This window comes from Sturnus vulgaris, chromosome Z (assembly GCF_052056855.1).
Source record: "Sturnus vulgaris isolate bStuVul1 chromosome Z, bStuVul1.hap1, whole genome shotgun sequence".
In the NCBI taxonomy this organism is placed as follows: domain Eukaryota; kingdom Metazoa; phylum Chordata; class Aves; order Passeriformes; family Sturnidae; genus Sturnus; species Sturnus vulgaris.
The window spans coordinates 15,847,259-15,991,437 of NC_142283.1; the positions used below are offsets into that span (position 1 = coordinate 15,847,259).

General features: G+C 43.6%; 1 protein-coding gene and 1 long non-coding RNA gene across 2 annotated transcripts; both read left to right on the plus strand.

Annotated features, from left to right (window-relative positions):
• The first annotated feature begins 652 nt into the window (after window positions 1-652).
• Window positions 653-92,384, plus strand: MOB3B (MOB kinase activator 3B). Its single transcript, XM_088156992.1, has 5 exons — window positions 653-749; window positions 1,767-1,998; window positions 38,027-38,235; window positions 76,028-76,230; window positions 87,433-92,384. The coding sequence occupies exons 1-5, from the start codon at window positions 653-655 to the stop codon at window positions 87,460-87,462; spliced, it is 771 nt and encodes a 256-aa protein (XP_088013118.1). The 3' UTR covers window positions 87,463-92,384.
• A 20,932-nt stretch (window positions 92,385-113,316) lies between these two features.
• Window positions 113,317-117,495, plus strand: LOC148219698 (uncharacterized). Its single transcript, XR_015799356.1, has 3 exons — window positions 113,317-115,231; window positions 115,380-115,573; window positions 117,253-117,495. It is a non-coding gene; the product is annotated as an uncharacterized LOC148219698 (long non-coding RNA).
• The last annotated feature ends 26,684 nt before the right edge of the window (window positions 117,496-144,179 follow it).

Sequence of the window (144,179 nt, forward strand, 5' to 3'; positions counted from 1 at the left end):
AAACCTGTAAAGTGTGGAGTTCTTGGTCAATGTTTGCCACACTGCTCTTGTTTACAGAACACCTCAATTTTGCATGAAGGTGCAAAATTGCGTCTTGCATCTTTGTCAGGCTGTATCCTTGTGGGTCTCTGCTGCTTGAAAAGAAGGGAATTTGGGTTTTGTTCACTGAGTGAAATCAGGATTTCCCAGACTCATTCAGCACTGCTGGTGGGTTTGAATTTTTTCCACTTAAGAACAGAGAGTTTGACAAAAACCCACCTTACTTTTAGTTGAGTGTCAGTGAAATGGGTCTCTGATGTTATTCTCCCTCTTCCCTCCCACCTCCTGCCTCTTTTTTATCTGTGGAAAAGATGGGTCAGATGGGAAGGTGTAAGAAATCTCTGTAGGCATGAAAAAGAACGAACTTTTTTCCAGGCTGTATATCTATATATATAGTCACCTGGGAGAATGTGTGTTATTCTTGGATTTTTTCTCTACTGAGACAATCAGTTCAATGTAACTGCGAGGGTGGGTATTGCTACATACATGGCTGTGTATCAACCTACTCCCATAAATGCCATGGGTTAGATAAACCAAAATCTCATTAGCTGATAAAACAGTAAAATGGATAGTTATTTATTCTATCTGGCAAAGGGATAAGGGACTGTGGTCCATGGTCTATGCTGATGACTACCACATCAGCTGGGATGCTGCTGTGGAGGGCAAACTCCTCCAGAGCACTGTGTCTGCAAGGAGCTCTATCAAAGAGGGTAATGGGGCAAGGTTTTTCCTGCTATTGCTACAGGTTGAATGATTGGTCAAAGTTTCACATTTGTTGCCTAAACTGAAATAAAGTTTTCCCCACTGCTGCACCAGCATGGCATGGGATTAGGCCTCTTCCCAGAAGCTGTGGAAAGTAATTGTCCTGCTCTGCTCTGCTCTGCACTGGGGCAGCCTCATCTTGACTCCAGTGTGCAGTTTTGGGTGCCATAATATAAGGTATAAAGCCATTAGGGAGGGTGTAAAGGAGGATCATGAAGATGGTGAAAGGCCTTAAGGGGAAGCCATATGAGGATTGTCTCAGGCCACTTAGTCTGAAGGAGACTGAGGGGAGACCTCACTGCAGTTACAACTTCCTTGTGAGGGGAAGAGGAGGGGCAGGCTGACCTCTTCTCTGTCGCTGGTCACAGTGACAGGACCCAAGGGAATGGCCTGAAGTTGTGTCAGGGGAGGTTTAGGTTGGCTATCAGAAGAAGGTTCTTCACCCAGAAGGCGGCTGGACACTGGAGCAGGCTCCCCAGGGAAGTGGTCACAGCACAGACAGAAAGATTTGGACAGTGGTCTCAGGTACATGCTATGACTCGGGGGGTGGCCTTTGCAGGACCGGGAGTTGGACTTGATGATCCTGATGGGTCCCTCCCTAGTCATGATTCCGTGGGACATGGGCTGACCCTGGGGCCAGGCCCTGTGTGCTGGGGCAGTGTGTGCTGGGGCTGGGGCAGTGTGTGCTGGGGCTGGGGCAGTGTGTGCTGGGGCAGTGTGTGCTGGGGCTGGGGCAGTGTGTGCTGGGGCAGTGTGTGCTGGGGCTGGGGCAGTGTGTGCTGGGGCTGGGGCAGTGTGTGCTGGGGATGGGCAGTGTGTGCTGGGGCTGGGGCAGTGTGTGCTGGGGAGGGCAGTGTGTGCTGGGGCAGTGTGTGCTGGGGATGGGGCAGTGTGTGCTGGGCATGGGGCAGTGTGTGCTGGGGCAGTGGCACAACTCCCACCAGGGGGCGCCCTCTGCCGCGCAGGTCCGCTTGGGGCCCGGTGTGGCGGGGGCGGTGCCCGGGGGGCGGGACGGGCGCTGAGCCGACCGAGCCGAGCCGAGCCGAGCCGAGCCGAGCCGAGCCGAGCCGAGCCGAGCCGAGCCGAGCCGAGCCGACTGTATGCAAGGGACCCAAGCCAGGCTATCGAGTTCTTTTCCCGGTCCTCAGGCGAGGAAGGCACCTGGAGGGGCGGCAGGGGCGCCCAGAGGGGTTGGAGGTAAGCCGGGGGGGGCTGCGATGGGTCATGCGAGAGGTTGAGGTCGGTCTCCCCGCCTACAAACGCGGGACGCGTTTGCGGCACGGCAGCCACTCGCCCGCTCGCCACCTCCCGCCATGCTCAGTCCAAGCGGAGGTGACAGCCCTGCCCGCCTCTTCTGATCCCGGGGGGACTGTCGTGTCGGGGGCTTGGCCGGTGCCCGCCCCGCTCCCTCAGCAGGCGCTGGCGGGGGGCGGAACTGCCCCTGCTCCGGCCGGAACGGCAGGTGGTGGACGCTGCTGGGCAGGACGGGACGGTGCTGGCGAGCGCGCTTCGCTACGAGCAGAAGCGACTGAGCTGCAGCCGCACTAAGGTGCACTTTCCCTAATGCTCGTCTTTCCCTTCTTTCCCCAGCTCCCCCCACCCCCGCTTTTTTTTTTTTTTTCTTGTTTATTTGTTCGTTTCCCTTTTCCCCATCCCATCTCTCAGAGGTAGGTTGCTGCGTGCTTCCTCCAGCGCTTCAGGAGCCGGCTCGGTGCTGCCCGGGAGCCGCGGGCTCCCTGACCTGTTGCCCTCGGGGGGTGCCCGAGCGCAGGAGGGCCGGGCCGGGTCGGGGGCAGAGCTCCTTGGTGCCTCTCTGCACCGTGCTCTGTCTGGCGCAGGGAGGCGACGTCCGGAGCCCTGCGTGCCGGTCCTGTTGTGACCGTGTTGAGCAAAGGGATGGAAGACTCAGCCGGGAGCTTGTCGTCTTCTGTGGCAAACGTTGGCACATAGCCTATTAAAAATGGCAATTTTGCTGCACTTTTTTTAATGCTGTGGGCGAAATTAGTGTTTTAAGAAACGTGCCATGCAGCTGATCTGCCAGGTCTGTTAGTTGTGGAGACGCAGGCTCAAGGTGCTGGTTATTGCTTTTAGTTCGCAAGATCGCTCAAGGATAAATGGTTTGTGTTTAACTCCTTGCTCCCTAGTGGAGCACGGTATTTGAAATCCCTGCAAGTCCTTGCAATCACAGTGTGACAGCCTGACAGCCGGCCTCTCAGAGGCTGACCCAGGGTTTGTTGTGGAGAAATGAGTAATTGCCGGTGCAAGGACTCGCACGCCCTAGAGGTACCTGCTGCTGGCTTAAAGAACTGCAGTGCAAGTGCAGACGGAGGCTCCTGGAGAGACCTGCTTGAAGCTGATTGACCCTGCAGATCATCTTCTGGCAAGAGTGCTTCCAACTGGCGTTTTAAGATGTAGAAGCCTCCTGTCTCCCATTTGATGGCTAAATCAGCCTGCTTGGGGACTGGTTGTGAACATTTTTCATAAATATTTTGATTGAATTGCTGTATGATTGTCAAAAGGATAAAGATGTTGGGGGATCCTTCCCACCCTTGCATAAATCTCAGCAATTTCTTCAATAGGCATCAAGATTGCTTCTGTTCTCCAAGCCTTTTAGCTGTATTTTACATGAAGATATAGTTTGTATTAAATGAGGGATACTTGTGAGACAATATTCTGGACATACCTGACTAGAGAATTTATGGGCTGGTTGCACTGTAGTAGGCAGAGGGATGCCTGTTTCCCTCTTTTCTACAGCAAAGCATATTATTCAAAATGGGCAAATTTCTGAGTGGACCAGTGATTGTGACAATTATTCTTCCCTGCTCTATGGGGCACAGAAAAGACCGTTCCTGGAACACAAAAAACTCCAAAAAGCTAAAAAATCCAAACACAACAAAACAAACAAACAAAAAACCGCAATACACCAGAATGAGGAAACTGGTGGTTTTTAAACAGACATCTGAAAGAGGGCTGTAGGGTAGAAAGAAAAGGAGCACAAGGTAGGGTACAGTCAAGCAATACTGAATTCCAGAAAGTGTTAAAGAGAAAAGGAGGTGGGTGCAGAATGGCAGGATGTTTCTTGGCATCCAGCCTCTTGCAATGATGATTTTATGCAGTTTGCTGTTGTGTTGGTGTAGTATCTGATGCTGCTTAGAATGCATTAGTGAGTGATGTGAGACTTGGGACTGGACCAGATCACTTCAGTTTCTTTGCTGATGTTTCTCTCCAGAAAAATATTCTTTATTAACTGCCAGCAAAGCACTTGGCATCGTTAGGCCCCTTGTGTTTTGGAACAGAAACTGAGAGAAAGAGAGAGGTCCTACTGCCCTGGGAACAAGGATTACAGAGTCATTTGGAATAGCAGTTGTTTAAAAACGTTACAGGACAAACATGGTACTTGTCTTTGTTTAGTCTTTATCACTAGTTAGGTAAACTGAGATTTCAGATGGAATTTGTTTTAAAAAAACACAATGTTATTTTCATTCTTCTGTTTTAGGGTATTATCTCAGGATTGATATGATTGATGCTTCAGTACCTTTGACAGATAGATGAGCCTCTTCTGAGCCAGGGACTTAGGCAAGAACTGTCCAGAAAAGATGGTATAACTGGAATTTCAAGCTCAGTACTGTAGAAGTAAATTTATTTTTAGAGAAACTATACTGCGGTAATCCACTATGGTGTTCTGGTGATGGATTGTTAGTGTATTAGTATATTAAAGGAGAAATACTTACAAAGGAACTGCAGTTAAGGCTGAAAGTCAGTTATACATGGAGTAACTGAGAGGTTCTTTTGAAGGCATTTGGACCAGACAAGAAAAGCAGAGGAGGTTCTGCTCACTGTTCTTGTTACCCAGTCTTGCTGCCACACTCCCCTTTCTCTTTTGTGCTGGTTCTCATATGCAGTGGGTGTTCTTCTCTGATTTTAAATCTTCACCTTTTAACAAAACTGTGGATTTTGTTTGGGTATTTTGGGTAATTTTCTATTGGTCTGATGGGCTCAGGAAGCAGTTGAACAAGTATTAAAGCAGGACAAGGATGTGAGACTGGAAAGAGGGCAAGGGAGGAAGAAAGGATGTAAAACTGGGTCATTCTGTCTTGCGAACCATCACTGTTGCTTGATTTACCCTGGAAATAAAAGGGGGCTCAGCCTCATGAAGTAGCTTAATAGGAACACATTTTTCAAGAGCAGGGGCTCTTTGACCAAGAGTTTCTAAAAGCTATTTGATCTAGGAAATCTCTCATCAGTTTTAATTAAGACATGTGTTGCTTCTGCTTTTGAGGGCATTTGCTTACCACACCAATACAATAAAATAAATTTTTTTTTACTTTTTATTTTGAAGATTCAAAATGCCCTTATGCTGACAAAAGGTGTAGGTTTTTAATCTAGAGAGACTTTAGTAATTCTGTGGATAGTAGCATACAGTATATTCAGGTGGTTGATAGTAGATAACCACTTCTGTCTTAAAAATAACATTCTTTCAGCTGTAGTGAACATTAGTTTTGTATTTTGTATTTTTGTTTTTTTAATTTAGCACTTACTAGCATTCGGGTAATATAGAAAAAAAAAAAGCCTCTCTAAAGTTGAAAGCAAATTCTAACAGATAGAAGAGTGCAGTCTCTGAATCAGCAACTGGAAAGGGTTCTGAGCAGGTGTTTAAACTAGCTTAATGTGCTCTGATACGAGGCCTTGACTTGGGTGGTTCTTCCAGGGTACTGAAACTGGGAAAGTGTGACTGGGGCTAATTTCTTGCCCTTTGGTTATTCATTCCTTATTTCAGCTTTCCGTCAGAAATTGGCAGAATTGCAGTTTATCTTTTCCAGCTCACAGCTGACTGTATTTCAAAGTAATCCAATCTTTCATTGATCAGTACAATATTGTACAAATGCTAGCAGTGGTCATTTCAGATGCTGTTTCTCTGCAGAATATGAGCGTTCACTTTTTCTTCTTTTAACTAGGAAAAAAAAATCAAGAGGATCTTGAAATGTAGTAATTTTTTTAAAGAAATTTTAGAGTGGCTTTGGAATTATTACTAATTCTGAGAATCATAGAATACTATTTTCACTTTCCCATTTTAGTGTCTCTCACCCTCTCCTTTGTTCTTGTACCCACTGGCATAATAACACAGTGCTTGATTAAGACAGACATTTCAGTGATGTCTGTTCATGGATATATCAAAGCCAATACACTAAGAAAACCTCAACAAACAGAGGTGGTTTTGTTTCTTTTGGTCTCCAGTTACAGCAGTGATAAAAAGTTACAGAAAGTTTAGTTTTAAGAGTTGTATGTAACAACAGTAGTCTAGAATTTTTCATTTTCTTTATTGAAGTAAAGAAAAAAAAGTCAAGACTTAGTTATGTGACTTCAAATAGTAGAAGACCATATTCAGTTCCAGCAAATGCAAGTCTTTCCACAGGAAAGAAAAAGTGGGGAAAGTTGCATATTGTTTCCTCAAGAGGGTTAAGACTGAATTCCAGGTGAAGAAATGTGAAAATAGTGTTGGTTACAGTTATTTCTTTTTTCTTCTACAATAGTTAACTTTAACTTATAAAAGCAGAGATTTTTTTACAGAGAGCTAGCATAGGCAGAGACTGACTAATAAAGTTGGGAATGTTGTATTATCTATGCACCAAACTGCTCTTATGTTCCCTATACAACTAGTTAAGAACTGAGCTCTTCCGCTGGTGATTGAAAGCAGAATTACATTCAGGAGTCTGAAACCCATTCTTTCCTCCCTGTCTCCATATAGCAGGAACATGTGAGAGGGGAGTGGGTGGGCCTGATCTAACTAGCCCAATGTCTAATTTGGATGCCTAAAATTAAGTAGTTGTAAATACCCTATTGTTGCATTCCTGGAATAAGGAATTATACCAATCCATTACAATAGCTGCACACAGAGTAAGTTTTCCTTTTTTTTTTCTTTTTTTTTTTTTCTTTAGAGTGGGGAGGGATTTTTGGGTACATATTTTACTTGAATAAAGGAAAGGAAGGCAACCCGAGTTACAGTCCAGCCCTCAAACTTCTTAGCAAAATGTTGAGATTCTGTCCTCAGGTAATGGTAACAGTACATTAATTTTTTTGGTCAAAACATTCGCGTTTTCTTCCCAAGTTCCAGAAGTCATGGGCATGTTTTAACTCTTTTCTTCTTACATTCAAATTTGACACATTCCATTTATGATAAAAATATATGAGTAATGAGATACACTGGAAGTTGTATGAAATCTGAGGTGGGAAAAATCCATATCAGAAGTCATCCAGTTTTCTAATGTATAGGGAGTGATACAGAGACCACAGCGTATTCAAGATGTCTTCAGTAACAGTTAAATTGATGAAGATGATAACTTGAAGTACTGTTTGGTTCTGTCTGAATGAAGGAAAGGAATATGGGAGAGGGATGGAAGAAGTTTGTTAATATCTGTGTTCATACAATAGTTCTTTTCAGATTAATTTTGTCTGATTATGAACTTGAAGCACATTGAATACATGGATATTTTACATAGTGTTATGAGTCGACATGTCCTGAAAATCTATACTGTAGTTATTCAATATGAGGTATAGAAAGCTATATATAAATCTCTCTCTATATATAAGATTATCACGTATATTATATAGATATAAATATATCTCCATAGGCTATGAAGATAATTATATATAAATATATATATAAAAAATAAAGATCAAAGCTAGTAATTGACTTTTCTTGTTTGGGAGGACTACCTGTCATTGTTTTTTGAATTTAAAGATGTCTTGATCATCTTAAATTCTCATCTGTTTTGTAATTTAAGATCTTCATAATGTATAAGACTACAGGAAGGTTTGTCTTCCATATGCATGTCTGTATCTTACACTTTTTTCCTGAGTTAGTGAAGTAATGCAAAAATAAAATCTATGCATTAATGTAAATTTTTCAGGTTGTAAAACAACTGTTATTTTATGCTGAAAAATCACAAAGCCTTTTTATAAATAGGTTAATAGTGCAAAGAGACAATACAGGAGCAATATCCACTTGTATTTTTAAAGACCTTCTAGAGAAGCAGTGATATCAAATGCCCTTTCATTTGAGTATTCTGCATGTTTAACTTAGAGCACAGAATGTTTTTTGAAAACAAACCCCAACTGTCAATTTGAAAATTATTAAAATGTGGAAATGAGAAACCTATCAAGAAGGGGGGAAAATACTGTATTATTAAAAAGAAACAAAACGTAGAAAATATTACCTCTTTACGGAGTTTTTTTTTCCAGAGACTGTCAAAAATTATATTACTTGTTCTCAATTCCATTTGAACTGCTTCCCAGGAGCAATGGCTGTATTGCTTATCTCTTAGGAAATTGGTGATTCTTTGAAAGTAATTTTTTATGCTGTATGTTGAGCTTTTTTGGATCCATATTTGAAAACTGCTTGCTTTTGATTGTTCTTCTGACAAACATGTCTCCAGTTCTTCAATTTGATGATGAATTCCATTTTGGAAGTTCTCAATCTTGCTTGTATTCCAAACATCAATAGGCAGGTTTTTACTAAATAGTTGGAAGATCTGTTGAAGGAACTCATAGGTGATCCTTATAATATTCGTCTGTGTGACCTTGGTAATCTCCATGGGGAATCTGAAATCAGTTGTTTCTCTGAGACATTGCTGAGGAAAATAGCCACCCATTTTCCACAGAAAGTTCATGATATGGTAGTTCACTTTGTTTCCTTGGAAAAGACAAACTGAACGTGAGATTTTGATATACAATGCCAGTATAATGCAAATTTGCAGTAAACTTCTCTGAACCACGATGGTCATGCTGATGAAGCAGTCAGGACTATTTTCCTTTCCTTTTTGCAGATCTGTAAGCTTTCAGTTTCTTGGTTGTCTTGTCTTGCTCACATGCTTCTCTTTCACATCTCTGAATTTATTTCATGTGTACTACATGCTGGGTATTACTCACTGTGTGGGAGTTGCTCTTTCTAACAACTGTGGTCCTGCCAAAGTTTACTGTTTATTTCAGTTTCACACAATTACAAAGGTTTTGCTCATTTCTGCTTTGACTGTATTTAATTGAAGAATTAGTAAATCAATCAGTCTAGTGATTCAGAGGATATTGGCAGATTAGCAGATTAGAATGTGGTGAGAGCATCTCATCTTCTTTCATTTTTACTAGAATAGGCAATCCTGCTTGAGAAATTTTACCTCTATGCCTAAGTTGGCAAAGACAGTGAAAAATAATCACATTCCTGGCTAACAGATACGTGATCAAAGCAAGAATGTAATTTTATTGATTTAAGAAAAAATATATTTTTAGTAGAATTAATTGTTTTGTTTGAACAATGGCTTATATTTTATTAGCAAAATAACCTTGTTATTCACAAAAGCATTGACTAACGAGGGTGATATATTGCTATGACTATGTTGACAAAAAAAAAGAAATATATACAACTCTTAAGACAGGTGCCTTTTTCTCCAGACTGTCTGATAGTTCACTTTTCAGAGCAGCTTTGTTCTACTCCATCACTTGATGCATTAGCCTCAGTTTTTAGATCCATTAAGGAGAGCATGCTTTTACATAAAAAAGAGGAATTTCTTGCATTTCAGAGTAAGAAAACTCTTGTTCTGAGGCCTCCTCCTTTTGTCCCAAAGTGGGTTCTTTCAGCTGTTGTGTGAGAGAGTCTGGTTCTGCTTATCCACTGAAATGCAAAAGAAATAATCTTTAAAATCTAAACCAGTCAAATAAGTACTTGTCCACAGTTATTTGGTTTATTGTTCTTAAATCCTGTTCCTTCTCACTCTTGTTCCTTTGAGGTCTGGGTCATTAGTAAACAGATTTGAGCCTTCTATGTCTTTTCCTGTGAGATATTTAGAGCTTTCTGACTCAAGCATTTAACTTGCATAATAAATCTCATCCTACAAAGGACAGGGACATTCTGGAATATAGAAACTTATGAGTCAGTTTAGTGTCTCCCATTGGCCACTCCCTGAGTTGCAGGAATGGCCATAAAGCTGCCCCCAAAATCGATGCTGTAACTTTACTTAGTCATTACAGATAGTTTTTACTATCTGTAATATATAAAAAAGATATGAATATAAAAAAATACTGAATATATCAAAACCTCATTGCTTCTCTGGTTTTACTGGAACTAGAGGGTCTCCTGGGGATTCCTTGATATTTTCCTCTGGTCCCCTCATTCACTGTAAAAAATTCTCCAGCATCATAATGTTTCCATCTTTTCAATAACCCTTGCTGCCTACAAGTTTCACATTGATTCAGGCCGAGAGTGTGTGTGTGTGTGTGTGTGTGTGTTTGTGCAGGGATGTAGGGGCCTTTCAGGCCCCAAGCCCTCTGCTTGTTTCTGTCACCTTTGTAATGCCAGTCTCTTTTCTTTCCACAGCAACATCTAGCCTAAGTATGCCCCCAGTTAGGGTAACCTAACTGTTATATTAACAGTTTCCAAAAGCTAATACATTCCTGCAAGATTCTCTCAGTACAAACCAATAGGTCACTTCCAATTAAAAAATTATGAAATATAGAAAAGGACATCTATAAAACCTGCCAGTCACCTGTTGCTTATTTTAAAGATGCCTATATCACTAGTTGATTATTTCCCTGAGTCTGGCCAGCAACAGGGCTAAAACCCTTACTTCCCATAGGCTCTTTATTTTGATCCATATTCTCTTCCTCCATCCCTACTCCCATGTTATGTGGTGTGAATAGACCATATAATGCACATCATCTGCCTCATCTCCTCTGCAACACATCTTTGCCTTTTTCTCTTCTTATTAGTACATTACATCAGCATATCTCCTCCCAACATACACTCTTTCTGAATCCAATGTCATAGAAGTATCAACATAGACCAAAACTGATCCCAGTTACCAAGTCAGCAGCAAAACACCAACTCCGAAATAAAACTGCAAAAATCCATTTTCCCCATTCTCCAATTTATAAGGTGTCCACCACTGCTTACAATATGTATTCATTTTATCTTTACGCATTGTATCTTCCCCAGCTTACCCCAGTTTTTCTAAGTAAAACCCTAAGAGCTACAGGGTGGGATTGCAGACTAGTTAGCCAATACTCAGTTGCCCAATTCCTTTATACTTAGGTCCAGACCTCGAATGCAAATGATTTTTTATTCTCTGTTCCAACTCCTTGTTGTCAGAGAAAGGAAGAGCACTCTCTCCCATCATGCAGTTTTGTGTCTAACAATTTTAAAGCCTAGTCATGCATTTATTTCCCAGTTTTGATCCCCTGTTGTTAGTTACACGTTGCTCTGACCTTGTGTCAGCAAAGATAGGAGGACACCTCCCCTCTTTCATGCACTGATTTTGTTGTGTACATTGACAGTCACTGTTCCCAAACTCTCCTTACCCAATTTACACAGAGCTTGAAGTTTTCAACTGCCCACCCCACTGGTCAACCCAGGCCTGGTTGCACTGATCAGTTACAACAAAATGAAATTTGATGCTCACCAGTCCAGAAATTCTGACCACTTTTGCCCTTGCTCAAATGCCTCTGGAGTGTTTCACCTTTGAGTTGCTTACCACCTTGATGCTGGAGAGGATTTGATGAAGTCTTCAAACAAACTGGTCCAAATCCTATCTGATTTGATTCTCCTTTGGTGGCAGAAGCAAGATGATCCAGGCAAGGTTAGCTTTATAGCTCCCATTTGGGTCACCAAGATTGTTGTCTCAAAATTGATTCTTTCACCTATTAATGCATGCACTGAGCTGAGGTATTTGATTTATTTAAAGTTCTGCACAGAAAGGGATGATGGGTGGCAAGCCCACAAACCCAGCGCACAGACTATCAAAACTTTTCACTGTTTCTACATTTTAGCAAACAAAGACTCTAATGTTCATTTGTTACAAGTTACACAAGTCTGTTACTAATTAGTATTCTGTCTTCTTTTGGTTAAATTGTTCCCTTGCTTCTTAGTCTGCTTACTCCGTCTTCCTCGTTTTTTGAGTTAACAGGTTTCTTGAGTCTGTGGTCATTACTTTCCCTTGCTAGAATTACCCTTTACCCAGTTGAACTGCTGGCTTTTTTATTTCTTTATCTTGGGAGTTCTGCCGAATGACCTTGTCATCTATAACTTCTGCATTCTTTGTGTCCAGTCTCAGTGGTGCATCCTTCTCCCCCAGCTCTGCTAATCTCCTGCTAGGTCTGTGATCATTGAAGCATGGCAAGCCCTAAATCTTAACAAGACTATTATATGGGCAAGTAATTCATCTCTCTAATACCTGGACATCATTCCCATGAAAACAAGGTCTCAGGGAGACTGAATTCAGTTGTGTTGGCAGCAAAATGTCATATCTTCAGGACTATTCCAGCTGGTGTAATGCTGAAATTTTTCCCTGATGTACTTCTCTGACTATCAGGTCTTTGGGCCAGGTTGTCGTAGGACTGCAGGTAGCCACTACTGGATGAATTATAAGTGTCTGAATCAATCTGAGCCTTTGATAATGACAGTTCTAAGAAAGTGCCACATAAGCACTGTGGCTTGAAATTGGAGCGCTTGGTTGGTTCCTGAAAATGCATTATCAAAGTGCCATGTTTCTATGTATCACTGACTTCCTCTAGTGTGGTACCAGCCTTTTGAACTGGCCCTGTAATCACAATGTAGGTGGTCACTGGTGGTTGAAAAGGAAGACTGAGCTGAACATTAAGATAAGCAAAAATTCCTAAGTATTTAGCAGGCAGATTTGCCTTTCTTCTTGTGGGAATCTTTATGGATTTCTAATTCTAAAAGCTAACCAAAGTGATTTACCTTTGTGTTATTCAGTCTGCATAATTACAGGAATTTTTGAAAAAAGAATATGGGAAATATATAAGCTCAGAAATACTTGATGTTGTCCTGATTTTGTCTGGGTTGGGGCTAGTGTTTTCTTATTGCATGCTGTGTTTTAGATTCAGCAGGAGGATAATGATGGTAAAACACTAATCACTTGCCTGTTGCCATCACGACTGTTGTTTTCTGTGCTCTGCCAATGAGCAAATGCACAAGAAGCTGGAAGGGAGCCCAGCCAGGACAGCTGACCTGAACTGGTCAAAGGGATCTTCCACACCACAGAACATCATGCCCGGTGTATAAACTGATGGGAGTTGTGCAGGAGCTGCAGATCTGTTGCTGGCCAGTGGGTTATGAGCAATTGTATTGTGCATCACTTTCCTTTTTTGGGTTTTATTCCTCTTTATCACTGTTTTTGTTGTTGTTGTTGTTTATCGTTTTGATGATGAATACAGCATTTTCCGTCACTTATTAAACTGTTCTTATTTAAACCTTTGTGTTTTACCTTTCTTTCAGATTTTCCTTCCCACTGGGGATGGGGGAGGAGTGAGCGAGTGGCTGTGTGGTTTTTGGTTGCCAGCTGGGGTTAAACCATGACAGACGCAAGCAGTGAAGGAATTCCACAATGTCTTGAGATAAGAAAGTATTTTGTTAAAGGAAAAACCTTTTATAGTCTCACGGAGTGAAAGATTGCTATGGATAAGCAGTTTCTTTAGCAAACCAGTGAATGACTTCAGCAGTTACACACTAGTATACTAGTAATATAGGAACTCTCCCACGATTAGTCTTTTTTTGTTTCTGCTGTGCTAAGGTTGTAGTTATATTGTGGTATTGCTGCAAATTATCTATACGCAGAGGTCTTCAGAGAAGTTAATTTATTAATTAAATTTGTGGTAGGGATGGCTTTGTGTTTGAAAGACTGGACAGAGAATCAGGAGGGTTGTGGTAGGTTTAGTGTGTTGATTTGCCACAGATGTCTTTTTAATTTTAATTTGATATACATGTGTATGGATCTTTTGCATTTAATGGAACATTGATTTAAATCAAATAAGACCCAGTCCTTTCATCAGTTAAAGCAACATGAGAAACAGCTTAGTGCTGCATGACAAGGTGGATCTGATTCACTGTTCAGTGGTTGTATTCTTTTTATACACTGTCATCCCTCTTTTCTTTCCACTGTCATTTCGTAGGAGACCCATGAAATATTTGATTGTTGTGAAAAAAAATTAAAAATGCAAGGGGAGATTAAGCAGTATGAAGTGATTGTAAGTAGTGAAGGAGAGAATACACTGTGTAAGAACCTTCAGGTCACGGTTTGGGATCAGATACCTGTTGCCTTTGTGCAGCTTATCTAGGGACAAGTCAGGACAATTGCTTCTCAGAGTAGCTGAGTTGTCTCTACCTATTATTATGCACAACCCCCCTAATTTGGGGACATCTGAGGACCTACATGGAGAGTACCATCTTCTGAATCAGAACTGTTCTTCCCGAAAACAGAGAAGGGAGATACACACATTCTTCCTTGTAGTGCAAACCATCTACTCTGTGACCAAGCGCCTCACACTGGGCCTTTCCTTATCTCCTCCTATAAATGAGAAAATACTTTTCCTGTGGGAATAAGAAGAGTGCCTTGAATGAGTAAGACAGAAGCTATGCATCTGTGCTTTGTTTTCAGTGCTTCAGGATTTTGCATTTTATTATGTTCTTGCCTCGTACACACTTCTCTGAAGCCTGGTGGATGAACCAAGAGTTGCTGAAAGAACCAATTTTTTTATCTAGTGAGATAGAATATGGTTGTTGGGTTTGGGTTTTTTGGTTGCTTTTGTGGTTTGTTTTCTCAACAACAACAACATAATAGTTTTAAAAATCTGTCACAGATTTTGTATGCCTGTAACAAATGTGAGCATCAAAATGTAATGTAGATATGCTCACATAGCCATGTTTCAGTGAAGGCTAAAGAACCTTTGGACTGAGGATCCTATTTTTTGCCAAAGCAGATGTTGATATGAACATTTTATAGTTCAGGTGGGAGCTGAAAAGAAAATCCAGAGGATAAAGCTGAAGGTCTAGTGCGAAGGTAAGAGTCTGCTGAATAGAACTGAGATCCTAGATCTGAATTCACCTAAATGAATTTGCCTAGATTCCAAGTTTCTTAGTTTTCCTGTATTTTAACTACATCTTTCTTTACAAAGTAGATATATCTAGTTACTACATGTCTTGGGAGTGTTACACAGTTTTACCAAGGCTCTTTGTCGAGATTGTCTTGTGAAAGCATTTTGAAGAATGCTGAAGAAAAACAGAAGAAAAAAAAGGCTGAGGCCTGAAAATCAGTTTTGATTTTGGACAACCCTAAATTCTGAGAGAGATGCTCCTTTAGCTTTGTTTACCTCAGCATTGGCCACTTTTCTTGCTTAAGAAGTAATAGTGATAAAAACTTTCCTGTGCTCCACAAGGTAGTGCAGAGAAATATTGGCAGGTGTGGGGGAGCTTTAGTAACCCTTTCTGCAGCTGCTTCCAGCCCTATAACTGGATCTTACCTCCTCAAACCCGGAGCAGCACAAGGGACAGTGGCAGCCAGAGACATAATATAAGGATTTTGAAGAAAGGCCCCTTCCAGCACTGTCCTGGGACGGCCTCATCCCCATGGCATGGGAGAGAAACACATCAACATGAGTCAGTCCTGGAGCACCTCACAGATTTTATGGTTTTGCTGCCCAGAGATAGAGGACACACTGCAGCATAGAGAGGAAGACTGTTTCAGGATTACACAGGGCTTATTATGGGATGCTCGAGGGAGAAACCAAAGGCAGGGAAAAAGAATAGAACTGGGTTGTTTGGGAAGAAAAAAGCGTGTGAAAATAGAGGGATGAAAAGGACTGATCATGTTTAAATAGCCACTGGTCAACACACGTCTCTATTGTGACCTGAAAAGCATTATGGCCTCCCAATAAGCTCCATTTCTAAGTATTTTCCTGGGTGAGGGACTTTTTGACTTTCCAAAGGAATTTCCATCTGGCTGCATTGTCTGACTCTTTGGATTAGATTTTTGTGACTCATGTTCTCATCTGCTTGCAATCAATTGTAATAAACAGACTAATGTTATTGTTCATCCGTCTGTAAGAAGGTCATCTTGGCAGCTAGTGAAAGAGTGGGTATGAAAACACTACCCCAGTAATAGGACATACAAAGTTCCTAATACTTTCTCACTTCACCAGGTAGTGCTGGTCTAGTTAAAGTTGAGGTGTCTGGTGGTTAAATAAGAAACCAAAATGCCAGACTAGATTTGCTTGGTTTTCCTGCTGAACAGTGTTTTTGTTTCTGGGAAGAGTGCATACATGACTTTATTTTTCCTCTGGAAAACCCTTAGGCCTGAATCACAGAATCCAATAAGCGTGATAAACTGACTTGTTTGCCCCCCAACTGCAGAGGAAGTGTTTCACATTGAATGTGTTTTAAGAGACCTCAGTCATCCAGATTACTCCTGGGAGCAAGCCTCTAACAGGACGTGAATGATCCCAAGCTTAAGATGAAGTTCTACTTCACATAGCAAAATTGATCTAATGGTTAACTCCTACCCGAAGATCTGGTCCTTTTTCTGTCCTGTTTGGCCTTAATACTGTTTCAGCTTGGAAAAATAGTGTGACTGGAAAGCTAATTGTCTTTCCTTTCTCTGGGCAGGAATGATGGTAAATGACAAGAATTTTTTGCCTTATTTTCTGCGTTGAACAGGCTAATCAGAACAAAGCTCATACGTGGCACATGGGGATGACCAGAAGAACATGTCTGTTAGTATGGGAGCAGGATCTGTTTTTAAAAGGAGACTTGACACTAAGAGGCTGGAAACCTGGAATTCTGAGTTGAGGATCTTGTGCTGTGTAGAAGGCAGCTTGAAGTAATCATGTGATCTTTTCTCATTGTGACATCCACAGAGGGAAGTGTTAGCTGTATTGCAGAGTGTCTCAGTGCTTCATCTCTGGTACTTGGATGTGAGACTGGCTACAGATCAAAACCTTTTAAAATCAAACTGCTGAACAGCTAAAAGGCATAACAACCTGAGATTCCTGGCTACTGTATGTGTACTACAGACCTCTTTCTTATAGGCTGATGGCAGATACAAGTCAGTTTGTGTTGTATGTTAGCCTGTATGACTCTTACAGACTACAAATGTGCATCAATATTATTCCATTATATATTGTTCCATATTAGCATCATTAAAATAACTTTATTCCACCATACATGTATGCAGTGATTCTGTAGGCTACCTTGTATCATCCTCATAATAAAAATTACTGAATATTTCTGGTCATTTAGGTTGAGTGGATGGCAAATACTATTCTGATATGATGAGAACATCTTTGTATTGCTGACAAATCTTTTTTATATCAGCATGGCAGTTTGCTTGTGAGAAATATCTTAATGCAGCTTGTAAGGAGACAATTAACTAAATAATGATGCAGAATTGATTTGTCATAGTGAGGTGAAGCCAGGCGTGCTTATAAATTTTAAAATTTTATTTTATGAACTAAGGAATCCTGGTTCCTGACCTCTTTCACTTTATTCTCCCAACACCTTTCCTTGTGTCTTGTCAAAGAAGGTAGGGCAGAGAAAATAGTGTAATAAATTTCCGACTCCACATCCTTCTCTGGTGTTACAGCAGTGATGGATGAGAGAAAAGCAGCAGACATCACCTCCCTGGTCTTGTGTAGAGCATTTTAGAGAAAGGTCATCCTTTTCTCTAAACTGGAGAGACATGGATTTGACTCTGAGATTAGTTCAGTTGAGTAGAGCATAGTGCTAGTAACTCCAAGGTCATGGTTCGATCCCTGTGTGTCATTCACCTAAGAGCTGGATTTGATGATCCTTGTGGGTCCCTTCCATCTCAAAATATTCTGAGATTCTGTGATTTCATGGGTGGACCACTTGGTGGATAAAAAATTGGCTGTATAGGTCATCGGAAAGAGTTGTGGTTAACAAATCGTGGTCCAAGTGGAAAGTGATGAATGACATTCCTCAGAGGTTGGTATTAGGACAGCCACTTTGTAATATTTTTGTTGATTACTCAAGACACCCTCAGCATGTTTACTGACAAGCTGAGTAGTGCAGTCAACACACTGGAGGGAAGGAATGTCATCCAGAGGGACCTTGACAGACTTCGGGGGGCGTCTGTCTGAACCTTGTGAAGTTCAACAGGGCCAAATGCAAGATCCTGCACCTGGGTCAGGGCAGTCCGAGGCACAAATATAAGCCGGATGGAGAATGGATTGAGTCTCCTTAGAGAGAAGGATAAAGGGTGTTCGTGCCTAAAAAGCTCAACGTGACCTAGCAATGTGCACTTACATCCCAGAAAGCCAAATGTGTCCTCTGCTGCATCCAGAGCAGCATAGCCAGTGGGGTGAAGGGGCGGATTCTGCCCCTCTGCTCTGTTCTGCTCTGGTGAGACCCCGCCTGGAACACTGCATCCAGCTCTGAGGATCAAAAAAGATGTGGATCTGTTGGAGCAAGTCAGGGGAAGAGGCACTAAGTCGATCAGATGGCTGGAGCACCTCCCTTGTGAAGACAGGCTGAGAAAGTTGGGGCTGTTAATTCTGCAGTGGAGAAGGCTCCAGGGAGACCTTATAACACCATCTGGTACCTAGAGGGGCTTTGTAAGAAGGCTGGAGAAGGGCTTTGCACAGAAGCATGTGGTGATAGACAAGGGGGAATACCCTTAAGCTAAACGAAGCCTGGTTTAGGCTAGTTACTAGGAAAAAACTCTTTACTGTGAAGGTAGAGAGAGGCCAGAGAGGTTGTGGACTCCCCATCCTTAGAGGTGTTCAGGACCAGGCTGAATGGGGCTCTGATGATCTAGTGGAAGGTTTCCTGCCCATAGCAGTAGGATTGGAAGTGAATGGTCTGTAAGGTCCCCTCTAATCCATCTATTCTATGATTCTGTGTGCTGAGTGATTATGTTTTTCCTTTGTTGGTCAGTAGGCTTCTTTTCAACCTCAGTCAGCTGCTAATTTTGTGTGCTCTGGAGGACTGAGTTTACTTTGAGGGGTTTCTTTTGAGGGTTCTTTGAGGCTCTTTATAAGAAATCAGTAAAAAATGTAATAGAGAGATACTTAAATATTTTCCCTTATAAAGTTATTAAAAGTTAATAATGTGCATAGAGAACTAAGCAAGTCTAAGCAATTATTGTGAAGTGTTGTGGCTGTGGACTTTTTGTGAAAAACTCTAAAATTAGGTGGGAAGCAAGAATATTTGCATCAGCTTGGTTTGACAGCAGGCATAATAACTGTGCCAAATTCTGCTTATTTGTTGGGTTTTTAGTTGTGTAGTTTTGTTTTGTTTTGTTTGGAGCTTTTGTGTTTGGTTGTTTTTTCTTTCCTGTGTACGCGTCTCATTGTGTCATTTGTGTCTGTGTCCTGCCCCTCCTTCAAAGGTGTTTCAGATTGGCTTTGTTTCCACTGCAGAGCTGGTCACATAGGAAGATAGACTTTACCAGCAATTCTGAAAGCCTGCCTTGCTAATGATCCTGGCTAAAGGATGCTAAGTGGTTTCAGTAACACTTCTCTCTGTGGTTGATATATTACCAAGTAACAAAGTTGTTCTGAAGGCTCTCATAAACCTTACCAGGAGTGTGTGATCAGATAGGTTCCTGTAACAGGATGGATTCCAGGTTGGGAATAGCTTATGTAGCCCCATGAAAATATGACTGTATCTGTTCTTCTCTGTTCAGAGAAGTGCCTACAGTACCATCCATTCTCACAGAATCACGGAATGGGTAAGGCTGGAAGGGACCATAGTGAGTCTCACATCTGGTCCACCTTCCCCTTCACACTATATCAGAAACAGTTCAAATTTCCTGCTTGAAGACCCTGAGTGAATCCAGTGATATTCAGTTATGACTCCAGAGTGGGAACCACTGGTACTGTCCTGTTTGCTACTTAGAATTTTGCAGAAATCTGTCTGTGGAAAAACTTGCCCAGAACCTATAACTTAGGTGGATTCCTAAGCTCCTTCTTAGTCTTTGCTAAGTAAGCAGTTGGACTGTATGGGAGAAAATCACTTTTGGAATCAGTGAATTGGCACCAGTCTTTTAATTCTGTGACATTAGTAACTAGTCATTCGCACCCATGCTTATTTTGAAATTGCTTAGCTAGACATGGCAGGCAGCTGAAGAGGGTTGCAAATGACAGATCCGTGTTTTGGGCAGCTTCTGAACGTAGAAACTTTTGATGTGCTGAAGCCATGAACCAGTTCACTGTAATGCTTATTTCAAAGTCTATTTGAAGGACAGCTTTAAAACCTTGATGAATTAAGAATGTATGTGTAGAAGATGTCAAGTTTGTGCTATCCATTTTTTCTGGCATCCTAAAGTTCAGATATTTCGTTTCCATTGTGAACTTATTAGATCCCAGGGACTCCATTATCCAGTGAAATTGGGATATATGCTGTTTTGTTGAGCAAATTCAAGCTGAGTTAAACAGAGGAGCCGAATCTGTTTAAAGAATGTGTTTGGAGTCTAGCTTTATGAACAGATGGCAACTCCAAATGAGGCAACTGTGTTTTCCTGCCTTAGTCTGCTATTGGCCTGGTGTGTGACCTTGGACAAATGACTTGCTCTCATATTTCTTGCACTTGAGGAGAATATTTTTTGCATGAGACAGTGGTTTTGATAAGAACTTTGTGGTTATATCTTACAGCAAAGAGAGCAGTCATTTGAAAACCTGATCTTTCACATTAAAATAAAGTAGCTTTCATAATCTGATTTATTTTGTTTATTGTACTGATAAAGCTATCAAGCACAACTTAATTATATTAATGACTTTCGTGGAATTATAAAGAAGGAAAATTTCTCTTAGATTGTATATCTCATTGTGCTTGCAGGTGTATTTTCTTAACTTCTACATTTTTCTAGTGCTTTGCATTAGTAATGTCCTGGTTTCTACAATATCATCAAATGTGGCATATTGCAGGGGCAGTGTGCTTCCATTGGGATGCATGGAATGAGAGAATCCAGAAGTGAAACATATAGTACGTGGCATTCGGCTATAATCACTGAACAAAATCTTGATTTCACATTACCTTTAAGAGATCTTGTCTTGCAACGAAAGTGATTAGGTTGAAAAACCTTCTGCTGAAGCATTTTGTACCCGGGGATGGAAGAAAAGAATAGGATAAGCTTCTAAAAAACAGGGTATTCTGAGTTGGAAGGGCCCCACAAGGATTCTCAAAGTTAACTCCTGGCTGTTATCTGTAAGATACAGTACAGGGGGTATATGATTTAACTCCCTTAGTGTTCTTTTTTAGTGTTTTTTACTTGCAAAATACTTTGAAAGTAAAGGGATTTTGCATTCCTTCCTGACTACATATCTAAGCAGCTTCTCTCTCTTTTATGAGGAGTCTGAAGGGTGCAGAATTTTCATTCTTCTTTTTGCTTCAGGCAGTCTTGAGTTTTGGTGTGTGCTTCTTTACAAAATACAATCACCCAAATGCAATCCCCAGGTCACATTTTTCTTAGGCAGAATTACAAATTATTAATAGTCAGTCTCTTAACTGTATGACTGGAGCACAAGCTGGGAGATGGTTATGGAACCCAGCTCTCCCACTCAACCAGTTAGGTTTCCTGCAGAGTATCCACAGTCTTCAAGATTCTCAAGGCTTTTCCTTTGTGACAGACTGCAGAATCTACATGGCATGAGGCATCAGAGTCTGCTGTGGTAACCTTACAGTATACTATATTCTGCATCATACTGTAAACCAACATGTTAACAAAACAGAACTTAGCAAATAGATAAAAGGCCTGAGAGAAAGCCGCACATTATCAGTACAGTTTCTGTTTTCCAAAGTCTGTCCTACTCGTGTTCTTGTCTAGGAACCTAGTTAGGATTAAAAGACGTGCCATGGATTGACCCTGGCCAGATGTCAGCTACACACTAAAGCTGCTCACTCACTCCCTTCTGCAGTTGGACAGAGGAGAGAAAATTTAACGAAGGGTTTCTGAACTGAGATAAGGACCAGGAGAGAGAGATCATTCATCAAATAATGTCACGTGCAAAACAGGCTTGTAGATACATGTTGCATTTATTACTAACAAAATCGGAGCAGGATAATGAGAAGTAAAATGAGCCCTTAACAACACCTCCCCCACCCCTCCCTCTTTCCAGCTCTACTTCTTACCCTGGTGGCACCAGGAGACAGGGCATGGGGGTCAGTTCATCACCTGAGCCTTCTCCTGCTGCTCAGGGAGAGGAGTCATTCTCCTGCTGCACCCTGGGGTCCCTCGCACAGGAGACAGTTCTCCATGAACTTCTTTGATGCAGCTCCATCTCATGGGCACCAGATCCCTGTGACCTGCTGCACATGAATCTCTCTCATGGGCAGCAGCCCCCCTCAGACTCTTCCATGGGGTGCAGTCCTCCAAGGACAGGCTGCTCCAGCCTGGCAGCAAGGGCCCCTCTCTCCACAGCCTTCTCCAGGCATTCACCTGCTCCAGCATGGAGCTCCTCCATGGGCTGTGGGTGGATCTCTGCATCCCCCATGGATCCCCATGGCGTGCAGGGGCACAGCTGCTTCACCACGGGCTGCAGAGGAATCTCAGTTCCAGTGCATGGAGCGCCTCCTGACCCTCCTTCTCCACTGACTCTGGTGTCTGCAGCATTGTTCCTCTCATGTTCTCACTCTGCTCTTCTCTGGTCACAATTACAAATGCATAACCCTTTTTGTTTTTCTTTCTTCTTTAATATGTTAACACACACCATTTCTCATTGATCCAGCCTTGGCCAGAGGCACATCTGTCGTTGGAGCCACCAGGAACTGGGTCTGTAAGATAAGGAAGAAGAGCATCTTCTCACAAAAGCCATCCCAGAATCCTTCCCTTTCCTTCCCCCCCCCACCCCTGCCATTTCCAAAACTAGGCCATGAAAATTCAATACAGATGGTCATAACTCAGTATCTTCTAAGACGAAGTAAGGTAGGTATAAGAAGTTTATTTACACCACAGTAGAAAGCTTCACACCATAATAGGAAGTAAACATGATTTACTAGATAAATAATTTAGCTTCGAGAGTCTGAATTCAACTGATTATAGCCTTTTAATTTTGTGCCTAGTGCCCCATGGCAGCAAATTCAATACAGTGAAAATAAGGTGACTGATAGGAGCCTGTAATGGCACAAGTAGAGGCCACATAAGATGGTTTCAACCTGCTAATTACCTTGATCCTGTAATCCCCTGTATCTTTGCACTGCTCCAACAAGAAATAAATACTCTAGGTTTATGTACTTTGCTATGAAAAGAACCCACATAGCTTACATGAAAGCTTTTTCTAGTCATGGCAGTGACAGCTGCACTTGATCTTGCTGGACTACTTTATTTGTGCCAGAGCCACCAAAGTGTTAGATTATTAGCATTGATTAGCTGGAACATACTGCTGGACCAGTGTGCTCCAAAGGGCCAGAAGGCTTCCCTGGTTTTCATGCTTTGAGGAGCAAAATGTGACACATTGGGAACTGGGCTGGGCTGGGCTCATAACCAAAAAGCCAATACATTTTTGTGTCCTGGGGGTGCAGTGATGAAGCGTGAGTGCTGGCTAGGTCACTTGGCTTGGGTGATCAGGCTGTGTTCACTGTGGAATTGTCTATCTGGCTGGTAATGTTGTCCCTTCAAATAATACAATCAAAATTTGTTCAGTCCTATGTCTTTTCACAATGTAGTCCATTTTAGACCATGTCAGTCCAGAGGCATAGTTGTCTTACTTTCTGTTCTTCATGAATGGTTTCCTACTGAATTAACATACTGATAGATAATTGAGAGTTTCTGGGGTTGCTTGTTAGGAGCTTGTTCATGCATTTATTTGTTCTAGTATGTGTGATTGTTTATTATGCTGTGCAATTTGACAAATAGTCCAGAAAAGTGGAGCTGCTGAGTTATTCTTTGTAATCGTTATATTTCTAAGGGAGGGTCATTAGCTGCTCGTAATACGGACTTGTGTTCAGCAATGCAGTAAATTAAGCTGATGGATACTACATTGTTGTGTTGTTCATATTGCCTTTTCATTTGTAAATTGTGGGATTTCATTATGTTCTAATGCTTGTTTTTATATAGCTGCAGTAATACTATCAGGCATTTGTTGTACATTCACCACAAAAACCACTTTTTCATTATCAAAGCTAATTTTCTCTTTCCACAGGTCACACTAGTTTTATTAGTTAAACTAGAGGAAGGGACATGCAAAGATCCGGTATATTTCATCTGATGAGAAGAATGATTTTTAAACATGTCTCAGACTCTTGAATTCCAATATTTATTTCAAAAGCACTTCATAGGAAGCACACAAAAAACCAGATCTCCTAAAATACAGTTTTATCATGATTTTTCATATTGGAAGGCCAAATTTTTGTTTGCCCTGCAGACTACTCTCTTACCTCTTATGCTCAGTAGAAAGAAGACGGTAGAATTAGCATTAGATGACTGGTTTAGAATAATATTATAAAAGGAAGCAATTGTGAGCAATTCTGAAATGCTAAATCCTCTTTGAGAACTGTTTCTTGAAGCGTCATAGTTGGGAAGTCTTTGACATCCGTGGCATCTCATGGTTGACAGGTAAAGTGTTTCCAGAGTTGTTTATTTCCTTAAACAGAAATAGGTAAAAACAGACTGGTACTACTTACGTTCCACAGGGTCATCAAGTTTTCTTTTGGAAATAATGTTCCACTGCTAGCAAATATTTTTTGCGGATCTGTAAACGTGACAGAATGTGTTATGGGTATGGTAGCAGAGAAGACTGATACACAGTCTGCAAAAACAGATACAAAATTGATTTGAAATTTTACCTGATGTGGGAACATGTTTACCCAAAAAAGACATTTGCTTTACTTTCAAAAGGTGTTTCCTGGGGATAAGTTTAAGTGTTTGTGAGACAGTTTTGTGCTATTCTATGCTTCTCTTTATCGCTGTCTTGGGGGAGGAAAGCTTACCTCAGTTCTTATTCTCTGCTTAAAGCACAGCTTACATAAGTTGTCTTTATACTCATAATTTTTATTCCTGAAGATCTTTCTGTGTGCATGCTAGTGTTTCAACTCAAAAGTAGACAGTAGGATAATAGTAGGGATCATTTTAATTTTCTAGTATATTGGGGCCTGGGTTAGTAAGATGATTCCTTGTATTCCCCGTAGATGTCTCTATTCCTCACTCCATTTCATTGTACCTTCACCCATAAAAAGAAGTGCAGTTGAACCAATTCACTTGTTTAGCTTGCTGCCTGCACTTTGAAATATGTTCCTGCAAAGTTTCGTCTTTTGATGCTCCTGTGAACAGTAGTGCAGCAGTGCACCCTCTGCACCTTAGACTAATTCATCTGATAATGTCTTAGAAACCAAAATATTATGAAGTCTTAAGCAGACAAGAAACATAAAGCTGGACATGATGTTTCATGCATTTTTTCAGTGAAGCTGTAACATCTGCCTGATGCTGGAATAAACCATGCAATTTATCTAACAGTTCGAATGACAGAGGGATTGTGAGAGATCAGAAGCGAGCATATAAGGTTACCCCTTACCCTTTAGCAGTTGTATGTTGAAATATCTTTTGTGAAAGGCGCAGTTCAGGCATGGAGTATGCAGTTTCACAGTCTAGGTATGGTATCTCTGCCACAGAGCTGAAATATGAGTCAGTTTATCCAAAGACTGCTGTCAACAGATACGCTTTATGTGTCCAACCTACCACAGATGACATCTGTTCTGTGGAGTTTTTCAGGGTATCATGTCACTTGGCTTTAGGGGTGTTGGATGGATACCTGTTTTAAGGTTTCTGTTCTATATCCATGGGTGGGTCTTCCGAAAAACTGGAGATTACATCAAATTTATAAGCTTTGAATGAAAATTTTAATTCACAGAAATTCATATGGTACCTGCCATATCTCTTTGGGACAGAACAGCTACATTCTACATTGGTGTGACTCTCTGCAGGCAGAAACTGCTTCACTAAATTGCCTTGGAATGATATGGTTTGCATGGGGCCTACACATTTCCAGAAGCACCCTTACTTTACATTTTTATTGATTCATGAGAGCTTTCAATTTGTTTATAATAAAGTAAATTTCATTTAACCCATTAGATAGGTCTGGATGGACTTCTGAAAATTATTTTGTTGAAATATAGACGTGATCATTTTACTGCTGTGAGCCTTATTTGTCTGTTTCTGTTCAGTACAGTGATTGAAATATACTTGAATCTGAATGTGTATTTGCATTGCTAGTTAGGTCTTTATTTTTCCATATTTAAGACATTACAAGTTTTGTCTGTTGTTTTGCCTACTTTTTTTTTGTTTCAATAAGTAGTGGAAAATACAGTGTCAGTATCCATATTTGTTCCATAATAAAGAAGTTGGAACTGAAATAAACAGAAGAATGATGATGCTTAGCAGAATTTGGAAAATCCTGATTTTTCTGGCAATAGTAGATTTTCCATTGCAACTATAAATAGTATATTCATTATTTGAAGCTTTTTTTTGTATTCCTTTATAGTGACCATTTTCTTTAAATTTAGATATCACACCATCTTTTTCATGCCAATTTAAGCAGGTGTATTAAAGAATGAATAAGATTATGAGGCGTGGTTTTTATCTTGAATTCGCATGTATGCCACATCAGTAAGCCTCTAACCTAAATTGAGCTAATGTCCTTTTATTTTAGAGCAAGTGGGTGAAAAATTGCATGGCAGGTTCTGGTCTTACAGGCTGTCTAACTTGTATGTTGTCCTGTTGTTAAAACAGGAAGTCCACAAGAAGATTAATCCTCTAATTGCATGTACTCCCACATATATGCAATAATTTAATAATTGAACCTGTCTGAACGTGATTATGTAAAGGGACAGTAAATGTAAGTGGTTTGCACTATCTTTATATATATGCCTGATTGTTTTCCATAGTTGAACCTAGGGTTAGAAACTCAGTAGAGACAAAGTGGGGTGTGGCCATCAGCCTTTGCTTTAGTCATTCTTCTGAACTGCCATTTAGCTGACACTTAAACCAAAGTGATGCAGTTCTTGGATGAGTGAAGGAGAAGAAAGAAAAAAAAAGTGTTAAGGCATTGAAGAGGGTGTTTTGAAATGAAGAAAGGAATAGAAGGTGTAGAAGTTCTTTACAAAGAACAATAGAATAAAGCATTTCAGAATTTGGCCTGATCTTACAGCATCAGTGAGATGTGTTTTCTGCGTCTGAAGTAGTGTGTCTATTCATTGCCATCCAGGTGGTTGTGATCATGACAACTGCAGATATACCTCCCACGTTTTGCACTTTGATACTCAGGTGTTATTGGTGGCTCCCAAAGAAATACCCATAGTTGAAGTTTCTGGTCTTGCTGACACCAGAGTAACGATCTTCAAGACAACTGCTTGCTTAGAAACTTGGTTTTGTGGCTTTTTATACTGGATTCTCACTCATTTTCCTAAAGAAAAATTTGGACTTCAGTCCCTGCTGTACTGGGATGGAGATTCAGTCTTCTCAGTTAGTCAGCTGGGTGGCATTCTTTTTAGAGAACAGATGTATTATTATTATTTGGGAGTATTCTTTTGATCCGTGGTGATTGCTGCCTCAAAAATTCTGATGGCATCTGCCTCTCTAATAGCAGATCTTGTGTGTGATAGATACAGCTGCGTATACTCAAAAAATCTGGGACTGAATCAAAACCATAAACGTATGGAATGTATGAGTGGCAAAAGATGTAATTGAAATGGGATAAAGAATAGCAAGGTAGGAATGCAATTTCCTAGCCATTTGTTATGTAGCATTTAGAATGTTGAAAGGTTCCTAGAGGGAAGTAGGTCTAAAGTCGTTTTTGGGTTTGTGCCAAATCAGGAATAAATTACAACTGCTAAAATCTGTGTGAATTTAATCAGTATCCTCAGTGTTGTTAAATATTCCACCAAATTCTAATTAATAAAATTAATAATTTAATTTTTAATTTTTTTAAATTTAATAAAATAAAATGTTAGAAAAAATATAACACAGCTATGTAACAGAAGTGTTAAATATATAGTGAAAAAAGATCTAGCACCATTGTTTTTAAGTGTTGAAGAATGTGTGTTTCTGGCAGGAAGCAGGAGAAGAAAGGAAATAAACGAATGTGGGCATGGGGACATTAAACAATACAATAAATACTCTTGTTTCTGTTATGATGTGAGAGAGGGCATGGCATCTAGGCTATGGTCTGGATCAATGGGTGTAAAACCTGTTGCCGATCCAAGTGCTTCCCATTTGGAAGAATGCACAGAAGTGAGGGGAGGACTGCAATAAGCTAGAAACCTCAGGCACTAATCAAGCAATGAGTGATGTTTTGGGAGGATGTTCTTTGTTATTGTTTTTCTACAGTAAAATACAATTAAAATGAAGGTATTAATTGTTATTTATGTAAGGTTCTCCAAATTATCTGAAGAAGTTGCATTTTGAAGCCATCTTGGCTTTTGTTTTAACTCAGTGTTTCACCAGTGGAATATTAACTCATAATAAATGGACATCTATTCAGATTCTCAAATTGGGGATGACCTGTTAAAAGAACAAAATAGAGGACTCAGACTGAGTGCAGGTAGTGCAAGTAGTACAGGGCTATTTATCATAATGATTTCTCCACCGTTTTGTGGCTTTTCCTGCTGATCTCACGTGTTTTCTCTCTTCAATGATCTTCTAGCTTTTGGACTTTTTTTGGATTGGGGTTCTTATTTGGTGTTTTGGGGTGAGGAGTGGGGAGACAATGTCTTGGATGGATAGTTATGTTTGTCGGTTTGATTTTGCTGCTTTTTGTTGGTTTTAGTGGTGGTGGTTTGGGAGTTTTTTTGCTGTGATTACTTTTAACCAACCTCTGCTTCTGATGTCTTTAAGTGTCATGTGAGTGTGCCAGTCTTACAAAATCTTACTTTGAGAGAATAAGAATCTTACTGGTGAATCAGTTATATGTGTAGTTTAGTGATATACTGAAGATGCTGTGAATTCCTCCACTGCTTCAATCGCAGTAATCACTTTTTAGTTTGGATATCCTTTGATAAGACAACCTGTCCTGCATTATCACTTGCCAAATTGTAGGTTATGACTACACCATGCCCTTGACCTGTAAAACTGTGAAATCATAAATCTGTGAAGTCTTCTAAAGACATCTGTACAAATACCTTGCCTTTGTCTCCTTGATGTAAGTTTGAAAATGTCCATCCTGGGATGCATCAGGCAGAGAGCATTGTCAACCGGGCAAGGGAGGGGATTGTCCCACCCTGCTCTGAGCTGGGGCAGCCTCAGCTCCAGTGCTGGGGGCAGGTCTGGGTGCCATGATACAAAAAAGACACTGAGCTGCTAAAGAACGTCCAAAGGAGGGCATGGGGATGGTGAAGGGCCTTGAGGGGAAGCCGCACTTGGTCTGCTCAGCCTGGAGGAGACTGAGGGGAGATCTCACTGCAGGTATAACTTCCTTGTGAGGGGAAGAGGAGGGGCAGGCACTGATCTCTGCTCTGGAGTGACAGTGACAAGACAAAGGGAATGGCCTGAAGTTTTGTCAGGGGAGGTTTAAGCTGGCTATCAGGATAAGGTTCTTCACCCAGAGGGTTGTGGTTGGACACTGGAATAGGGTCCCCAGGGAAGTGGTCACAGCACCAAGCCTGACACAGCTCAAGAAGTGTTTAGACAGTACTTTCAGTGTCGTGTTGTGACTCTTGATGTCCTGTGCTGGGCCAGGAACTGGACTTTAGGATCCTGATGGGTCCCTTCCTACTCAAGTGATTTGTGATAATCAGCTGTAGTTGTTGCCACTCTGTATTGCCATATTGAGTCCTTTGATCCAAACCATGGAAAGTAGACTTCTGCTGTTATTTCATACACTTGGCTTTTCTGATAATCATATGTTTTAAAAATAGTGGATTGAGTCCTACAGGTGCTGGAGGTCCATTTCAGGACAAGATTACAGATTTATGGTATAAATTATTGGAAGGTGTTCACAATTATCGCTTTTGAGTTACTTGCAGTTAATTTGAGGGGCTTCACTGACTCCCCCATTGTTTTAGGTGAGTTTTGTTTCTTAGCAACGTGTAGTTAAGGGCAATTTTTTTGTAACTGAAAATCATCGTGTTCACGTTTAGATTTATCAGTGTTTGTTAAGAAAGGGTGCAGTGCTCCAACTAAGGATGTCATAGCCTTCTTTCAGATCTTTGCTTTGGAAAATGCCTCTGATACCATGAATTCCTTAGGATAGTTGCTGAAGGCAATGTGTCACCAAAAGTGTGCCTCTGCTGTCTATCCTGCCACATTAACCTGAGCTCTGGTAGGAAAAGTCAGACATAGGCTAATGGGTCTGAATAGGTGTCAGCTGAACTTTTTACATCTTGTTTTCAGTGTGTTTGCTTGTGGGAAGTGCTGTTTTCACCATGGAGTGTTAGCTATTTGAGTCTGCCAGCATAGTGTTTGTAACTTGACTCTGCCATTGTATCCCTGGGTTTTTGCATGTTTTGCTTAGACAACAAAATGAGTGGCTTTAATTGAAATGTCACTGAGATGGAACATATCATTTAGACATTCTTCTTAAAGCAGAACACATACATGGTTTCCCAAAGCTAAGATTTAGACCAAAAATAAAACTTCAGTTTGGCCTTGGTGTGCACACTAGGGCACTTAAGTTCTAGGGCGTATAAACTACTGGCTTCTAGCAGACTGGCCTTGTATAGAAAGGCCCTGACATGAAGTCCCACATCACATTTTTGTGTGTGCATACTTTTCTGTTCCCTATAGCTCTTATCAACTGACTAGCATTTTTTTCAACGGAATTGAGTGGACTTGGTTTTAGGCTTTCCTATGGGAATTGCCTGGATGATCTGATAGTGTTGGAAAGAGCAGGAAATAATGTATTAACTCTCTCAGAGTTTACTCAGTTATGCCAGTGCTTTTAAAAGCCAGAATGTAGATTTAGGATTTAAGCTGAATAGAGCAGAGAGATTTTTGAAGTTCAACCACAGTTTGATTTGTAATTGTTTTGTAATGTGACAGTAAAATTTTAGCTCTGTATTCTGAATTAATTATCACAGCTCCCACTTAAATGCAGCTTAGTCAACATTTCATCTTCTGGAATGGCTTGGAATCAGAAATTGAGCAAGGTGGGGGAAACAAATGTTATATTATAATAGAGAATCAAAATGTAATTTAATTTGTGTCCTCTTCTTCTTCAAGGCTGTTAAAGTACTCTTATTCCTTTTGCGTGATCTTTGTATATTGGTTTTAAAGGAATGAAGGATAACTGTTCTCTGTTACAGCAAATGCTGCAATATGTGTACTACAAAAGCCTAACAACCATCCACTGTAGTCATGAAGTCTCTGTCCACAGAGACCAAGAGATTTTGGCAGAAGCCGGGTTAGTGAGCTGGTTCTGTTGGTCTTCACACCACAGTGAGTAAGCTGAGCCTCCCAGTCCAACAGTATGGTTAGCTGTGTACAAGAGCCATGATTGATTGTAACAGCAGCTGATGAAACAAGACAAGTGGAGCTGTAAAGGCTTTGCTTTATTGCTTTTTTGCTTTATTTAGAAGGATGTAGCAGGTAACAGGGGCTTGATAACTGAAAGCAGAGGCTGGTTGTATGCTTAGAGAATGTGGTTTAGTGATTTAGGATTAGTGGCACAGGATTCACTGTGCTTGCACGTGTCCTACCAACAGGTCAGACTAGTAAAAAAGCATGTGAACCAGAGAGAGAGCTGGAAAAACCTGTGTGCAATAAAAAAACAGCATACATAGGGAATGTCAGAACTATGTGTGTCACTGTGATCTGTCACTCTCTCAGTAGTTGCCTGAGCTGAAGGGAGTTCCCAATCTGCTTGAAATTTGGGAGGTATGAAATTGTCATGGCAAACACTGTAATTTACTTAAGTGGCTGGGGCTACATAACCACTCCCACTGGGTTTTAGTCCATCTGTCTCATCCTCTGCCTTCCACACACCTTTTCTTACGTTGTCCCTTTTCCTGTTCTGTGTGACCAAATGAAATCAAATAAGTCAATTGGGATAAAAAAATCCGTGTTTTTTTAATTATTACAGTTTACTTGTGAGTCTCATACAACTCCCTGCAAGGGGATGCATAAATGCCTGGGCTAGGTATCATAGGGGAGATGTCAACAAGGTAGGAACACGAAAGGAGAGAATAGGAAGCAGGACTGAGTTTTCAGAAATACAATGTAGCCATACACACCCCTGCATGACTATTAGTCTGTAATGGGTCAAGACCTTATATTCCTAGATAACAGGGGAACATAACCTGAATTTCACTGTAATCTAAGTCATGTAGTTTCTTTACTGTAGTTCTGAGAGATACTTATTTCAGTTTACCTTAAGTTATATGCTACAGAATATTCTAAACTAGAATGCTATGGATGCTGTAACTGATATAAACTTGTAGTGAATAAGTGCCAGGGTGCTTTGAGTACCTTCGTGGTGATCAGTGTACTTTTGCAGAACTGCAGATAAGGTATGATTGGATTTAAGACTTATAAAAGGCACTAGAATGATACTAGTTGAGTGGCCAGTCCTCTGTTAAAACATAAACATTTTTCCCTATCAAGAAAAAACATGCTTCATTTGCATTATTAAACAGCACTTATTGTCTAAGATTTGAGCACTCATGCCTGATTCTGCTGCTGTTGAACAGCTGATGCACTTCATCATGGAAATGACTGCTTTTAAGTCAACGTCTAATTGTTTTGTATAACCAATTTTCATAAAAGCAAAGAGAGGCTTCTCCATCTGTATAGAAGCAAACTTTGTTGAAAGAATTGGAATTAAATATTTGTAAATAAAGTATTGGGATACGTAAGTGCAATAGTTCTACCTAAAATCATCTAATATGCTCGTGGAAAATAAGATGCTGTGTTTAAGAGCATTAATCTAAAAATCACTACCAACGTCATGTATTGTGCCCTGATCTAAGTCCAAGTCATTCCTACTCAATAATATTCTTTAGCCAATTATCATTTTTCAATTTTATCCCTATGAAAACCTCAATATTTTTGCAGAATCATAAATCATAATTTATTTCTGGCTAATCCAATTTAGCCACTGTTTATCTCACGTTACATAGCTGCATTCATTTTCTGCAAAGCATGCAGTTTTACAGACAGCTACTCTTTGTATCTGGCTCTCTCTTTCCAGTCTTTTACCTTAGAAAAGTATCAAGGATTATTTATATTTGCTCCTTTGGGCCTTAACACTTTTGTTATGGAAATACTATGCTGATTCCTGTGATTATTTACAATTGTGGTTTTTTGTTAGTCTTGCAAAATCATGTGCTCCTTTTTTTCCCCCATGCCCAGACAAAGCAAAGAGTAGTTACTGCATGTCAAATGAATGGATATTGTTGTATATCAGAAGTGTTTCTGACTGTGAGAAGGCTTCTTTCTAATCCACCTGAGTGTCTTGAGTCTGCAGTGTTGTTATTGTGGTAACTAGCTTAAAGTAATCCCAGCAGCTTTAGAGGAGAGGAAATTGCCACTTAATCAGTATCTTTCCTGAAAGAATGAGGAATGGATACTAAGATTTAAAAAGGAAAAATATAAAAATGTAGAAGTCAGCTGATGCAGAGTTGGTTTTTCATTGTGTATTGCTGGAGAGACATCTCTGTGTGTTTTTTGTTAGAGAAGTAACATTTCCTCACTGTTAGGTTTAATAAAACGGGATTTATATCCACTACCTTCCCAGCAGACCTCTAAAGCTTGTGTAGCTCTCCCTAGAATATAATGATGAAAGGTATGTGTCTATAAACAGTGTTCCGTTTAACATTCTTGTTACCTGTGATTTAATAAAAAATACTCAGGGAAATAATATGGTATGCTTTTAACTCAGCAGTGACTCTGATATGATGCTGGTCATGATGTGTTGTTTGTTGTGGCTGGTTTTTAATGGTATCTGCATGGGTATGACTGGTTTATTATTTCCAGGTGTTGGCAAACCTGATTTTAGGCCAAGTTTCTGTCTCTGTGCATGAACTGAAGGACAATATTGGTCACTGTGGTGCTGTTACCATGGATAAAGCTTATGAGGTCTGGTTGTCCTGAGATCATCTCCACATATGTGGTTACCATTCCCAGGCATGGCTCTGCCAGCAAGGGAATTCACCCAGCTGCATTATACATGCTGTGGAATAGTCCATCAGGAAAACATGTTGGTGTCTGTTGTAGAAATACATTACTCTGAAAACAAGAAGAGAAGCTTAATCACTGGGAAGAATTACCTCTCTGAGCTGCTTACACCAGGACAGTAATTTAGTTCAGAGGGATATGCAGGACACTGTCCCAATATACTATTAAGCCAAATACCATGAGTGATAACGTTATTCTTTATGCCTATATGTGTAGTTAGAACCTGTCATAGAATATTAGAAGGCAGTGTCTGTCACTTTTGACACAAGTATAACCAGGAGAAGTTCTGCTAGAATTACTATAACAGTAAACTGCTGAGTATCTCTTATCAAGAGGCAAATTTAGTTTTATGTGGAATGAGGGTGGGTGCTACTGTACGACAGGTTTCAAGGAGTTGTGATTCAGTCTGACCCATACCACATTGTTCAGAGTGTTTCAGCTCTGAAGCAATTCTCCCAAGACCAATTGAGATAATGAAATTAGAAACATTTTTCGTTCTTGTAAGGTGAAAACTGTCATAGAAGTGATTTGGTGACTGGCAAGGCAAGTTACATTCTTAGTACTTTAGAAATGGTGAGATTTTGTTTATTATTTGTTGTTGAAGCTATTTGATGAGTTTTCATGTTGCTAATGTTACGCAATTTTGAACCAATAGCTTTGTTTTTTACGTTCCCCATACAACGCTTTAATTGACAGTATGTGATTTGAAATAAAATTAAAAACCTCTTGTCATGGCTGTTGATTCAAACACAGTACAGGAAGTGTTGAAAATCTAAAGGCAATTGATTTCCTGCAGCAGATTAGTGATTCAGGCCTAAGCGAAGGAGTGGCCCATCGTGTCATTAACACCTGCCACTTTATTGCCTAAGCAGAAAAGATGCTCTTAGAGCCCAACAACTTTGGCTAGTTCTTCCATTAGCATCAGCTTCTAAAGGATCCAGACCTAAAATGTCTGTGTTTGATCTCTACTGAAAATAAGGTGAGCCTGTTCCTTTGTCTCCTGTGTGTAAGGGGAGAGCTTCTTTATTCCAAGGAAGTAGTGGTGATGTTGTTTAGAAATGCTTAGAAGAACCTAAATTCCTGTTTCTTTGTTAACTTCTGTTAGCTTCTGAGTAAAGGCAATGGTTAATTAGATAGCAAATACCATCAAGAACCAGGATGCAAAACAAGTACTTTGTAGGGCTGATTCACTGCACTACTTTTTTAAAGGTCAGGTCTTACATTTTTCTATTCTTCATTCTTGAATGTGAGAATACATGAGAAAGCAAGTCTGTTTATCCCCTGGCATTGCACAGCCTCCAGTCACATTTCCAAATAGAGAAAGAGGGAAAAAATAAGCTCTTAGCAGAGCTGTATCTTTCAAAAGAAGTTAAGCAGTGAGATACAAGTCAGCTTTGTATTTTTGTATTTTTTAAAGTTGCAGAAAGATAACAGAGGAATAGTCTTGGCTTTTATTGCGGGACACTGAACAGAAGATTCTCCAGATACAAAATGTGTAGGAAATTCTTGCTTGTTCTGATTCTGCCCTGGTGAGTTAAAGAACAGTTTCATCTGGCTACACAGTAGAGTAATCTTTTGGATGAATTATTGAGGTGAATTTGACGAGAATATATGTGTGCTTCAACAGAGACCTTCAGCATCAACATAAGACTTGAGATAATGAGTTGTTTGCTGAATGTTTTGGTTGAATTTTCTCTGAATTAATTGATTTTATGCAGATTTCCTGAATATATGGAGAGAAGTGAGAAACATTATTTAATGTGATTAATTTTGTTTGTGTATTTAGTAGAAAACAGCTTATAAAATGCAGTGTGTTTTGTTTTTCTTGAAGGAGTTTTAATTGCAGTGAGTAGTGTGCTTCAAAATGTCTCTTTTGAAGATGAGTTTTATTTGGTGCTCAGCTTGTTTTAAGTAAAACTCTTTGCATGTTCTGGTGAATATTTGCAGATGATGAAGGGAGTCAAACCACATAAGAGCACCAGGTGTATTAATGTGGGGAAGAAAGTAATTACCTGAGCTATAAAATTCTGGACTTAGCCTGCTTATTTTTGCAAACTCGGACATTGGTTCCATGCCATCTCCAAGTGTGTCACTCACAGGCTCAGTCTGTGCAGCAGTACTCACCTGTATTTTTAAAGGACTTTTAAATAAAGAAATGACTGCTACAGAGTATTTGAGAGCTGGAAGTTTTGGGTCTTAGTAACAAACAACAAATTGTAGGGCAAAGCTGACTATTTAAAAGTACCTTCATTTCCTTCCAGTGACACTTCCAAGGATACTTTTGTTTAAAGTCTTTTTTTCCCTGACCTTTGTCAGGGAAAGAATTTCTGGACTGGAATATTCAGGATCTCAATCTTTGAATATTACTAACGGGGCATGTCAGATATGACAATAATCTTCCTGGAGTTCGTTCCAAAATGTCTTGGATTTTGCAGATATGGCAAAAATGATGGTTTATAAGGTCATGATTGGAATATCCCTCCATCATGCCATCAGGAAAAGTTAAAGCAAGCACTTCTCTACTGATTCTGCGTGACTGCTGCTTGCCAGCAAATTAGCTTGCATGCTAGTCTTTCACATATTTGGAAGAGGATTTTTTTATGGCACTTATATCCTATTATGTAGACACAGAGTCTAGAACACCAGATTTCTCTTTGCTAAGGTAGGTGTTGCTTTCTTGTGGTTATTAAGAAGAAAGCAACACCTTTTTCTCTTTGTTTTTGCCCCTCAACAAAGCCTCAGGCAACTGTCTTCAGAAGAATTTAGTGCTAGGTACGCACTGCCTAGTAATATTTTCATGGATGTGATTTCTGTTAAGGGAAACAGTGGAACACAGATAATCCCATAACTACTGATGGGGGGGATTTTTGTATAGCTGTGCATGTTTAACACATATTGTGTTATTTAAGTATTGCATCGAATGAAATGTTTATTCTCTATATTTATTCATAAAATCTTCAGTACAAAAGCAAAAGTCTAATTGAAGCAGCACCTATCTATCCTGTCACTCTGAAGTGTATACGTTTAGTGATAATACATTCTTTTTCATGTATACGTATGAAAGCAAACAAACTGTAATGCTGTAATTTATTTGTTCAGTCAGGCTCACTGTTGAAACCATTCCATTGCCAGTTTAGGTTAGATGGAGGAACACTAAATCCATGCCCTTGCTTTCATAAGAACAATGCCAAGTATTCCCCTGTAAAGAGGGTGAATAGAGCTATAAAAAGTGGCCACTTCACAATTAATAGTTCTACACAATCCGACAGAAATCTAAGTCCACTACTGAATTTCTAAAGGCGGGTCAATAAAAGTAACAATCTCTATACAGTTTTGTGAGAAACAGGCATTATTTCTGTGCAATACTGTAGTTATCCTTCTTACTAGGTTCTATATGGTTTTCAAAAGCAAACACCCCATTAATTTAAAACAAAGAACAAATATGGGTAAGTTTTTCTTGCTGATTTCTTTTTCCCACGGAGATGAGCACTGAATTGATGGCAAATGCTTAGAGACCCCATTGGTAGCTTCAGGAGCAGTTAGATAAAGATTCTAAATTGTCACATAGATTTTTTTTTTCTACTGAACTTATATACACATTTTGTATATATAAACAGTGACTATGCAGTGACTGTAAAAATGTAGCAGAGTAAAAAAGTTGGTTTTAAAATTCGAAGATCATACAAGATTTATTGAATTCCCATCTTTAAAACTTAAGAGCCTCTATTTGGATAGATATTTTAAAAGACCAGAGAAGTTAATTCCTTAATACTTAAAAAATGAGAGCCTTCTAAAAAAAAATAAATCTTCAAGTTAGGGGTTGGGCACTTTTTAAGGCTAATAATTGCTAGAAAATTCTGGTGAAATAGTAGCAAACTGACAGAACCAGACTTGAGCTTGCCATTGATGTGTATTGTTTTTATATCCTTAGGGAAATGAAGCCTTTCAGGGAGGCTTTCAAGAGGAAGAGCTAATAAATTGCTCTGAAGTTGATACAAGCTTCTCTGGGAAAAAGAGCAGGGCCTGGAAAGCCTGTGATAGAGAGCTACTGTTTTCAGATACCTATATTAAATCTCAGACGTGCTTTCCTGCCAGCTGCTGCAGTGCAGAAGATTAGCAGACATGTCCATAGCACTCAAGCAAGTCTTTAATAAAGATAAGACTTTCCGCCCAAAACGCAAGTTTGAGCCCGGAACCCAGAGGTTTGAACTTCACAAACGAGCGCAAGCATCTCTCAACTCAGGTGTGGACTTGAAAGCAGCTGTGCAGTTGCCCAGTGGAGAAGATCAGAATGACTGGGTGGCTGTTCATGTTGTTGACTTCTTCAATAGGATCAACCTCATTTATGGAACTATCTGTGAGTTCTGCACGGAGAGGACCTGCCCGGTGATGTCTGGAGGCCCCAAGTACGAGTACCGGTGGCAGGATGACTTGAAGTACAAGAAGCCCACAGCATTGCCAGCACCCCAATATATGAATCTTCTCATGGACTGGATCGAAGTGCAAATCAACAATGAGGATATATTTCCTACAAGTGTAGGTAAGTCCTAAAGCATAAAGTGCCTTTCATTCTTGTACTAAGCATGTGCTCTTCTCACATATTTAGGGACAGTAAAGCTGTTGAACAGCAGGTGGGGAGGAGGAGGGATGAGAAATAGTATGCAGTGTATGAAATGTTAACTGTGGTAGCTAGGTATGATGGTGTCTGTTAGCCTTAAATGTTTGTCCCTGATGAGCTTCTCAGATTAATCACTGAGGATGATCAACATTGCGTTAATACCTTCTTGAAAGCTAATCAAACTTGTATGGCTTTGCACTATGTCCGGCTACTTAAACAGATACAGAATGGATCGAAAGCAAAACTTGTCTGAGCGCTCTCCTAGTGTGTACATCTATGTACAAGAGAGTGGAGAGTCAGGAATGCAGTGAACTTAGCCCTCCCACCCTCTCTTTTCAGTTCTCATCCAAAACTCACAAGTTGAGAAGTGAATTAATCTCCAAAGTATTGCTTTCAGTGCTACATGTAACTAATAAGCATTGCTGTTATTAGGCAGAGAGCCCAGATGAGAGAGCTTTTAACCAGCTTCCCCAATTTCCTTTTATAATATTCTCTCTGAAGAGTGGCATAAGTAGGTGGAAGTATCCTTGCTGAAAGCTGAAGAGTGCATTGTGTAGTGTAGACAGCATAAATATTTAGCTGTGGCTGCACGCAACAGCAACAAAAGAACTTATACTTTAAAAATATCATGTACTTGCATGATCTTTAGCAGTTTTAATTAATGGATCCTGATTTTCTGCTTTCAAATGGAAAAGCTGGGAGCTTGCTGTAAGAAATGTAAGTTGTTGTATATTAGTTAACCCAGATAAGTAACAAACAAGAAGAATGCCATATGTTTAGATTAGTTCAGCCCAATATTTTGGAGTTCATAGGCAGCTAGGGCCTGTGACTAATTGGTAGATGATCCATCAAGAGTCTGTGTCTATGAGTGTTTCCAGACCTTTGAAATACCTTATTCTTGGACTTGATAGATATTTATCTGGACAAACCTGTGGTTCATTTCATAGTTTCTATCACTTTTCTGTTCTACTCTAATAGGTAGAAAGGATGCATTAACTACGTTTTTAATCTGGAGTTTGACAACACAGCCAGAAGAAGGAGGATATCAGAGGAAGCAGTATCATGTATTTTGTGTAGTGAAAAATGGATTTGATTCCTCAAGCATTGCTTACTTTTTGTTTCTTCAGGGTAAATAGTTTTTGGAGTTGAAGATTGGTCGAAGGTGCAGAGAAATAGGTGATTTTGCTTCCACTGGTATTTCTACAGGATTTTGTTATACCAAGTTTCTACCTTGGAACATTCCAATATTGTTCTATTTTCTTGTGGTTTGCATATGTAGAAAGTGTTGTCTGTCAGCAGATAGGGGGAGCAGGTAGCACACTGGTGTGCTGATGGGTTTTACTGAATCAACTGATTATCTCTAACACACAAGCATTCAGCCCTAGATGCTCCCCCATTATATTTGTAATAAGATAGTTCTGAAGGAAATTTTATCCTGATGGTTTACTTATTGTAAGCTAAGATTGAAATCAGTATTCTCAGTCTACTTCTCCTCCCAGAAGCTTCTGTTGTTGTTGATTAAATCAAACATGAAGGAACTGAAGAAGGGGAAAGACTTCTGGTGTCTAAAATGGTGCTGAACTCTGATAAAAGTCCAAACAGGAAATCTCAATTTCATGAAAATCTTTGCCCCACTCTGAATTGACCATTGGGCTATGCTGTACTCATATTACAGACTGAGCTGATTGGACAGTCCCATAAAGAGATTCTACAGGTATCTTTAGAGCAGTATTAGAGCAGCACTTGTACCTCTGTTCTTTTCTTGCCTCCTCTTCAGCCTTTGTTGCAGATACCGTACTGGCCCCCTGCATACTTCTCATTATCTTTTGGATTTACTACTTTTCATATGAAACTGTTGATAAAATTGTTTCGGAGGTTTTAGATCTTTCAATTCAGGAACAGATACATGCTGTGTTGAATTTGGTGTTCTGTGTATCTCTTGTATGAGCAAGTCCCTACTTAGGGACACAAAACAGTCGGAGGGAAGTTTGGATTTGTTCCTGGGGTAAGTTGCCTTTCGAATGAATATTTTTGATTGATTTTCACATCAGTCCCATATTCGGATGTGATACTACCTGTCAACCTATCTGAGCACTGCTTATAAAGCTGTGCATGAAATGCAGTCGCTGGGCAGATGTATTGTTACCTGTTCTGCATTTCACAAGTGATCAGAGAGGGAGCCTTTGTTGCTGTGTTAGTTACTGTTTGTTCCTACCTGTTCTGCAGCAGCCTTTGGTTAGATGTACCATAGGCATAGTACTAATTACAATCTCTATTTCCATTCGTATAAATTAATGGTGATGAATATGACAATTGTTCGTTCTTCAAAGCAGTTGAAATAAATCTTGAAAGATCATATACATAAAAACCAAAACAGGCTTATAGACCTTGCTAATATGTCAGCAGTTTTAAAGTGTTGAGTGGCTGTAACTTAGAAGTAGCTTCATTGCTTTGAATTTTTCTAGTCTAAAGATAATTGTTCTGGAAAAGAAAAATATGTGTGCAGTGGATGGTATTTGGGCTGACTTTTCCATGAACAAATCAGTTTGATGATGAGATTGTTTTAGTAAGAGCTGTTCACAGAAACCCTGAACACACTTTTCTCTGCTTAATCCTATTAAACTTTTCCTCTTTCATTTGGCATATCTCATGCAAACTATCTAAAGAGGGATTTCAAGAACTGTGATTAAGTGCAGCTTTCACTGAAGAGCTAGTTTCAAGGAAAATCATTTCAGAGTAGGGATAGCCAGGTTTGGTAGGATCTTCATTTTGTGATGGTGGTGTTCCTCTGTGGTTTAAAAAAATCAAAAACAAACAAAAAAACCCATGAATGCAATTAAATTATAAATTGTTATAAATGTTATATTTAACCTTGTCAGTGTTTATACTGGCACAATGGCTTCTGGCCTCATAGTAGTCAACCCGTGGTCTGGTATTTCCTCTCTGCTTTCCCCTGTCCTTCTGATTTATTCATTTTCTGGTAAAGAGCCTCTTTCTTTAACCACTCCTGCACTTATAGGGAGATGATTGTATGGAAACAGAACTGTCAAGAATTGTGTGCAGGTGATAAAAGCAGTTGTTGACTATCAAGACCACTTCTTTTTATAGCAAAACTTGAAGGACTGTTTTTGTAAAATGGCCTCACAGTCTGTAAAGGATTGCAGACATTATTATATTCTTGATATTATTTCCATTATTATAAATTTCTTTATCTATTTAAGTGGGTTAAGAGGCTGACAGTTCTGGAAACAAGCTGTGGAGGTAGCCACATGGAGATCTGTCTCAGTCCTCAGTGGGTAACAATGCAGTAATAGAACAGAGGAGAATCTGTATGCGTGCTCAGCCATTACAATGAAGCTGTCCATCCCCAATATTTTTGTAATGTGCTTGTGGTTTATTTAGCTTTAGAGTAAATTCTTTGGTAAATACTAGTTGCTCCTTAGGGTCTAGTACGTAGTCTCACTGTTTAACACTTTTCAAGGAATATGTTTCTCAGCTTTTGGTAAACAGTCTGAAGAAGTAATTTGGAGTGGAAAGCAGTAGATCCTTGGAACAGATAAACTTTTTGTTGAACTGTAACTGTCAGCTTTCACCATATGAGTTTTGGCAATGTCAAAAAAGTAGCTAAGAAAGAAAGCAGCTCTATTCTTCTGTGCTCCCTTTAAATCACGATTCTCAAACACAATAAATTCATTTACTTTATTTTCTGTACTTATTGCAGCCTTAAAATGAGAGTAATTATGTCTTCTTTGGATTTTCAGTGAGTGGAATGCTGAGGGGTTTTCTGTTGTAAGAGTCACTGGGAAAGAGATGAGAAATTTAAGGCCACAGGGCATTATGGCACTTACTCTAATCTGAACTCCAGCATAACACAGGCTAAATAACATCACCACATGATTACTTCATCAGGTCCACAGATTCAAATGAGAAGATGGTCAAACAATAGAAAATGTTGCTGAAATTAACAGAAATTGGACTTATTTTCTGGCTTGACATAACGATTTTTTTTTTCCCAATGAAGAAAACAAAGTAGTTGAGAGAGAACACAGCTTGTGCCATCTCCATCCTTCAGGGTTTTCAAGATCTGGCAGAATAAAGCCATGAGCAGTCTGATCTGATGGGATGCAGGGTTCCCAAAATCTTAATTATTCTGTGATTCTTAATCCGATTTCAGCACTGCTAGGCCGCCTAAGGAAGTAAAAGAGCTAAATTGATTAAAATCTGATTAAACCGTTTAAGAAACCACAGTCTGACAAAGGAAGTACAAAATCACTTTTAAGCTATGAGAGCTTTTGTATAGGAGGATTTAAAAAGTTATTAATGTGATCAAATAGCCTAGTTGTGGCTGATCAAAATAAAAAAAATACTTAGTACATATTTAAAGCCTAGGACTTCAGCTGAAAAGTTAATTGTATCTTTATCAATACTTCAGCCATTCCATGTTTGACTAGTAAATTTTGGTAGCTAGCAGCTTCACCTTTTGCACAGAGCATGTGTGTGATGCTACTTCCAAAGAAAGGAGCCCAGTGTGTCACCACAATGCACCTAAAAAAGCAGACCAAGATTCTGGAGGGCCTTTGTGGACATGATTCAAATTTTTGTATGGTTTCCTACTAATATTGTGGTAGAATTTTTCTAGATCTCCATCCAGTAATAGTGGTTACTGCTTGAGGCACTTTTCTGAAGCAGCAGGAGAGCAGGTCACTGGTGGATGTGAAAAGACTATGCTCAACTGCTTTTTCTGAGCAAAGGGCTCTTCACAGTACACCCTCTAGAAATGTGGGGAGCATGTTTGACATCACTGACCTTTTCTTACAGTTATGTCTGTCTGATTTCCTCTTCCAAAGTATGAGGAAGTGTCTATAGTGTGGGCAAAGTGGTGTTTGCTGGCATTTTCTGCATATACTTCATTTTTTTTTGCAGCTGTTGCAATTGCACTATCTAGGAACTGCCATTGTTTCATGTATAACCACTCCACAATAAAAACACACAATCTCTATAGCCAGTATGTTTCCTTCTTTTAAAGAGAAAGCTTTGCCAAGGACCAAAGGGAGGGGTAAGATTGCTGGCTGTTAACTGCTAGTTCAGTCACCCAGTGCTGAATGCGTGTAGCTGTAGTGGACTACCTGAAGACTAATGTAAAGTCCAGACAATCCTTTCTGCTTCATCTTTGCACCAGTCACACTACTGATGAATGTGGTCTATATAAGGGTTTTATTTTGTAAAGCTTATCTGCTTGCCCCTATTGCTGCCCTTTCTTAATCACTTTTTCAACATGGATGTGCCTGCCAACAGCTTTGAATTAATCTTTGTCAATGACATAAAGAAAATTCTGCAAGACACAGACTGTTCTACAGCTTTTTTCCAGTCATTAAACTTGATGAATTTTGTGCTTATATGTCTGTTACAGCAGCAGCACAGCTCTCCTTTTAGAGAGTTTGGTGTCTTGAAGTAGATGTGCTTGGAAAATATCAGGTAGATATTTTACTACTAGATTATACATCTGAGCTTCCTCCTCCTCACACCTTTTTCCTGTGGTTCAGGATATAACAGGTGATTCTAAGTAACCTAAGCTGGCAGATGAATCAGCCCACAAACCTAGCATGCCTCAAGAGCATCATCACAAAAGATTGATGAAAGTTGAATTAAGTCCATCTGGATGGTGGGTAATGCAGTTTAGAAGCTAGCTATCTGGTCTTCTTAGCATTGCATTACTGTCTTGATTATAGCTTGGAGGAATTTGATTCCCTGTTTGTATCTGATATCTAAAATGCCTTGATTAGTTTAGGTATTCTACTTATACAAGAATAGGGACTGAAGCATGAGAGTAGTCTAGACAGTCCCCAAGCCATATCACTGTTATCCTTTCTAAGTGCCTTCCTCAGTGTATCCCCTTGGTCTGTTGCTGTGTGTACCATTTGAGGTACATGAAGGTCCACTACCAGTTCATATGAATCAGCCCATTATTCAGTCTAGTTCTGATGATAGAAAAAAATACGTGCAGTAGAAAGTAAGTGCAAATCTATTAGTGTATTCCCTGCTTTTCCATGAGAAGGATTTGGCACTGCTGGTATGAAGGAATGCTGTCTAACCTGGAGAATATGTACTGGGAGTCTGATGCCTTGTGTGGTGTATTTTCAGTATTATGGTAGTCATTAAGGGCTAAAAAGCACTTTAGCTAACAGGCTAAAAAGCAGGTCTCAGTGGCTTTCTTCCTTCATTCTCCATTGAAAAACTTGAGAGGGTTGTGTTAACTGGCTCTGCAAAGGTTTCAGTATCTCTGCTCAGTCTGATGCTGGTTTTGGAGGAAGAAAGAAATACAAACACTTGCCAGAAATGGTGTCCCGTGTGGGAAGTGGGGTGGTCTGTCCAATATCTGCTGTCTCACTTGTTCTTGAGGGATTCAGTTTTCCAGCACATTGTCCTTACATAAGTTGTGGGACACTACTTAAATTAGTCTCTCAGAGAATCAGCAACGCCATGACCACAACTTCTACCCTAACTGAACTTGAGACCTCTTCTCTTTACCCACCTTCACAGCACAGCCAATGTCTACTAGGTTTAAGTAGCTGGGGTGGAGCTTATGCCCAACTCAAAAAGTGTGGGAAATGTGATACCTTGAACATGCTTTACCTTGGAAAGTGGGTTTTTGTGAACTGAGTATTCTGCGTTCTGCAGTGGTGTGTGAATTCCTTCCTCTGATGAACAAGAAATAGCTCCTTATGTGAAACCTTATAAAAAAGACTTTGTGTTACAAGCTGTAAGGCAGAATATGTGTAGGAAAAGAATTCACATATCATAATGACTTTGCTGATTCATTGTTTGGAGCACAAACAAAAGAAGATTCACAGGAATCAATTTGTTAGTGACTACTTTTTGCTTATGTTTTTTTGCCAAATTGAAGTTGTTATTTAAGATCAGAAATATTGTAGAAGATTCATGGTAGTTCCTACTTTTAGAAATGTATTTTCATCCTTAAAGTCAATCTTCTGAGGACAACACTGCTACTTCGGGGCATGTTTTATGCACAGTCTGGCCAAGGGAAGAGATGTATGACAAGGCATCATCGGCTGCACCAGATAGATGGTAACAATCATCATAATGAAGTGTGGTCATAGAGGCATGAATATAAAACAATTTAGTCTTAATTTGTTTAAACTACGATCTTAATTTGACTTCACTATTGAACGGCTGGAGTGCCACTTAGTGTGGCCCATAGGGAACTTTTGGAAGGCCAAAATCCAAAAGAAGATCTTTGCTTCAGACAGAAACATCAATACTATTTTTAAGTTTCTCCAATCTCTTTCAAATAGAATTTTGGCCTTCTAAGTTCAGGTAGAGTAGGTAAATGGAACAAAATCAGAAACTTTAGGAGAAAGAAAACTTATTAGTTGTTTTTAAATGAGGTTCTCATGTCTTTTATAGATATTTTTTGGAAGAAAGTCAAATATGTATGTAGAAAATATATGGATAAAAAAACATTGTGCAGCTAAAAGCCATGTGTGATCCTTTGTATTAAAACTCGTGTGGCCAGCAGGATCAGGGCAGCCATCTCCTTGTACTTGGCACTGGTGAGGCCCACCTTGAATCTTGTGCCTGGTTCTGGGCCCCTCCCTACAAGAAGAACATTGAGGTACTGGAGCAATTTCAGAGAAGGGCAACAAGGCTGGTGAAGAGTCTGGAGCATAGGCTTTATGTGGAGTGCTGAGGGAGCTAGGAGTGTTTAGTCTGGAGAAAAGGAGTCTGAGAAGGGCATTGCTCTCTACAGCCACTTGACAGAAGGTTGTAGCCAGGCAAGGGTCAGCCTGTGTTCCTAGGTAGTGAGCGACCAGACAAAAGGAAATAGCCTCGTGTTGTGTTAGGATGAGTTTTAATTGAATATTGGGAAAATTTTCTCCATGAAAAGCACTGTTAATCATTGGAACAGGCTGCCCAGAGAAGTGGTTGAGTCATCTGGAGATTTTAAAATGACATGTAGATGTCGTGTATTCACTCTGGCACATGTCTTAGTGATAGAATTGGCAGTGTTAGAGTTACGATTCAATTTGATCTTAAGGGTCTTTTCAAACCTAAAGAATTTCATTATTCTTTTATCTTTGAACACAACCAAGAATTATATACTCAGATAACCTGAAACATTTTTAAGTACGGTGTTCATTCTGATAATGCCACAGAGAAAAACACCAAACTTTTTAAACATGATTATTTATAAGTGTGATTAGGTCACTTGTGTTTTTACCATTAAAATACAACTGTATTAGTATATTTCTGCACCTAGTTCTGCAGAAGTTCTCTGCCTTGAGGAGCTTTACATGCTCATAGAAAAAAAGAGTCAGCAGGAGATTACAGAAAGAAAAATAATTTCCAGAGAAAAGTTGTTTAGTATGGTTTCTGCTAGGATAGGTTTTTCTTCATCATATTAGTTTGGTCAGTGTTTTCAGCTGAGCACTCATTGGTAGTGCTGCACATGACATGATTAGTCCTTGTCTGCATGACTCCATCTTTATGTATTTCTTTTCTTCATGAGTGTGTTTGCATGTGTTAAGGCCATACCAAAAGATGGGGGTCATTCTGAAAGGAGTTTATTTCAGAGACTCTGAGTGGCTTCCCTTCAGCTCTGTGGTTGTTGTATTGTCCTAGGGTGATGTTATGGTGTTTCTATCTCCAATCGTGTGTCCTGATTATGTTTGGTATTATGTCCTGTGCTTCCAGGACTGAGTCTGAGAGTGAAGCTTTGTTTTGTCTTGTTATCAGCCGGCTCACCTCCCCCATGGTCTATGTTTAGGAGAGGTTTTAGCTCGGCTTGCTTGCTTGCCTGCTTGCTTGCCTGCTTGCTTGCCTGCTTGCTCGCTTCTGCCTTTTTCTTTCCTTCGCTTTGCCCTTGCTTTCTGCTTATTAGTTAGTTCAGCTAGGCAGTCCAACTTTTTCCCTGGACTGTTTTCTCTTCCACCCCGTCCCCTCCCTCTCCTGGATACCATCTGAACGGACGGGGACCTGGGAACCCCAAGAAACACCGGGAGGCTACACTTTGTCACCTGCAGCAGTCATCCCCAGCGCCAGAGACTGATAACTGAGCGACCACTCGCCAGAGAGACTGAGTTTGTCATCCCTTCAGAACGGTGAAAGAGTTTTTTTGTCAGCTGGTGTTGTCTTTTTTTTCCTGTGCTGGGGAGTGTCTTGCTTGTTAAATAAACAGGTTTTTTTCTCCCACTCTTCTCCGAGGAAATTCTTCCCGAACCCGGTGGGGTGGGGGGGGGAGGAGTCGTGGGGTTTGCTGTTTGGGGGCTCCTTCTGGAGGTTTTCCCCCAAATTTGCCCAAAACCAGGACAAATAAATTGGCGCCCAACTCGAGGCTCGAGAAAGTGGGAAAAAAACCCTGTTCTAATAATAATAATTTGGTTCAAATTCTTTTGTGTTGGTATAGAGCAGTTATTGACTATGTTGTTGGAATTCATGTCTTTTGGGGTGGAGGCCTGCATGGGATTTTGGTCCCTAGGGTTTTTTGAAGTCTTAATACCTTTGTGGTCCCTGGGTTTATTTGCTTATCCAGAAATAGCTCCGGTATTGTCCCTAATGCGTAGTTTCTGTAGCAGAGGGGCATTGACCAAAATATCCATCGGGCTGGGCTTGGTTTTAATGGCCTGCAGGAGATTTATAAAGGTGCTGGAATCTGTTCCAGGAATGTATGGTTCTTGGTTGTGGTTGTGCACTCAGTTTGTTAGAGGAGAAGCAGGGGATGAGGCTTTTCAGCCTTTGTTCTCCTTCTCCTCTGAATTTGTTACATCCTTATTAGAGAATGTTCAGTTCCCCCTGAGTGTTAAAGAGACCATCTTTCTGGTGTTTAATATAGTAAGCTTTCTCTATACAGTCTGCAGTTTCTCTAGAATGAGAGCTGAGATTTCTAGAGGGGCTGAGACCCTTGACCCCAGAGTAGAGCCAGGCGTGAGGAATCCTGAATGGTGTGGGAAATGGGAGGATATGGGCCAAATCTTAAAGGAATTTTCTGACCCTACATCCTGGGATTTTCCATGTGAACAAATTCAGAACCCAGCTGAGGTAGCAAAGTACCTGAAAGAGAAGTGCCATGGTAATTCTAAGGAGAAGAAGATCATTGCAGTGAGCTGGGCCCTGGCATATGCTTACCGTACCCTGCTAGATACTGTAGGGCAGCAGACAGAGGAAGGGGGACAGGCAGATAAATCAGCCACTATCCCAGTCACTCAGGCTGCAGCCAACACCCCAGGCTCGAGGCCAACAACTACACCAGACAGTGAGCCTAAGCCAGCAGCTAAACCTGTCAGTAAGCCTCAACCAATGGCTGTTGCTACCAGCACGAGAAGTGGGAAGTGCACAGACAAGACTGATCGACCAGTGGATGATGATGATGATGATGCAGGAGAAGGACCCTCAACGCCTCCTGACATAAAACCAGGAGTCAAAGCAACTGGTAAAAGATCAGAGGCCAATATTGAGTCTTTTTCCCTAAAGGACCTCCGTGGCCTAAGAAAGGATTACACCCGACGACCTGATGAGTCTATAATTAGTTGGTTGGTCCGTCTTTGGGATGCTGCAGGCGAGGCTACAATTCTGGATGGCACTGAAGCCAGGCATTTGGGATCCCTGTCACATGATCCTGTCATCGACCAAGGAATGATGAGAGGGCCTAACCCTCACAGCCTCTGGGCACGGGTCCTGGACAGTGTAGCACAAAGATACCTGTGTGCAGATGATCTTTATATGCAGCAGACCCACTGGAAGACGATAGAACAAGGGATCCAACGCCTGAGAGAAATGGCAGTGGCAGAGATTATCTTCTCAGATGACATAACAACTAGGAATCCGGACTTGGTACCATGTACATCTGTGATGTGGCGAAAACTTGTACGACTTGGGCCCCATGAATACGCTTCTGCTTTGGCAATAATGAAGCGGGACGAGAGGGATGAGACCGTGCTTGATATGGCAAAGAAGCTCCGAGCATATGCAGATGCCGTGCATGGCCCAACACATGCCAGAATTGCAGCTGTGGAAACACGTCTGCAGAAATTAGAAGACAAGATAGAGGAGAATCATAAAAGACTCAGGGAGGAGATTAAAGAGGACCTTCTCCAAATCTCAGCAGTACAAATTAGAGGCCCTGGTATCCAACGCAGACGTTCCCCTGATGGGGAGAGGAGGTACACCCCACGAGCTGAGCTGTGGTTCTTCCTACGTGATTGCGGAGAAAACATGAGGAGATGGGATGGAAAATCTACTGCTGCTCTGGCACAACGGGTGCGTGAATTGAAGGAAGGCAAGACCCAAAGAGGAAGTTCCACCAAAAGGAGAGCAGCTCCAGTTGCCCGTAGCCAAGCTGCCAAGTATGATGATGATGATATATCTGATCCCCTTGAAGGAACCTCTAAGACATATGCCCAAGGAAAGAAGGATAAACAGGCTTAGAGGGGCCCTGCCTCTAGCCAGGGAGAGGCGAGGGAAAATCGTGTCTTCTGGACTGTGTGGATTCGTTGGCCTGGCACATCGGAACCACAAAAGTATAAAGCTTTGGTTGATACTGGTGCCCAATGCACATTAGTCCCATCAAGATATGTGGGGGCAGAATCTGTTTCTATTGCTGGTGTGACAGGTGGATCACAGGACTTTACCTTGGTGGAAGCTGATGTGAGCTTGACTGGACATGAATGGAAAAAACATCCTATTGTGACTGGCCCAGAGGCCCCATGCATTTTGGGCATAGATTACCTCCGAAGGGGGTATTTTAAAGATCCAAAAGGATTCAGGTGGGCATTTGGGATAGCAGCTGTGGTGACAGAGGGCATCCAGCAATTGAACACCTTGTCTGGACTGTCTGAGAATCCAAGTACTGTAGGACTTCTGAAAGGAGAAGAGCAAAAGGTACCAATTGCCACTTCCATAGTGCATCGCCGACAATACAGAACAACTCGAGATGCTGTGGTTCCCATCCATAAAATGATCCGTGAGCTGGAGAGCCAAGGGGTGGTCAGCAAAACCCACTCACCCTTCAACAGCCCCATCTGGCCTGTACGTAAATCTGAAGGAGAATGGAGACTGACCGTAGACTATCGTGCATTGAATGAGGTGACTCCACCACTGAGCGCTGCCGTGCCGGACATGCTGGAACTGCAGTACGAGCTGGAGTCCAAGGCAGCAAAGTGGTACGCCACTATCGATATCGCCAATGCATTTTTCTCCATTCCTCTGGCAGCAGAGTGCAGGCCTCAGTTTGCTTTCACATGGAGGGGAGTGCAGTACACCTGGAATCGACTGCCCCAGGGGTGGAAGCACAGTCCTACTATCTGCCATGGACTGATCCAGACTACACTAGAAAAAGGTGAGGCTCCAGAACATTTACAATATATTGATGATATCATTGTGTGGGGGAACACAGCAGCAGAAGTGTTCAAGAAAGGAGAGAGAATCATCCAAATCCTCCTGGAAGCCGGCTTCGCCATCAAGAAGAGTAAAGTTAAGGGACCTGCTCGGGAGATCCAGTTCCTGGGAGTGAAGTGGCAAGATGGACGGCGTCAGATTCCTACTGATGTCATCAACAAAATCACAGCTATGTCCCCACCAACCAACAAGAAGGAGACACAAGCTTTCTTAGGCGCCATAGGTTTTTGGAGGATGCACATTCCTGAGTACAGTCAGATCGTGAGCCCTCTTTACCTGGTCACCCGCAAGAAGAACGATTTCCATTGGGGCCCTGAGCAGCAACAAGCTTTTGCCCAGATAAAGCAGGAAATTGCTCATGCAGTAGCCCTTGGCCCAGTCAGGACGGGACCAGATGTGAAGAACGTGCTCTACTCTGCAGCCGGGAACCATGGTCTGTCCTGGAGCCTGTGGCAGAAGGTGCCTGGTGAGACTCGAGGCCGACCATTAGGATTTTGGAGTCGGAGCTACAGAGGGTCTGAAGCTAACTACACCCCAACAGAGAAGGAGATCTTGGCTGCCTACGAAGGGGTCCAAGCAGCCTCAGAGGTGGTTGGCACAGAAGCACAACTCCTTCTGGCACCCCGACTACCAGTGCTGGGGTGGATGTTCAGAGGAAAGGTTCCCTCAACCCACCATGCCACCAGTGCTACATGGAGCAAGTGGATTGCCCTCATTACACAGCGCACCCGGATTGGAAAACTGAATCGCCCTGGGATTTTGGAAGTAATTACAAATTGGCCTGAAGGTGAAAGTTTTGGTGTCACAGATGAGGAACAAGAACCAGTGACACGGGCTGAAGAAGCTCCACCATATAACCAACTGCCAGCAGAGGAAACGCGCTATGCTCTATTCACCGACGGTTCCTGTCGCATTGTGGGGATGAATCGGAGGTGGAAAGCAGCCGTATGGAGCCCCACGCGACGGGTAGCAGAGGCCACTGAAGGAGAGGGTGGATCCAGTCAACTTGCTGAACTCAAAGCGGTTCAACTGGCCTTAGACATTGCTGAAAGAGAGAAGTGGCCAAAGCTTTACCTTTATACCGATTCATGGATGGTAGCCAATGCTCTGTGGGGATGGTTGGAGAGATGGAAAGAGGCTAACTGGCAGCGTAGAGGAAAACCAATTTGGGCTGCCGAAGAGTGGAAAGATATCGCTACCCGGTTAGAGAAATTACCTGTGAAGGTTCGCCATGTAGATGCCCATGTTCCCAGAAGTAGGGCTAATGAAGAGCAGAAAAACAATCAGCAGGTAGATCAGGCTGCAAAGATAGGGGTGTCGAAGATAGACCTTGATTGGGAACACAAGGGAGAGTTGTTCCTGGCTCGATGGGCCCATGATGCCTCAGGTCATCAGGGCAGAGATGCCACATATAAGTGGGCACGAGACCGAGGGGTGGATCTAACCATGGACAGTATTTCTCAAGTTATCCATGACTGTGAGACGTGCGCTGCCATCAAGCAAGCCAAGCGGGTGAAGCCCCTCTGGTATGGGGGGCGGTGGTCCAAGTACAAGTATGGAGAGGCCTGGCAGATTGATTACATCACACTGCCTCAAACCCGCCAGGGCAAACGCTATGTACTGACCATGGTGGAAGCCACCACTGGATGGTTGGAGACCTACCCTGTGTCTCACGCTACAGCCCGTAACACCATCCTGGGCCTGGAGAAGCAGGTCCTTTGGAGGCATGGCACCCCTGAGAGGATTGAGTCAGACAATGGGACTCATTTCAAGAATAGCCTTATCAACACTTGGGCTAGGGAACATGGCATTGAGTGGGTGTACCATATCCCCTACCATGCACCAGCTGCAGGGAAGGTGGAAAGGTACAATGGACTGTTAAAAACCACCTTGAGAGCATTGGGTGGGGGATCATTCAAAAACTGGGAGCAGCATTTAGCAAAGGCCACTTGGTTAGTTAACACCCGGGGTTCCACCAACCGAGCGGGCCCTGCCCAGTCTGAGTCCCTGAATATAGTAGATGGAGACAAAGTCCCAGTGGCACATATCAGAGGTTTGTTAGGGAAGGCAGTTTGGATCAATTCTGCCCCGAGTACAGACAAACCCATTCGTGGGATTGTCTTTGCTCAAGGACCAGGTTGTACATGGTGGGTAATGCAGAGAGATGGAACAACACGATGTGTGCCTCAGGGAGATCTGATTGTGGGGTGAGGCAGCATGAGACAGAAGGAAATATGTAAGTGTCAAAGGTCTGAGCAAGTGAGATGGAAGAAAATGTGTCCGAATAAGTGAAAGATGGAAATTTCTACTTGCTGAAGTTTTTACATGCTGTTTAGTATGTTCACGATATGGAGATAAGGGGTGGAATGTCCTAGGGTGATGTTATGGTGTTTCTATCTCCAATCGTGTGTCCTGATTATGTTTGGTATTATGTCCTGTGCTTCCAGGACTGAGTCTGAGAGTGAAGCTTTGTTTTGTCTTGTTATCAGCCGGCTCACCTCCCCCATGGTCTATGTTTAGGAGAGGTTTTAGCTCGGCTTGCTTGCTTGCCTGCTTGCTTGCCTGCTTGCTTGCCTGCTTGCTCGCTTCTGCCTTTTTCTTTCCTTCGCTTTGCCCTTGCTTTCTGCTTATTAGTTAGTTCAGCTAGGCAGTCCAACTTTTTCCCTGGACTGTTTTCTCTTCCACCCCGTCCCCTCCCTCTCCTGGATACCATCTGAACGGACGGGGACCTGGGAACCCCAAGAAACACCGGGAGGCTACACTTTGTCACCTGCAGCAGTCATCCCCAGCGCCAGAGACTGATAACTGAGCGACCACTCGCCAGAGAGACTGAGTTTGTCATCCCTTCAGAACGGTGAAAGAGTTTTTTTGTCAGCTGGTGTTGTCTTTTTTTTCCTGTGCTGGGGAGTGTCTTGCTTGTTAAATAAACAGGTTTTTTTCTCCCACTCTTCTCCGAGGAAATTCTTCCCGAACCCGGTGGGGTGGGGGGGGGAGGAGTCGTGGGGTTTGCTGTTTGGGGGCTCCTTCTGGAGGTTTTCCCCCAAATTTGCCCAAAACCAGGACATGTATTCACTATTTTTGTGGTACATGGGCCACTGTAGTCCCTCATGCAGAGGATTGTCAGTACTCTGTTCCATAGCTACTCAGTATTTTGAGGTAAACAACTTGAAATCTTGACTAGGATGTGATCATGAAAAAGATAGCTGTATTTCTTCTAGTGTACTGATTAAGGCCTGGGACCTTAACAGGTAACTTCAAGCAGGAAAGACAACAGTTGCCTTTTTGTTTTTAAAAAATGTAAATGCATGCAACCCTGAACATGAACATATAAGGTTGCTTTGGGGGTAGAGGAGAAGAAAAAAGCAGACATCAGTCTTGCACCATTTTCAGTCTTTGAACTGTTAAGGACAATGTTCATTTTGTTAGAAATCTTTTCTACAGTACACACAAACCTTCTACTAATTCACTGTCCCTTTGTCCTTAGCAAAGAGGCCCAAGGCTTGCCATATATGTTCCACGAGACTGTGATGGAGTAGCTCAGCCATACATTAAAATAGAACAGATTTATGTGCTACATTCAGGAAAAGCTGAATTACTCTGGAAAGCAGGTTCAAGTCATCATTGGTTCACAATGAGAGAAGAGCTTGCTCGTGCCTTTGTCATAGCTGCCAAACTATCAGTACCACACAGGATTCACAGCTGGTGCTGTGTACCAGTGACACTGCTATAGAACATGTTTCTTCATTTAATGTTCCAGTAATGAACAAATGGATATTTGTTTTCCTGTCAAAAATGGGTTTGAGCATAGAATTATTCATATTAGTTGGTTGTACTGTAGTACTCCCAAGACATATTTTCTGCAACATCCTAGCTAATGGAAAATTCAGAAAGTAAATAGCAGAAAAGTTTTTGAAGTATGCATAGATCCACACTGAGTGGTAGAAAATAAAGGAACTGAAAACACTACAACAATGCAACGAAAACGGATATTGGCCAGCTTATACTCCATGCTTTGATAGGGCAAATGTGTGCTCTGTTTCTAGCGTGGAAACCTGTTATGTGCTGGGGGACTGCCTGATTTCAGAAAACCTAAACAAAATATAGAAGCTTTGGTAGGTTCCTCCCTGTTTCTATGGGTCTATCCAAGAAAACATAAAATGCTCTTGTACACCTTTTCAGTGTCTCGGAAAAATCAAAGCAGAAGCCTTGCATTTTCAGAGTGCAATGCAAACACTTCTATAAGTATGACCAATATAAGCCATGTCTGTAGGTGGTGAGTGTTAACTGGAAGTGAGTCTCTGATAATTGTGAGTTGTGTTTTCTCAGTCTGCTGGTGCAGGCCTTTATGTGTGACTTGTTTGCTTGCTCCTTAAACAATCATCCTGTTGTGGCGGTTCATAGGAGGTGTACAGCTTTACAGGTCATGGTTTTTAAGCCCTGTAGAACTTCGTCTACAGTCTCCAATCTGCCCATAAGTTACCTCTGTGCAGAGCTGTTACCCCCACGAAAATCTATTTTCTATTTGACTGGAATTGTGCAGAATCTGGAATTTAATAGTTTTCCTCTTTCATTCTTTTCTTAATGCTGTAACTGACTGTAAGCTGAGCAGTTTTGACTGAAACCATCAACCAATACTTTTCAGAAACTGCTTGCAGTGAAACAAAATGTGCATCCTGCATATATGCCTTTTGGCATTCAAGGCCAAAAGATGAAGGCCAGTCTTACAGATGTTTCTGTGACAGACAAGTGCTTGAACTACAAACAGATCTGATGAATAAAAGGAATAACGTAAATAGTTGCCTTCTCTGTTACCTTCTGCAAGTGGATAGGTCTGCATAAGCTGTATTGAAGCAATAAACATTATTTCTCCTACCTAATATTCAATGCAGGTTCTGTTTGCCTAAGCAGTGTCTGGGAGGTGCCGGCCAGCTGTTGTTACGCTGTAACTCAGATTAATGACAGGCTCCCCAGGAAAGGCTCTGCAGACTGATAATCATTCTTGGGCTCAGTTGCAAGCTCTGTGTCACAGAAATAAACAACCCTTACAGTACAAATTCTTCAGTTACAGTGCAACAAAACTTATATGTGCATATTATTGACTGTGGAAATATAAAATAATTTTCGGTGCCTAACACTGTTTATGTGAAACTCCAAGTCATAACACATTTTTAATTACACATTTAACCTAAAAGAATTGTTCCAAGTAGAGAAAAACCACAAAAGCCAAGGCCTAAATTGTTCCCTTTTTCTTCAAGACTCACTCAAGATTCTGTCCAGCAGATGATTTAACATGTCAGTTGCTTCCTTCATGTGCAAATGGATATAGGAATTTCCTAGAAACACAGATCTCTCTAGTGTTTCATGTTTCCAGAAGTCTGCTTCACTTGGAAAATCCTCTGAGTCACGCTTAGAATCCTTGGAATAGGAGGTATGTGTGATACCTGTTCAGTGACTGTTTTGTATGACTGAGCAGAAAATAACATTTGCAGGAAACTCAAAGACTGGAAAAGACCTGAGAAATGCTCAGAAGATCTCAGCAACAGGATGGAGTGAAACAGGCTTTACCGACAGTGCTGACATTGGGGATTTTTTATTTCTTTCCATCTCACAGTGAATCATGTCTAGGAATTTCAGGAAGGCAGTGCCATTTCATATGCTTGAAAATATGCACTGGAAACTTGTATTTTCTTCTCATAATGTGAATCAGTGGTACTTTGGCTTATTTACAAACAAAAGGATGATTGCTGAGTAATCAGCAGGAATCAGAGATAATCAAGAAGGGAATAATCAAAGGCAAGTAATAGTTGGAGGGGAAAAGGGAGGACAATGAATAGCATGTCTTTGATAGACTAACCTCTCTCCTGGACATGGAAAGAAGTATCTTTTCTTTTAAAAAGCTGATCTTCAGGTGAACTGAGAAACAGTTTACCAATAAATGTAAACTGTCAACATTAGCATAGTGAAATAATAATGATTTTTATTTGTACAGCATTGACTTTAACCAGAATTAGCAGAAAACCTTAGTCCTCTAATAGATAAATCCTTGAAGCTGGCTATAGCACTCAGCAGCAGAAACATATCCAAACCACATGCTGGATGACATAATATCTTTTAGAAAAATGCTAGGGAATATTTAGGCATTATAAAAATACATCTGTTTAGAATTTATATGCTTTAAAATTAATTGTGTACCATGTGTGCCTTTCTTTTGGATTTTTAGGGCTTGGGTGTTTTTTTGGTTTTGGTTTTTTTTTTTAAGTGAGATGTAGTTGTTCAAGAGCCCTATAAGGCGGTAAATATTACTATTTCACTTGTCAAATTGAAGACCAAATCTCAGGTACTCAAAGTAGTCTACATAGTGTATCAATAGCTGTTCAGATAGGAAATTCTAAGTAAAAATTATTTTTCTTGAATTGCACAGTGGTTTGATTGTGGATCCAGAAACAGGTCACAAATGCCTGGTAGTGTCAGTGATGCCAAGTGTACTCCTGATCTGTTCCTAAAAGCCTAGCTCTGTATATGCATTTAGAGTAAAGGGAATGGAAATTTTGAGTGAAGTACTCTAAAAAAGTTTTAGAATAAAGACAATGAAAGGCTTTAGAAAGACTCCCAATCCTGAGCATATCTAGCCCTCCAGGAGAATGCTTGATGCAGTTCCTGGGGGGATTAAAATTGGAGATCAAACAGAAAGATTTTGCCTAGCTGTTTGTTTACTCAGAACCTACAAGATTATACTTCTTTGCACATTTGATTCCAGATCCCTGGCTTTTAAACATGCAAGCGGCTGAAGGAAGGCTGTAAAGGTCAAAGCAAGGGTCCATTCAGCCAAACAGGGGATATTCATTGGAGAAGTATGTAAGAAAACTGAAAGATGCTATTTCCCTGTTACCAGCAATTCACATGATAGTGATTGTCTCAGAGGTGTCAAAATATTCTTTGGCCTGGAAGATTCTGGTAAGAATGAAAGTCTCAGAAATGATAATCTTACTGTCTTATCATCATGATGACTCCCTGTTTTATGCATTTCAGTTTTATGCTGTTTTGGGCTGCACTGAGAATTTTTGCCCATGAATTTTCCTGACAAAGAAAAGAGCAGTTTACAAATTGTCTTTGGACAAGCTATGTTGAAAACATTTTATGTCACAGTAGCTGTCCCATCCAGACCCACAATTTTTGAGCAAAAAGCAATGCTGATTTAGTACTCAGGTTGTGTTTTGCCTGGTGCTGGTTGATTATCAGTTAGCTAGCAAGATACATTTTTGCACAGAGATTGCAGACCTTTGTAAATGTCTCAAGGCATGGCAAAAGGTGTCAAGAAACTAAAAATTAAAAAAAAAAAAGGAATAAAAAATAAGAAAGATATAGTAATACAATTGTCTTCTGAGAAACCAACTACAGAAAAAGAGAAAAGAAAGAAGAAACCCAAACACAACTGAAGTTCATTGACTCAAAAAACTAGGGTTATTCACTCCTGTGGACATTTGCCACCAGCATTGTGATAAAGTTTTGGTTTTGTGTAGTTTGTGTAGTTTGTCCTATCCGCAGATAGGACAGGACACTGAGGACGTCTTCCTGAAGATTCAACTGCTTGGGTGTGAGCTGAGAAGTTTGATAGTTAAGCAAGCAATGTGTATATTCAAGATGCAAAAATTATCGTGTAGAATATATAGTCTTAGATAAAATGGTTTTCCTTGTTCATCTCTCCTGTCATCTGCCCAAGCTTGCCGTAGCATGTCTCCTATTATAAGGCCTCAGCTGTGAAAGCACACAAAACTTCTTTTCATTCCACTTACAATATGTCTTAACAGTTCCTCATTAAATAAACTGTAAAAATCCTTTAATTCTCAAAGTGAATGCTGGTGACAACAGGACATTCCTTGAATTTTTTGAGCAGGCTTTTCTGTATGTGTGTTTTTATAGGGCTAATTAACAAAAGCTATATTTGTTGTATCAGGATACTGTTTTGTTGGTAGTGCAACTTCTGACATTTTTTATCATCAGGCTTGGTAGGGGAAACAGAGTTAGGCTCTAAATATAATTTACTTCCAGTTAAGATTTTTGAATCTAAAACCTGAATCCTTTATAGAATCTTTCTAAAAGAGGCTGATTCTTTATGGCATAATTTGGGGCATTAAACTAATGATTTCTGTCATTGGAAGTATTTCAGAGTGTGTAGGCCAAAACAAAAAATAGATGAAAAACCCATAACAGTTCTTTCCACCACTTGCAGTTAGTGCCACTTAGCACTGTGGCTAAGTGGCTTCTTGGCAAAACTGTCCTAAAGGTCATAGAAAATTTCTTGAACAAGTGAGATCCTTAGACGTGCACCAGTACTACTGCAGTGCTCCAAACCCTGTTTATGCATGGGACAACAAAACTGGATTTCTGCTTTGACAAAAAAGTTCTGTGTCAGGCAGCTGCAGAGGTCATGGAGAAAAAGTACACCCACTTTTGAAAGCTATTTCAGCTCTTGCTTTACCCTACAGTTAAACCCATAAAAGCTCACTGGAAATAGCAACAGCTAATGAACTGTAGCTCCTTTCAGCATCATGGGGATATATAGCTGTGGAGGCAACAAATGGATTTAAAGGTCTTATTAAAATAATGTTCCTTTAGAGAGTTGAGAGTCCCCATTTCTTTTAATAGTTTGACTTCTGGAATACTACATTTTGAACTAAACGAGTGCTTTTCAGTCTTATTGCATGTTACATGCTGTAATAATATAAACTGTCACTGGCTAGATTTCTGGCCCCAGACTACAAGATAGATATTCACAAATGTTTCCAGTTATAACTAGCTTTCACTCTTTCAGCAATGAGAAAACAAACTATGCGGTATCAAAGACATATTCTGCCTTCACCAAGATACCTGGTTGAGCATGTACCTAAGCCCTCTGCATCCATAAATCTATTTCCAGTCTCTAGGCTGTACTGTTGAATGGAAGTGCAAGTGTGTGTCCATTCCACTCTTGCTGTTGGGGACAGAATTGCTCTGTGAACCTGTCAAGATACCTGTAATAAGTAGCATTTGGTCTAGGTCTGGTACCTAAGTTACACTGTCAAAGTACTCCTATAGCTTTACAAGTCCAGATGGGAGCTGTACAGTACAAATCAACAGGTTGGTTGATGGGAACGGGTCTCCTCACCTCCTAAGGTGATCATGTTTAAATCACACCCTAGCAGCTCTGCTGTGAAGGTGCTCCTTAAAGGCTATGAGTGCAGTGTGGTAAGGCAGTGTGCACTCTGACACTGATCCTCACATTTCGGGCTGTAGTGAACAAAATTAGAGAGTCACAGAATAATTTGGGCGGGAAAAGAACTCTTGAGATCATCTGGTCCAACCTCCCTGCTCAAAGCAGGGCTGTGTAGAGCCGGTTGTTCAGTCCATGGATGGAGATTCCACAACCTTTCTGGGCAACCTGTTCTACTTCTTGACCACCTTCAGAGAAAAAAATTGTTTTGTTGTGGTCAGGTGATATTTCATATCCTAAGTTATGCTGGTTGCCTCTTGTCCTGCTGGCTGGACTATGGAGAAGAATCTGCCCCCTCATCTTCATTCTCTCTCATCAGGTACTCATGCACAAAGATAAGATTACTTGAGTGTTCTATTTCCAAAGTGAAGAGTCCTACCTCTGAGCCTTTCTACATATGAGAGTTGTTCTAATTCTTCATCCATTATCTCTGGGGTCCGCACTTTACACTGTTCAGTTAAATCCATGCCTTTCTTCTACTGAGGAGCCCAGAACTGGACCAAGCACTGAGGTGCAGCCTCACCAGGGCTGAGTAGAGGGAAGGATCACCTTCTTTGACCTGCTGCTAGTGCTCTTCCTAATGCAGCCGAGGATGCTATTGGCCTTTTTCACCCTGAGGGCGTAATGTTCACCTATGGTCAGCTTGGTCTGCCAGAACCCAAATGCCCTCCTTAGCAAATCTACTTTCCAGCTACTCAGCTGCCAGAATCTACTGGTGCCTCAGCTGTTCCTGCCCAGGAGCAATACTGCACATTTACCCATGCTGAACTTAATGAGATTTCTCTCTGCCTATTTTTCCAACCTGTTTAGGTCCTTCTGAAGAGCACTGCACCCTATCAGTCACTCCTCCCAGCTTTGTGTCATCTGCAAACTTCCTGAGAGTGTACTCTGACCCAGTATCCCAGGTGATCAGTGAAAAGGTTAAACAGTATTGGCCCCAGTATTGAGCCTTGAGATACACAGGTACTGACTTGCCTCCAACTGGATTTCAAGCCACTGGTATTAACTCTTTGGGCCCAGCAGCTCAGCTGTTTTCAATCCATGTCATTGTCCACTTTTCTAACCCTCCCTTTGTCAGCTTGTCTGTGATGGCAGAGATAGAGTGGAATCAAACAAACAACATCAGCTGATCTCCCCATTTTATCTGCCTAGCTAGTGACGTCATTGTAGAAGTCATCAGGTTGGACAAATGTGTTTTCCCCCCATAAATACATGCTCACTGCTTTCAATAAACTTCTTGCCTCTCATGTATTTAAAAATGTGTTTCAGGAAGATTTTCTCCCAACAGCTTCCCAGAGACTGACGTGAGACTCTGTGTTCTGGAGTTCCCCATATTTCCAATTCACCCTTCTTGAAGATAGAAGTGGTCTTTGCTTTCTCCCTGTTTCTAGGAACATCCCTCAACCACCTTTCAAAGGGAATCAAGAGTGGCCTCGCAGTAACAGTTCCCTCAGCACTTTTGGGTGCATCTCTTCAGGCCCCATGGATTTATGCATGTCAAATATGCTTAACTTTCCCCAAAGTCAGTTCTCCTCTACTCAGGGTAATTATTCTTTTTTCCATACTTTCCCTTTCTTAGATGCCTTGGATTTCTAAAGGCCAGTCTTATTAGTAAAGACTGAGCCTAGGAAGGCTCTGGCTTTTCTGTGTCATCTGTGACCAATTCTCATGCTCCATTAAGCAGCAGACCCGTATTTTCCTTTGTTCTTTATTTTGCAGTTTGATGCTTTTCACATACCTTCCAAGATTCAGCTCCTGTTAGGAGCAATATACTCATTGCATATCCATGCGGGCCTCCTAGATTATCTTGCTTGATTTCATACTTGTCTGGACAGACTTTTTTTGAGCTCCAGGAGGTAATCCTTTCAAATCAGCCAGCCCTACTGGAACCTTCTTCTCCACAGGATTTTATCCCATGACGTTCTTCCAAGCAGACTCCCAAAGAGAGGGTAATGGCTTTTTGTATAATCCAAGGCTGCAGTCTTGATTTTTGCCTTCCTATCACCTTTCAGGATCTGCCCTCCACCACTTTATAGTCACTGCAGCCAAGGCAGCCTCTAACTTCCGTGTTTCCCAACAGTTCTTCCGTCTTTTTAAGTATCAGACTTGGCTGAGCACCTTTCCTTCTTGGCTCCTCCACTGTGTGTTCCAGGAGGTTGCAATGCACTCAAGAAGTATCCTGAATTACTTGAGTCCTGCTGCACTGTCCTTCCAGTAGATCTTAAGGGTGTTGAGGCTCCTCTTGAGGACCAGAGGCTGACTCTTAAACCTTCAGTTGTTTGCTGAAGGCATTACCGACATTCTGCTGAGTGGGCAAACCATACATGTTCCCACCATAACAGTGCCCGTGTTGTTCTGCCCACTAACTTTGATGCAGAAGCTCTTCACCGACTCCTGTCCTGTCCCAAGGCAGAGCTGTTTGCATTTCAAATGCTCTCATGCAGTAAGTTATTCCTCACATCACCGTGCCTGACCCTGCTTCCTAAAAAGCCTGCATCCCTTCGTTGCAGTCCTCTAACCATTTCATCAATGTTTACAATATTGTCACTTAGAACAAGTGTTACAATTTCTGATGTGCATGTAACTACATTTTAAATGGCATTCTGTGGTATAATCCTAGATGGCAAACTAGCCTCAGTCTGACCTGCCAAAATGTTTTCTGCTGTATCTGGTAGATGTCATCCCCCTTCTTCTAAAACCCCTTGAGGCAGTATAGCTGACAGCTGCTGGGAGACGCAGTCAGGTGGCTGTGGGGAATGATAACAGAAGGTGTGGCAAGCAAAATCCATTTCTGTAAAACCTGTTCAGAGTATAGCTACTTATACACAATTACTTGCTCAAAAAATACATTTGCATAATGTGTCCTGTAGGCAGAGAAAAAGATAGGATAGAAATACATATTATTAATCAAATCACAGATAAATTTTAAATTATTTAAAACTGAAAATTGCCTTCATTGTAGTATGGCTGACTACAAAAACTAGAATATTGAAGATCAAGCTTACTAGTTTCAGATTATTTTTGCTTTTCTTTTTCTTCATAATATTTTCTTCTAGAATAGAACAAATTAGATCTTTCTCTTGTTTATATTTTCTCCCTTTTTGGCTTCTGTATGTTCGCAGCATTCTCCTCTATAATGCATATATTCATCTGGTCTAGATTTATTCAGCCAGATAGGAATTCAAAGCTGTTATCTTCCACCACCAATTCTTTTTCCCAGTGACTAAAATTTTGACTAACAATCTGTTTGTCAGAATATGATCCCAAAAAAGCAAGTAGTTTGTCTTCCTGGGGGAACTTCTAATACTCTTTGCAGAGTGAAATGGACACTGCTTTCTTTTTTAAACTTCCTATTGTTAATTCCTGTTGACCAGGATAGAAAAAGGACATGAGTGTGAGGCCTCTCAGCTGCAGACTCTAGCCACTAATTCAACCAGCCAGCCTCTGCAAGCTTTGGCAGATGGTTCTTTCTTAGTACTGCATCTTTAATGGTCCATTTCCCCTTGTTGGCCAGGGACAAGCTGTAAAATTACCTAATGGTACTTTAAGATACCTATTAAAGTTATCATCTGCATACCACATTTGAACTCCACACAGTGGTTTTTTTTTCTAGCATGGTTGTTCCAAGTGAGATAGCCACAAACCTTCCAATTTCTATTTCACTTGCTTTTTAACATCAACAGCATTTTGAATTAGATTTTTCTTCTTTTTTTTTTTTTTTAAGCAGAAGCATGAAACTCTCTTAATGTTTACTTTTAATGTTGGTAGTCTCAAAGGAGAAGCTTGGAGTAGCTTTTAAATTTTCAGAAATTATTAATGATTTGATCACGTGACTGTGTGAATGACAGAAACACGAGGTTCTTTGGATAAGCTTTACAGTGGATGCTGGGAATGTATGAGGCAGCACCTGATTTAAGGCAATGGACAATCTCAATCTAAAGCCATATACAAAATTAACTCCAAGGAGTGTGGTGAAACTTTATGGCCTGAAGGAATAAAGTAAAGGGCAGTAGGAAAGTTTTAAGAGTTTTCTGTGATCTTGAAAGTGGGAGGAGATGTTTATGAAAGTTCCAAACCGAGGGCACCAAATTATTCTTCGTGATGCAATACACCTGAGCACTAAGTTGAAATAATAGAAAATGGCTAAACTGCCAAATGAATGCCTGTAAAAGAAAGTCAAGCAGGCCGAGGTGTTATGAAAGGGTGAGCAAAAACAATAAAGAGCAAGAATCCAGAGAATGCTGAAGTAGATTGCACTCCAGCTTCAGAGGCCCCTGAAATTGATCATCCAAGAAAAATCTAAGCATTCATGTTAATGAGGTGTTTCTGCAGGGAATGGAATAATTAACTTTCTTACTGTTGCTTTACTTTAGAGTTTGATGGTGGATGCCAACTTAGAGAAGGACTCAGTTTCTATTAACCCTGTAATTAATCGATAGAAGAGAAAAAATTTACTCCAGTGAAATCAGGGTACCTCCCTTTTTCAGGTGAATTTGATGATAGAGAAAATCAACTTATTTTTGGCTAAAATAACCCTTGTTATTTTTTATAATAAGGGTTATTTAAAATAACACTTTTATTTGTTCTCTTCCAAAACTTTTGATCCAGTTGTGCATTTGGTATTTTTTTACTTATTTTTCTTCAAAATTTTACTTAGCCCTGAATATATCTTACAAAAGGCATTGGTGTAGGTCAAGTTATTGAATCTTTTGAAATCTTTTCTATAACTGTCCTTTGCTAATGACATTAGTATATTATTATTCTGCTTAGGTTTTGTTCTTTGAAAGAGGTAAGATACTTTTGCTTATTGATTTTCCAGAGTCATTATTAATTAAATTAGTGGCTAAGCTTTCTCTGATTTCCAGGTACCAGATGGACCCCATGCCATCTGAAGAGTCAAGTCTTATCTATTATTGACATAGTGGAATAATCTGTTTAAATGATAGTAGCTCCTTTTGCACAATAGTAGGTTTTGAGTGCCTTTTAAATCCAAGTATCTTTGGCCTATACTTTAACAGTAAACGCATATGCAGTCAAAATATTTAAATTTTTTTTATATGTTTTTTTTCCTGGTTTGGAATTATGCTGTCAGTCAATGACAGCTTTTCCTCAGGCTTCCCTGCATGTCTGTGTGTGAATTTCTGTGTGTGTGTGAGTGTGCACTTGTGTTTGCCTGCTGATATAACCTGAAATTTCTTGGAAAGTGCTATCATCTCTGAGTGTAAAGTCCTGCATACTCTGGTTCCTTTTCCAGAATAATTTGAAATTACTCTCCTTTTATTAATCATCTCTTGATATGCACTGAGGATATTCTCATATACATACAAACTTCCTAAGTCAGCACAAAGGGTCAGAAAACACCTTGCATTAGAGAACATAAGAGCTATGGTGTGAGGAGTTAAGTTGCCTAACTATTTTTTCTAATGGCTCAGTGAAAATGAATTTAGCACAGTAACCATCTTAAGAACAAATTTTTCTTTTGTGACATTAACGTGTCAACTACAGCTGCTTATTAATGTCATGCTGAATTTTGTCAGATGTGGGGACTGTGTTTTTTGGTTAACTACTGAATATCTGTGTTCTGTGGACAGGAAGTGTGGTTCCGAGTGCATCACCAAGACTGTGCTTCTTGCTGCTTCTGATAATGCTTCATTTTGCTGGCTCTTGCAGCCCTTCTGAAGGGGGGTTCTTAGAACAGCATGTGTCTTCCAGTGTCCCTGTGAAATTAGTGGGCAACCAGAATGTTTGTTACTGAAAACATCAGGAGTTAGGGAAAGTAAAAGCTGTGCTGTGGTACATTCAGCATGGAAAGCCAAAACCTCATCATTGCCAGAAATTGTCAATTCATGGTAAGTATTGTATGAACAAGGCTATTAAGAAGCAGTCAGGAATGATTTTCCATAGATAACTTGGCCAGGCTCCAGTGTTGTACGAACGTACATACTTTTTCCGTATGTTCAGTCAATGAGTTAATAAACTCCTTTTCCCTTCCTAAGATGTTACACTGCCAAATGGCTGCTATATTTTCTGTCCCGGAAGAAGCTGCATTTTGTTCACCTGCACTATGGTTTCTGCTTTCTGAAGTGTTCTAATGGTTTTCCAGTTAATTTAGGATATATATTTATATGTTAATGCCATACAGACTTGCTCAAATGCAGTGATCCAACAAACCTAATTTTGTTGCTATGGTGAAAGTGGATGTTCTGTGGCAGATTAGTTATACTGACACATAATCATGACTCTGCAGCTTTTTATGACAGTGTTCACTTTGCCTTGAAGAGTTACAGAGTTGTTCTGATGGGTTTATCAGGCTGTTTATTGTCTGGAAGAAAACTACCTTTGCTTGGAACAGGCAGCAAGAGTGTTCTGCTCTGTGTCATTGCAGAGTTTGTCTTCTGTTCCTCTGAAGCAGCAGCAGCAGCAGAAGTAATCAGTAAAGGGTAGAAGATAAGACTGCAGTCACTTAACAGCCACTGTAAATTTGCTTGAAGTGCAAGGGATCTGGCTTATGCAATGCAGGAATTTAAGTCTCTGCACTCTGATTTCAGGGACAGTTTAATTCAGATGCTTTGCATACTGTTTCATAGTATTTGCATTATAAGACCGATTGTGTGGTGAAATTGACAATTAAATGGAAAAATTTAGTGCCCACCTATTTCCTGAAATAGAGCGTCAGAGAGAGCTGTTAGGGATGTTCAAATGCTTCAGTGCTTCCAACAATTTTCTGATATGTAACCTGTTGCCTTTAGAATTCTCTCCAGGACAGCACATGAATACTTTTGTTGAAGAACTGACAGTGGACCTGCCTGTTCGTTTATGTTACTGAAGAGTAACACTGTTACGGAGAAATATTCCCATTTAAAAAGAAAGTAGTACACCATTTTGCTAAGAAAGTCAAATAATCTCAAGAGTGTTTCACTTTTTTCTGCTCCCTCTAATTTGACAGCAGAAGGGAGGGCAGTATCATGATGATTTAGGTACGTCGTAGCGTAGATTAGTCCCTAATATTTTGCAGCTATCTACTTATTTATTTGAGGAACAAAGTCCAGCAAAACGAACGTTATTTTCGTTGGCCTTTGAGATAGGTACTTCCTTGACTAACACACTGTGTCAACATTACACATTGGCTTATCTCAGGATAGATGCTTTTTCAGGAAAGGGAATATTTTGCAAATTTTTATGCTTTGGGTACACGGGAGGAGGAAGAGTTGGGAGGGTTTGGTTCAGCTAACTTCTCAATACTGTTATATTCTGGTAACTTGTTTTCTTGCCAGTTATTGCAATGTTGGAAACAGTTCTTACTTTACCAGGTTGTTACATTTTTAAGCGGTGTTTGCAATAGAATAGTGTCAATGCTTTTGACAGCAGAGAACTCAATCTGTTTTTCCCCCACATGTATTTTTTAAAAAGAATTAATGATGATTGTGACATGCAAAAGGATTTTCAAATGTCTATCAAAATTTCTGTGCACAATTGCCAAAGGACTTAACAGCCACCCTTGAGTGAAGCAAGACTTTGAACCACACGAAAACAGGAGGTAAAATTGGTTATGTGTTGAGTTTTTCGTGGGTCTGGGTCTTCAAAGAGACAAGAGCAGTTATTGGTTGCTGTAAAGTTGTTTATTGCAGGAATATATCAGTCTCGAAAGTAGAGAGTTCAGAGGATGAAAGTCCATGCTAAAAGCTTTCTGGCATAGAGTCCTGAGCAGAAACAGCAGTAGCAACAGTAGCTGGGCAGTCATTTTGCTTGCATGTTACAGACAGGAGTGTGGGCCAGTTGAGAACTGCAGGTAATGTGGCAGACAAAAGGCCCAGTTGTTCTCTCTGGCTCCTCAGCATTGTCTTTCTTGTCACTTATGCATTCTGATTCTTGCCTAGAGAAAATCAGGCAACAAAGACCAGCTGTATAATGACTTTTCTTCTGTTTCCTCTCTAATCTGTGCAATTGACCTACTCCAGAGGCATTGTGGTGTATATTGAATATGAAGATTCAAGATTTATATGTCAGATGAGATAAGCTGTTTGCCTGTGGCATTAATCTCAGACCTTTAGCTACCCTCCTTTATCCCTACCTAATTTAATTTCTTTAACTTTTAATATCTCTTAATCCATCTTTTTTTTTTCCATTTTGCAAAAAACAATTTTTGTATCAGCAGGATTTAAACTAGGACCTTCACCATGACATTAGAACATCTGCATGGTTTTAAACCAGCAGACCATTAGCTTACTGGTAATCATTGCACAAGATGTTTAGAATATATTTCCATGTGATTGTGATGAGCTTTTTGAGCAGATAATTGTAATTGTGCCTTTGGAGAGTGAGTCATGAGAAGAAGGCCATGACATTGGCTGCAGTTATGCAGGTGGAATATACAAAGAAGTAAGACAAAAGATCAATATCATGATTCACTTTTCTAGCACTGTGCTATATGTCTGTATGATGATGGATAGATTAGATCTGGATCCTCACTCCAGCACAGGAGCAGATCACCTCACAGCAAATTAAGAAAATGTAAGGAATGAAGTTGAGATCCAGAGAGCCATGAGTATATGGCTGATTTCAAAAAAGAAAGGAAAATCTCTCTATTTTCTGATGACTTAAGAAAGATTTAAGATCTTTCTTAAGACCTTACGGAATGTATTGGTCCAGTTAAGTTTTGAAGGTTGCAGAGAGCCCTGTTTTATGTGAGAAGTAGCCTCTCCAGCAAGTGAACAGAAGCAAAAAGACCAAAGGAGTAGGAGGAGATTGGCACTTAGAGAAAGCAGCATGGTTGTTCTACCATGCTGCTGTGGTAAACAAAGAGATACGGTTCTTTAAAGGCTTTGTATGTCCATGAACATGGTCAACAAGGAGAATCTCACCGGCAGCACTTTACTGTTAAAAGAAACACGTAATTGTAATGGGTGACTCTCTGTTAAGAGGTGCTGAGTTGTCCATTTGCCAGCCTTACAGACAGTGATGGGGGGTGTCCTGCCCTTCAGGAACTGGGATCCATGGTTTTGCGAAGAGAACACCCTGACCTATCATAGACCACTGCCCCCATCACTTTTTCGTGTGGGTACAAATGATGTCACAAGCCAAAATATAGGTGGGATCAAGAAAGACTATAAAGCCCTGGTGAGGCAGGTGAAAAGCATCCCAAGTCTTCCCCATACCCGAGTCATCTGTCCTCCCTGCTAGAGAAATCAGGACAGCCAGAGGCAGATACAACATGCAAATCAGTGTCGGGGTTTGTGCCTGGTGATATCAAGAAGGTTTTGGCTTTTATAGCAGTGGGTTGTGTTTTTATGATTTTTAGCTTGTTACAGGGGAATGGGATCCTTCTGGCTAAAAAGGGCAGAGAGTCTTTGGCAGCAGGCTGGCCAGTTTGGTGCAATGGGCTTTAAACTGACGGACTCAAAGAGTGGAGTCCAAAAGGCAACAATTGTGCCATTGCTTCCTCCTGGGGAGCAGGTCATAGCAACCAGTGCAGAGACAGATGTTCACTGGCTGGAGTTGAGGATCAAAGCACAAAACACATTGTGGATGCTTACGGTTACGGTGAATCCTGTTACACCCCTCCTGGGGAATGTGGTTGCTGAATTACATTATTTTATATATATAGTAGATAGATAGATAGATAGATAGATAGATAGATAGATAGATAGATAGATAGATAGATAGATATTAGTGCCATACAAAGGGATGCAGCATGGGAAATAAATAAGAACTGGATATGTATGTGCCTGCAGGGCCATGATCTCATTGCAATTGCTGAGACATGGTGAGATTGCACACATGACTGGAATATTGCTGTGGATGGGTATGATGGGAATCTGCTTTTTAGTAAGGACAGGTCAGAGAGGTAAGGTGGTAGAGTTGCTCTTTATGTGAGACAGTAACTGGAATGTATCAAGCTCTACCCAGCTGAGAATTCATGGGCAAGAATTGAGAGACAGGCACAATTTAGGTGGCACTTGTGGATATTCACTGTAGGCTACATGATCAGAAGGAGGAAGTTGATGAGGCTTTCTGTGAGCTATTAGAAATAGCCTTGTGGTCACAAGCTCTGGTTCTCCTGAGGGACTTCAACACCCTGGTATTTGCTGGAGGGACAATACAGCCCAGTACAGTTTTTATCTCCAATAAACTCCAGGAAGTTCCTGCAACTTATTGAAGATAACTTTTTGATGCAAGTGGTGGAGGAGCTAGCAAGGAGAGGTGTGTTGTGGGACCTTGTATTAACACACAAGGAGGTACCAGTTGAAAACATAAAGGTTGGGAGCAGCCAACCCTAACTATTCTGTGATTCTGTGATATGTCACCAGAGCACATGGGTGCAGCTTTTCAGCAGGGGTGCATCATCCCTTAGTACAGAAATGGCATGTATGGCCCACACTCCTGAGAGCTGCAGGTACAGAGTCATATTCACTGTGCTTGCTACTGGTTAATATCATGCCTCTCTAAGTCCCACTGTATTATTTCCCAATTGCATATGTAATTCTGAGTTGAAGGAACTTCTGCTGTATGACTGAAACATTTAAAAGCTGCTTGCACATTTTTGGGACATATTGGAGAACTCTAGGGTTTCAAAAGCCAGCTTAACCAAAAGGATCCTTTTGTTACTTTCTTCCATTATGGCAGCACTGAATCAAGGCTACCATTTCAGTCATGTAGAAATACTTCTTTCAGAAAGAATCAGCTAGCTTAAACATTTCAGTAACATCTTTATTTGTCTTTTAATAACCATAACTAAACAGTCTAGTTTGACAAGTTTACTTTCTGTCTCTTTACTGTATCACATTGCAGATAGTAATACAGTCAGTCTTTTAAGTGGGTTAGAAAGGGGAAGGGGGTAAGCCCAGGCTCTCTAGAGATGAGCCTGGGGGTGACATGCCAGATTTGGGGGTGCAATGGACAGCCCAGCTGAAGTACACCTACACCAATGCTTGTGGATTACAAACAGGAGAAGCTGGAAACCACTGTAAAGCAGAAAAGCTATGATGTATTTGCCATCACAGAAACTTGGTGGAATGACCCCCATGACTGAAGTGCTGCAACAGATGTCTATAAACTCTTCAGAAGGGAAGGGCAAAGCAGCAGAGCGGATGGGATGGCACTGTACATTAGGGAGTGTTTTGATTGTATTGATTGATGATGATGATGAAGGTTGAGTGCTCATGGGTGAAGATCAGGGCAAAGATCAGTAGGGCGGGTAGTAGGAGTTTGTTAAACCACCCAGCCAGGATGAACAGACTGAGACATTCTTCAGGCGCTGGCAGAAGTCTCTCAGTCTCCAGCCCTAATACCTGTGGGCAACTTAAACTTGCCAAGTGTCTGCTGGAAATACAACACAAGGGAGAGAGCAGTCTAGAAGGTTCCTGAAGTGTGTGGAAGACAACTTCCTTACACAACTGGTAAATGAGCCTGCTAGAGGAGGTGCCCTGCTAGACTTGTTGACTGTGAACAGGGAAGGACTAGTGGGTGATGTGGTGGTCAGTTGCTGTCTTGGGCATAGTGACCATGAAATGTTAGTTTTCAATACTGGGTGAAGTAAGGAGGGGCACCAGCAGAACTTTCACCTTGGTCTTCCAGAAGGCACTTTGACATGTCTAGGAGATTGATTGACAAGAATCTCTTGAGACTCAGCCCTGAAGAGCAAAGGAGTTCAGGAAGGCTGGATGAATTTTAGAAAGGAATTGTTAAATAATCAGAAGCAGGCTGTCCCCACATGTAGAAAGACAAGTTGTCAGGAGTAAGATTGACCTGGTTAAACAGAGAACATCAGCTGGAACTTAGGGAAAAAAGAAATCTATTGTCCCTGGACGAAGGACCAGATAACTTCACTGAACTATCAGGATAGCAGTGAGGCCATGGAGGGAGAAGATTAGAAGGGCCAAAGCTCAGCTAGAACTTGATTTGGCCTCCACTTAAGGACAGGGGAAAAACTTTCTATAAATACATTGGCAGCAAAAGGAGGGCCAAGGAGAGTTTCCATCACTTGTTGAATACAGAGGGTAGTGTAGTGACAAAGGATGTGGAAAAGGCTGATGTACTTCATGCCTTTTTTGTCTCAGTCTTTAATATCAAGATCAGTTGTCCTCAGGATATGCAGCCCCCAGAGCTGGAAGCTGGGGAGAGGGAGCTGAATGAAGCCCAGATAATCCAGGTTGAGGTGATTAGCGACCTGCTCTGCCAGTTAAACACAACTCTATGGCACTTGATGGGATCCACTCCATAGTAGTGAAGGAACTGGCAGAAGAACTTGCCAAACTCCTCTCAATCATCTATCAGCAGTCATGGTTAACTGGAGAAGTTCCAGCTAACTGGAGGTGGGAATTGGTCACTCCTGCTGTGCCTACAGTGAGAGGACAAAAGGAAATGGCCTTAAACTGAGACAGGGAAGATTCAGATCAGTGATTAGAAAACAAATTTTGCTGCCAAGTGGTCAGGCACTGGAATAGGTTGCCTGGGGTAGGTGGTGGAGTTGCCATCCCTGGAAGTGTTCAAGAGGTGCCTGGGTCTGGTGCTGGTGATGTGGTTTAGTGTTGCAGGGACTACAGTCATAGTTCTGGGTGGACTGGATGATCTTGTGGGTCTCTTCCAACTTTGATGATTCTAAGGCAAACTCTGCTGTGGCTGAAATGAAGGAGACAGAACAGGTTTCTTAACAAACCAAATGATCTAAATCTAAGTTACTCCAGTCCCAAGAGCCACTTGTAATTACTCTGTTCTGTGGCTGATTTATTTATAACTGTAGAGTTGCAATGGGAACAAAACATTAGGCCAAATTCTGACCTCAGAATATAAATCTAGAATCATTTTGCTCTGATTTTTTTCAATTTTGATGGCATTACTTTGAGTTCATTCTATTGTAATTGAGGTTAAAATCTGTTCTTTTTTATCTAATTTTGAGCACAAAGAGCAGCAGAGTGTATGTTCGAAACAGGGCTGTAGACATCTCAATATGTGCATTTGTACCTTGAGGCTGACCAGATTTTGAGCCTCTTCTGTGTGCCAGGGACAAACAGACAGGCTGATAGGCTCTTCAAGGCTGAGTGTAGGTAGCTCTCTACACAGTTATCAGTTGCTTTCAGTGATACTAGGAGATGCTTTTTCACTCTTTAGGATACTGTGTTAGTTTGTAAATCAGTTTTGCCCGAATTGGAAAGAAATCAGAGAGCTACTACCAATTCTGCTGTACCCGAATGATATATTTGTGATAGCAGCAATGCTTCACTTATTATTTAAATGAATCAGATACAACTCCACAAAACATGAGACATTCTGCAACAGCAAGTGAAGCTACACAATTTGTCTGAAATCTTGATTCTCATGAGCAGCAGAGGGAAACACTGCAAGTTTATTATGAATCCTAGGCTGTTCTATACCAGTTATCTTTTTTAATATGTTGTTTACATGTTCTCAAATTGACTGTATAATGCATCTAAAAAGCTGTCAGATAAAAGTCCTCTCTTGCACCAGAAACAGTGCTCTGTGGCTTTTGCATTTACTGTCTGTAACTGTGAACTGGGAACATGAAGAGAAGTTAAAGGATTTTTCAGCTTGGTTTATTCAGATTGTTTTAGTCAGTTAATACAGAAGTAGGAATGTCTTCATTACAGCAACATTCTTCAGTAACAGTTATGTGTCAGCCCTTGGAAGATGAAACTAATTATTCTCCATTTTGAAACATACCTGTTTTGGATTAGAAAATACAGTGCTTTCAAGAATTCACGTCTCAGTTCAGCAAACCAGTTTGCAGTGAAAAGTGCCAGTTATTCCCCTTCTCCCTTTTTTAAGTCTTGACTTTTTTTTTGGGTGTATTTTTAAATTTCTGGTATGGGTATATTTTACAGAAATGTAAGGCAAGTTGCTGTTGTAATCATAACTGATTACCTATGCTCTGATGGCTGGAATGTGAATGTGATCTCCCTAGTTAATGAGCAACTACTTGGGGTTTCTATTATGTTTTTGATAGATTATGTCTATTTGCCCTTGGAAATAACAACAATTATTATAATCCAGGTGCTTGGTTAATTGTGTGGAGTTGAAGTTTAAACATTGCCAAGACATCTGTACATACTGTCATTTCTATAATTTAACCATGTCTGAGTTCATGTCTTGAGCATTCAAGCCTTATCCTTAGTGACCTTCCATAATAGCTTTGGCATTTAAATGAATGGGTTTGACAACAAAAAAACAAACATTTCTTAAGAAGATAAAGTAGCTGTGCTTTGATAGATGCAGCTATTTTTCTGATCCTTGGTTTGTACATCAGAAATAAGAAGGGCAGCACTGCATCTCTACAAGCCACTAAAAATTATTTCAAAAGGGTTTTGAAATATCTGGTGAATACAGTACAGGCTGAAAAACCTCAAGACATTTCCCAGCTTTATCTGCAACTCAGCAATGGCAAATGTAGAAGCAGTTCAGGGATACTTCTGCAGGCTGATGTGTTTCTCTACTCACAGGCTGATGGACACACCAGTGTTCATATCCACAGTGGATATATCCTGGTACCTCCTTTGCCAGGGATTCCAAAATAAAATGCATGGTTATGTTGATCAGATGCAGACTGGTTACAGCCACAGTTGGTAATTTATATTATCTGTAATCAAAATTCTGGTTTTGGTATGGAAATTCTCTCTGTATGTCCTCACATCACCCTCAGTGAAAGTGGGCAATTTTTCCATTAATTAACCACTCTTGTGAGTGCTGAGCAATATTTAACAGGAAAAGTAGAAAGTTTGCGAAAGTGTTGATTTCTGCCAATAATAAATGTTTTTCTTGTTCAAAGCATGAACTGGGCTTTTAGGCATTATGGAAATGCTTGGCTGTGAAGTGGCTTTTTTTTTTTTTTTTTTTAAGAAGTAATAGCTGCATTTATGTGGTTCAAATCCAACTAAAACATGAATTAGATAACTAAAAAATCAGGAGACTGTGCAACGGAGTAGAGTAATAGCAAAGTGTGGGACACATATTGAGAAAGCAAGAAAATTACAGCCTGAAAAATATTCCAGGCTGGAGCTTTTCAGCTCTGTTCCCAGCCGATAAGCTGGTCCAGCTCAAGGCTAGGGAGAGTTTCTCCCAGGGTGATAATTTGGTCAAAATAAAAAGGAATTAATAACAAGATAGAACACCTGTTGTGGTGCGTGACCAGGCCCTGGGAATGGGGTGTCTTCTCTCTGAGCCAATCACCTTTTTTCTACTCTTGGAATTGCGAGTCAAGCTATAAAACCAAGTGTGTTTCTGAATAAACTTGTCTATTTCTTCCTGTCGTGAAAGACCACCAGGTAGCTGTGCATCTTATTTCCGCTGCACTTAAAGGGTTAAAACCCCTTTCCACGGCTACAGCAAAATTCTGAGCATGGGACTAAAGTCATTATGTCTGAGAGACAATCATAGAAGGAGATGAAACTTTAAGATTTTGGGGACAGCTTAGTGGCACATAACTCCATGCAACATTAGTCTTTAATGGAGAGCAGTTCTGTAGAAATTATTTGTGCCCCGTTATTGATGCCTGACAGTTTATTAGTAAATGGTGCTTTTGCAGCTGCTTTGGAGTCTCCAGCCACAAAGTAGTGTAACTTTAAAAGTTTTTTGAAAGAGCCATTCCTGTATCTCTTCAAGAGATTTTCTATTAAAAGAGCAATCAGATTGGTACATGTAACTGGGAGGAAGTTGAAAGCAAAGGGATCCTTCTGTCAGTTATTTCAAATTTGTTATTAAATTTGATGCTGTCAAATGCCACTGTTGAGTAATTTGAGCAGGAAGACTGTGTTACATCTAAGAAGTGCTCTGCTGTATCACTTTGAGGAGCAGTTATTGCATGACATAAATCCATTGAGGTTTATAGGTTGGTGTGCACTGAGGTGAAAATTGCCTTTCTGAATGTTACAATACTGGATGTATTCATTAAATTATGCACAGGAGAAAAATAACTTGTTCCTGTCAGTCTTGATCCATTAAAGTTGTTTAAGTATTTGGCTATCTTTGGTGCTAGCTGTCAAATAAATGTAACCAGAGAGGATGGCAGCGTGGTTATGACAACCTTGCCTTCTCTATTCACAGGTGTTCCCTTTCCAAAGAACTTTCTCCAGATCTGCAAGAAGATACTCTGTCGGCTTTTTCGGGTGTTCGTTCATGTCTACATCCATCACTTTGACCGTATCATCCTTATGGGGGCTGAGGCCCATGTCAACACCTGTTACAAGCATTTTTATTATTTTGTGACAGAACTCAACCTCATAGACCGCAAAGAGCTAGAGCCTTTGGTAAGTGTGCAGTCTAGGCAAAAGCTCTAGGAAATTTTCCTCCTCCCTTCACCAAGACTTTTTCATCCTTGTTACAGTGAGTTTCCTTTAGGAACAAGGTCTGTCGTTCAACATAAACATTCTAAAGGGATGAACTCTGCCTCTTTGCATAGACACATTCCTTCTGCTGCAGAATTTCTGAAATCCTTAGTAGGCTCTTTAGAAAGAGAAAAGTGCAATGTATGTTGTATGGAAAAATACAAAGTGGAAAATCCTGGCATTTGAAAATAGAAGTTTTCTGTTTCTGTCTTCTGTTTCTTCCTGTACTAAATATTTAGAATATAATTTTATTTTGTCTGTTTTCACTGCTCAGTAGCAGCATCTCATAGCAGTAACTCATACTCATAGCAGTGATTTAAATGCATGGAAAGGGAACAGTTATCTATATAAAGGTGAATTTTGAGGGTTTTTAAGTCTTTAAGTAGGTGTTCTTGAAGGTATTGAATGTGTTAGATCCAGAGCACACTCTGAGATAGATGAAGTGAGACAGATGTTTAGATAATTAGCAGTTTAACAAAACCAGACACTTCCTTATGGACTGAAATAGATTTAAATTAAAATCGTTGTTTCCAGAAACAAGGCCCCAGAAATGGATGCAAATACAAATAAGAAAAGTACAAGCAGAGAAGGAAAAGTAAGGGACCATTCAGAAAGCAGTTCAAATCCTCACTGTGGGTGTTTAGCCAACTTTAAAAGGGATCAGAGAGACATTTCTCCATAGGTCAGAATATGGAATATACTGTGTCACTCAGCCAATTAGAAATCACTGGGTTTTCTTTTTTCTCTTTCTTTACACAGAATCACAGGACAGCTGAGGTATTGGCTAGCACATGTGGATATCATGTAGTCCAAATCCCTGTGTCCTCTAGAAAGGATACCCAGGACCATATCATGTTATAGTTGTTTCACATAAAAGCACATTGCAAGGCTGTGTATAGCATAGTTGATTATGAAACAGTTCTGAAAGTGCAGCAAAATTATGTCTGCCTGCATTTCTGCAGGAATTGGAGCTAATTGTTGCAGGTGTGGTTCTTGTATATACTTACACTGATTGGAGGAGAGTCTGTGAAGTAAGACAGGACATATCATCATGTTTTCAATAGTTTGCAAGGCCCACTGAAAGACACTTCATTTGGCAAATACTGATAAGCTGAAATCTATCTATGGTTTTTTTCTGCATAGGAGAATTTAATATGCTATATAAATATGTCCTAAGAGATAGAAGGCAGCCCTGCTAAAGAGAGTTTTTCTGCCAGACTTGTGATGCTCAGTTAGCCTGCAGCTATTAAATACTGAAGCTGAATCATAAGCAAGATACAAACGAGAATATCTCAGACATAGGAAAAGAGGTGATCTTAAATCTGTTACAAGAGCTTTAGAATACAGAGAGGACAAAAATCGTTTAATGCTGCAATTAGTGGATATCAATACCTCTGCACAAAGCTGACACGTGAAGGTTTGGGGCCAGAGTGGTACAGGAGGTTACTCAAGTCCAGCAGCAGAGCAAGATGGGAATGTGCTCCAATTGGTGTGTGCTTTCCTTTTGTATTCCTCCCTTCACAGAATTATTCTTGGGATCATAATATGATTACTAACTTTGCTGGGATTCACCATCTCCCAAATAAATGTTTCACTTGCTTCCCTCTTCCTGTCCTTGGGTGGGGGTCAGCAGTGTGGAAATGCAGAAAAAACTTCCTGCCTGTATTTTTCTCTTCAGCTGAGCAAGGAGAAGAGAAAGAATTGCCAGACAAAGCAGGCATTACAAATAGTCTTGAATTTTAATGTGGTAGTTGAGGACAACCTGTGGACTGCCAGGTTCATCATTGACAGGAAATGAGCCTGCATTATCTCCCTTAATTAGAAAATGGGCCAAGAGATGATTAAATAAACAGACTGCCACATGCTTTAATAAATGGGAAGATGACTGATTTATCAACAGAACTTTAAGAAAGGAGATTAACTGGGGAAGCTGGCAGTAGATGAATCATAATATTAGTCTGTAGCACTTATGCTCTATGTTTAAAATAGATTTTATCAGTCTTTTGCAACCCAGTGCAGCAGTTACAAAATCAGAGGAAGCAAATAATTCAAGCAGGGTTCTCTCTCCCATCGGGGAGTTGCATAACTTGTCCTTTCTGCAGTCAAAGAGGGGGTTATATTTTCAAACACTACATGTAATTTTCCCATACCCATCAGCAGGTTAATTTGACAGATTCTTGAGCCTTCCATAGAGTTGTTTTATATGGAGACAAAAGAGGAAACCAATATGGTCACTAGCCACACAGTGGGTCCTGAGTCAAAAACTCATGTCCAATTGGTTCATTAGAGAAAAAGAAGTGTATGATTTCTTTTCTGCCACCAACAGACTGACAAGGCAGCACCATGAGAGCTCTCAGACGACCTTTAAAGTATGGCTCCATGGGGAGGTTATGGGGAAACGTACTTTGCTTTAAGATTCGTTGTTTGTGCCATTTCCCTGTAGTTCACCTTAATTCAGTTCTGAGCCTCTTCCAGTGGCCCAAACACCATAGGCATGGGGGTGCCTATTACCTCCATCCCACCCTCAGCCTTTGTAGGTGACAGCTTGTCAAACTTCAAACAAAGCATCTAAATATACTTTTTAGTGAGAATCTTTATACAGCTGCCTCAGCACATCAATTCATTGTTCAAACATTAGCACAGCTACAGCAAGTATAACCCCTCTACTTCCTTACAGTGATCCCTTTTCTCTGACAATGCACTCTGCAGTATATAGGACTTAAGTGAGCAAGCTTTTAGGAACCTGGCCTGCTGGGGGCTGATGGGTCCATCTGTCAGAGGAGGGGAAGAGCATCTTCGGCCACAGGCTTGCCAAGCTGATGAGGAGGCCTTTAAACTAAAGGTGCCAGTGGGAGGGAAACCTCAGTCCGTCCATACCAGTTTGATAGCAGTGCAAATCAGTTCGTTTTCCAACAGATTGCTAAATAACTGGAAACTATTGATGGTCGCAAAAATTTTTTTCTGAGGTCAGGGATAATAGACAGCAGAATACAGTAATCTGCTTCACTTATTCTTCTCAATAATTTTTTAATATATCGTATCCTATGAAAACACTGAGCCTTTTCTCAAAGTAATTTTTATAAACATTTTTTCATAGGAGCAGAAATTAGTAATTACATTTGAATTAAAAAGTAGAGAACAATATTGCTTACATTCACTGTTCTGCTTACTTTTGAAATGGTGATTTCATTTAGATGCAGAGGCTATCAGCCACGTTAGCAACTGGAGCTGGAAGTGGTAGCCATCAGTGGAACTGAATGTATAAAAATGGTGAAGCCTCCATAAGCATATACTTCATCTGCAGGATAAACAAGGACATTAGGATTTTCTTGCTTCATTATTCTCAGTGTAAAAGCTTCCATTGACTATATAGCATGATTGGTTTCTGAAAACATTTTCATCTGATATTCAGAGCTGCTTAAAAGTCATTATAACATGGAAGTCAAGATACCAAGTCAAGAAGTCTCTGTTTTCACACTAGTTCTGCCAAGTCTCCTGTCTGTTTCAGGATGGGCCAATTAACAGCACTGTAGTCATATAGTGCTCAGGTGAACACTAGAATTTCTCTGTTATGCTTTTTGTTTTTCCAGCGTTGTAGACCTCATAAATATCAGTTCCCCAGCTCTGCAACTCTTGTCACTCTGTCCATGAGGCCAAACTAGCTACTGGTATAGGTCTAAGTTACGTCTTTTCACTAAATAATTAGCAGTTTTGCTGCATCTTTGTTTATACCACAAAAAAATCTTTGCTCATCAGGCAGTTCATTGCAAGAAATACCATCGATGTAGCAGAAATACTATAAATATAACACTTCTGGCACTAGCTTCATACAGTACTCACAGTTGAAAACTCAGCTGTAGCAGGTTTAGCAAAACATGGCAAAATTTTGACACAGGTGCTCTCAGATGAAGCACAGCTGAGTGAAACAGGATGATTAGTAGAGATTTTTATGCAGACAAAATTTTCAAGCATATATTTTAAAATAAAAATATTCCTTTTTAATTCACTGGAGTTTTTTTCCAAAATATTGCTTTGTCTGCTTAGTTCTTTTTTTATGTTTATGGTGAAAATTAGAATTTGCAATTTTCCAGTCCATAATCTTTGTATATCCGCTTACAGTCTTCATGAAAGCAATGAAGGTATCCACAAATCAGTAGAGTCTGAAATACAAATTACTTGCCAGTCAGCAGAAGACAGTTTGAACTCAAGAGTACAGGAAAACTAATTCCATTATAGTTACTGTGTTCCTGTCCTCACTATCTATTATAGCTACCCAGTTTTACTTTTATACTGATGTTCATTGTTGTCAAAGTACAGCACTTCAGATCTTTTCAAGGTGTCCTGTGTTATCTCACTTAGGAGAAGCAAGAAAACAGTAATATTAAGACATTGCTTTAAAGATAACCTCTGGCTGTTTATCCTTCCAGTGTGCTGTGTGTGCTGCCTGCATGGCTTAAGCTTTGGGCAGGGAACATACAATGTTTAGTCTTGTGCAGACTTGTTCAGTCACTGCTGCCAAACAAGTGTTTTTTTCTTTCAGAAATGCAAAAAAAAGCCCAACCAACCAATCAGCCTATAAACCCTAACAACCTAGCATTTCCTGTCCCTGGTCCATTTATGGTGTTAAAATCCAACAAGATTTTCTTTACATTGTACAAGCGGTGAGAATTTCTCAAGAAATGGATTGATCACTAACTAAAGAAGAAATCAGTTATAGGTAAATGCTGTCTTTCCCATGTCTTGCAGGAAATTAGAACGAAATTGAGAACTCTAGGACTTAACATTTCTGGAAAACAGAATTCTCAACTCTGCTGCTCAAAGAAAGTAGACCCTTAGAGTGCAATGCCATGGTGGATTTTCTGAATATATAATTTCTGGCACACTTTTTTAGTGACTATTACTATGGCATCAGCTGCTTTGCTTGCACTGAACTGAAGAGAGAAGGACTTTTCCTAGGGAGATTTTGGTTGACTGTTATAAAAATGCCTATGATTACTTTTCTTTAGCTCTTAACAGCTTAATAGCTCCCTTCGGTAGTCTAGCTGTCATAAGGGAATTGTGAAGATGGTATTAAAAAGAAATTTCAGAAACTACTTTGCTTAACTAAAAGTATGTGTTTTCTTAATTTCAACACTACTTGCTGAGTGACTCTATTAGTTTTATTGAGTGTTGGATTGGACTGTTATTTTTCTCTCTAAACTCTCAAGATCCAGAAAACTGAGAAACAGCAAGTCCACTTTTTCTAATTGACAAAGGAAAAAAAATCTCATGTCACATGAACTTAGAAGTCCTGCAAAAGAAAAAAGAAAGGACAAAGGAGGTATTTATTGTGCCATTCAATTAGATCTGTTAGTGTATAAAATAAAACATGCAACAAAATAGTTCATAGTATAGAACTAACGTGTCTCCTAATAAATGTTATGCAAAATGTTATGCTAAATATAGTTGTAGTGTTTGCTTATTCACTCTGCATTATTTCAGTGTGAAAAGCCACACATTTCAAGGCCATTTAATAGGGTAAGGTACACTAAACCCAACTTTATTTTATTGTTACAGAAGACAAAAGCATGCAGAAGGTGAAAATATCTCCTTGAAATATTTTAGGTGATTTTAGGCAAGTCAATCATCCAAATGCATGTTCTCTGCATCTAGCTGGGTCTACCTGTACTCACAGGTGTATTTGGCAGGGTCATTTCCTGATCCTGTTCCTGCTTGCAGTCAGTTGATAGAATACCTTTGTCATCAGTGATAAGGGTTTACATTTGCAGACAGGAGTATTGTCTGTGTCCTGCAAACATCACCAAACAAATTCAGGAGGAATCAAATAGGATTATTGTCAGCCTGTCCCTAGCTTCAGAATAACTATCCTCAAACCAAAGAGGTTGTCTGAGAGATTAATTTAATGCTGTGCATCATGATAATTGAGACTCATTTAAGTAGAAGATATCGTGAAACCTAACAAAAGAAATACCTGAATGATCAACATAACCACTGGACAGCAATTGCCAGTCTGTTGGGGTTTTTTTCGGTCAGGATACAGAGAGAGGGACAATGAAAGAAGTAGAGGAATTTTTTTTTTTACTAACTTTGGAGAGAACAATTTCTAAACGAATATTCAGGGCATGGTTCTAACTAAAATGTCCATAAAAAAAAAAAAAAAAGTGTAGAATATAGATTACTTGTGCAGCACAGGATCATAGACCTCATGATCGATGCTATTGCATTGAAAACAGCTTCTTTTGTCATCAGGATACAAAGAGCTTTGTCCACATGTTAATTATTTGTTAACTGTTAGGAGGTTTGTTAAGAAAACATCCAAAAAAGCTGCAGATGTCATAGCCATTCCTGCTCTGAAGAACCAATCTTTCTCTTCTACATCTGCAGTTGTTATTTGAACTACAAAAAGACTGTGAGCTGACTGCATTGATGCATCACTGGCCCTCTCTGTGTGCATATAACATTCCCTGTGGCTGTGGCTTGCTTTTCTGTCCATGTGAGTAGGGAGGAGAAAGATGTGTCCCAGTGACACTTGTGTTGCTCAGCAGAGCCTTCTAGTCATGAACCTCAGATCAGGTTGGATTGGACTGTCATGGGTCCATAAACTGGGAGGCCTGCTTCTGCCTTTCTGCCCAACACTGTGCATTGCTTCACAGCATGGTTGAATAGATTCTAAGTTTCTTACCTGTGAGAATGTGGTTAATGGGCAATGGTTTGGGGGGTTTTTTTGGTTGCAGTATTTGGAGATATGAGTGGCTGGCTCCCTGTGGAGTCCTAAAGCTTGCAAGTGGATGTGGCATGGTGCCCACTGCTGGCATGTCCTTGCTCTTGGCCGCTTGGTCAGATCTCCCAGGCTGATGGGTGCCTCCAGGCAAGGTACCCCTGCCTGTCAGCAGGTAATGCTGTTTCTCTATCCACTTTTTTGCTGACACACTTGTATATGCATTTAAGAACCTCACTACGTTTAAAACGGTTGTCAAAGGGTTAAGATGTTTCCACATTATCCTTAGGCTTCCTAACTGACAGCAGGAGGAGCTGTCAAGCCATGCTTTTTGCTTCGGTTTGGAGTGAGAATGGGACTCAGGCACTGAAGGAAGATTTAAGCTAAAACAACACTGGTTTTAATGAAGGTCATTATTGCATTTATTATTTTTTCTTATAGATATTTTCTTATAGGTGTTCTTATAGAACACTAGTATTTATACTGTTTTTTCTTTTCATCTACTTTTTCATCAGCTTTTGCACAGAAGGGGCCTCTGGCTTCTTTTGTACACTGGTAAAATGGTGATATTTGTTTGAAGGGTGTTTGCCTTGTGTTTTGCCAGCTATATATTATACTTGCGTGAGCATAGAAACAAAATTTTCTTAGAAGAACACCATTCTTTATGGGAAATTCATTCTTCTTGTAATCCACTCAGGTGCAATCAATATCTTCCCCAGAGGTAAATTTGTCATGTTAAAAAGAGATTTCCTCAGCTACTCCTGGCTATGTTGCATTTTTTCCATTCTTCTCCTGCTTCATTTAAAGGTGAAATGAAGACTAAAAATTAAAATAGTTAGGTGTAGATTTATGTGCTGAATGTATCTGAAATTTATGTTGGAGCATTATGGAGGAGAGGACCAGACATTCTTCAGTTATAAATATTGATTACCTTTTTAAATATTTCTTTTTTTCCCTTTATCTGTGAATGAAATCAAGTTGATATTCCCTGAAAAACATTCAGGAATGTGTCCTTCCATGAAATCACAAATAGTAGCAAAACATACAGATTCCTGATGCTTACAGAGTGGCTTGTTAGCTTGCTAGCATTAATTCCAGTGAGTAAGTAAATACTTCAAGGACTTGATAAAGAATAGCAAATCTTTCTCTTTATGTTCCTTATAAGTGAGTTCTGTGTTAAATTCTCCTCAGTTACTGGTCTTGGACATATTCAACGCATACAATGGGTCTAGGCTTCTGGTTTGGATTTTCGATTTGAAAAACCTTCATTGCCCTCTTTTTTTGAGTTAACTGTGTAAGCCAGAATTGAAAGCAGGAACACATATGAATGTATTAATGCAGAATAATGCTCTGGAGTGTCTTGTAATTAATTTTCAAGAGGAAGTGCATCTGCTATCAAAAGCTCTGGTATGGAGAGTTTCTGTTAATGAGCACAGAAGGACTTTAAAAGTTTTCAATATGTTTTCAAGTGCTCATGTGTGCCTATCTGTGTCTCTGTGTTTGATTTTCTGATTCCCTTGTCTGTCTATACTTTATATTTCATTCAATATCCAGCTGGGACTGGTTATCAGAGTACCTTAAGGCAAAGAGCATTTCCAGTCTTCCTGCCTTTTCAGAAGAGTCAGTTGATAGCTGGTTGTCATTTGCCATGTTTGGGAAATATGTGCTTTTAATCAATAATTGTTAGTCAAGAACATACTTCTACACCTTCCCCAATTTAAAATAAACATTGACATTTCAGAGATGCACAAACCCTAGAAGACTCAGGAGACACTGAAGAACATTCTGCTTTTTATTAAAGACAGTGCTCACCTAAGGCTGTGCCGCAGCAGAATAAGTAAGGATCGGGTCTTTGGTGAGGTTTGAGAGGGACTGTTCCGCAGAGTTAAGTGGAGGGGGGACTGTGTGCTAAGTTCTCTGGTGCCCATCAGAATCAGTGAAAGATATGCCAGCAAGTTCTGTGAAGAGTGGGTGGTCAGTTTTTGAAGGTCAGCATGTCAGAGGGGGCAGAGTCTGACAAGTAGGAGCAGCGTGTTCAGTATCAGGCTCAGCAGCACACAGTATGCCTGATGCTGCCACACAGCCAACACTGGACACTGAGGATATGACCCTTCCTCTCCTCACCAGCATTTTGAGTGAAGCTAACCTTTTCTTTGCCAGCATCCAAATTATATCAACCTCTTTGAGAAACTGTCTCCTGGTTGTTTTGTGAATTCCTCTAAGAAAATAACAAGTAGAAGTGGGTCACTCCCACAAAGCTTGCACCAATTCACTATCACAGGAATCATGGACATTTTCTTTTTTTAAAGCACATCTAATTCACTATTATTGGGTGAAATCAAGCACATATGTGCAAGAATACAATGTGACTGTACTTGTGTGTCCTTCATTTACCAGTAACAATATAGATCAATACGGAGAATGTTTCTATGGATCAGAGATTTAAGGTTAAACATTTTTCCTACTTTACAACTTCGGTGAGATTTCCAAAAACTTTAGCGAAGCAGCTGTTGGGAAGGCCTTGCAGGGAGAAAGTTACAGAGCCATTTTCAGCAATGTTATACTGACAGGGTGGGGAAATAGGATCTAGGGAGAAGACTGTGAATGTAACTGTATAACAAAAAAAAAATTAAAAATCAGAAATTAAGGGAGAGAGAAGCTTGGGGAGAAATTGTATTACTATAAAAAATAAATTCTGCGTCCAGAAAGAAATTAGAAATGGCATGATATATTCATGCTTCATGGCAAACTGGTTTAAAGCCCTCTTACATCTTATGCATGTGTCATATAAGTTCCTACTCTTTCTACTGTGCCCTTTTTCTGGGCACTTTGATCCATATCTAGACTCCCACCTCTGATGCTATTGCAGTTTGCCTCCCTCTGTGTCTGAAGGAGAGTGGCCCAGTTTACAATGGCTCTGATAGGGTCCACATTACTCCCTGGACTGCTTTTATAACAGGGTAAGATGATACAGTCTGACTGAAAATCACTGTTCAGCAGCAGTTGCAGAAGGAAGTTGTGGTGTTTTACCTCACAGATCTATCACCCATGATTATAGGAAGTACACTAGGAACATGCAGATACTGAGTGTGTGTAAAATTAGGAGCCACCAAAGACAAAAACTGCCTTGAAACGCATAAACATCTAATTAATCTTCAGTAGGAAGCTGTCCAACACTGTGCTGAATTTTATTTAGTTCTGCATTTCATGTTTGTTGCTCTAATGAAATAAACCTAATCACAGATATTTAAGGGAAAAAAAAACACAAAAAAGCGCCACAAAACATTTAGGGAGAAAAAGAGACAGATGTTTCCATGAACAGTCAGCTTTTTCATCTTTAACAAATTAGAGAAGCCACTGCTAGTTTACCTTACTGTATATATCACTGTGGCGATCACATTATTACTGTATAAATTCCCGTACTAATTACCATTGTCTTTATAACAAATGACAGCATTCCATTCTGTTACATGCATGCCAACAAAATAACAAGTAATGCAAGATAAATATGAAAGAAAGAAAAACTACTTCAAGGTTTGGAAAGGGAGGAGAATGTGTAGGATTCTAGATGGAAAAGTAATCTGTGAAACACAGAGTAAGATACAGTTACAAAATTGTCCTTAAGCAGTTTGCATTAGATCGTAATGACTTTTAGCTTGCTTGAATAATTTGTTACAATTTATGAGATTTTTTTCAGAGACTTCTGATAACTTGATAAATCTTAGTCGATTTTCCAAGGTGAATGCTGTGTGATCTGTTTTATGTGGATGGCTGTTGTTTAGATAATGCCTTTACAGAAAACCTCCTCACAAATACAGAGTTTTATGGAATGGGGCAGCCAGTTTCCAGAGGGTTTGTATCAGAGTGCTTGTAAATCAGATCAAATAAAGTTCTACATGGATCCCGAACCCCAGTTCCTAATGCAGTCTGTGAATGGTTCAAAACCCCATCCTAGAGAAGAATGCCACAGCTCTGGTCAAGTCCTCAAGGTTTGTGTTCCTGTACCATTTGAGCCTGTGGGTAAGCAGAAATAACTAGGCAGAGAAGGTGTATCTAGGACTCCTGTTGGCTGCAGGTTCCATGAGAATTATTTGAATGCTTTTTCTTATTAAATTAAAAGGCTTCTGGCATTTATAGTTGATTTATTTCTTTGGGCAGGGGGGATGTAGCACCATTTACCTGACATGGCTGGGGATTTATTAGGTTATAAAAGCTGTCAAAAGTGACAAAATATTGTATTTTACTTGCCGATTATGTTAATTGTCCTTGAAAGTGACAGAAAGGGGCAGAAACACAAGTGCCATATAAAACCACATGAATTTGCAGAGCTGCAGAAATATTAACAGTGAAGAGGCCTGTGCACACTTTATCACAAATGCCGTTTATTTCCCCTTCTTGTTTTACAGAAAGAGATGACAACCAGGATGTGTCACTAAAAACTACCCACTGAAGAAAAGCGAAGTCCAGTTTCCTTCCTATTGCAGAGTTCAAGAACATGACAGCTCTCATGGACTGAGCCTGCTTGTTAATTCCTGAAAGCAGGAAAGTTGAGAACCACAGTTAACTGTCACAAACGCTTCTCTCTAATGTCAATGTTGTTAACACTAAATATGCTGCTAGGAACTGCATCTGAGCAACATGGATTACTGAGAAAAGGAAGAATCATATCAGTTCTAGCACCTTTATCAGGGATAAGAACCTCTTCAACCATAAACAATAGCAGACAGTGCCCCTGCTGCTAAAGCTTTACTGAAATTCAGGTCCCTGGGCTGACCTCCAGACTAGTTGTTTCAAAATGAAACCTGAAACTTTGCTTTCTTTTTCTTTTATTTCTTGGTATGTGCTTTCTTTCCTAACTGCAACAGACTATTAAGAGGTTCTGGAATCAAAGAAGACTTAGCCTTTAATGCCTCCTACCCCACTCCAGGCCACCCAAGGCTTGGCCACCATTCCCAAATGCCAGCAAGCCTTGTGTTTCTGGGAAGACAGCCACGTCCTTCAGCTGAACAGGCAGTTTGTGCTTCATTGTGACTCATAATTTAATGACAATGGGAGGGTTTCTGATCTCAACTACATGAACGGGGATCCAGATATAGCTCTGCAGTGCTGAAGTATTTTCCTTGAATTCATGCTGTGACTGACAGCAAGTGTTCTCAGTATCTCTGTATTACATAAAAAAACAGCTACAGTCATTTTCCTGAAGTATACCCTATGAAGTACACCCATCTGTCATGTAATTTCTTATCCTTTTATCCCCTTAGAAAAAAGATCGTTCTCAATCACCCTAAAATTTCATCCTTTCTGAGAAAATAAATCTAATTTGAGTAACTTTCAGGAAGATACAATAAAGATGACTAGTAAAAAAGATTAGATCAGGAGGGACTAATTGAAGGTCTCTGTTGCAGTGCCCAGCAATGTGACTTGCTTTTTACACTGGGCTAACACAGTATTTTTTTTCCAGAACTTAATCCAAGCTAATTAACACATGTATAAACAGTCTGGACGGATCCATTGCAGCAAATCAAGTCTTCTATGCCAAATATGCCCTGAGGAGGCTTTCTTCTGAAAAAAAAAAAAAATTCAAAAATGAAAGTGATATTTAACAGAGGTATCACAAGAGAAATACTTCTGAATAGATGAGAATCAAGTGGAAAACATCTATGTATTCTGTGCCTTGTAACGAGTTTTGCACACTTGTGTTATTGTTAAAAGTTACTTTTTCCTGCGTAAGTGCTGAACCCTGTTGCTGCCTTTTCCTTGAAGTTTAGGTATGTTTTTACATCTTCTGAGACAGAAACAGAAGAAAATCTCATGGAACATCCAGTGATTGGAACATTTGAAATAGAGAGGTAGCAGACACTAAAGAATAGCAGCAAGTATTTTCTAGCTCAGTGTTGTAGCACATTTTGATTTACTTGCCTGCTTACTTAAATCAGGGCTTGTAAAATGTCAGTGATTGCATTCTTGCTGGGGAAAAGTGCTTTTGTCTGTGAACATTTGGTGTACCTATGATGGGGGCTTTTCTGCATCTCTAGAACTACGCAAGCCACAGTATCCTTTGCTTTTAAGGGGATGGACCTAAGTGTTCCTACCTCCTTTGGTAGTCTTTGCAATCAGGTTAATTCTTTGGGGATTGGAATGCGCACGGAGATGATTTCTGCTCTGCTGGCACTTCTACAGGATATAACTGGCTTCTGGAATTCATTGCCACAGCTAATTCTGAGCTTGCCTCATTTTAAAGAAGATGAAAAATATAACTTCTTTTGGGTCGTTCACGTAGCAGGCAACTACCTGGAATTACAATTTCAATTCCTTATAAAGGGTTTCTTGAATTCCTCCGAAGTGCCTGGGCTGTGGCACTCTTTGAGATGGAGCTGTAGCTGATGCAGTGCACTTGAATTCCACTCCCACCGTGGACAGTTGCCACGTGGTGTTCTCAGTCTGGACAGCACTGTATTTGAAAGATTAACATAAAGATGCAAAGGTGTGGAATTTAGTGCATAAAGATGAAAATCACCACACAAATTGAAAAACATGGAGTTTTATGCATAATTTAGTCTTCATTTTATTACACCACTTACCATATGCTGCTTTGAGACTATTCACTGCGGCTCAGTCTGAAGATTAGGCAGAATTTTTTCTCAGTTACCTCTTTGTAAATGTATAAATTTTGTGAATGTAGAAGTTATCAGTTTAGTGTTTTCTTTTAAATTGCTGGGTTTTTTCCCACAAACCCATGTGTTTCATTTTCTAGTATGTCACACTGAAAAAGGCGAAAGAGTGAAGTGCAGAGTTGAACCCTAGAGGATTTGTGCTTGACCTGGCCAAAATCCCTGTAAGGGTAAAAGCCTGTTGTTACACAGGAGATGAACCAGCTCAAAGGAGAGAAATGTGTACTTGTTTTGGTTGCTGATTCTGCTAGGAAGAACATGGAGTTTTCTTTCCTCCACATGATAAGGTGTGGCCTTCTGCTGAGTATCTCCCAACAGGTACTCTTGCTTCTGCAGCACAGCTATTCAGCCACCTGGCCATTGCACACCACGGGCCATTTCTCCTCTTCCACTCTGTGATAGCTGATAAGCAAATATGAATGTTTGGAATGTGGCATCACTACATAGAAATATCATTTTACCCCTTTCCATACAGAGAGAAAGGCAGATTCCTCTTGAATCTTGTGATCAAGTATTCCAGGTTCATTAGTAATTTTCTCAGAACCACAAACAGACAGAATCGTGTTTTGCTTGTTAATGTTTTTTGTACTTGATATTATTATGTATGTTCCTAGTAATGCCAGCATTCCATATTGTTCTGAGATTGGGAAAGGTGGGGGGAGGAGAGGGAGAAAAGAAGCATTGTTTTGATTTTTTTTTTTTGTTGTGGTTTTTTAGTCACTTTTCTAGTTCTTCAGTCAGATTTTGTTTTTCTTACCTAACTTTTTTTTCCCTGATATTTACCTCTAAATATGCTGCTGTGTTAAGCTTCAAGGCACTTTATAATGCCTTTATAGAGGAATCATTTCAACTGACTGAAACTCAGCATTACTCTGAAGTAATGAATGGTTGTGAAAGGTTCCTATGACACCAAACTTGACTTCAGTGGTTGAAGACTTAAGAGCTTTCATTTATTGTCTCTGTAATAAGAGATTTTGTAATGAACTTCTGTTTTGTGTGAACATAGATTAGTGACAACTGTAATATAACACAAATCTGAACATAATCTCCCTAAAGTTTTATAAAAAAATGGAGTCCCAAGGTCTTTTGAAGGGTGGGGTTTTCTACTGATCCACAACAGTGACATTGGTGATTTCTGTCAGATTTGAGAGAAGCTGAGGACTTATGAAACTTAGCAGTTTTCTCCAAGAACTCAGGTTGTAAAGCAGCAAAAGTTATATCAGGCAAGTTATTTGATTCTCCTTATGAATTTATTCATTAAGAACAAGGCAGGGAAAGAGGAGGAAAACAGATAACAGATAACTGTAACTCTACGGGGACCTGCAGTCAACAACTCAAGATGTGCAGAAACTTAATAGGTGAACATTGTCCTGGGTGATGACAAATTCCTAATCTGTGAAGAGGATACAGAGGGTGATACTCTCTGTAATTGGGAAGCTACTCTTGTCAGGTCTCTACTATAAACAACAGACTAAAAGGATCTTTGAGCACCTTTGGGTTAAATAAATTACACATTTTGGAGCCCTCTCACAAAAAGCTGCTTCTTCCTGTCACTTTCTACCTTCTCTGCAGGTTTCTTATTTTCTGGGTGGGAGGTCTCAGCGCCAGCCTTTCAGTATGCATTTAGATTCGCCAAGGACAGTGCTGTTACAAAAAGTGGCTGTCTTGCCTCGCTCTGTGACTGCAGAAGGGCTATCTCTGACCTATGCCCTCTGAAGAGAGATCATCAAGCGCTGGCTGTTTATCATCTCTTCAGAAGACCAAAAGCAAGAGAGCAGGAGGTACCTGGAAGAGCAGCAAAACAGAAGTCACTGCATGGAAAATAAAAATATGATTTCTGTAGTAAAGTATGCTCTATGGGCTTTAGAAAGGGGATAACACTGGGCACCCACTATAGATAAGTGGTTAGTATTTAGCCATTTTTTCATATAAATTCGAAGAAATTTTTAATAAAATACATTTTTAATAATTATGGTGACCATTCCAAAGGCCAAGCAAGCCAAATCAGCACTAAGAACCTGATGATGGTGTACATTTAAATAAAAAGTTATCAAAGCTGATTTTTTCAATGTGTTTTATGCTAAATAAGCAGTGATTTCTAAGGTTTAGCTGAATATGTTAGAGCTCTTAAAGTAGTTTCTGTTCTATGTTTTAATAAATTTAAAAGACAGATGCAACTAATATAATTAAAAGTTATAATAATTTTCTCCCAGGGAAAAAATATATTACTTGTCCAGTCTAATACATGTGTGTCTGTGTATGTGCATGTATGCATATCTATACATAGACATATATGTGTGTGTGTGTGCTTGGGGATATGGATGTGGAAGCATCAGCATATGCACGTGTACACTCCCTGCTCTTTCCTATAAAATACATTTTTTTTTAATTTTGGTAATTTTTAAGGGGAATGCATCTTTCTAAGAAATAAGTGGTTGATTCCTTTTCTTCCTCCATACATCAGCTCTGTTTGGTGTGTTAATTTTTTTTAATGATGTCACATTTGTCTCAGACTCTTTTAGTTCTGTTTGTTATTAAATAATTGTTCAAGTGTAAGGGAAGTGAGACCAACATTAACTCTTGTAGTCATTAAAAGAAAAGGGAAGTTTACTTTCCAAACCAATCATAATGGATTGTGAAATACAGTAAAATACAAATATAAATAAAATTAACATAACAATGCAGAAGTGTTGTGAATTTATTTGATATCTAACTCTTCAACAAGAATAATGCATATGATTTTCATACCACAGAGCAGAATTCCCTGGCAAGCTCCCTGGACTCAGAGGTGAGTGAGATCCATCACTGACAATGCACCAGCTTCACAGTCCTGTCACCAGTGTGACATGCCTGGAGTGCTAAGTCCACTCCTGGGCATATCAATGCAAGAGACAGTACAGACTGCAGGAATATAGAAAAGGGCCACAGGGATGATGAATGGACCAGGGCATCTCTCACACAAAGCAAAAGGGAAAGAAATAGGACTGTTTATCCTGTAGAATGCCAATGGGGGATATTATCCCTATGTATTTAAAGAGTGACGAAAACTTGACTTTTCTCAGTGATATCCAGTGACAGAAGCAATTGGACCCAAAGTACAGGAAACTCCTGATAGCACATGAAAAGCTGTTCAAAGTGACCCTGCTCTGAGTGTGGCATTGGACTAGGGACTGCCAGCAGTGCCTCCAGTCCCGTGGTGTGATGGACATGTGACTACAGCAGTCTATCCAGGCTGCCCAGCAGTGATGAGGCTCTTCAGTCTGCTGTTGACAATCCCCTTGTCGAGGCCAGAAGAGACTTCTGTCAGGGGAAACCACTGTAAGAAACCCTCCTATTGAATGTTGTTAATTTTCTCTGTCTTGATTCCATAAAGCAGTGAAGGAGAAGGAAAGAAGTAACACTAGCTATTGTAGCCCACACACCTTGCTGCACTGCACAAGTTGCCTTAGCTGTGTCATCCCACCATAACCGGATTAATTTTTTTCCTGTTGCTGCTCAATATGATGGCAAAGCAGGATTCAGCCTCCCTTTTCTATTCCAAACTGCTCTTCACAGTCCTTGAAGAGAGCATAAAATAAAAGTGAGGTAAACGCAGCAGGTGATGGGGTGAAAAACAAGCAGATCTTCCTGATTTAAAAAAATAGATCTGACACAGAACAGATGGCACTCATGGCTTGAAACCTCAGATTGTGTTTAATATGTCATGGCAGTTAGAGCAGTTCAGGTAAATTGACAGGTCCTCTGAAGGTGTCACCCACCTGGTACATGCATTTTTGGAAGTGGAGCCATTCTAGCAGAGTAAAAGCCACACATTACTCACACCCCTAAAAGAAATACTATAGTTAATTACTAACCATTCAGTAATAAATATGGCACAAACGATAGCAGTGGTTAGGAGGGGAGGTGCACTAGGGCTCTCTTGGTGTAATCATATTCTATCCATCAAAAAGTAAAAAAAACCCCAGGACAACATAAAACCAATATCAGACCAGTTACAAAATTTGGTATTTATAACGTATCAACTGTGTCACAAAGTACTCCTACAGCACCACAAAATCTTGTCAGGCTAGTCAGCTCTGCAAATCGGGACACTTTTACTTTTTGTTCAGTGTTAAGCACGTTTTATGTTACTTTCTGACTTGCAATGGGCAACAGCCGCCAGCTCATGCACTAGAAAGGTTTCATAGCAAGAGATTGGCTTCTAAAAAGTGACATCACTTACACCAAATGAAGGAAGGAGCTTGCTGAACACACCTAGCTTTATGTAGATGGAGCAGCAAAACATCGAAATGGCTGGGAACAAACTGAACAAAGCTGCATCCTTTATTGCTGGTAGTCTCTGGTGCAGTGGTGATGTCATTTTAGAAAAACTCTCAGTTTGTTTTCTACACACTGGCATCAATGTTCACTAGTAAAAAGAGAATCTGTGGATATAGTAATATAACAGAATTCTGGCACAGGTTTGGAAGACCTCCTGAGTCTGCAGACAGGTCTAAAGTTCAGCTGTGAGTGATTATCCAAGCCTTGTCTCACCACGCTGTGCTGGAGTGCACTTCACTTATGTCTCTGTCTTTCAGCCTCCCCTGGTCTCAAGCTGTAAAAATCAGATATTTTCACAAACTTTTCCATTGTGCTTCCAGAAGACTAGTGTTTAGTAAACTAAATGTATGTTCACTTTATACTATGTTAACAATATAAAGAAAACTAGTCCACCACCTGTTTAAACTTTCTGAGGCTTTGCCTTAGAAAATAACAGGAAAAATAAGATAACAGTGCAGTCCAAAACCTCTCATAATAACCAGTACTTCAGGGACACACACAGCTAAGACCTGCAGTGTGGAGGCCCATGGGCCTGCCCACGGCCTTGCCTTGAATGGAATGTGTCTCGAATGGGCTGTGATTAGCTTATCTCAACCCTCCTGGAAGGATGCTCCTTAGGCTGGCACATGTTTTCTTACCATGGTGAGCTATCCCCAAAGGCTTCAGTGATCCCACCATGCCCTAGTACTCATGTTAATCCTTTGTAATCCATTGGTCTTTCCCCCTTGGTATCACCCTTGCTTTCCCCCATAAAAACCCCAGTTTGCCCCAGATCTCGAGGGAGCTGTTGTCCCTGGCTCCCTTCACAGAGCTGCTGGATAATAAAGAAATCTCTGTGGAATTTGCCATGACGCTTCCCATCTCTCTGTCCCTGAGTTGGCTTGGGATGGCCTCGCAAGCAGAGCTGGAATCGCTGAGCTGAAATCACTGATCAGAGCTGATCACTTGTGGCCACAGGCCACTGCTTGGTGAGGTGTATCGGGCGGCTAGGAGACCTGCCAGAAGACCCCCCTAGAAGGCAGTCCCTTGTGGGACTCTCTCTCTGGAAAGGTTGGCGGCTTTCTGGGTCTGAAGCATCGGATCTCCACAGACCCCCTAGTAGCCAACACTGAAGAATTAAGTCCAAGCATTAAGTCACCTGATCTCCCAGTTGCCACCCCCAGCCCTACCAATACTATGGCAAATTAATCTATCTATTTGATTGCCTAACTTTTAGGGAGCTATGACATGATCAAGTGTGAGGAGACAAATGATATCTACTTGTTGAAAAACTCTTTAAATCCCCAAAATCCTGATAACCTAATATACTGCATTTGTCCTCCTCAAACAGGATGGTATGCAATACCTAACAGGACCTACAAGAAAACTTTTGACAAGGGCTCGTGGTGATAGGACAAGGAATAATAACTTTAAACTGAAATAAGGCAGGTTCTGTGAGCTTTCTGAGGCACTGGAACAGGTTGCCCAGGGAGGACTGGTTGGAGCTCTGAGCAACCTGCTCTAAAGGGAGGTGACCCTGCCCATGGCAAGGGGGCTGGAACTAGGTGACATTTACTGTTCCTTCCAACCCAATTCATTCCATGGTTCTATGATTTTGTCAAAAAATTTCTAAGGGAGTGCATGTGCCTGGGAAGGTGTCTTGGGTTGCAATGCAAGAGGTAACCAGAAGTACGTATTCTATCACTATCTGTTGAAACCAGTGTTCCTTATCTCTTTCATGACCCATCCCTCATAACTCTGGGGGGGAATATCCTTTATTAATGGGTCAGCTGTTAAAACCAGGTGGGGCAGTGTTCTTTGTCTCTTCCACAACCCACCCTTTGTCCAGGAAGATCTCTTCTGTTTATGGGCCATTGAGTCCCACTGTGTGAGTGATAAAATTACATCATCCCACTGGGAGATGCTCCAGCCAGGGGAGGAGCCAAGCATTTCCTACCTAGATAAAATCTGAGATTTGGAACATCAAATCAGCCTTTTTCCACTGGATTCTCAGAGGAAGACCAGGGCCATCATCATCACCACAGAACCTTCGGAGGAAAACTGCACCTTTCTCCAGGAGCACTGCTTCAACAGAAAGACATCTGTCATCCAGGAGGACTGCAGCCACCATTTAATGGGACTGCTACCAACACCCTGACTGACAGGGTGGCAGGTTGTATTCTGACTCTGTCAGTGTTTTGTTGTTTTGTATTACTGTATTTTTATTTTAATTTTCCTAGTAAAAAACCTGCTATTCCTATTCCCATATCTTTGCTTGAGAGCTCCTTAATTTCAAAATTATAATAATTTGGAAGGTGGGAGTTTACATTCTCCATTTCAAGAGAGGCTCCTGCCTTCCTTAGCAGACACCTGCAATTCAAACCAAGACAGAAGGAGAGTTGATTCCGTTAAATAAGCAGGTCTCACTGACAGGACACACTTCATTAAGCATTGCTGTGCTAGATTTTCCTAGCAGAAAAAAAATCAGTATGAGAAAAAGAAAATTGCACAAAGAGTATTGTCTTGTTTTACTAGTGGTGTTTGGAGCAACCAATCTGCTGATAATTTTCTTCTAAAACGGCAATTAAATCAGACTTGCCCAGTTTGTGTTTCTGCCTCAGAGTTACTTGGACATGACATATCATTATAAAAATGGGAGGACAGTTGAACTGAAGGACGAGTCTGAGCTGACTCAAAACAATCAGCTTTTAGTATCACCAGTGCATGAATCTGAGCTTTGTGATATATGTCTGACCCTCAAAACGTCTCTTCCAAATAAATTCAATTTTACTGGTAGATGAATGTATGAGTGTCTGCTAAGGTTTCTATCTCAACCAACCTGAATGCTCCTGCTAATAAGCAGGAACTATGATAGATTGCTAGCTTAGTTAGACATAGCATTTTGTTGCTATTAGCCAGCATTTCACAAGTTAATTTCATTCAATGGGCCTACATAAATCATTCTTTATATCAACCCAAAATACAAAGTTCAGCAGAGAAAACAAGAGCAAAAGAACTAAACAAACTGATGGACTTAGTCTGCAGGCCTTGAGTGTGATACCAAAGGCCAGCCTGTACTGCTGCTGTTTCTGACACTGCCACTTCACATGCGGGGAAAAAAATGTCTTTAGTTAGTTACTTCTGATTTGTGAGCTCTTGCATTTCCACAGGTTGCCATTATCCAAACTCTGAAAAGTCTGAAAAGTACTGAAAACTACTGTAATCAGAACATAACAAAACTCAAAATTCACACCTGAGATCAATCTCATGGCTGAAAAATCGACCTCTATAAAGCAAGTGGTATAAAAACCTTATTAAAGCCGTTCACTCATTCAGTAACTGGAATGACAAATGGGACTGTACTTTTCTGCTGTTTCCTGTTCTTAGTTTGGAGTGGTTTTGCAGGATTCAAGGTGGACCTAGTGCATTCCTTCCTAACAGTTGCTCTAACTGGTTGGCTATTTCCTGCACCTGTGGCATAGCCAAAGGCTCATTATTTGATCCAGCTAGCCCAGTTATTGGCCATATTCAGAAGGATGAAAGACACTTCCCTGAGAGGAATCCGATTTTTATTTATGCCTCAATGTACGTTATATATGAGGTAAAGGATTCCTATAATGGCTGTAATGTTCTGACAGCTCTGTCCCTAAAGAGGCTTTGCCTGACAGCTGACCAGGGCAGAGAAAACTTCCAAAGATTGGGCTGTGAGTGAAGCCCTGCACAGGCTGGTGGGGCAAATGCCCTGATGCCCACAAAGAAAGCCCACCAAAAACGCCCGTGAAGTCGGGCTGTGGAAGGAGCCTTAGCACATAAAAGTATATAGCTGTGACACAACGCCAGCCGTTTTTGCTTTACGTTTTTTGAAGGCATCAGGTGCTCACTCAGAGGCTCACACAGCTGACGCTGAGAGAGCACAGGGGTTCTTATGGCAATGCTATCCCTCTCTTTCACTTTTTTTTCTCTCTCTCTCTCTTTTTCCCTCTCTGCTCCTTTTTCTATCCCTTTTTAGTAGGAACACTTACCTTTTCTGTATCAATAAATGGTTCTCAGATATAATATTGCTACGTTTGTGTTTTATTTTCATCTGAGGAATCTACTGGAAAGAATCCTCCCCAACTCACCTTTTATAGTGGAACGGGACATTCTCCTTTTCTCCAAAGGGAAGAGATGTGGAGAGCACAGAAACCCACAGCACAAGTGAGTGAACAAGAAAGGTCTTTGTTTGAACCAATAAAAGTATGGAAGACGATAAACAAAGGTATGGTATTTAACATTTTCTAGTGAAAGACCTGGAAACTGTTACTGATTAAATATTTTCAAGTCCAAACTATGAAACTATTTTTTTTGCTCTTTTAGTTCCTATGTGAAAGCAAAAATATCAGCTGTTCCCCATTGACTTTTATATTTAAATATAGGAAACAAGACTGATTCCTCTATAGTCGTTTTACTGCATAGACTTTAAACTCTTTGGTTTCTTTTTTTTTTTTTTTTTTTTTTGTTGGGTTGTTGATTGGATTGCTCAGCTTTGCAAATGTTGCTTGATATGGTTTTCTTTTGTTTTTTTTAAGCATCTCTGCTTCTCTGCCTTAGGCTTTCTGTCCTTGGTCTAGGGGGAGGCAAAAAACCACCAGGAAATGTCCAAATCCTTTTGTCTTTTTCTTGGATGTCAAACCCATGTCCATAAAAGTGAATTGCTAAAATTCTGTTCAGGGTAAAGCTGTGGCCACAAATCATCATGTTAGAAATGGCATTGGAACTCCCATTCTTTAAGGTTGCTGTGTAATAACTATATGTATTTTTTGGTTATAAGATGGAAAAATCCATGGGTTTTTTTTCCCAAGGGGAATGCAACATACTCCATTTGCTCACTTTAACTAAAAACCTAATTCTATAATTGATGGACAGAAAGAAATTGATGTGGAAAAATTAGTTTCTAGACGAATATGAAGTGTCTCATATTTTATTCTGTTCTGGAGTTTAATTCTTTCTTTGCTTTTTGGGGGGTGTTGTTGGGGATTTTGTGTGTGTTTTTGTGGGGATTTTTTTCTTAGTAATAGCCTCCTCTGGTACTTGTTTTAGGAAAAATTAAGAAAAGAAATCATAGAAAATGATGCCATAGAAAATCATCCACAGGCAGGAAGTATTGGCTCTGGTACACTCAACTGGTTCCCTTCTGGAGCATTTAATGAGGGCAAAGAGAAGAGGAGATAATCCTAAGTAGAATATATGTTTATGTGTGGAACATAAAGTGTTTTCAAAGACCATGACAGGAAATTAGCAGGATAGATCTCATTAACTTTGTTCCTCTAGCAATGCGTATTCATTAAGATGTCAGGCAGTATAATTATATGTTGAAAAATGAAAATGGAAGGGAATCTATGATTTGTGCTAAAAGGAGAAAAGTAAATAATAAGACAATTAGATCTTGTAGATCAATTGCAAGACAGCTAAGAACTAGTAGGCTAAAATTAAACCTTTTATATATTATCTGTATAATACAGATGCACATATATCTCTTAATTTCCACTGTATGGAAGCAAAATATATACATAAGCAATCTGGATAATTTCAGTGTCATGTGAGGAGTTTTTTTCCACAGCTCTCGTTTGCCATGTGTCCTGTTCTACTAACTCAGACTCTCAGCTCAAAATAACGTTTGCTCATGTCTTGTAGTACAAATACCTTGGTAGCTCTTAACATTGCTTTATACCCCTATTCATTAATTAATCAATCAGTCATTCCTAGACTGCTTTGGATATGAATCCAAATCTTTATTTCACACACACTATGCTTAATCTTAGCTTGAATTCCTTGAGGACAGGTCTGTGCACTGTCTGGAATGACTGCATAGGGGATGACCGCATGCCAGTTGCCTTTGTGTCATTCCTCCCCTTTGGAGTGAGGAATTTATCACTTGAATTCAATCTGTCTCAGCCAGAGGTTTAACCTTTCTTTTCCTCCAGAGAGAGACGCCCTCATCTATGATGATAAAAAAGATCAGAAAGAGATCAAGTGCTCATGCCCTAGTGTAAGTTTGGAAAAGTAGTGGCTGTCACATCTGAAAGTGAATACCTCTGGGAACAGAGACAGCTGTAGGGTCATAGTCCATTTCACTGTGTCAAAAGCCATTTTACTGAATTGCCAAGGGCTGCAGACTGGAGCCAAAAGTGCTCCTCCTTCTCATCTTTGCATTAATCTGTCAACTTTAAAAATCTTGCTTACATGTATAAAGTGAGTCAACAGTAATTCAGCTAATGAAAGTGCTGATTAAATAAATATTTACAAACTCTGGACTTCTGTTGTCCTAATATAATTATGTTGTTTCTCAATTGCTGGATTTTATTCTTATTTTTGTTCTGCAACTCTCTTTTCTCTTTTTTTTTTTTTTTTAGTTTATATTTTAAAAATCGGACTTGTCTTTTTGTAGTCAGCAGAGGGAGCCATATCATTTACTTATGTGAGACCTTGTCTCTTCAGATCATCTTAATTTGCTCTTTTTTCACTTCAGCTAAGCTAGAAATATTCTCTAGCCTAAAAATTTCTTTTAAGTGTTCTGGCACAGGGGCAGTCACATAGTTAGTTTTACAGACTACAAATAGGATATATTTCCCAGGTATTTTATTTAATGTTAACCATGCCAAAAATTACTAAAATTACTCTGCATTATTTTTAAAAAATAGTGAGGTTTGAAATAATTACATTTTAAACCAAAAATCTTTGTAATCACAAAGATGTTTGAAAGAGTTGTAGCTCATGGTCAAGGAAAAATAACAGGCGAGGGTTAAAAGTCCACATAAGTGAGGCTGACCTAGAATTTGGAAACTGCTGAAACCCATAGTTGCAGGTGACTCCAATCTGATCAGTTATGCTTTTTCATCTCATTATATTTGTGCATACAGCTGAGTGTGTCTGTAATGAACACAAAGAATCTCTGTTTCTTTATCCAAGGAACAAGCTGATGGATTTCCCTTTTTTCATTTGGTTACTGTTTTTATGAGGGAGATAAAGATATGAAGGAGATATTTTTGATGAGCTCTGTGCTAAAATATGGAAGCTGTACTTCAGGGGCCAATGAGCACTGCAGAGATTAATTTTAAATATAAATCCTTGAAAATAATATAATAAACAAAACTGAGTCTTTAGAATACCTGTAAAGCTCGTTTCAATCCTCAAAGAAGAAAAATGTGCTTTTGATGACATAGTTCCTACTAATTTAGGTCAGCCAATAAAATTGGAAAAGATCCTTTGGATGTTGAATAGCTGTGCCTACATTGGGGTCAGTTTATGGTGTAGAAATATCCCCTCTAGGCCTCTGCAAGGGAAGAAACTGACAGTGCAGACTCGAGCTTAAAATATGGGGTCTAGGTGACCATACATGGATAGGAAAAACACAGGTAGAATCTCATGTTTCCTTTTTCTCTAGGCACTGAGTCTCAAACCTACCGAAGAAATAGCAAAGATGCAGGAGCAACTGTTCCTTGTGTTCCACAACTTTCTGAACTGCTGTTTGCACATGGACAGGGACAGGAAAGGGTCTGCCAAGGATCTTTTGGAGACAAAATGCTAAGTGGCTACCACTAAAACAACTGCCCAATGTAACAGGTTTCTCATCCACTAAACACCAAACATCAGATGGCCCCTCACTCATATTGATGTCCAGTCTCAGAGCTTTTCAAATGAAAATTAAGTAGAATATTACAACAGTTTAGGTTGGAAGGTACTTTAAAGATCACAAACTCCAACCATCCCTGCAGTGATCAGGGACATCTTCAAGTAGATCACATTGCACAGAGTCCAATCCAACTTGATCTTGAATGTTTCCGGGGATGGGGGCACTTGCCAGCTCTCTGTGAAACCCATGCCAATTTTTCATCACTCTCCTCATAAACAATTTCTTCCTCAAACTCAATTTGAGACTACTCTCTTTTAAAACCATTTGAAAAGCCATTTTCTGTCGTTGTTTTGCTACTGGTCCTGCTAAAAATATGTATCTCAATCTTTCTTAGAAGCCCCCTTTAAACTACTGAAAGGTGGCAATAAGTTTTCCCTGGGACCATCTCTTCTCCAAGTTGAACAACCCCAACTCTCTCAGCTGTTTTCAGAGGAGAGGAGAGGTGTTCCCCCTCTAATCATTCCTATGGCTCTGATGTATTCGTCCATACCTTGTGGAAAAAGAACTCCCGAAGAATGCTGATGGCTATGGAGGCTAAAACTGGTGTTGGTGGTGGAGAAACCCAGTGAAACCACATTCAAGAAAGAAGTCTCAGATTTGGTCATGGGAAGGGGGGCCGGTGGGAGGCTGACTGTGAGCATCCCAGGGCACCCAGCTTGTCCCTCCTGCCTTACTCTTCGAGCTTTCTGCCAGCCAAACGGGGACAGCTGAGCAGGATTTGTGCCAGCCCCATGCACTGCCTGGCCCACTCAAGTCGATGAGAACTGCTGCAGCTTTGCTGCCAGGTTTTGTGGCAGACAGGAGCTGGTGACTGGGCCACTTCCTTAGCTGCCCCTGCTGTGGAGGAAGATGGCAGGCAGCACAGGAGGGGGGGCATGCCAAGGCAGACACTGCTCTTCCTGCAAGCCAGAGCTGAGTCCATCTGCACTCTGCCACTTGTGTCTGTGTGTTTCTGGCGCTAGAGGAATCCAGCTTGAGCCTCTTAGAAGGTCAGCTTGGAAAATCATGGTTCCTTTTTCCTTTGTGTCTTTTAAATTGGTTTCTTTTGTTTCTGTTTCCTTTGGACAGCATCCATTTCTCAAATTAGCGGAGCCTCTCTCCAGCTTCTTCTGAAGCCCGATTGCTGTCATCCCTGCAGCAAAGTAATGAAGGAAGCAGAGGAGATGGCAGGGACCACTTCAGCGTTTTGAGAGCACAGCTCTGACAGCAGGCAGAAATGCTGAGGAGAGAGGGGCCAGGAAACAGGCAGCCGTGACTGCGGGAACGGAATGTGACATCTCCTTTTGTCCCATCTGCTGATCCTCCTTCCAAATTTCTGATTAGGACAGCATTGTGGGGGGGGGCACAAAGCCATGACTAATGGGTAATTTTCAGTTGGGGCTTTGTGTGGTGCATGAAGGTTCTGCTGATTATCTGGGGAGCTTGGCTGGGACTTCATCTGGAACTTGTCTTGGTTTGAAAGACAAGTAGCTGCTAAGAAAGGCAGGAGCCTCTCTTTAAAATGGAGAATGTAAAATTATTATAATTTTGGAATTCAGGGGACACTCAGGCAAAGATATGGGGATAGGGATAACAGTTTTTTGCTAATATATCTAACAAGACAAAAAAAAAAAAAAAGAAAAAAAAAGAAAAACCAAAACAAAAAAACAGCTATGAAATTAAAACCAAACAGAACAGGATCCCAGTTCCAGTCCTTCTCGGCCACAGGCATCCTTCCCCGTGGTGCAGTTACCAGTGGTGGACAGGGGCAGATCCCATGCAGCTGCAGGGGTGCTGGGAGTGATGGCGGCAGTACTGTGGATGGGAAAGGGATGGAGGAGAGACTTTGCACACAGCGCCGGTCCCGGAGCTCAGCAGGGTGCTTGGAGATAGCAGACTGAGGTGAGAAGGCAGCAGTGCGGGGTCTAAGAGCCAAAAAAGATGGCTCCCGGCATTGGGATGGCGGGGGATGGTGGGTAGCAGCAGCGGTCGTCCTCCTTTGACTCCACAAGCAAACGGGAGCGAACCAGTGCCTCCCCATCTCCTGTTCTGGCTTCTGATCTCGCAGTTTTTCCCCCTTCCTCCGCCCCCCCCCTTTCCCCTGCCTTTCTCCTGCCACTAGCCACCCATGCTAGGTCCTACCCAACAAATTTCTTAGCATAACAATGGGGAAAATTCCACAGAGAGAAAAGGGAAAAAATCAACCCCCAACAAAGTGTCTTCCTCCCCTCACCAGGCAAGCAAGCAGGAACGACAGAGTTCAGAGGCACAGCAGAGGCTGGCGCAGAGGGAAAATTTCCTGGCTGAAGTACAGAAGGAGGAGGAGGAGGAGGAGAAAAGGCTGCTTGAGATGAAGGAGGACGTTGCCACTGCAATATATGATATAATGTAATTCGTGGATAGTTGTAAATTAATGCGGAATAAGCAGTTTTGGTATGAATAAAGTAACAAAGGAAACTCAGAAACCGAAAAGAGAACCACGGATGAAAAGGACGCAGATTGCTTCATCACAACATTGTAACAGCCAACAAAAGCAGGACAGCCCAGATTAACAGGTGAATAGGCGTGGCCACAGAGATGGCTCACTCCAAAACCGTCCAGGCAACACCCAAACGATGAGCTCCCAACAAGCACCCGCGATCAAGATAACCAGAACCAGAAAAAATACATCTCAATACCAGCTTCCAGTAAACCAAGGCCTGCCTTCGTCAGAATTCATCATCTCCCAGCAAAACGCAGAGAAAGAAAACCACATGAATATGCGAAACGACAAAAGGAGACCAAGACCTCTGCTCCTGGCTAGGAAAATCTGTATATAAACTGGACTGACACAGCGTTTTTGTGAACATTGGGGGATCCGGTGCGGTAGAGTTCGGATGGTAGCGTGTTAACACGGCGCTGATCCCGGGTTCGGCGTTGCTCTTTGCAATTGTGGCTGTCGTGGACCGTATCCTGATCGTGAAATAAAGTATCGCTTATTTTTGATTATACTCAATTCCGATGAATATCTTTATTATTTATAACACTGCTAAATCAGCCCGCAGCACAGCAGCAGGGGAAAAGGCCTCTCAGCTGTGCAGGTGCAATAAGCTGCCATCAATGCACAGGAAAACTGCATTTCCTCTTTATGAGGGAGAGGAAAACTGGTTTAGCAGCGGGAGAAGGAGGAATTATGCTCTTGAACTTTCCTTCTTTCCTTCTGTCAATTACAGGCAGATCTCTGTGGCTCATAGGTGTGCCCGTGACTGGTAGCAAAAGGGGGAATCTCCAGGGCCACATCCAGGTTTGGCCCATGAGATATTAGGAGTGGGAGAGTAGCCCTGGGTGGTCTCACCTCTAAACTGTAGGGAGACTGTGTCTTGGAGGTAGGTGCCATAGCCAAAGTCCATCCTTTCAGTCTATCTGGTGGCCAGGTCCAGGAGGATGTTTTTGGGTTTGATGTCGTGGTGCAGGACCTTACAGCTGCTGCACGGCCTCCAGCACCTGGCAGAACAGCCCCTGCACCACCTCTCAGACAGGAACCCGCCACCAGAACGAAATCCATGACGTCCTGAGACTGCACTGGGCACTTGATCACCAACAAGACGCTGTCAGAGAGCTCAAACCAATCCAGGAGCTGAACAACACCATGGAGCCCAGTGGATACCTTGTCCAAGATCTTGATTTCCAGAGAGGCACGGATGCTGTTGTGCTGCGGGAAGACCATGATGCCATCAGTGGGGCTGATGCCGTGCCAGAGGTCTGGAATCCAGCACTGGATGCCCTGCTCCCTCTGCTGAGCCCACGCTGCTCTCCCTCGAGGCTTCCTGGCGGCTTCCACATTCCCGGGCCTCGGCTTTCCCCGCCCATCACAGCCAGTTTCTACTGCTGGTCCCGGTCCCTCACCAGCTCTCCCCAATGACGGATGCAATCCCGCAACACACAATTGATGGCCACCTGCTAGCCAAGGGGAGCAGCGGGCTGAGTTTGCAGCCAGCTCTGCCGAACCCCATCCTCGTCCACCTTCCTCCTCCTCCCCCGACCCCCGCCCAACCCCCCACTCACCGAGGCTCCGTCCCCGAGTAGACGCTGCCGAAGCTGCCGCGCCGCAGCACTGAACCCAGGCGGTGTCGCTCCTGCAGGGCCTCCTGCGCCTTCCCTGCGGGCTGTCGGCGGTAAGCCCGGGTCCACGAACGGCCCCCGACCGTCCCCCAAGCCCCCCGGGCCGGGCACCCCCGTCTGAACGGAGCACTGGAGCCTCGGCGTCGGCGGCCATCACACCGAGTTTCTGCCGCTGGCCCCGAGAGCGACCGCCCCGCGCGCGTCCTCCGCGGGCCCCGAGAGGAGTCGGAACCGGAGCCAGGGCCGAGGCCGGAGCCGGGCACGGAGTCACGACAGGCGCAGCCCAAGGGATGGCGATGCTGCCCAAGTCCCAGCCACTGATGCCCGCCCAGCAGCGCCACAGGCAGCACGGCAAGGGCCGGGCGAAAGCGAGACCGCGGCGGGACTGCGGGGCTGGTGAGGGCGCAGCCCCGCCCGGGGCTGGGACAGGCCGGGAGCATGGCCTGGCCTGGAAAGTGAACAGAGAGACCCGGAGTGGGAGGGGTAGAGCAGGACAGGGAGACCGAGACAGGGTGCGGGACAGTGGCACAGGGACAGAAGGAACTAGAGCAAGAGACGCCGAGGGTGAGCAGAGTCGTCGCTGCCGCTGCTGCTGCTGAAGCGCCGGCACCGTTTGTCCCATCCCCGCTCGGCCGCGCGCGCCCCGGGGCGGCTCTGGCCACTTGGCTCCGGGGCCGAAGCGGGCTCGGCCGGAGGCACGGAGCGGCTCCTTCTTCCTCCTGCGACGACGCCAAAACCACCGACTCGTTTAGCCGCTTCTTTAATTTCCGTCCACCCTGCAACTTTCCCCTGGTGCTCGCATCCCCCGGGCCTCATCCCGCCCGCTCGACCCGCACTGCCATCTCTTGCTCACAAGCAAAGCGCTGTGCGCACATTCCCCTGCAGCATAACAAAGTGCTGAATGAGGAGCCTGCCCGTGCCAGGCAGAGCAGCAGATGAGGAGGTAGAAATCCAGGCCCTGCGGGGCAGCCATGCTCCCCCGAGCGCTCGGGGTGTGGAGGCGAAGCGGCGCCCGGAGCTGCGCTCTCCTGTCCAGCGCTGCTCGTGTTCCCTTGTCCGCTCCCAGGTGAAAATCGGAGACTGCGGATACGATGAAAAGAAAAGCATTGATCCGCTCTTCTTGCCGCCGTTCGGATGCCAATCCGATAGAGCAGCTCAGCTCTCAGCCGGCTCCCTCCTCCATTGCCAATCCAGCACTTTCACACTGGAGCAAAGGTCCTCTCTGCTGAGAAACTGCCAGCTGGTTTATTTCTGCTGCTGTTTATTGACACGGGTAGGAAACCAGAGCAGTTGAATCCCCAGTCTGTGTAAACACGTTAACTTTGCCACCTTAATCCAAGGCAAAGAGTCTTGAGCTGTGCACAATGGCACACAAATCACCTTTGTTGAAACTGTGTATTGTCACTGGTGAGGGTAAAATATACACGCAGATCCTATTCCCTCTCTCTAGAACTCACACTCGACCAAAGCACTGTATACTTTTGAGATCTTACATTTGCATGTTTCTTGTGTTTCCAGCATTGCTTTCAGAGAAAAAGAAGGGAAGGCAAATTGTGTGTAGAGTGTATATAACATGGTAAGTCATAGGTCTTAGAATTGAGAGGAATTTGGAATTAACGTGATGTAGAACTTGTGCAACACGGAAAAGGCGAGCATATAAATAAAGAAATCCATGGATGTAAACATCTTCAATTGTTTCCTTCCATTTCCATTTCACTTTGGGAAAGCTGTTTCCGTTTTCCAAGAATCTTTTCCACAGTTATGTTTGTTCTTTTCAAGCTCTGTTCTTTACTGGAGAGCAACGCTGAGCTTCTGTGGCACACAAGATGTGCCACAGCGTCTTTTGCAGCTTTTCTCGGCTTTCAACACTGTGTGTGCAGCAAGACTCTTGCAGCAAAGCAGGACAAATGTTTTGAGAAAATGTTTTGCAACTTGTCCTTTCTTTTCCTTCTGGACTGGAGAGTTGTGCCATTGGCTAGGTTTTCATTTAGACTATTGTGCCCTTGGAAAAGAGGAGGTGGTACTAGGACTTGTTAGGGAATACAAGCCTGGGTGAACTCAGAGGAAGCAGCTGCAGAGCCTGCAGCCAGAAGGAGAGAGTTGTGCCATAGATAATCATTCAAACACCTCCAAGTACATCTTGAAAGTGACCTGGAATGTGAAGATGGTCTGACAGAGGTAGTTGGTTTTTGTGTTCAGTTCAGATGGTTCTGCAGTTTGTGCCTTGGTACAAATCAAGAGTACAATCAATTCCTTAGAAGCACCAGAAGAAGCATGATCCAACAGGGACGACAACTGAAAGAATTTGAAAAGGACAAATGCAGGGAATGACTTGGTTATCTTAGAAGGGTAACCTTTTCTCAGAATTCCTAAGATATTCTCGATGCTTTTGACCTTCTTAACGAGGCCCTTTGCATCCTAGATCTGTCAGGAAGTGTGAACCCAGAGATTGGGTGACTGCGGAAAAGATGACCCGTTCCTCTGCAGTGACACTGAGGGGGAAAGAGGAGCGGGGAGCCTGAGCACTCTGTGCACATAAAAATTCAGATCCCATTTGCCACGTGTCAGTGGCTGGGCTGAAGTGCTGGGTCGTGGCAGGACTCCAGCCCCAGCATCTTCAGCCACAAACGGCAAGTGCTGCCTGATCAGAAACCTGCAGCTCTGCACTGCACCAAAGCTTTGCAGTGTACCAGCCAAAGCTGCCACTTACAGGTTCAGCATGCTCCGGATCTCGACTGACAGCCCATGGATATTTGTTGTCCTTTGCCTCCCCTTCAGCCTCTGGAGGAAGAGAACGAGCCCGAGGAGGTTCTGCTGCTGGTGTGGTGCTCTGCAGACAGACAGCAGTGTGAGGGACAGGGAGTAACCTGTCATTTAGAACCTTCTTTCTCCGCAGCTCTATCTACAGCTGTCCTAAGGAGGAATAATAAGGAAGTTTTGAAGGAAACAGAAGTCTAAGTCTTTAAAACAAACTTCAAATGCGTTAATGAGACCCATTAGACAGTACTATGGATGGTTCTGAATGAGACATTCCACCCTGGCTGCAATAAATTGGTAAAATTCTGTCTGAAGGTCTCAACGTGATTTATCTGATTAAAGCCTCTGAAATGGAAAATTTGAAAATAGACCGCGATCCCTTTCCTCCTAGTGGACACTGAAGTTTCACAGAGGCTTCTGGTTTCACGGGTGAAGTCAAGGCAAGCAGTGCTACTCCTTGCTGCTGGTGCTCTGCCAGAGAGCCCCGGCTGGGCAGGGATGGCACCCACTGTGCCGTGGGCTGTTCCTCCCAGCAGAGCTGGGCGGTGCTTTTGAGGCAGTAGCGACAAGAGGCGGGAGAAGGAAGGGCCCTTTTCCTGCGCCAGCAGCTATGTAGACGCCAGGGCCACGTTCAGGGCAGAGCTTGGGTCCGCACAAAGGAAAGCAGAGGGAGAGGGCAGGAAAAGGCTTCCTGTCAAGCCTTCTTTGGTGTGTGAAAAGAAGGGAGCCGAGTGACAGGATGAGCAGCAGGGCCCGAGGCCTCCTCGGTGCCTGCAGGGAGGGGCGGCTGCCGCTGGGGGGCGCCATGGGAAGGGAAGGCCCCTGCTTGGGGCGGGCGGGGCGGGGCAGCCGCCAGGGGGCGCCTGGGGCGGGGCGGGACCCCTCCGTGAGGGGGGAGAGCGTCGGGCAGCTGCGAAGCAGCGCGGAGCCCCAGACTGTGGGGACTGTGCGTCCCCAGCGCACGGCGCCGGGGCCTTGGACAGCGCCAGGGCAGGGACAGCTTCAGCGCGGGCTGACGAGGCAGGCAATCTCCCCGTGGAGCGCGGCAGTTAGGGAGTTTTGATTCCCAGACCTGCGCTGAGCTGGCAGGCCACAAAGCCTCCTCAAGTGCCTCCTGTCCAGGCTTCGTGCAATGCCTTTGCTGGCAGGCTCCAATCAGCCAGGCTGGCGGCAGGCTTGGCTCATGTTACAAAGAGCTGCCGACCACAATAAAAAAAGACAAAACCCAAATCAGAAGGGGAGTGTTACTTCCCAGGCTGAGCTCCTCACAGGCGGAGGCAAGATTCCTCTGCTTCCCAGAAAGACGCAGAAATAGGGCATGAGGGCACTCTGTGCCCCATACCTTCATGCCCAGGACGTTGCCATTGCAGGCCTGGGAATGCTGCTTGCTGTCACAAGGCTTTGTTCCTTCCAGGAAAATCCAAAGACTCACTTAGGTCCGTCCTTTCTAAACCATGGCCTGGGTTAATTGTCATAAAGATGAGCAGCGTAAGCCGTTCCTCAGCAGATGCCAATCTCTCTAAGAAATGCTGGATTTTGGCCCAAGTGTTGTTGTCAAGAGCACTGAAGTTCAGGATTTCAGCAGCAAGACAAGAGCAGGCAGCTTGGCAGGCCTCCAGCATCTCAAGCACTCACCTGCCTTGCAAATTCCTCTGCTTCCTGTAGCCATGGGCTAAACTCCTGTTCTTGACCTGTGGCCTTCTCCAGTTACCCACGGCACTGGCACCTGTTTGCTCCTTGCTGTGGCACATTATGAGAAGGTCTAGAAGAAAATGACGGAGGAGAATTCCACAGAACCTGCACTTTGTATCATTTGCCATGTATGCTGCTTGCAACTCTCCCCAGCAGCCATGGAGTTTGCAGTTCTGTGAGCTATGCGGTCCATAAAAGAAGAGACCAAGTTAGCTGAGGAAAACGGGGATCAATCTACTCGGCTCCTGCAGGCCAGAAATGAGAGTGCAGCAAAGGACTGGAAAACAGAGCACTACGCAGCACGCATCCATATCCACCATGGGCAGGACAGAGACTGAAAAGCCACATCCATGGAGGAATCTGACCTTGCAGGTTTCCCACAAGCCCAAGGGAGTGGGTTTCTGCAAAGGCCTCAGGAGTGCCTTAGTGTTGGACAGAGAACATTGTCAAGAGAAGGGCTGGCTTGGGAGCTGGTGGAAGTGGAGGGAACGGGCAAATGCGCCCATGGCTGCACCCACACGGTGAGGGCCACTCCAAGGGCACCCCCTGCTATGCACAGGACATGGGCACAGCCCTGCGCAGTCCTTGCCATATGGACAACACAAATGCTGCTCCAGTGTTAGACAAACACATATGGGTGGTTTATTATTTGGCTGCTTTTCTCCACTAAAGTTTTCCTTCTTCCTTCAGCAAGTCCTTCACTTGGTGGCTGATGTTACCCGTGCAGTAAGGGAGTTGGAATGACAGGCATTAAAACGTAGGGAACTGTCTGGGATATTAGCATAGCGTGATTTCATCCATAGTATTTAAGCAAGTGTTCTTAGTTTAGTCAGAAGCATTGGTGGCCAAAGTAGTGGCTGTGTGTGCTTGGTGTCTGTTTTGCTTTCCTCTTGGATCCTTTGAGCTATGGCTTATGGACTGCAAGAGGGTTTTGTGCTGCCTCGGCACAGAGGAGAACTTTCTGGGCTTCTCTTTTGTCTTAGCTGTGGAGGAGGTTCGGTCGCTAGGCACAAATTCACAGAGTAACCTAGAGCGACGCTATTGTGATGTCAGCGGAGGGCTGCCACGTCACAGCATTGTCAGCTGCAGGTTGCCCTGATGCACACAAGGCATCAGCCTTCAGAGCAGCTCCTGGCGTGCTCATTGCAGGAGGATCCTCTCTTGAGGTGTTCTCTGGCAGTAGTGTGTGCCCTGAAAAGGGAGTCTTTTTTTTTTTGCCTGCTCTTGTACGAGTCTGCAGACTCACACAGGCATCCTTTTGTCTTTTTTTCCTCTTTTCCTTGCACAGTCCGGGGACTTGTGCAAGAGGATTTCTTTCCCATTTTTGTGTTTTGTTTCCCGGTCCACGGACTTGAGCAGCCCTGCTGAAATGATGGAGCAAGTCCGTAGAGCAGTTGGCAGGGCTTTTTCCTCGGTGTCATCCCGCCAAATTTTTAATGGTCTGAGACGTAAGTAAAAGTTTTTTCCCTTCGGGCAGCACATTGAAACAAAAGTGCCATAAAAATGCCATATGTTTGCTAAAGCTCCTGCCAGGGGCTTCAGCAGGAAGAAGGGGGTGTCTCCTGCCCAGCAGGGTGTGGGCAACTTCCAAAATACAGACTGGGAGAGCTTTGGAGGCATCTTTCTAAAAACTCTGCGGTTCTCTCCAGAACCGAGGGAAAGCACCTTTTTTCTGCATTCCATCCTTAAAGGATGTGCCTGTCTAACTGCACCCTCTGTGCGTGCTACAAGAGCGATTGGCTCTGCGCTGAAGGGCAAAGTGCCGAGCAGTTTGTGTGTCCTCCTGAACCCCGGAGCTGGGCCTGTGCTGTGTCTGAACAGAACGGCACGTGCTAACAGGAGTTTGGGGAAGCTTTCCTGGGGAATTGTTGACAGCAAGCGTGTGGGAAATACGGCATACACTTCACAAAAATGATTTAAAACTGTCCAGGAAAAACAGTGGAGAAAAAAGCAGCTTCGGCTGTAGGGTTGACAATGAGCTACAATGTAGGCACTGACTGCTAAGGAACAATTTGTATTTTCTCAGCCAGTTATCTTGTTCCTTAGTGGCAAGGCCAAGCAACAGGTAGACACAGCCTAGGGTATTGCCCCATACCCTTGCTTGCTGTGCAAAAGGAGTGTTGCTCGTGGAGCGATGGTGTGCAAGAGAAATGCTGTATGCTTGGGTGGCCTTGTTCTGTGGGATTCCTGTGCACAGAGAGTTTCTAAGAGCACCTGGTTCCTTTTCCCTCTCCCCTGGCAGGTCGCCTGAGACGTGGAAGGACTCAAGTCAATGTTTTGGTGAGTGGTCTGGGCACCCGTGACAATGCTGGTGGCTGAGAATTGTGGAGTAAGCTGTGGGCTTGGCCTGTTGAAGAAAGAAGGAAGAAGGAAAGAAGGAAAGAAGGAAAGAAAGAAGGAAAGAAAGAAAGAAAGAAAGAAAGAAAGAAAGAAAGAAAGAAAGAAAGAAAGAGAGAGAGAGAGAGAGAAGAAAGAAAGAAAGAAAGAAAGAAAGAAAGAAAGAAAGAAAGAAAGAAAGAAAGAAAGAAAGAAAGAAAGAAAGAAAGAAAGAAAGAAAGAAAGAAAGAAAGAAAGAAAGAAAGAAAGAAAGAAAGAAAGAAAGAAAGAAAGAAAGAAAGAAAGAAGGAAAGTTAGTTCACGTCAATGTCTGTGTGAGCGCTACCACCAAGATTACATCAGTTTCCTCCTCTTCCATTGAAGACATTTTAACTAATGAAAGTCAGCTTTTGCAGACAGGACGCTGCAGGCTGATTGTAGCCAGGCTGAGATATCTCCTTCAGAAGCATATGCAGTCCTGTCCAAAAATGAATCTCATCACCCCTCCTGATCTGAGTTTTAATGACTGAGTGTCACACTTGAATCCAAATTCATGACTTCTCCTTACGACGGCTAGGGATAGGGCTCAGGAGAAAGAAGGTTCTAAATGACAGGTTACTCCCTGTCCCTCACACTGCTGTCTGTCTGCAGAGCACCACACCAGCAGCAGAACCTCCTCGGGCTCGCTCTCTTCCTCCAGAGGCTGAAGGGGAGGCAAAGGACAACAAATATCCATGGGCTGTCAGTCCAGATCCGGAGCATGCTGAACCTGTAAGTGGCAGCTTTGGTTGGTACACTGCAAAGCTTTGGTGCAGTGCAGAGCTGCAGGTTTCTGATCAGGCAGCACTTGCCGTTTGTGGCTGAAGATGCTGGGGCTGGAGTCCTGCCTTGATGCAGCACTTCAGCCCAGCCACTGACGCGTGGCAAATGGGATCTGAACTTTCAGATGCAGACATCATTTTCCTGGCATTCTGACAGGGACTGTGAACTTCCCTTGGTGTTCGACAAGCAGTAGCATGCTGTCCTTTAGTGCTACTGGTGTGAAAGTGAGCCCCGCTGTGCACGGTGTCAGTGCAGCCTCTGTGTTGTCAGTGGAGAGAGCAGAGCCAAGGCACAGTTCACAGCCTTGTGGGGTACAGAAGAGCCATTGCTGCCTGCAGGGAGCTCCCCCCTCCACACACTGTCTAGCTAGCTACAGTCAATGTTTCGATGACACCCTTAACTCTGGCATGCCCCAAGTTTACTTGGGTCGGAATTCTGAGGTGCTCTGCATGGCAGAGACAAGGTCTATCTCTGAAGGGCTGGAACGCAGTTCCTGCTGCGTGCTCCCCCGTGCTTGAAATCCTGAGGGAAAGCCAGTTGAGCAGAGCTGAGCAGGGAAATGTTCCCTGCTTCTATTCAGACACTTCATAGCACCTCAAGGGTTATTCAGTTACTCCCATCAACACCCCCACACAATAGCTTCTGCCTTCAGGTGAGCTGTGTGTGCACTTCCTGCCTGTCCCAGCTCTCAGGAGTCCTTATGTCTTGTTTGTGCTTTTTCCCTGCCCATTCCTTGCAGGCGCCAACAGGAGAGCTTCTTGCCTGTCAGGATTCCTCGGCCCAGGCAGGAAAAGCGGAGTGGCAGGAAAGCATGGATAGAGTGCGCAGGGCCCGGCAGTTCAGGTGTGTGCTAAACTTTCTCTCTTTTCTCTGGGCAGGGCTGGGCATTGCTGGCCTTTAGGAGGCCCAGCGCCAAAGAACAAATTTGGCTTTCTCATCATTTGACTTGCTCAGCACAGCAAAGGGAAGGCACCTCTTGGGCAGGTCTGGTTGCTGCCTCCTGGGACTCACTTGTCAAACCTTGCCAAAAAGCATTCTGAACTGGAGCAGGGTAGAAGGAAGGGAGCTTCAGGCTGGGCCTCAGGAGAAGCATTGAACCTCAGAGGCATTAATGCAGCAGAAGAAGCTTGTCAGAGAGCTTGTGCAGATTCCACCTCTGGAAATTTGGAAAACTGCGCTGGACGGAGCCTGGAGCAGGCTGTCCAGACACCATAGCTGACCCCAAGTGCTTGGAGCTGAAGACTGGGCTAGAAGCTTCCTGCAGCCCCTGCCAGCCCAAACCATCATGGGATGCTTTGATTATGGGATTGGAAATTCATATCCACCTCCTCTCCAAGCTCTAGCTTGAGGGCTCTTTCCTTGGTGCACTACTGAAAGCAAGAGGAATTGTTGCAGTACTCATCTAGACTTCCCAAGGATGTCTTAGCCAAAGAAGAATTTTTGCAAGTCTGATATGCACTCTATCAGAGAGGAGTGTAAGACCTAGCAGGCAGGAAGCTGTTAAGCTGAGAGAAGCTGAGCTTTCTGCAAGGGTTTTGTGGCTTCTGGAAGCTTGTTTGGCTTTCTCACTGGTGACTCTGTCACCTGCACGAATGACAAAGAGAGATGCTGGTCTAGGGAGGGAAGTGCAGCATTCTCTTGAGGTGCAACTAGAGGGCTGTTGGAAGTCCCTGAGAGTGCCCTACGTGGGACATGGTATGTAGTCCTGCATTTGCAAGGAGACTGTGTTGCTATTAATGGTTTGCTTGTCTGTCTCCTTGTTGTAGACGGAAGGAGTTGGCCGCATTTGAGAGGAAGTGCCACTCCTCACTAGAGAGGGCATTTGAAGTGGCAGCAGAGCCAGCAGAGCAATTGCAGCCTCGCAGGGATCAGCTGAAGGAAGAGTCAGTGCCAAAGGTATGCTCACCTTATTCCTAGGCAGCATCTCTGCGAGAGGGTGTTGTCCTAGCAAGACTGCCTCAAATGCTTCTTCTGGCAGCAAGCTAAGACCGAGAATGTGTTGTTGTTGTTGTTTCTCTACAAAACTGGTGCCCTCTGCTTCCAGGTTTGCCGCCCACAGCAGCCAGCCCCCAGGGTTCTGGAGAGGCTGCTGCAGGAGTTGTCTCGCCAAGGGCACATCCTGTCCCAGGTGTGCAGAGACAAGGCGCTGCTGGCACAAGAGAACGCGGCCCTGGAAGCCCGACTGGCAGCCACAGAGCGGGACCTACGAGGCCTTTCCGAGCAGCTGGTAGAGGCCAGGTAAAGGCAGGAGGAGACGCTGGGTGGGACATGATTGAAGGTCTGTAATTCCAAAGGTGGTAAGCATTATGTCAGGATTTAGTGCCTCCTGTGTGCTTTCCAACTGTTTCTCAGACAGAGAGGTGACGAGACACGAGAAAAACCAGAAATGGATACTGTGCGCTGAATGTTGTTTCTGTGACCGCTCAGGCTCTCAAAGCCTTTTGGGACACTGGCTTGGGACCCTTTGCACATTCCCCTGACAAATGCAAAGCAAGCCAACTTGGCACTGAATTGGTTTCCAGGGAAACTGTGCAGATGTTTGCTGAAGGCAGAAGTTTTCCTCTGCTTTTGGTTTCTCCTTTGGTGACTCTGAACATCGGTCTTTCCTCGCCAAGTAGTCCGACATGGGATTTTCACAATTCAAGGCACTTCCATGGGAATGTTGCAAGTAGGATGCTGGTGCTTTGGGTGAAGCTGGAGGGTCCAGCTGAAAATCTTGAGACCTTTCTGAGCTAACTCTTGTGAAGTGCAGTGCAGGACTTAGAGTTGCTTACAAGCAGCATCAGCAGCAGCAGCAACAGCAGGAGCAGCAGCAGGAGAAGGGAAAGGTCTTCAGCCTTCTTGAGAGTCTCTGGGGATTCTTGCTGAGCACTGATTCTTGCTCACTTGTCCACCCACCTCTGTAACCTGTCAAGATCCCTTTGGCTGCTTCCTCTTCCTTTCTAAAGAGTGCCAAGGCATTTGGGCACTGCTGCCTTAGTTAGCCACAAATAAATGTAGCAAGTGTTCTTGTTCGTGACATTCCAGTAGTTTAAATGACAGGATACCTGTCCCACCTGTGAGACAGTTCTTGTTCAGATAAAAACCTGGTTCTGGTTTCTTACTCATGATGCTAGAAGCAGGAGGGAGCTTTCATATATGGTTTGGTGCATTCCTTTAGTCCCTTTTACTTCCAGAGTGTCTGGCAAACAAAGTATCTCTACGTACATTCTGTCCAGCTGCAGAGTGACTTGGAAGTGCTGATGAGCTCAGGGCTGGGAGCAGAGGCTGGGCTTTTGCTCATTAGTAGAGACTTTGAGGGCACAGCCACCCATATGGGATATGTCAGACAAGAGCAATTGGAGCTTTGGCTGCTGAGATCAAACTCAGCTGGGCTTTCTGTGCTGGGCTAGGTCATGAGGAAAGGCTGGCCAATCACCTGGAGGGGCCTGCTTTGCTATTTGAAGTGGTAGAAATAGTCTTGCTGTATCTAAGTTTCCATGCAAGCCATTTTCCATACTCAGGTGTGGGAATCTTAAGGCAGACCTTCCCGGAAAACCTGCCCCAGTGTTCCTGCCAGGAACAATTGCTCTTCATCTTCACACCTTGTAGGTCAGAGAAGGAGAGCCTGCAGTGCAGCCTGCTGGAGGCTCAGCAGCACGTGTCAGAGCTGGAGATGGCCAGGAGCCGTCTGGAAGGCCAAGTTCGCTCAGCCGCGCAGGCCAAGGAGGTGATCCTGGGTGAGAGGCTCGTGCACTTTGATTCTGGTGATCTTCCTGCCTGGTGCAGTTGCTCTGAAGCCAGCTCTGTCCGCAGAGCTTCCCAGGAGTGAAGGAGCTGGGGGCAGGTCCCTCCTTTGCTGAAAGTGAAAGGGCTTAAGGTCAGCCGAGTCCTCTGCTTGTGTAGTGTCTGACTGTTGCCGTTTGTCATGTTTGCAGCGGACGTGAAGGGCCTTCGGCGTGAGCTGCAAGCTGTAAGATCTTTCAGCAAGCAGCAATGTGAAAAGATGGCTCAAGAGCTGCGCTGGGCAGAAGAGCAGTGCAGCAAGGCTCTGCGACTCTGGCAGTGTGCTCAGGAAGAGGACAAGAGGAAGCTCCTGAAAAAACTGGTAGGAAACAATACGCTTGAGTATTTCTCATGCAAGCTTGGTGGGCTGGCTTAGCAGAAGAGCAGCCCGAGTATGTGGCACGGCCTCAAGCCTGTGCTGTTGGCTACGTGTTGCTGGGCCAGGCAGCAGAGGGCTACAAGGGCTCGTACTTGAGACCCTGAGAAGCCCCAGAGGCCGGTGCCAGGACAGGAAATGCAGCCACGGTTTCAGGACGGGCATAAGCCAAGTGTCCCAGGAGGCTGCGTGATCACCACCCAAAGCATGGCCGCAAAGGGGCAGGATCTTCCCCACACCCTCATGCCATGTAGCAGACTGCTGACCTTGCTGCCAACTGCAGTCCCAGCAACTGGTTCCCTTGCTTTCTATCCTTCCACGGTGGACAGAGCTCCTCCCTTTAGCCTTGAAGGGTATGCAACAGGCCACATGTTGCTGGCATTTCAGCTAGTGGCCTGACTTGTGACTAGGGCATGGAGGTGCTGGCCTCATCCTCAGCCTGCAGTGCAGCTGCAGCTTTTCCTTGATCAAAGGACACGGGGAATTGGAGCAGAGAACATCTGAGAAGAGAAATGCTGAGGAGAGAGGGGCCAGGAAACAGCCAGCCAACAGAGTGGGGTGGGGAAGGAAGGCGGCGTCTCCTTTCCTTCCACCTGCTGACCTTCCTCTTAAGTTTCTTGTTGGGACACGAGTGCTGGAGGGCACAAAGTCACTACTGTGCTCTCTTCAGGTGGGGGGTTGTGGGAGGGATGAAGCTTCCATTTTTTTCTTTGGGGAGCTTGGCTGGGACTTCATCTGGAAGTGTCTTCTTCCTCTCATCAGGAGAGCGAGCTAGAACAGCAGCAGTTGGAGGCACAGGAGCTGCTGGAGCAACGGGAAAAGTCCCTGGCAGAGGTACAGAGGGAGCAGGAGAAAAGCCTGCTGAAGATGAGGCAGGGAGTTGCCATCATGCAACCTGAATAAGAAAAGCTAGAAAGCCAGTCAAGAGTCTTGGCTGCCACACAAGTGGTGTGTGGCAAGTTTAAAGCTGACTTCTCTTCGTTTCTGTGCAGCTCCAGTGCAAGAAAAATGAGCTCTTCTGCAAGGTGCGCCAGCTGCAGCAAAAGCTAAAGCAAAGCCAGCAGCAGGTGGAGTGCCTGAGACTGGAGCTGGAAGAGGAGCAAGAGAATGGGCAGGTGAGCCTGACTAGCCAGGTAGCAGAGGGAAGGGCAGCAAGAGGGGCAAGAACTGGCGACCTCAGGAAAGGGGGGCAAGGCCTACTGCAGGCACTGGAAGCACAGAGCCTGGCAGGCTCCAGCGGTGAGCAGCAGGAAGAAGAGTTAGCATGGAAGGGTTAGAGCTGGATAAAGAAGTATGTGGCTGAACGGAAGTGCTTTTGAGAGTGGAACAGGAGAAACTTGAGCATGACGGCAGGAGCCAGTAAGATTCTTCTTGACAGATTATCAAAGCAGAGCTGCAGGATGCTCAAAGGAAGATGAAGGCAATGGAGAAGAGGCACAAAAAAGACATGGAAAGGATGCAAGAGATGCAGCTGCAGTACAGGCTGGCTGAAGAAAAGCAGGTGAGTGGAGGGCAGTAGGCACTGCAGTCCCGCAACAAGTGGTGTCTCCTCACCTTTCCCCTGCAAAGCAGCAGGTGGATGGGGGGCAATGCCTCTGGCTGCCATGCTCTGTGGTGTCCATCAGAGCTGATCAGAAGGACATTGGCTGGGCTGCTGAACCTCAGCTGCTGCCCTGGCCAGCGGGGCTAGTGCTGTGGCCAGTGGCCAGCAATCCTCTGAATGTATTTCTGCTGTGCCTCTTAGTGCTCGCTTTGTTTTTTGAGGGCTTTGTTCAGGTGAACATGGTGGCCCACGCAGCTTCTGCACAAGTTGTCTCCATCTGTGGTGAATGCAGACCTCAAAAGGGGGTGAAATGTAAAGTTGCTCTTTCCCTTTCACAGTCTCTAACATGGCTGGCTGTGACAAGCTGGAGTCTCCTGCTGCTTGGCGGGGTTTGACTTGAGGTGCAAGAGTTGAGAGCTCAGCTTGCAGCCTAACACAAGTGTTGTTCCTAAGGGCTTGCTTTTGAAGTGCACAGCCTGGGGCAACTCTTCCAGCCACCTTCCTGACACAAACACCTTTCTTTGTCCCAGATGGATGCGGGCCATGCCATGGAAGCTGCCGCTGCAGCAGCATCCTCCAGAGAAGCCTCCTCTCCACAGCCTGAAAACCCGAGCACCAGCAGCTCGCCCAGCTCAAGCCAGGAGGCAGAGCGGCTGCACCAGGAGAGAGAGGAGCAGTGCCTGGAGCTGCTGAGTACGTCCTGTGCATTTCTTGTGCGACTGGGCAGTGTGTTGTGTGTGTGCCTCAGCATGAGCTGTTCCTCCTCACTTTGGTGTCACACAGACATTTTGGACTCCCTAGAGAAGCTGTTGTTGTGCTTGGAGGCAGCCAGGGAGCACTTGGGGCGTTCCTTTTGCCTCTGAGGGCAGCTGGGAGAGGCTGGGCTTTGCCTGTGCTTCCCTATGCAGCAAAAGCAAAAGCGGGGGGAGTGTTTCCCGAGCAGCAGCAAATGCCGCAGTGAATGCTTGTGTGCTAGTCTGGCCAAATGGATCAGAATAGCTGGCTTCCTAGATGGCCCTTCAAGTCCTGACTTGTCACCAGTCATTGCAGACAGAATACTTCAGAGGAATCGATTGGCTGTGGGGCTGGTTTCACCCTGGTGTTGGGTTTATGACCGTTAGTCCTTCTACAATTCCTTCTACAGCTCATTTTGATAGGAATTCTACCTTTTGGTTAGTCCGACCTCCTTGAAAAGAACATCAGGTAACACCACAAATAAGAGAGGAAGAGGTTATTTCAGTAGACCCCAAATGTTCAAAATTTATATTCTTAGAACAATCGCTAGGAAGCAGAGATGAAGAGTGTTGGTTACAGTTTTAAGCACAGAAGCATGAACGGGACGGGCCTGCTGTGGAACGCGTCTCGAGCTGTTTTGTTTTCTTTCAAGCATTAGTCTGATTGCACAGGTGGCACAACGGGAAGATGTCAGCAGCTCATGTCCTCGGCAGCAGCCGCAGGACGTGATGTTACAACGGCCTTTGAAAGTTTCTTGACCAGTCACAAAAAGCAGAAGCGTATTGACAGTAGTTGCATCTAACCACTATCAGTACATGTACCTTTGGTTGAGCAATGCTTGCTTACTTTGAATACAATACCCACTTGTAAGCCTTAGAATACAATGCACAGAGCTCCAATATTAAGCTTAGACCTTGCTGATATTTTGCTAGATACAATTTTCTGCAGCTTAAAGAGTTCTTTCAGCCAAGCGTTAATACAATGACCATTGTTCAAGTTGTCCTTTCTTTCTACTTTTCATATAACTTTTCTGCTGACTACTGCTTAGCTCTAATTGCAGTTCTGCTGTTTCTGAGGCCTTTTAAGGGTTTCAAGGAATTTAAGAATGAAGGATTTCTGAATTGTAAGGATTGCCACAGAAGAGGTCTTTGTCAAGTGCAGCAAAGGAAGAAAAGCAGGGTCCTTTTTTTACAGTCCCTCTTTGATATGTTCGTTGCATGCTTAGGAAATGCATCAAAGAGACTCATCTATGTGGCATGGTCAGATGAAACTGCCTTGCAGGCAATTGTCAGGAGCAAGCTTGCAGCCCCTCTGCTGCATGTCCCTCCGGCCATGGGCACTTTGTCACGGCTAATGCCCAGCCCGTGAATGCTCTTGGAATAGTAAGCAGCGGCCTGAATGCCAGCACAGATCATACTCTAGGAAAGCAGACCGGGGCCTTGGTGACTCTGCAGTACAACCAACAAAGCTGCTTCTCGGAACCGCTAATAACTGCCAGTGCTGTGCTGTCAGAGATTACCTGGTCAGGTACAGAACACAGCCCGTTTTACTCAGTGTCTGCCATCAGCCGTTGGGACAAAAGGTGGATTGATCTCTTCCTCCATGTGTCTGAACACAGAGACAATCATATTCTGTCTTGAGTGGGGTCAACATCTCGTAAGGGAGCTCGCTCTGGCTCTGGCTTCTTCCCAGTGGTTGTCAGTGCCCATGTGTGGGCTTAGGCAGCCTTTTTGTCATACGTGCCCTGCCACTGATGGCTGATGTGAGTGCAGAGGCTGGAGCCTTCCTTAGCTGTGAGATTTCAGCTGCCAGCCCATTGCTGCAGCTTTGCCTGGACTGGTGGAAGGATCAGCATCTCATTTGGGCAGCTGTCTGTGTCACGGCAGCGCCTGTGGAGTGGCCCTGTCCTTGTCACCCGTCTCAGCTGTGCCCATTTGGGACGATGGGGCACGTGTTCTACGGCCGAGTGCAGGGCTAGTGAGTGCTGCATCTCAGGCTGAAGACGAGCTGTGTAGTTCTTCAGTACAGGGGGAATGGGCAAAATTGTCTTCAGAACTTAGCCTGCTCATAAATGAAGGGGATCCCAATTCTTACAGCCACAGCTCTTGGATTTATATGAGCTGCTGTTCTTTGAATATGTCAAGGCATTTTTTAGGCAAACTGCTGAGAGGTAGAGAAGGCCCTCTCCTCTCCTAGAAACCACTCCTCAATATTCTATTTGCTCAGCTGAAAGCAGCTGGTGATAAAAATCCATCCCAGATCCCAGGGTGCCTTTAATCTTTGTGAGTATGAAACCTTTGGCTGAATCTCACAAGAGAGTATTTATTCCCGAGAAAGGGAAGACTCATGATTTTTCAGCTCTCCTTCCCGTTTATAGATGACAACCAGTTGCCTGGGTGCCTGTTCTTTTCTGATCTCTGTTCACTGGGATGGTGTCTCCACGGGCTTAGTTTTTTCTCAAGGTAACCCGTCAAAGGAGTGTGGGGAACCTGACTCCATGCAGGCCACGTGTGCTACAGAGCTGCCTGTCTTGCTGGGGCTCTTGTTGTCGTTGTCGTTGTTGCCATGGTTGTTAGCCAAGTGACCATAAATTGCTCAGAGTCCCAGAGAGTGGAGCTGCGTTTGAGATCTCCTGGAAGTCAGGAACTCTGTTTTCAAGTTTGCTTCTTGCATTTGTTTTCTTTCAGGGCATGTTGTGAGCGTGGGGAATCTGGAAAAGGAATACACCGGATGGGAAGTTATTGGCAGTGGGTGAGTGCAGCCACACTTACTTCTACAGAACCATGGGCCAGCTGTTTTGCTGCTGTAATATCAAGTGGGAAGTCAGGCAAGCTGCAGGCATCTTCGGACCCTGGCTTTAGATTGTCTCTGTCTCAGTACTGACCACTGGGCATCATCAAAGAGAACTGGATGCTGACAATGTCTTGCCTGCCTCAAGGAGCAGGACCTGGAAGCCCTCCTGTTCCTCGAGTGCATGGCACCAGTTTGCTTATTTTCTGAGGAGATATGGTTTTGTATGATTCAAAGTACTACGGCCACACTGATTCAGGAAGAAAAAACTCATGAGAGCAGCTTCCCACATGATAGGTGTCAGATAAGAGCTCTCAGTAGTATTTCTTTACATTATTTTGCGGAAAACAATATTCAGCGGTCAGGACAAGAAGAAAGGCTGCGTTGCGTTGCCTGAGTTTTGTAGAGAGAATCAAAAGAGAGTGGTGAGAAGGCCCAACAAGACTGTGTGTTTCAGTGCCTAGAAAGGCTCGAGACAGGCACAGACAGAAAAAAAAGGCAAAGAAAACCCCTGCCTCCATAATCTAGTGTGTACATTTGGGATTTGTCGCAGCCCTTTGTCTTCCTTTTGGATCCCGCTTATCTCTTAGGCAGGCTGCATGGCAGAGGGCTGCTGGGCTGCTGTGCTTTTAGTAAAGAATAGATGAACTCTTGTGTTTGCAAAACACTGCAGGTAGCAGAGAGCTCCTGCCTGGGCAGCCTTTTGCTCCTCAGCACTCAATCGCTTCTCTGTTTTTGCCGCTGTTCTGTTTCTAGGAGTTTTGGAACCGTTTATAAGGCCTTTGAAGCTGCCACAGGACGAGCGGTAAGTGCCAACAGCCCATGAATACTTTGCATCCCTTGAGTGCTTCTCCCTGGTGATGTTATCTGTAGCCAGAGCTGTGGGCTGCCTGTCTTGGCAGCCAAGGCTGTCGCTGCAATTTGAAGAGACTTTGTCCTTCCTCCCTGCCTGAATGAGTGCAAGGATGGCAGTGGTATCTTTCAGAGAAGGACACACCTGCTTGGATTTACAGGATAAATATGCATAGATTAGCTGCTGGCAACAGCCATCATTCTGGCCCAATTCCTCTTTAGCCGAGGTTCAGACACAAATAGCATTTCCCATTGTTTTATATCACATGGTTCAGTTGGAAAATATAATGCAAGACCTAAAGAAAGAGAGATCTTGTCTGGGGAGCACTTTTGCTTTTCACACCTAAGGAACCTGGTACACACGCACACACTCACACACACACACACGCACACACCCCTACATACACAGACAGAGATCGATGAGAAGAAGCTGATGAAGAGCCTTAAAGAACACAGCCTTGTGTTGGTCCTGTGTCGGTGACATCCCATTACAGAGATGCTGTTTGTACTGCACAGTACAAATAGGGGTGTTTTGGAGAGTCCCAGTGCTCTTTGGGGCTAAAAGTTGAAAGTCGTGAATTCTCATTTCTGGCTCTCAGCAAACACAACTCCATCGTCCTGGTAATTGCTTTATCCACCTACAGTGCTGCGCTCAGGAACCGCACTTGGAGGGAGGTCTATAAGGCGTCCAAAAGGCCTAAAGCCCGCTTATAACCTGGGGTGTGTCCATAGTGTACCACAGAAAGGGTTCTTCCTTTTTAAATCCACTAAAGAACTACAAGTTTAAACTGTGTCCAAGAATGTTCTTCAGTGATGCAAAATGCAAACGGAAGAAGTTAGGATGTGCTAGGATTGTAACTCTATTTTGAGTCGTCTTGGAGTTCTTTTTGGACAGCATTTTGTCCCTAATGTATACGTGCGCTTTGGTGCACAGTCAAGAATGGCAGCACTTTCTGAAACGCTGGTCAAAGCCCCTAGAAATGCTAATGTATTTTCAGCGGTTTCCATTTCTTTTCACAATCGAGCAAAGAGCAAAATTGAGGAAAATTGCTTTTGACTCGCAAAACGCGTGTAAATGAGAATAGTGGTGATAAACAAGGGCCATTTGAGAATTCTGTGTGTGCAGAGAGTGTTGTTGTTGCTTTGTGGTTGATGTTGAGAGTCCCTTTCAACTGAGGGCACAAGGCATCCTGGCCCGCCAGCGTGTGGAGAAAGAGGCTCTTGTAATGTCTGTTCCTAACGGCTCCCAACACGGTTGTAGGTGGCCGTAAAGCAAATTGATCTCCAGCACCAGGGCTGCGAGGAGGTTTTAAAAGAACTCCTGGTGATAAGGGAAAAGAAGAACCCCAATATTGTTACCTACCTAGAAAGGTAAGTAGTTCTGGTCTTTTTCTGGCAATGTTCGCTTCCATACAGCAAGGCAGAGGTTTAAAAGCTCTTTACTCACTGGCAGAAAATTGATCTTTCTACGAACAGCAGTCCACTCCTGTAGCAGGCATAGGAGGAGATTGCATTTTGTCCTCATTCGTGGGTCCTGCAAGAGACAGCTTGAAGATGGTCCTCAGAAGCGTGGCTCTCATACTGAGCCAGCAGCTTGCACGTTCACTCGCTGCATGTTCTTTTGCTGTTTCGGGGTGTGATTTTTTCCGGATGTTGGAGGAGGAGGTCTGGGAAACCAACACAGAAATGATTTCCCATGCACTGTTTTCACTATTTTCCATTGCCTTGCATGCCAAAAGACTAGGCTAAGAGAAACATCATTTGCCAGGTTTGAAGTGGTTTTTCCTGTTTGTGACTGTCCTCTATGCAAGGTTTTCCAAAGGGTGTCGGCAGTGCTGCACACCCCCGTGTCGTGGGTAAAAGCTGTGAAAACCGTGTCTCCTCGTTGCTGGAATTAATGGTGGGATTTGTGTATGAAGATGAGGAAGCAGCTGCTGGGATGTGTCTGCTTCCAGATTTATCTTTGCCATGGCAAAAGTGACTTTTTTCCCTGCTTGCCACCTGAGCCGTCTCCTTCTGTGCGGATGTGCGTTCCTCATTGAGACGGCACAGATTGCAAGCACTGGATAGTCTAGGTGGAGCGTGTCTTCATTTCATTCCATCCTCATTTACGTGTGACCTGGAAACAAAACTCTACTGTAGGCATTTCTTCGGTGCAGCAATTTAACTGTGCACATTCAGCCCCACGCTGTTGTTTTCATCTTCCAGCTACCTGGAAAATGGGGATGTCTGGCTGGTGCTGGAGTACATGGACGGAGGCTCTTTAGCTACAGTGGTGAGCCAGAAAAGGATGGTTGTAGGACACATAGCAACTGTCTGTCGGGAGGTAAGGGATCCTGCTTGTACTTTGGATGCCTTGGACAGGCTCGTCCTTTGAAAGCGCTGCTAAGTGAGTGATTCCGTGTTCAGAGCTTGCTTTCTGTGCTGCTCTTATTGTTCAGAGAAGAGCGAGCATCTGCACTGCACTGCCTGCCGGTGTCCCTGCCCTTACTATAGTCTGCTAATTTCTCTTATCTACTGGTGTTGAGCTCTGTCTCTTCTTCATTTTCATTTTCTGCCTGTAATTGCAAAGAAGTCAATGCAGAAAGCTTCTGGATGTGCCAGTTTTAAACCAACAGCAAAGGCAAAGAGAGACTCTGCTATCACAGGTCTCAGCTTCAAAGGATGGCATGGCACCCACCATGCTGCTTGCTGCTGAAAACTGACACATGAGCTACTTCGACCCTCGTCCTGTGGTCTCCCGCCCGACAATGATCCCCTTGGTACCTGAGGCAGGGACTTTTCCTTTTTTGGAAAACCGTTGCTTGTCCTCAGGATGGGGAGAGCGCATTCGCTGTAGCAGCAGTCATTGCACTGGCTTTGCAGGGCACAGTCTCCTGCAACGACTGATGTTTCCCCCTCAGAAAGGAACATGCCTTCCCTTGGAAAGATGCTGCTCTCCTCGTGATGCAGTAGCAAGCTCTTCCTCTTGGCAGCACTCACTGTTCCTGTGACATCTGTCAATCTTCAGGAGCAGTTTCCTTTAAAGCGTGTGATGACGTCGGATCAGGCCAACTTTTGTCCTCCTCTTTCTTTTTTCTCTCTCAGTGCCTGCAAGGCCTGGCTTTCCTTCATGCCAACCAGGTGATCCACAGAGACATCAAAAGCAGCAACATCCTTCTGGGCCGGGACGGCTCCGTCAAGTTAGGTGGGTGTTCCTGCTCAGGAGCCGCTCCCCGGGGAGGCAGTGTGGGGCTGCTTTTGAGTGGCTGCCAGGTGCCCGGCAGTGGTGCTGGTGAGAGTGCACAGGGCACTGCTGCAAGCTCAGGACGCAGCTGCAAGGTGCTGAGAGGTCTAGAAAGGAAACAAGGTGTCAAGAGTAGCTTTGCTTTGTGCTTTGTGCTCCTTCCGGAAGGAGGGAGTTACAGTGTAAACCACCAGGTGAATGAAGAAAAGCCACGGTGTGAATAGTGGGGGGGCGGGGGGTTGCTAAGTGGACAGTTGCCCATGTCCTTGGCTGCAGCCCTGAGGAAGGAGAGCACAGCTGCTTTTGCAGCTGGATTCCGCACTGCATTCTGAGACTTAGAGAGGCGAACTATTTTCCTTGGTTTCCTCCTTGAAGCAGTGTTTGTTTTTCTCCTCAGCTGATTTTGGCCTCTGTGCTGTGCTCGTCCCTGAGCGCAGCAAACGGAGGTCGATGGTCGGGACCACCTGCTGGATGGCGCCCGAGGTTGTGAGAGGAGAGCCATACGGCCCCAAAGTGGACACCTGGTCCCTTGGCATCGTGGGAATAGAAATGGCCAAAGGAAGGGCTCCTTATATTTGGAAAACCCAGGACACGGTAAGGTGCAAATACGCTCAGATGCTGCTGTCCTACTGCTCTGTCACAACGGGATTAGACAAAATCCCATTCCCACAGCTGGAACTAGTTCCACCAAGGCCCACTTGTCAAATGTCCCTGGGGCCCACATAAACTTCCAAGGCAAGACCTGTTGAAGGTTGGAATAGCTGGCGCTGCATTGAGGCCTTTTTTATTCTGGTTGGGAAGGTTCATCTCTTACCATCTGCTAGGCAAGAAATTGCCACTGCAAACTGCAGCGTAAAATATGGGCTCAAGGTGAGCACTTAAGGATGTGGAAAGATCACACAGAGTTCTTGTGTTTCCATTTACTTCAGGCCAAATACCTGATAGGCAAGCGAGGGGCACCGTATCTGCACAAGCTCAGGCTACCCTCTGGCTTGTGTGAATTTCTGGGCTGCTGCCTGCAGATGGATGTGCACAGGCGAGGCTCTGCCGAGGAACTTCTGCAGGTACAATGCAAATCGGCTGCAGCCAAACAGCTGCTCCCTGTCAGGCTTTGCTCCTCGGCCAAACTCCAGGGCATTGGATGGGCTTCCCCATAATAATCTCCTCTCTGGGCGCTTTTCAAATGAAAACCAAGTAGGATCCAAGACTAGTTGAGGTTAGAATGGACCAGTGAAGGTCATTTAGCCTAAACTCCCTGCCACTGGCAAGGGAATCTTCAAGTAGGTTAGGTTGCTTAGAGCCCCACCCAACATGTCCTTGAATGTTGCCAAGTGTGGGGCACCTCCCAGCTCTCTGGGTAAGTTGTGCCAGTGTTTCAGCACTCTCCTGGTAAAGAGCTTCTTCCTTAGAGGCAATCTGAATGGACTCTCTTTTAGCTTGGCATCATTCCCTCTTGTCCTGTTGTAATGGGCCCTGCTAATAGATGTATCCCCATCTTTCTTAGAAGCCCTTCAAATACTGAAAGGTCTCCCCAGGGCTTGCCCTTCTGCAGACTAAGCAAGCCCAATTCTCACCGCCGTTCCGGAGAGGACAGCTCCCACCTTCTGGTCATTTGCAAGGCCCTCTTTTGCTCTTGGGTGGTGGATTCAGGTTTACCTGGTAGCAAAGGAACTGAAGTACAGTAGTGCTGGGGATGAAGGCCCGAAGTGGGGCTTGAAGAGCACAGCAGAAGAAATCCCTGCCAAGCGGTTCTAGATTGGTCTGTGGGAAGAGAGGGGTGGTGGGAGGCTGACTGTGAGCATCCCAGGGCACCCAGCTTGTCCCTCCTGCCTTACTCTTCGAGCTTTCTGCCAGCCAAACGGGGACAGCTGAGCAGGATTTGTGCCAGCCCCATGCACTGCCTGGCCCACTCAAGTCGATGAGAACTGCTGCAGCTTTGCTGCCAGGTTTTGTGGCAGACAGGAGCTGGTGACTGGGCCACTTCCTTAGCTGCCCCTGCTGTGGAGGAAGATGGCACGCAGCACAGGAGGGGGGGCATGCCAAGGCAGACACTGCTCTTCCTGCAAGCCAGAGCTGAGTCCATCTGCACTCTGCCACTTGTGTCTGTGTGTTTCTGGCGCTAGAGGAATCCAGCTTGAGCCTCTTAGAAGGTCAGCTTGGAAAATCATGGTTCCTTTTTCCTTTGTGTCTTTTAAATTGGTTTCTTTTGTTTCTGTTTCCTTTGGACAGCATCCATTTCTCAAATTAGCGGAGCCTCTCTCCAGCTTCTTCTGAAGCCCGATTGCTGTCATCCCTGCAGCAAAGTAATGAAGGAAGCAGAGGAGATGGCAGGGACCACTTCAGCGCTTTGAGAGCACAGCTCTGAGAGCAGGCAGAAATGCTGAGGAGAGAGGGGCCAGGAAACAGGCAGCCGTGACTGCGGGAAAGGAATGTGACATCTCCTTTTGTCCCATCTGCTGCTCCTCCTTCCAAATTTCTGATTAGGACAGCATTGTGGGGGGGGGCACAAAGCCATGACTAATGTGCAATTTTCAGTTGGGGCTTTGTGTGGTGCATGAAGGTTCTGCTGATTATCTGGGGAGCTTGGCTGGGACTTCATCTGGAACTTGTCTTGGTTTGAAAGACAAGTAGCTGCTAAGAAAGGCAGGAGCCTCTCTTTAAAATGGAGAATGTAAAATTATTATAATTTAGGAATTAAGGGGACACTCAGGCAAAGATAGGGGGATAAGGATAACAGTTTTTTGCTAATATATCTAACAAGACAAAAACCCCCAAAAACCAAAAAACCAAAAAACCAAACCAGAAACATAGCTATGAAATTAAAACCAAACAGAACAGGAACCCAGTTCCAGTCCTTCTCGGCCACAGGCATCCTTCCCCGTGGTGCAGTTACCAGTGGTGGACAGGGGCAGATCCCATGCAGCTGCAGGGGTGCTGGGAGTGATGGCGGCAGTACTGTGGATGGGAAAGGGATGGAGGAGAGACTTTGCACACAGCGCCGGTCCCGGTGCTCAGCAGGGTGCTTGGAGATAGCAGACTGAGGTGAGAAGGCAGCAGTGCGGGGTCTAAGAGCCAAAAAAGATGGCTCCCGGCATTGGGATGGCGGGGGATGGTGGGTAGCAGCAGCGGTCGTCCTCCTTTGACTCCACAAGCAAACGGGAGCGAACCAGTGCCTCCCTCCCCATCTCCTGTTCTGGCTTCTGATCTCGCAGTTTTTCCCCCTTCCTCCGCCCCCCCCCTTTCCCCTGCCTTTCTCCTGCCACTAGCCACCCATGCTAGGTCCTACCCAACAAATTTCTTAGCATAACAATGGGGAAAATTCCACAGAGAGAAAAGGGAAAAAATCAACCCCCAACAAAGTGTCTTCCTCTCCTCACCAGGCAAGCAAGCAGGAACGACAGAGTTCAGAGGCACAGCAGAGGCTGGCGCAGAGGGAAAACTTCCTGGCTGAAGTACAGAAGAAGGAGGAGGAGGAGAAAAGGCTGCTTGAGATGAAGGAGGACGTTGCCACTGCAATATATGATATAATGTAATTCGTGGATAGTTGTAAATTAATGCGGAATAAGCAGTTTTGGTATGAATAAAGTAACAAAGGAAACTCAGAAACCGAAAAGAGAACCACGGATGAAAAGGACGCAGATTGCTTCATCACAACATTGTAACAGCCAACAAAAGCAGGACAGCCCAGATTAACAGGTGAATAGGCGTGGCCACAGAGATGGCTCACTCCAAAACCGTCCAGGCAACACCCAAACGATGAGCTCCCAACAAGCACCCGCGATCAAGATAACCAGAACCAGAAAAAATACATCTCAATACCAGCTTCCAGTAAACCAAGGCCTGCCTTCGTCAGAATTCATCATCTCCCAGCCCAACGCAGAGAAAGAAAACCACATGAATATGCGAAACGACAAAAGGAGACCAAGACCTGTGCTCCTGGCTAGGAAAAGCTGTATATAAACTGGACTGACACAGCGTTTTTGTGAACATTGGGGGATCCGGTGCGGTAGAGTTCGGATGGTAGCGTGTTAACACGGCGCTGATCCCGGGTTCGGCGTTGCTCTTTGAAATTCTGGCTGTCGTGGACCGTATCCTGATCATGAAATAAAGTATCGCTTATTTATGATTATACTCAATTCCGATGAATATCTTTATTATTTATAACACTGCTAAATCAGCCCACAGCACAGCAGCAGGGGAAAAGGCCTCTCAGCTGTGCAGGTGCAATAAGCTGCCATCAATGCACAGGAAAATTGCATTTCCTCTTTATGAGGGAGAGGAAAACTGGTTTAGCAGAGGGAGAAGGAGGAATTATGCTCTTGAACTTTCCTTCTTTCCTTCTGTCAGTTACAGGCAGATCTCTGTGGCTCATAGGTGTGCCCGTGACTGGTAGCAAAAGGGGGAATCTCCAGGGCCACATCCAGGTTTGGCCCATGAGATATTAGGAGTGGGACAATAGCCCTGGGTGGTCTCACCTCTAAACTGTGGGGAGACTGTGTCTTGGAGGTAGGTGCCATAGCCAAAGTCCATCCTTTGAGTCTATCTGGTGGCCAGGTCCAGGAGGATGTTTTTGGGTTTGATGTCGTGGTGCAGGACCTTACAGCTGCTGCACGGCCTCCAGCACCTGGCAGAACAGCCCCTGCGCCACCTCTCAGACAGGAACCCGCCACCAGAACGAAATCCATGACGTCCTGAGACTGCACTGGGCACTTGATCACCAACAAGACGCTGTCAGAGAGCTCAAACCAATCCAGGAGCTGAACAACACCATGGAGCCCAGTGGATACCTTGTCCAAGATCTTGATTTCCAGAGACGCACGGATGCTGTTGTGCTGCGGGAAGACCATGATGCCATCAGTGGGGCTGATGCCATGCCATTGGTCTGGAATCCAGCACTGGATGCCCTGCTCCCTCTGCTGAGCCCACGCTGCTCTCCCTCGAGGCTTCCTGGCGGCTTCCACATTCCCGGGCCTCGGCTTTCCCCGCCCATCACAGCCAGTTTCTACTGCTGGTCCCGGTCCCTCACCAGCTCTCCCCAATGACGGATGCAATCCCGCAACACACAATTGATGGCCACCTGCTAGCCAAGGGGAGCAGCGGGCTGAGTTTGCAGCCAGCTCTGCCGAACCCCATCCTCGTCCACTTTGGCAAAGCTGTTTCCGTTTTCCAAGAATCTTTTCCACAGTCATGTTTGTTCTTTTCAAGCTCTGCTCTTTACTGGAGAGCTATGCTGAGCTTCTGTGGCACACGAGATACGCCACAGCGTCTTTTGCAGCTTTTCTCGGCTTTCATCACTGTGTGTGTAGCAAGACTCTTGCAGCAAAGCAGGATAAATGTTTTGAGAAAATGTTTTACAACTTGTCCTTTCTTTTCCTTGTGGACTGGAGAGTTGTGCCATTGGCTAGGTTTTCATTTAGACTATTGTGCCCTTGGAAAAGAGGAGGTGGTACTAGGACTTGTTAGGGAATACAAGCCTGGGTGAACTCAGAGGAAGCAGCTGCAGAGCCTGCAGCCAGAAGGAGAGAGTTGTGCCATAGATAATCATTCAAACACCTCCAAGTACATCTTGAAAGTGACCTGGAATGTGAAGATGGTCTGACAGAGGTAGTTGGTTTCTGTGCTCAGTTCAGATGGTTCTGCAGTTTGTGCCTTGGTACAAATCAAGAGTACAATCAATTCCTTAGAAGCACCAGAAGAAGCATGATCCAACAGGGACGACAACTGAAAGAATTTGAAAAGGACAAATGCAGGGAATGACTTGGTTATCTTTAGCTATAGAAGGGTAACCTTTTCTCAGAATTCCTAAGATATTCTCGATGCTTTTGACCTTCTTAACGACGCTCTTTGCATCCTAGATCTGTCAGGAAGTGTGAACCCAGAGATTGGGTGACTGCGGAAAAGATGACCCGTTCCTCTGCAGTGACACTGAGGGGGAAAGAGGAGCGGGGAGCCTGAGCACTCTGTGCACATAAAAATTCAGATCCCATTTGCCACGTGTCAGTGGCTGGGCTGAAGTGCTGGGTCGTGGCAGGACTCCAGCCCCAGCATCTTCAGCCACAAAGGGCAAGTGCTGCCTGATCAGAAACCTGCAGCTCTGCACTGCACCAAAGCTTTGCAGTGTACCAGCCAAAGCTGCCACTTACGGGTTCAGCATGCTCCGGATCTGGACTGACAGCTCATGGATATTTGTTGTCCTTTGCCTCCCCTTCAGCCTCTGGAGGAAGAGAGCGAGCCCGAGGAGGTTCTGCTGCTGGTGTGGTGCTCTGCAGACAGACAGCAGTGTGAGGGACAGGGAATAACCTGTCATTTAGAACCTTCTTTCTCCGCAGCTCTATCTACAGCTGTCCTAAGGAGGAATAATAAGGAAGTTTTGAAGGAAACAGAAGTCTAAGTCTTTAAAACAAACTTCAAATGCGTTAGTGGCACACATTAGACAGTACTATGGATGGTTCTGAATGAGATATTCCACCCTGGCCGCAATAAATTGGTAAAATTCTGTCTGAAGGTCTCATCCTGATTTATCTGATTAAAGCCTCTGAAATGGAAAATTTGAAAATAGACCGCGATCCCTTTCCTCCTAGTGATGTGGACACTGAAGTTTCACAGAGGCTTCTGGTTTCACGGGTGAAGCCAAGGCAAGCAGTGCTACTCCTTGCTGCTGGTGCTCTGCCAGAGAGCCCCGGCTGGGCAGGGATGGCACCCACTGTGCCGTGGGCTGTTCCTCCCAGCAGAGCTGGGCGGTGCTTTTGAGGCAGTAGCGACAAGAGGCGGGAGAAGGAAGGGCCCTTTTCCTGCGCCAGCAGCTATGTAGACGCCAGGGCCACGTTCAGGGCAGAGCTTGGGTCCGCACAAAGGAAAGCAGAGGGAGAGGGCAGGAAAAGGCTTCCTGTCAAGCCTTCTTTGGTGTGTGAAAAGAAGGGAGCCGAGTGACAGGATGAGCAGCAGGGCCCGAGGCCTCCTCGGTGCCTGCAGGGAGGGGCGGCTGCCGCTGGGGGGCGCCATGGGAAGGGAAGGCCCCTGCTTGGGGCGGGCGGGGCGGGGCAGCCGCCAGGGGGCGCCTGGGGCGGGGCGGGACCCCTCCGTGAGGGGGGAGAGCGTCGGGCAGCTGCGAAGCAGCGCGGAGCCCCAGACTGTGGGGACTGTGCGTCCCCAGCGCACGGCGCCGGGGCCTTGGACAGCGCCAGGGCAGGGAGAGCTTCAGCGCGGGCTGACGAGGCAGGGAATCTCCCCATGGAGCGCGGCAGTTAGGGAGTTTTGATTCCCAGACCTGCGCTGAGCTGGCAGGCCACAAAGCCTCCTCAAGTGCCTCCTGTCCAGGCTTCGTGCAATGCCTTTGCCGGCAGGCTCCAATCAGCCAGGCTGGCGGTAGGCTTGGCTCATGTTACAAAGAGCTGCCGACCACAATAAAAAAAGACAAAACCCAAACCAGAAGGGGAGCTCCCAGGCTGAGCTCCTCACAGGCGGAGGCAAGATTCCTCTGCTTCCCAGAAAGACGCAGAAATAGGGCATGAGGGCACTCTGTGCCCCATACCTTCATGCCCAGGACGTTGCCATTGCAGGCCTGGGAATGCTGCTTGCTGTCACAAGGCTTTGTTCCTTCCAGGAAACTCCAAAGACTCACTTAGGTCCGTCCTTTCTAAACCATGGCCTTAATTGTCATAAAGATGAGCAGTGTAAGCCGTTCCTCAGCAGATGCCAATCTCTCTAAGAAATGCTGGATTTTGGCCCAAGTGTTGTTGTCAAGAGCACTGAAGTTCAGGATTTCAGGAGCAAGACAAGAGCAGGCAGCTTGGCAGGCCTCCAGCATATCAAGCACTCACCTGCCTTGCAAATTCCTCTGCTTCCTGTAGCCAGGGGCTAAACTCCTGTTCTTGACCTGTGGCCTTCTCCAGTTACCCACGGCACTGGCACCTGTTTGCTCCTTGCTGTGGCACATTATGAGAAGGTCTAGAAGAAAATGACGCAGGAGAATTCCACAGAACCTGCACTTTGTATCATTTGCCATGTATGCTGCTTGCAACTCTCCCCAGCAGCCATGGAGTTTGCAGTTCTGTGAGCTATGTGGTCCATAAAAGAAGAGACCAAGTTAGCTGAGGAAAACGGGGATCAATCTACTCGGCTCCTGCAGGCCAGAAATGAGAGTGCAGCAAAGGACTGGAAAACAGAGCACTACGCAGCACGCATCCATATCCACCATGGGCAGGACAGAGACTGAAAAGCCACATCCATGGAGGAATCTGACCTTGCAGGTTTCCCACAAGCCCAAGGGAGTGGGTTTCTGCAAAGGCCTCGGGAGTACCTTAGTGTTGGACAGAGAACATTGTCAAGAGAAGGGCTGGCTTGGGAGCTGGTGGAAGTGGAGAGAACGGGCAAATGCGCCCATGGCTGCACCCACACGGTGAGGGCCACTCCAAGGGCACCCCCTGCTATGCACAGGACATGGGCACAGCCCTGCGCAGTCCTTGCCATATGGACAACACAAATGCTGCTCCAGTGTTAGGCAAACACATATGGGTGGTGTGTTATTTGGCTTTTTTTCTCCACTAAGGTTTTCCTTCTTCCTTCAGCAAGTCCTTCACTTGGTGGCTGATGTTAGCCCTGCAGTAAGGGAGTGGGAATGACAGGCATTCCAACGTAGGGAACTGTCTGGGATATTAGCATAGCGTGATTTCATCCATAGTATTTAAGCAAGTGTTCTTAGTTTAGTCAGAAGCATTGGTGGCCAAAGTAGTGGCTGTGTGTGCTTGGTGTCTGTTTTGCTTTCCTCTTGGATCCTTTGAGCTATGGCTTATGGACTGCAAGAGGGTTTTGTGCTGCCTCGGCACAGAGGAGAACTTTCTGGGCTTCTCTTTTGTCTTAGCTGTGGAGGAGGTTCGGTCGCTAGGCACAAATTCACAGAGTAACCTAGAGCGACGCTATTGTGATGTCAGCGGAGGGCTGCCACGTCACAGCATTGTCAGCTGCAGGTTGCCCTGATGCACACAAGGCATCAGCCTTCAGAGCAGCTCCTGGCGTGCTCATTGCAGGAGGATCCTCTCTTGAGGTGTTCTCCGGCAGTAGTGTGTGCCCTGAAAAGGGAGTCTTTTTGTTTTGCCTGCTCTTGTACGAGTCTGCAGACTCACACAGGCATCCTTTTGTCTTTTTTTCCTCTTTTCCTTGCACAGTCCGGGGACTTGTGCAAGAGGATTTCTTTCCCGTTTTTGTGTTTTGTTTCCCGGTCCACGGACTTGAGCAGCCCTGCTGAAATGATGGAGCAAGTCCGTAGAGCAGTTGGCAGGGCTTTTTCCTCGGTGTCATCCCGCCAAATTTTTAATGGTCTGAGACGTAAGTAATAGTTTTTTCCCTTCGGGCAGCACATTGAAACAAAAGTGCCATAAAAATGCCATATGTTTGCTAAAGCTCCAGCCAAGGGCTTCAGCGGGAAGAAGGGGGTGTCTCCTGCCCAGCAGGGTGTGGGCAACTTCCAAAATACAGACTGGGAGAGCTTTGGAGGCATCTTTCTAAAAACTCTGCGGTTCTCTCCAGAACCGAGGGAAAGCACCTTTTTTCTGCATTCCATCCTTAAAGGATGTGCCTGTCTAACTGCACCCTCTGTGCGTGCTACAAGAGCGATTGGCTTTGCGCTGAAGGGCAAAGTGCCGAGCAGTTTGTGTGTCCTCCTGAACCCCGGAGCTGGGCCTGTGCTGTGTCTGAACAGAACGGCACGTGCTAACAGGGGTTTGGGGAAGCTTTTCTGGGGAATTGTTGACAGCAAGCGTGTGGGAAATACGGCATACACTTCACAAAAATGATTTAAAACTGTCCAGGAAAAAGAGAGGAGAAAAAAGGAGCTTCGGCTGTAGGGTTGAAAATTAGCTACAATGTAGGCACTGACTGCTAAGGAACAATTTGCATTTTCTCAGCCAGTTATCTTGTTCCTTAGTGGCAAGGCCAAGCAACAGGTAGACACAGCCTAGGGTATTGCCCCATACCCTTGCTTGCTGTGCAAAAGGAGTGTTGCTCGTGGAGCGATGGTGTGCAAGAGAAATGCTGTATGCTTGGGTGGCCTTGTTCTGTGGGATTCCTGTGCACAGAGAGTTTCTAAGAGCAGCTGGTTCCTTTTCCCTCTCCCCTGGCAGGTCGCCTAAGACGTGGAAGGACTCAAGTCCATGTTTTGGTGAGTGGTCTGGGCACCTGTGACAATGCTGGTGTCTGAGAATTGTGGAGCAAGCTGTGGGCTTGGCCTGTTGCAGTAGAGCACCACTCTGACAGGAAAGAAAGGGAGAACGAAAGAAAGAGAGAGGGAAAGAAAGAAAGAGAGAGAGAAAGGAAGAAAGAGAGAAAGAGAGAAAGAGAAAGAAAGAAAGAGAGAAAGAGAGAAAGAAAGAGAGAAAGAGAGAAAGAGAGAGAGAGAAAGAAAGAAAGAAAGAAAGAAAGAAAGAAAGAAAGAAAGAAAGAAAGAAAGAAAGAAAGAAAGAAAGAAAGAAAGAAAGAAAGAAAGAAAGAAAGAAAGAAAGAAAGAAAGAAAGTTCACGTCAATGTCTGTGTGAGCGCTACCACCAAGATTCCATCAGTTTCCTCCTCTTCCATTGAAGACATTTTAACTAATGAAAGTCAGCTTTTGCAGACAGGAGGCTGCATGCTGATTGTAGCCAGGCTGACATATCTCCTTCAGAAGCATATGCAGTCCTGTCCAAAAATGAATCTCATCACCCCTCCTGATCTGAGTTTTAATGACTGAGTGTCACACTTGAATCCAAATTCATGACTTCTCCTTACGATGGCTAGGGATAGGGCTCAGGAGAAAGAAGGTCCTAAATGACAGGTTACTCCCTGTCCCTCACACTGCTGTCTGTCTGCAGAGCACCACACCAGCAGCAGAACCTCCTCGGGCTCGCTCTCTTCCTCCAGAGGCTGAAGGGGAGGCAAAGGACAACAAATATCCATGGGCTGTCAGTCCAGATCCGGAGCATGCTGAACCTGTAAGTGGCAGCTTTGGCTGGTACACTGCAAAGCTTTGGTGCAGTGCAGAGCTGCAGGTTTCTGATCAGGCAGCACTTGCCGTTTGTGGTTGAAGATGCTGGGGCTGGAGTCCTGCCATGACGCAGCACTTCAGCCCAGCCACTGACACGTGGCAAATGGGATCTGAACTTTCACATGCAGGCATCATTTTCCTGGCATTCTGACAGGGACTGTGAACTTCCCTTGGCGTTCGATAAGCAGTAGCATGCTGTCCTTTAGTGCTACTGGTGTGAAAGTGTGCCCCGCTGTGCACGGTGTCAGTGCAGCCTCTGTGTTGTCAGCGGAGAGAGCAGAGCCAAGGCACAGTTCACAGCCTTGTGGGGTACAGAAGAGCCATTGCTGCCTGCAGGGAGCTCCCCCCTCCACACACTGTCTAGCTAGCTACAGTCACTGCGTCGATGACACCCTTAAGTCTGGCATGCCCAAAGTTTACTTGGGTCAGAGTGCTGAGGAGCTCTGCATGGCAGAGACAAGGTCTGTCTCTGAAGGGCTGGAACGCAGTTCCTGCTGCGTGCTCCCCCGTGCTTGAAATCCTGAGGGAAAGCCAGCTGAGCAGAGCTGAGCAGGGAAATGTTCCCTGCTTCTATTCAGACACTTCATAGCACCTCAAGAGTTATTTAGTTACTCCCATCAACACCCCCACACAACAGCTTCTGCCTTCAGGTGAGCTGTGTGTGCACTTCCTGCCTGTCCCAGCTCTCAGGAGTCCTTATGTCTTGTTTGTGCTTTTTCCCTGCCCATTCCTTGCAGGCGCCAACAGGAGAGCTTCTTGCCTGTCAGGTCTCCTCGGCCCAGGCAGGAAAAGCGGAGTGGCAGGAAAGCATGGATAGAGTGCGCAGGGCCCGGCAGTTCAGGTGTGTGCTAAGCTTTCTCTCTTTTCTCTGGGCAGGGCTGGGCATTGCTGGCCTTTAGGAGGTCCAGCGCCAAAGAACAAATTTGGCTATCTCATCATTTGACTTGCTCAGCACAGCAAAGGGAAGGCAGCTCTTGGGCAGGTCTGGTTGCTGCCTCCTGGGACTCGCTTGTCAAACCTTGCCAAAAAGCATTCTGAACTGGAGCAGGGTAGAAGGAAGGGAGGTTCAGGCTGGGCCTCAGGAGAAGCATAGAACCTCAGAGGCATTAATGCAGCAGAAGAAGCTTGTCAGAGAGCTTGTGCAGATTCCACCTCAGAAAAATTTGGAAAACTGCGCTGGACGGAGCCTGGAGCAGGCTGTCCAGATGCCATAGCTGACCCCAAGGGCTTGGAGCTGAAGAATGGGCTAGAAGCTTCCTGCAGCCCCTGCCAGCCCAAACCATCATGGGATGCTTTGATTATGGGATTGGAAATTCATATCCACCTCCTCTCCAAGCTCTAGCTTGAGGGCTCTTTCCTTGGTGCACTACTGAAAGCAAGAGGAATTGTTGCAGTACTCATCTAGACTTCCCAAGGATGTCTTAGCCAAAGAAGAATTTTTGCAAGTCTGATATGCACTCTATCAGAGAGGAGTGTAAGACCTAGCAGGCAGGAAGCTGTTAAGCTGAGAGAAGCTGAGCTTTCTGCAAGGGTTTTGTGGCTTCTGGAAGCTTGTTTGGCTTTCTCACTGGTGACTCTGTCACCTGCATGAATAACAAAGAGAGATGCTGGTCTAGGGAGGGAAGTGCAGCATTCTCTTGAGGTGCAACTAGAGGGCTGTTGGAAGTCCCTGAGAGTGCCCTACGTGGGACATGGTATGTAGTCCTGCATTTGCAAGGAGAATGTGTTGCTATTAATGGTTTGCTTGTCTGTCTCCTTGTTGTAGACGGAAGGAGTTGTCCGCATTTGAGAGGAAGTGCCACTCCTCACTAGAGAGGGCATTTGAAGTGGCGGCAGAGCCAGCAGAGCAATTGCAGCCTCGCAGGGATCAGCTGAAGGAAGAGTCAGTGCCAAAGGTATGCTCACCTTATTCCTAGGCAGCATCTCTGCGAGAGGGTGTTGTCCTAGCAAGACTGCCTCAAATGCTTCTTCTGGAAGCAAGCTAAGACCGAGAATGTGTTGTTGTTGTTGTTTCTCTACAAAACTGGTGCCCTCCGCTTCCAGGTTTGCCGCCCGCAGCAGCCAGCCCCCAGGGTTCTGGAGAGGCTGCTGCAGGAGTTGTCTCGCCAAGGGCACATCCTGTCCCAGGTGTGCAGAGACAAGGCGCTGCTGGCACAAGAGAACGCGGCCCTGGAAGCCCGACTGGCAGCCACAGAGCGGGACCTACGAGGCCTTTCTGAGCAGCTGGTAGAGGCCAGGTAAAGGCAGGAGGAGACGCTGGGTGGGACATGATTGAAGGTCTGTAATTCCAAAGGTGGTAAGCATTATGTCAGGATTTAGTGCCTCCTGTGTGCTTTCCAACTGTTTCTCAGACAGAGAGGTGACGAGACACGAGAAAAACCAGAAATGGATACTGTGCGCTGAATGTTGTTTCTGTGACCGCTCAGGCTCTCAAAGCCTTTTGGGACACTGGCTTGGGACCCTTTGCACATTCCCCTGACAAATGCAAAGCAAGCCAACTTGGCACTGAATTGGTTTCCAGGGATACTGTGCAGATGTTTGCTGAAGGCAGAAGTTTTCCTCTGCTTTTGGTTTCTCCTTTGGTGACTCTGAACATCGGTCTTTCCTCGCCAAGTAGTCCGACATGGGATTTTCACAATTCAAGGTTCTTCCATGTGAATGTTGCAAGTAGGATGCCGGTGCTTTGGGTGAAGCTGGAGGGTCCAGCAGAAAATCTTGAGACCTTTCTGAGCTAACTCTTGTGAAGTATAGTGCAGAACCTACAGTTGCTTACACGCAGCAGCAGCAGGAGCAGCAGCAGGAAAAGGGAAAGGTCTTCAGCCTTCTCGAGAGTCTCTGGGGATTCTTGCTGAGCACTGATTCTTGCTCACTTGTCCACCCACCTCTGTAACCTGTCAAGATCCCTTTGGCTGCTTCCTCTTCCTTTCTAAAGAGTGCCAAGGCATTTGGGAACTGCTGCCTTAGTTAGCCACAAATAAATGTAGCAAGTGTTCTTGTTCGTGACATTCCAGAAGTTTAAATGACAGGATACCTGTCCCACCTGCAAGACAGTTCTTGTTCAGATAAAAACCTGGTTCTGGTGTCTTACTCATGCTGGTAGAAGCCAGAGGGAGCTTTCATATATGGTTTGGTGCATTCCTTTAGTCCCTTTTACTTCGAGAGTGTCTGGCAAACAAAGTATCTCTACGTACACTAAGAATGGCTTTAAACTTTGATGGGTCAGGCAGGAGAACCCTGTGTTCTCCCAGCTGCAGAGTGACTTGGAAGTGCTGATGAGCTCAGGGCTGTGAGCAGAGGCTGGGCTTTTGCTCATTAGTAGAGACTTTGAGGGCACAGCCACCCATATGGGATATGTCAGACAAGAGCAATTGGAGCTTTGGCTGCTGAGATCAAACTCAGCTGGGCTTTCTGTGCTGGGCTAGGTCATGAGGAAAGGCTGGCCAATCACCTGGAGGGGCCTGCTTTGCTATTTGAAGTGGTAGAAATAGTCTTGCTGTATCTAAGTTTCCATGCAAGCCATTTTCCATACTCAGGTGTGGGAATCTTAAGGCAGACCTTCCCGGAAAACCTGCCCCAGTGTTCCTGCCAGGAACAATTGCTCTTCATCTTCACACCTTGTAGGTCAGAGAAGGAGAGCCTGCAGTGCAGCCTGCTGGAGGCTCAGCAGCACGTGTCAGAGCTGGAGATGGCCAGGAGCCGTCTGGAAGGCCAAGTTCGCTCAGCCGCGCAGGCCAAGGAGGTGATCCTGGGTGAGAGGCTCGTGCACTTTGATTCTGGTGATCTTCCTGCCTGGTGCAGTTGCTCTGAAGCCAGCTCTGTCCGCAGAGCTTCCCAGGAGTGAAGGAGCTGGGGGCAGGTCCCTCCTTCGCTGAAAGTGAAAGGGCTTAAGGTCAGCCGAGTCCTCTGCTTGTGTAGTGTCTGACTGTTGCCGTTTGTCATGTTTGCAGCGGACGTGAAGGGCCTTCGGCGTGAGCTGCAAGCTGTAAGATCTTTCAGCAAGCAGCAATGTGAAAAGATGGCTCAAGAGCTGCGCTGGGCAGAAGAGCAGTGCAGCAAGGCTCTGCGACTCTGGCAGTGTGCTCAGGAAGAGGACAAAAGGAAGCTCCTGAAAAAACTGGTAGGAAACAATACGCTTGAGTATTTCTCATGCAAGCTTGGTGGGCTGGCTTAGCAGAAGAGCAGCCCGAGTATGTGGCACGGCCTCAAGCCTGTGCTGTTGGCTACGTGTTGCTGGGCCAGGCAGCAGAGGGCTACAAGGGCTCGTACTTGAGACCCTGAGAAGCCCCAGAGGCCGGTGCCAGGACAGGAAATGCAGCCACGGGTTCAGGACGGGCATAAGCCAAGTGTCCCAGGAGGCTGCGTGATCACCACCCAAAGCATGGCCGCAAAGGGGCAGGATCTTCCCCACACCCTCATGCCATGTAGCAGACTGCTGACCTTGCTGCCAACTGCAGTCCCAGCAACTGGGTCCCTTGCTTTCTATCCTTCCACGGTGGACAGAGCTCTTCCCTTTAGCCTCGAAGTGTATGCAACAGGCCACATGTTGCTGGCATTTCAGCTAGTGGCCTGACTTGTGACTAGGGCATTGGGCTGCTGGCCTCATCCTCAGCCTGCAGTGCAGCTGCAGCTTTTCCTTGATCAAAGGACAGGGCGAATTGGAGCAGAGAACATCTGAGAAGAGAAATGCTGAGGAGAGGGGCCAGGAAACAGCCAGCCAACAGAGTGGGGTGGGGAAGGAAGGCAGCGTCTCCTTTCCTTCCACCTGCTGACCATCCTCTTAAGTTTCTTGTTGGGACACGAGTGCTGGAGGGCACAAAGTCACTACTGTGCTCTCTTCAGGTGGGGGGTTGTGGGAGGGATGAAGCTTCCATTTTTTTCTTTGGGGAGCTTGGCTGAGACTTCATCTGGAAGTGTCTTCTTCCTCTCATCAGGAGAGCGAGCTAGAACAGCACCAGTTGGAGGCACAGGAGCTGCTGGAGCAACGGGAAAAGTCCCTGGCAGAGGTACAGAGGGAGCAGGAGAAAAGCCTGCTGAAGATGAGGCAGGGAGTTGCCATCATGCAACCTGAATAAGAAAAGCTAGAAAGCCAGTCAAGAGTCTTGGCTGCCACACAAGTGGTGTGTGGCAAGTTTAAAGCTGACTTCTCTTCGTTTCTGTGCAGCTCCAGTGCAAGAAAAATGAGCTCTTCTGCAAAGTGCGCCAGCTGCAGCAAAAGCTAAAGCAAAGCCAGCAGCAGGTGGAGTGCCTGAGACTGGAGCTGGAAGAGGAGCAAGAGAATGGGCAGGTGAGCCCGACTAGCCAGGTAGCAGAGGGAAGGGCAGCAAGAGGGGCAAGAACTGGCGACCTCAGGAAAGGGGGGCAAGGCCTACTGCAGGCACTGGAAGCACAGAGCCTGGCAGGCTCCAGCGGTGAGCAGCAGGAAGAAGAGTTAGCATGGAAGGGTTAGAGCTGGATAAAGAAGTATGTGGCTGAACGGAAGTGCTTTTGAGAGTGGAACAGGAGAAACTTGAGCATGACGGCAGGAGCCAGTAAGATTCTTCTTGACAGATTATCAAAGCAGAGCTGCAGGATGCTCAAAGGAAGATGAAGGCAATGGAGAAGAGGCACAAAAAAGACATGGAAAGGATGCAAGAGATGCAGCTGCAGTACAGGCTGGCTGAAGAAAAGCAGGTGAGTGGAGGGCAGTAGGCACTGCATTCCCGCAACAAGTGGTGTCTCCTCACCTTTCCCCTGCAAAGCAGCAGGTGGATGGGGGGGCAATGCCTCTGGCTGCCATGCTCTGTGGTGTCCATCAGAGCTGATCAGAAGGACATTGGCTGGGCTGCTGAACCTCAGCTGCTGCCCTGGCCAGCGGGGCTAGTGCTGTGGCCAGTGGCCAGCAATCCTCTGAATGTATTTCTGCTGTGCCTCTTAGTGCTCGCTTTGTTTTTTGAGGGCTTTGTTCAGGTGAACATGGTGGCCCACGCAGCTTCTGCACAAGTTGTCTCCATCTGTGGTGAATGCAGACCTCAAAAGGGGGTGAAATGTAAAGTTGCTCTTTCCCTTTCACAGTCTCTAACATGGCTGGCTGTGACAAGCTGGAGTCTCCTGCTGCTTGGCGGGGTTTGACTTGAGGTGCAAGAGTTGAGAGCTCAGCTTGCAGCCTAACACAAGTGTTGTTCCTAAGGGCTTGCTTTTGAAATGCACAGCCTGGGGCAACTCTTCCAGCCACCTTCCTGACACAAACACCTTTCTTTGTCCCAGATGGATGCGGGCCATGCCATGGAAGCTGCCGCTGCAGCAGCATCCTCCAGAGAAGCCTCCTCTCCACAGCCTGAAAACCCGAGCACCAGCAGCTCGCCCAGCTCAAGCCAGGAGGCAGAGCGGCTGCACCAGGAGAGAGAGGAGCAGTGCCTGGAGCTGCTGAGTACGTCCTGTGCATTTCTTGTGCGACTGGGCAGTGTGTTGTGTGTGTGCCTCAGCATGAGCTGTTCCTCCTCACTTTGGTGTCACACAGACATTTTGGACTCCCTAGAGAAGCTGTTGTTGTGCTTGGAGGCAGCC

Excerpts from the sequence above, each read along its gene's own strand:
- MOB3B (XM_088156992.1), top strand. The coding sequence starts at position 653 with ATGGTCTATGCTGATGACTACCACATCAGCTGGGATGCTGCTGTGGAG. Across the intron at positions 750-1,766 it reads AAGGAGCTCTATCAAAGAGG|GTCCGCTTGGGGCCCGGTGT; the intron begins GTAATGGGGCAA and ends TCTGCCGCGCAG. Across the intron at positions 38,236-76,027 it reads TATATTTCCTACAAGTGTAG|GTGTTCCCTTTCCAAAGAAC; the intron begins GTAAGTCCTAAA and ends CTCTATTCACAG.